Source organism: Ceratotherium simum, chromosome 13 (genome assembly GCF_057802395.1).
Source record: "Ceratotherium simum simum isolate JZ-2026a chromosome 13, ASM5780239v1, whole genome shotgun sequence".
Lineage (NCBI taxonomy): Eukaryota > Metazoa > Chordata > Mammalia > Perissodactyla > Rhinocerotidae > Ceratotherium > Ceratotherium simum.
Genome location: NC_141912.1, coordinates 10,660,105 through 10,786,470, shown reverse-complemented (window position 1 = coordinate 10,786,470; position 126,366 = coordinate 10,660,105). Strand labels below are relative to the sequence as shown.

Genomic DNA, 126,366 nt, shown 5'->3' with positions numbered 1-126,366 from the left:
TTAGTTTTGATGGGTGAGGTGTTCTCCAAAGAGAGAAGGAGGGAACTTTGTTCAAGATTCCAGAGGTCAAACACCTGGGATTCGAATGGGAGTCACCATTCCTTCAGCAAATATTTCTCAAGTGCCAGATATCTGGGGTTTGGAATCAAATGGTGAAGAAAACCAAGTCTGTGCTCTTAAGCTCACGTTAGTGGTCATCTCCTGGAGGAAAAACAGGCAGCTAGCACTTTCAGTAGGAATGGGCTCTTTATGCTGTTAAACGTGTCAGGATTCTCAGTCGCCTCCCACTTACACGGGGGACTGAATATGAACGCTGAGACCACTGTTTATTCCTGATTCAGCTCACAACACCATTCTACTACCCCTGGCTTGAGGAAAATGACACAGATAACTGAAATGTCACTGTGTGAATCATTACACTTTTGAAGTATATTTTTTTCTCCTTGTGATAACAAAAGGACTACTGCACTGTGTTGGGTCCAATCTGAGAAGCAGAACCACTAGGAGATATCCACATATATCCATAACGGGATTTGACCTTACACAGAGTGGGAGTGATAAAGCTGCCTCTGTAAGGTTGTTGTCGTCGTGTCTGATGTTGGAGCTTGAAGCCCACGGGGCAGGCAGTCGGGAAGGGAGGATGGATGTAGAGTGGGGAAGATGGAGAGCAAGCCAGACCCACAGCGCGAGCTGGAGCCCACGAGGACAGACTGAAACCCTGACAGTTTTGTTGCCTCTGACCTTGGTGATGAGGGTGTCCTACAGAAGCCAGGGCCTTCACAGAGCTACGCACACACCTGGCCCAGAAGGAGGAGCTGACAGAGGATCAGGAGAAGGTGGAGCAGCTGCAGGCCCAGTGTCTACCTCACAGCACTGACGGGAGTCAGCAGATGGGCAACAGCACATGTGCACTACAAATGGCAGTCCCGTTACTCTGCCCTCCAAATCTCCCACCGGACTCACTCTGTGGCCCAGTCTCACCAGAAACACACAGGAGCAGGGATTCTGGGAAACACAGTTCAGCCCAGTCAAGTCATCACATTACAAATCCACCATATCCTGTTACAACAATCGAAAATGCCTGTGCCACATGAAGAAATCCAGTGACCCAATGGAAAAACTGAAAGGCAAGCTCCTAGCTTACCTGAATTCCCAGTAAAAGAGGCTTCAGCCAATAGTGACCAGTCTTCCCAGACAGTGTTTTTTCTCCATTATCTGGTCAGTAATAATGACTATCTCATAAATGGGAGAATGAAATCATTAAATGACGAGAAAAGTAAGAGCCTGACCAAGTACAGCTGAGCCTCCCACTCAATAAATCCCAGTGCATGTGGAAACAAGTTTTCTGGCTATCTTTGAGCTAATGCAAGCTGAGTTTTTTCATCTTGGAGATTTATCACTTTACTTATACATACTAGCTTCCTAAAAAGCATCAAAACTCTGAACTCACTGACACTTGTTGTCCACATATTCTCACCACTCTCAGCACCCCCCCCACCTTCCACACACACACACACACACACACACACACACACACACACACACACACACACACACACACACACACACACACCACGTTTCACTCCTTACGCTCCTAGGAAAGGTCTCAGCTGCATTGGCTTAGAGACCCCTGTTCTCTAGGGTTCTCTAGGGAAACAGAACCAACGGAGATATATGCATGTAAATAGAGAGAGAGATTGATTTTCAGCAAATGGCTCAGCTCCAGTGGGAGCTGGAAAGTGTGAAGTCTGTAGGGCAGTCCAGTCAGCTGGAAACTCAGGTAAGAGTTGATGGTGCAGCCTTGAGTCTGAAATCTGCAGGGCAGGCCAATTGGCTGGAAACTCAGGCAGGGGCCTACATTGCCATCTTGAGATAGAACTGCTTCTTTTTCAGGCAACCTTAGTCTTTGCTCTTAAGGCCTTCAACTGATTGGTTAAGGCCCATGCATATTATGGAGGGTAATCTGCTTTACTCCAAGTCTACTGATTTAGATGTTAATCACATCTAGAAAATATCTTCACACATCTAGACTGGTGTTTGATCAAACAACTGAGCACCATAGCCTAGCCAAGATGACACACAAAATTTACCATCACATGCTCCCATGGTAAAATGACCAACACCTCAGGGCCTAGTCTTACCTTTCTTGATTTCGTTGCCATACAAAAAGGTTAACAGCCCCATTCTCAAAATTCTCTTGTCCTTTGGCTTGTGAGACCTTGAAGGAGCCTAGAGGCTCTCCTGCTTCTGTCTCCTCCTGAGATTGCTAAGATTTCTGCTAAAGCACAAAGGTAAACGAGGCTTGAGAAGCACACAGGGAGCAGGCCAGGCCACAAGCTAAGTGTAATCAGCCATCACAACACCACAAGCTAAGTGTGATCTCAGAGATGAGCAGGGTCACCAAGCAAGCCCAGAGGACGGGCTAGTTAACTGGGACCTGGGGTGGGAGGTGAGGAGGACTTTACGTAAGGAAGAACTAGAGCCAGGCCCGGAAGCATATTTAGGGGTTCACTAGGGGGAGAATTGGGTAAAGTGTTTCCACCAGAAGCAGCAATAATAGTTAGAGAGAGGCATAAAGACAATGCTGTCGTAGCACATTCCAGAAGCTTCTAGTAGTAAAGAGGAGGCTTCAGTATAGGGTGAGAGATAGAGGTAGAAGATGAGGCTGAACATGTTCAATCTTGACTGCCACACTAACATGGAGCCATCACAGTATTCAGCAGAGGGATGATGGGTTCGATGAGTGTTGGGGACAGATCATTTGTGGTTACTGGACAAAGAAGAGCTAGGAGAAGCCAGGGACAGAGACAGAGACACAGTTGTGACATTTTCCCCCACAAAATTAGGGAAACTCTAGGCTAGGTCATACAGCAGATTTTACTGGGAGATGCCACAAAACTTTAAGGGAGGAAAGAGTCAAACCCAGATTCTGAGCTTGGGGACAGGAGTGGACAGCAAGGCCATGAGCTCAGCAGGGGAGAGTCTGTACCAGGATGGGGCAGGGGCAGCAGAGGCTGAGAGTTAGCTGTGGATACATTCAGTTTGAGGTGCGTGCACTACACCCAGTTCGCGCTTGTCTAGTGGGCAGGTGCAAATACACTGTGGCTCAGGAAGCTGTTGGTGCCTGGAAGAAGAGGGGGAGACAAGAAAGTACAGAGAAAGCCAGGATTTCCCAGAGAATTGACCAGAAATGGGGGCTGAGAAAGCAGCCAGAGAAAAGAGGAGAAAGTGATGTCCCAGAAGCCAAGGAAAAAGAGAATATTTACACAGTCAAATGCAGCAAGGAGATTAGGTGGGCAACTACTGAAAACAAAGGAGGAGCTTTGGTCAATGGAAAGCAGTCAGCAAATTGCAGGAGGCTTTAGAGTGAATGAGAATAAAAAGAAATCAAACACACCACACGAAAATAATGTCTAAAATCAGGGATATGAAGGAACAGCTACAGCAGTTGCTAAATGGGAGGGAGAGCTAAGGTGAGTGTGAGAGTGTGTGTGTGGTGAATAGCTGAAGAGGAAGTCTGAATGAACTTGCAGGTGGAGGGTAAGGATCAGGCGCCAGGGCCCTCCCTCAGTAGGGTAGCAGGGCAAGTGATGCTTTGCGTCCCTTTGTTTCTACAGGAAAAATACTCAGAATATACTTCACTGCCAATCACCCTACAGTCATCCATGGCCTCGAACAAATCCCACCGTGAGAGCAGCCCATTGGAGCCCTGAACCTGGGAAAGAACTGGGCTCATTCTTTGCTTGTCTCAGGAAGGGTGGGGAAGGATCCAAGTAGGTGGGAGGGATACAAAGAAGGGAGAATCCTTCATGCCGTTGGCTTATGTTTACAAGTACAAAAGCCAGGAGATCATCTGCTGTGGAAGGAAGGTGAGGATAGAAGTAAATAGTGAGAAGAGCCACTTCGGAGGATAAGAGGAGGATAGAAGCACAGAGGAATGTTGGAAATGATGAAGGAGGCTGAGGCCACAGATTGGTAACAGAGTTCACTGGGGGCATCTGGGGCTGTCTCCAATAGGAGGGGGTCAGAGAGGAGGTGAACATTGATCCAGAGCTGGGCAGGGGCCCGGAGGAGGGGAATAAAATCAACAGGGTCCGGGCGAGGAGAGCTGCGCTGTTCCTCCCCCACTGGCTGACTCAGCTCCTCCAAGGCGCCTAGCTGTCCAGCCTCCTTCCATCTGACCCACGAGAGCACGTCCATGCCCGTGTCTGCCACCCACTCCCCTCACACTCAACCTGGCACGGCATCGTCAAGCCGTTTTTCATGTTTCTTTGTGTAACTGTTTGTCCCTTCCGACTGTTAGCTCCTTGAGGGCAGGGACAATATCAACAATGAACCCCCGGCGCCACACACAGTGCCTGGCACACAGTCAGGGCTCGATAAGGGTTTGCTGAACAAGACATGTTCAATGAAGACTTTCTAGGGGTGATTTTCAAAGAGATGTCCCCCAATACCTCAAGCTCATGGTTTTTGCAACTTACATCAACCTATCCTCAAAATTAGCTCATATACCTGCAATGAGCTGTGCAGGTATATGTTCCTGTTCCCTCCTTCATTCCAGTACCTCTATTCTAGTGGAGGCTGTTACTGATGTTATATCCCCCTGGTAAACTGAGCTCAGTCTTATACTGCTACCAGATTCATCCTCCTAAACCGCTGTGTTCATTTTCTTATTCCCTACTAAGTCTTTAGTGGCTCGTTCTCACCTACACAATAAAGTCCTTGTAATCAAGCCAGTAAAGGCACTTCAGTTTGGGCCAAGCCAAATTTAATTTCCATGGATACTCCATTGTATTTTTGTGTGTGTGTGTGTGAGGAAGATCAGCCTTGTGCTAACATCTGCCAATCCTCCTCTTTTTTTGCTGAGGAAGACTGGCCCTGGGCTAACATCCGTGCCCATCTCCCTCCACTTTATATGGGACGCCGCCAAAGCATGGCCCGCCAACTGCTGCGTTGGTGCACGCCTGGGATCCGAACTGGTGAACCCAAGGCCACTACAGCGGAACGCGTGCACCCAACCGCTTGTGCCACCGGGCGGGCCCCCTCCATAGTATTATGGCCTCAAATTCTGCATTTTTCTGTCTCTGTTCCTTTATTCATGTTAGTCCCTCTTTGCTAACCCTAGAAAAACCCTCCCCATCCTTCAAGATCTATCTCCAATGGCACCTCTCCTCCAGGGAGCCATTCCTGATCACCTCAAGAAAATGACCTCTCCCTCCTCACAACTCTGATAGCCCTCAGTTTACACGTCATTTATGGCACTTGTCACACACAGCTTTGAGATTTTCAGTTATCTGGGTATCTTTAGACTAAGTTCTTACTAGCTAAGATCATGTCTTATCCATCCTTACATCCACCCCATGAGCACTCAAGTCCTTGGAGAGAACAGTGCTCAAATATAAGTTCACTAGTTACTGGAAGTCATATATATTCTTTAGATCTCTTTCAGTGAAGACAGTCAATGTAAGGGCACTGAAATCCACAAAACTCCAGGTCACCAGAAATTGTGAGCCCTAAACTGGATATATCTAAATGAAATGGGGGTAATTAAATCCTTCAGACTTAAAAAATAAGTGCTCTTATAGTCTATAAAGCTTACAACAACATACTAAAACATAGCTCATTAAAAAATTCTAAAGAAAAAAGATGACAAATTGGGTTTGTAAATATTTGTTTTAAGCAGATTAAACTATAAATAAATAAGCTATATTATGTAACTTACTAAGTTATATAATGAATAAACTTTTCGGTCAGTCTTTAACTGTACTTATCTAATCATGAACAAAATTACTTTGTAGATGGCCTTAAATTCCATAGATTTCATTTTTCTAAAATAAATTCAAGCTCTCAACTATGTATGCAACTTCATGTACTCAGACTTTATTAGAGCTTTTAGCAATTATCACATGACGAATATTTCTTCTCTGCTAAAGCTGGCGATTTTGTTAAGGTGCCAGAGAAACTAGAAATATTTGCAGATCAAATGAAATAATAACTATTTCAAAATACAACACCCTTTTCCTATGAGCTATTTTCATCACATTCAAATTAAATTCTCCCTCAAAGAGATACACTAAGTGGTACGAATACAGATGCTGCTATGGTTTGTTTTTTTCCCCACATAATTTGAAGACACTTCTCAAATAAAAATCAATTTTACTTTTAAGATCATTAAAAAAAAAAGCAACACCACTCCAAGTTACTAAACATCCCGAACTTCCCATTTTCTGACCAAATTTTAATACAAAAGGTTAACTTTTGTGAACAAATGCACAAGAACACAATTGCAAGCTACCAACATATTCTATTCCAACTCCGCAGTTCCCAGGGATTCCATTTGGAGTGGAGCGAAATGAACGAGCACAGAGCACTGCTTGTGTGGCCCGAGCCATCTTCATCCTCCTCAGGCGGCTCAGACTTTAGTGGAAAGGGAAAAGGAAAACGGTAGTTAGTCGAGCCTGAACTATTTCCCTCTGCTCCTTCAGAACTCAGTGAGCCAATATGAATATCTCTCCTTTTCATCTACTCAGATATCCAGTGAAGTTGTATCTTATGGCCACTAGGACCTAAAGTCAGCGCACTGAGTGAAAACCGGCTAGAGTTGAAACCACCCTCACAAATCTCTTCAACATGTGCCACTTCGAAGAGGTACATGCAGCCTCTCAACAGTCTAACACAGCAGGTTATTTTCTCCTCCAATGTTGGAGAAAAGACCACCATTTCTTGGATGGGGTACCAGATCAAGTGGCTGGGCTGGCTTTTGGGGCCACACGGTGTGAAAAATGCATGATGTTAATAACCAGACTGGCATTCAGCCCAATTCGATGCTCATAAAACAAGAGGTAGGTAGGAACTGGTGTCAGTGGGGAAACAGACTCTCCCGTCCTACTGCAAACACCAGGGTGCATGCACTCTGACAAGAATGGCAGGCAGAATCACCCGAGCCCTTTAAGTTATTGCTCCCTTTTTCCTGTGTTCAGCCCATGTAATCTCATTCAGGCATGACAGACATTATTAGTTCCTACCCAGCTTCTACTCTCCCCTTCTTCCTTATTGACAGAACCCCACTTTTGGGGAGGACAGTAACATGCTCAGTTAAATTCCCACCACATCAGATTCCCTTGTAACTAGGGAGGGCCACGTGACTCAGGCCTGGGCGGTAAGATGGAGATAAAAGTCTATCGGTTTGGGCTTCAGTGAAAAGTGTTTTCCTAATTAAAAAAAAAAAGGGAGAGAATAGATTCTACTGGCACACATCTTTTACCCTTCACTTATCTCCTCCTTCCTGCCTGGAGTGTATAAGAGATGCCTAGAGGTAGAGCAGACATTCTGTGACTATAAAACTCAAAGCTACAGGAAGGACGGCAGAGCAAGAAGCTAAAAGAATCTGGGTCCCTAATGACCACTTAAAGCTGCCACTCCAGCCCCGGATAACCTCCCTCTGGGCTGCTGCTTACAGGAGATAAATAAAACCCGTTTGGCTCAGCTGCTGGAGTCTGATTTCTGTTACATGTGACCAACTGTAACATGTACATTTAATTCACATTTGATCCTATTAATCATTAGGGCTGAGAATTAGTCTAATATTCTTAGCCCAGATTAGTCTTTTTTCCATATCCTCTTTTAGTACTATTTTGATTTGGAGATTTGTTATTTTTGTTTCCCCAAAAGAAAATAGTAACTTTTTCCTGATAATGAAAGTCACTAAGATATATATACAAGGGTATTCACTAAAGACTTATTTGTAGTAATAATTTTAAATAATCTGGATGTTCATCAATGGGGAATCAAATGTATAAGTTATAGTATGCCCATAACCTAGAATATTTTGCAGTTATTAAGAAAATAAGTAGATTTATATTATTGACTTGGAAAGGAATCCTACTTTTATTGCTGAGAGAACAAAGCAAGAACAATATACATAATATTTAGTATATCATTTATGTTATTTAAAAATATACACATGGGGGCTGGCCCGGTGGCGTAGTGGTTAAGTTCAGTCGCTCTGCTTCGGCGGCCTGGGGTTCACAGGTTCAGATCCCGGGCGCAGACCTACACACAGTTTATGAAGCCATGCTGTGGTAGCGTCCCACATATAAAATAGAGGAAGATGGGCACAGATGTTAGCCCAGGGCCAATCTTCCTCAGCAAAAAGAGGAGGATTGGCAAGAGATGTTAGCTCAGGGCTAATCTTCCTCACACATACACACAAAAATATATATACATATGTATACTTATGCAGACATTTGTATCCATCCTGCTATAAGACTAGACAAAATGTCTGGAAGAATATATACCAAACTGTAAAGAGATAGTTATCTCTGGATCATAGATGGGAGGGAGGGTTAGGGAGAGGGGAAAAATTTAACTCCTGACTTTATATATGTTATGCTCTTTGAGTTTATTACACAAAAGTAACTCATACCTTGGACTGACTTCTAAAAATACAGAACAGCCTAAGATAGGAAGTAAATTCACCTAAAATGTCACCACGCAGAAATAACCACAGCTGACATTTTGATGAACGTCTTCTAGAATCTAGACCTCTCACTACGTATACTTGTACATACATTCACACAAACTCGCATCTTCTATCACACCTCCCCTGCCTTGTCACCTCATTGGACAAGCCTTTCTCATGCTCTTCTGCTGGCTTCACCTCCCCTACTTAACTTCAACACATTGAGGCAGCCCACGAATTTTGTCTTGGGATGTCTCCTCTCTTTCCTTACTCCCTAAATCAACTCAGCTAGTCTCATGCTGAGCCCTCTGCCATGAGTTTCAGTCTCAAATATCCAGTTACCCACTTGACAACTCCATTCAGATGCTGATAGCACAAACTGAATATACGTCCCAAATCAAACTTTTAATATCTATCCACATCCTCCCCCTCCCCCACCAATAAAACCGGACCTTTCTCAATCTTCACTATCTCCTTAAATGACACCAATTTCCACCTAGTTACTCAAGCCCCAAACCTGGAAGTTGCCCTTAATCCTACTGTTTCCCCACCCGCCAGATCTAATCCATCAGCAACCTTTCTAGCTCCATCTCCACTGCCCACATCCTCCAAATCCCCACCGCAACACACACACACAGGACCTGGAGAAGAGTCCTTTACCATTGCCCCGTTCACTGCAATTAGACTCAAATCCAATCTCCTTCCCATGGCCCCTAAGGCCGTAGGTGGCCACACCACCACACACCACCCTTCTAACCTCATCATATGTTACTCTACCCTCATTCCTTTTGTTTGGCCCTCACTGAACTCCTAGAACATACAAAGCTGCTTAAGGCCTCAGACATCTGTCTAGGTCATTCCCTCTGAAACTCTCTCCCCATCACTGGCTCCATCTCACTCTTTAAGTTTTAGCTCAACTGTCACCTCCTTAGTAAGGTTTGACTTGACTCTTTCCTTTCACACTGAATCTCTCTCTCTCATCACACTTTTATCCTTCTTAGCACTTACCACTATCATGAATTCCTATCTGTTTACTTGTTTACTGTCTGTTTATCCGACTAAAACATACACTCTATGAGGTAAGGACCTCTTGGGTGTTTTTCTACCCCCAGCATCTAAGACAGTACCTGGCATATAATTGATTCATCAGTTCAATGAGTGAATGAACATATACATCCTCATCTAATATTCAAAATAAATGGGATGTCATATATGTTGCTTTGCAGTAAGCTTTTACTTTTCCCTCACTGTTTAACATCATCCAAGTCAATATAATCTAAATCGTTCTTTTTAATGGCTACATGGCATATCATATGGATGTATCAATCTATTTACCCAAACAATGGCTGGGCATTTAGGTACTTTCCAATACCTCCCTATTAGAATTGTTTGTAATACATATCATTGTCCATATCTTTGCACAGTCCAATTTCATCTTTTAAGATAATTTCCTAAGAAGTGGAATTGCTGGGTCAAAAATCACACAGCATAACTTTGGACACTGAAAGAGTTTTAAATCACCCACTTCATTTACTCTCAAATAAAATAAAACAAAACGCATGTTCTTAAAAAATAATTACTATATTCTTTAAGGTGCATGGAATTGCAATCTTATAAAAATGTATTTGGACATGGTCTACTTAGCGAATTTAATTCAGACCTCCAGATTGAAGAAAACCTCAAAGTTGGTATCTGTGTAAAAAGCCCCATCATTAAATGCTGTGGGAATGAACAAAATAGTATTCAAAGACTCCAACTGGGTGGGAGGGTTGCTGTCCTTAGAGTGACTGTGTCCAAGAACAGAAGAGTTAGTGCGTGTTCTGCACATTCCATATTTATTTACTCTGTGAGCCTCACAACACTGCCAGAAAGTTCATGGAGCTGTAGCCCCACAAGCTACTGGACCATTCAGGGAAGGATTAGGGTTCACAGTGATAATTCTATAAACTCTCTCCTTTAAAAGTCTCTCAGAGTCCATCCCATCCCAAAGAGGGTCTCAAATCCTTCTTTGCCTTAGTAACTGCCAAAAGACAGCCATCGTCATCCACATTCTCACCTGATGCTGGCTGTACGTCTACTCTTCTGCCCCAATCTAATACCCATCCCCACCCTCCCAAGGTCTTCCCCTCTAGCCCCTACAACTCAATCTGTAAAAGCAACAAACTCCCTAATACCCTCAGCCTCTTCTTGGAAGAAAATATCTCCTTGCCACCTTCTTTTAACTAAAATGTGGCTGACCTCTCAGGGTACCGCCTGCCCTGATGCCCTCTCTCAATCAAAACCTTTTTTTCTCTGATATCCCTTTATTTCATGGTCAGATGGAAGGACAGGCATTCTCCTTGCTCCCCACTACCATACACAGATCATTACTCCCTCTCCTGTAGAAACTTCCCTGCTGACATTTATGCCATCCATCTGAACTATACCTCTATCAACCTCATGGCCCCATTGTTCTGTTGGCCCTGGTTCCTGTAATTGCAACAGCATCAGGAGAGACCTATCTTCATGTTCTGGCTTCTCAGTTCTCCAACTCCTCACCTCCTATAGCATTTTCTTCAATTTCACCACAGCTATGCTTTCTCAGACTTTGTCGTCATTGCAGACTTCCCACTTCTGAAATCCTGATTTTCAGCATCCCACTTTCTGACCCGACCTTTCCAATCTACTTGCTCTTCTACCTCCACTGTCACAACTTTTGATCCCACTGAGACTGTCAACCTATTGACTCCATGCTACTGACTGAATTTTTGTGTTCTCCTCAAAACTTCATATGCTGAAACCCTACCCCTGTCCACCCCGCTATGTGATGGTATTAGGAAGTAGAGCCTTTGGGAGGTAACTAGGATTAAATGAGGTCGTGAGAGTGGAACTCGTATGAATGGGATGAGTGCCCTTGTAGGAGTCACCAGAGAGTTGCTTCCTCTGCTCTGCTCTTCGTCATGTGAGAATTGACACCTTTATATTATTCAATCTCCCCATCCCGATTTTAGTAATAATGCATTTAGAGTTTCTCCATTAAGCATAATACTGGCTTTTGGATTGAGATTTATCATACAAAATAATACCCAGTTACTACTATTTTCTTAGGTTTTATAAAAATTCAAAAACAGATATAGAATTTTTTCAAATGTCTTTTGAAATATATGGAGAGAATCATAACAATTTTTCTCCCTAGATCTATTAGCAAGTAATATATTAATAGATCCCCTAATATGACACCAACTTTGCATTCCTGGAATAAATCTTACTTGGTCATGACATATCATTCTTTTAGTAAGCTGCTAAATTATGTTTACCAATATTTTACTCAGAATTTTGGCTTAGTTATTTTAAGTGAGATTGTTCTACGGTTCTCTGTGCAATTTTTGTTAAATTTTGGTACTGCAGTGCAAGATTCATGAAACAAATTTGGGAATTTTTATTCTTCTATGTGCTGGAATAGTACTCAAGTTATCCGTTAGTACCAGTTAGTCAAGAGCACTAAAGTTATCCTTCTTTAAAGGATAAGTAGAATTCCTTTGTGACACAATCTGGACCATAATACATGTTTGTAGGGTAGTTCTTTATCAACTTTCTCTATTTCTCCTATGAATATTTGCGTAAGTTTCCCCATCTGTTCAAGAGTCCATTTCGTTAAACTTTATTTTCCTGGAAAATTGTCAATTGTTCCAGGTTCTCATCAAAACTGGGATGTACATAGACATATGAAAGTCAAAATGTTAACAATCAAGTCTAGTGATTGTTTGACCCACACATTTCTCTCACCCCAAATCTTCCCTATTCTCTACTTGGCAACACAATCCATCTAACTGCTAAAAGACAGAAACCCAGGAGTCATCCTTATTTCTCCTTCCTTCACCTATTGCTTCCATCTGTCAGTAATTTATTAATTCTAGCTCGAAAATGTATCTGGAACCTCTCCATTCCTCACCATCTCCAAAGCCCTCCAGTTGAGCTTTCCCCTTCTATTCTTCACTTCTCTAATCAATTTTCCACATAGCAGCTAGAATGATTTTTTTGCAATATAAATCAGATATTACCCTCACCCCCAACGCCTTTGCTCAAAACTCATCCATATTTTCCTTCACCTTAGTATAAAATTCAAACTCCTCAACCTGTTCAACGAGGCTTTACCTCATTGAGATTCAGCCATGCTCCCACCTGCACTTCAGGTAACTATTCCCCTTACACTGCTGTGGTCCAAGAACTTTCAGTTCCTCAAAGATGTGAAGTTCTCCCCCGCCCAAAACTGTTCCTTTAAACTGTTCACAAGGTTAATTCCTCCCTATTCTTGAAACCCCATCTTTAATGTCACTTCCTCAGAGAGACCTTTGATGACCATCCGATCTGAAATTGACACCTCACACCATTGCTCTCTGCCAAAGCACCTTGTTAGTATCCCTCAAAGCACTTAGTAAATTTGTGATTATTTTATTTGCTTACTTGTATTTTTTCTGTCTTCCTTCAAGGAGTTTATTTTTAATAGGGCAGGAACATGTCTGTATATTAACCATTGCATCTCCATGTTCAGCATGGTGCTTGATGCAGAGCAAGCACTCAATTATAAATATTTACTGAATGAATGAATGACCCAGATCCAAAAGGATAATTTGTAGGATGGGAGATATTGTGAAAGAAGAGGAAGCTCAGTGGAAGAGACGCAATATGGACCAAGTGTCAGAGCATCTTTTAGTGCTTGCTGCCCCCACAACCCCCCACTCCTCACATTGACTGAACAAAGCAAACCTTTGTACCTACCCCAGGAATGCAATAATAAAGCTGGGCTTTGGCTTCCCTCATGAAGGCTCAACTGGATTAAGCCTAGAAGAAATCGATTCATTGCATTATACTCACATTAGACAATTTAAAAATAAGGATAGTCATATATGTACATACATATACCATAGAGTTATTTCATAGATCATTACATCACTGGATGTGAGCCAAGAAGGTCAATGGCCAATCCAAGATATCAACATAAGAGATCAACATTTTCACTTGATTCTATTTTATGCATTGTCTCTGTCAATACCATTATCCCACAACATATATTGAGGTATTTCATGACTACAATTCAAAGCATTGAATCCCCATCTCCTTGTAGCATTGTGCTAGAGGCTGAAATGATATAGGCTAAGGGATGTCCTTCTCATCTCCCCAGAAAAATATGTAAAGCCATCACTGACGTGCAAACATGACAAAAGGACAGACACTGGATCCCAACCAGATCCAGATACTAGATCTCCACCAAGACAATTAACCTCTCTAAGTCTCACAGGCACTTCAAGCACTTAGCCGAGAGCCGGGTACCCAGGAAGCACTCAGTGTGAGCTGAGAGCATCACCATCATCTCTCATCTGTAGGTCTCGAGGTGGTTTCCTTAGGTGTTTGGAAGAGAGGAGACCAAATGCAAAACCCTCAGAGATGTATGTTTAGAAGCAATTTTCATTCTTTAAATTATCCTAAATTCACATGGGATCCTGTTATCAAGGAAGATGAATGCAAATAGTAATTAATATCCTACAATGTAATCTGTATGAACTGAAGAGACAGTTGCCTAAAATCTGGGATTGAGTTAAAATAAGAGAATTCTCCAGGTTTCAGGAGACTAGCGGGTATAATCTCTAGTGTTTACTATCGTGCTGCTTTATACCAGCAGTTCTCAAAGTGTGAACCTTTGGGACCCCTAAGCAACCCCTTTCCTTGGGGACCCATAAGGAAACTAAACTTGCAAAGGTTCTGTGACGTTAAAACTATTTTGGTAATAATGGTAACACTACTAAGACATTATTTGTTTTTTTCATTCTTACCCTCTCACAAATACACAGTGGGGTTTTCCAGAGGCTGCATGACATTTGATATCACAACAGATTGAATTCAGAAGTAGATGAGGATGCAGCTGTCTTCTATTAAGTCAGACATTAAAGAGATTTGCAAAAACATAAAACAACGCTACTCTTCTCACGTTTCTTGTTTTGAAAAGTCTGGTTATTTTTCATAAAAATCTTATTTATATCAATATGTAAAGATTTCTTTCTGTTATTTTTTTTTTTCAGGTTTTTTTTTTTTTTGTGAGGAGATCAGCCCTGTGCTAACATCTGCCAATCCTCCTCTTTTTCTGCCGAGGAAGACTGGCCCTGGGCTAACATCTGTGTCCATCTTCCTCCACCCTATATGGGACGCCGCCACAGCATGGCTTGACGAGCAGTGCGTCGGTGTGTGCCCGGGATCCGAACTGGCGAACCCTGGGCTGCCGCAGCGGAGTGAGTGCACTTAACCATTTGCGCCACTGAGCCGGCCCCTATTTCTGTTATTTTTAAATAAATATATTTTAAAAATCTGTCTCGGGACCGGCCTGGTGGCGCAGCAGTTAAGTGCTCGTGCTCCACTTCACCGGCCCAGGGTTCGCAGTTTCGGATCCCGGGCGCACACCGACGCACCGCTTTGTCAAGCCTTGCTGTGGCGGCGTCCCATATAAAGCAGAGGAAGACGGGCACGGAAGTTAGCCCAGGGCTGGTCATCCTCAGCATAAAGGAGGAGGATTGGCATCGGATGTTAGCTTAGGGCTGATCTTCCTCACCAAAAAAAAAAAAAAAAAAAAAATCTGTCTCAATTTTTAATATGGAAAATACTCACATAGCATTCATAAAGCAAAAGCTCTTCGAGGATCCTCAATAAATTTTCAGTGTTAAGAGGTCCTGATTCCAAGAAGTTTGAGAACCATTCACAACCAACCATGTGCATTCAGTGAAGAGGTTTTAAAAGGATATCCACTTAAACCACGTATAATGGTACTTGGAGGGAGATGTGTTTGTGAAACAATTTTGAAAATCCATAGTCCATACTGTCATTATTATTAACCACGTTAACTTGAGTAACAGAAGGATGGGTAACTCAAATTTTAAAAGTTTTTTGTTGTTGTTTGAAATATATGGTGTGATCAGAATTATATCCTTCCTAAAACTATTTGACTTAGATTTCTGTGATAGAAGCTGATTCTCAACAGGTGGATAAAGCTTTAGCCATTATAAATGTATATGGGGATTCCTCTTGATTGGTTAAACAGAAAGAAAACATTAGAATTTCTCCCAGGGCAGAAGCCGAGGAGCAGAGGGCCCCAGTCTCCATTTCCCCACTCCCTACACTCCAGAGAAGGGGACCATATTCCAAAGGGATAGAAGCAGCAGCCTCGGAATACACCCTGAGTGATCACAGCAAAAGGGACGTGCAGCAGGATAAACCCATTTGTTGTTTAAAAATATATATATATATATTTTAAAAATATATATACATATTATGTATAGAATATATCCTACCAAGAATACAATTCAGCATATGACTGAAAATCAACTGTTTACTCAGAAATCTATTTTCTCAAAATCTACTCACTTTAATTTTTAAAATATCATTTAGAAATAAAACAATTTGGATCAAAAACATTGAAATTTGAGTGATTCTGTTTATGCTGCTCAAAATGTCCACTCCTAGATTGATATCCTAAGCCACACTCTATGCTCAGGGAATGCCACAGAACTGGTTGGTTGGAAAAGATACAGCCAGTTAGCTAGTTAAGTGAAGTTCTATCAAAATCAACCACTCATATTCCAGCCAAAGCATTACCTCATACTTCAACTGAGATACTTCCAGAAAGTATATATTAAAAAAATACCTCAGCACTTGCAGGTCACAGAATGATTTCAGTTCATCTGATTGTTTCCCACAGAATTCCTAAAATTGAATGAAAGATTTGTTTGTTTAAGTAGCCAGCAGTTATTCTACCCTGACACAGATCCTCTTAAGTCTCAGAGAATGTTACGAACAAAAAGAACTTACCAGAATATCCTTCTCAAGGTGTTTCAGAGCCTGAATAGCCTCCTCAAGGTTTCTCAGTTCTCGAAGAACAAAACTGTGAAACTGCTCTAGTTTATCCAATCTGATAAACATAAAAGCAGCAAATTTCACTGGGACTGCTTGGATGTGACAAAAGACACTCAATTCATCCTCTTATTGCCAGGATACTTCATATTCTTCTCTAGACATTTCTTGTTTTAAAATACACGTCTCTTTTCTCTTCCTTCCCCTCCTGTCTGCCCATCCTCGCCCCCAGAAACTTAACCATGCAAACTTTGATTTCACCTTTCACCAGAAGCCCAGAGGAGGCTGGTATTTCGGAATCATACTTAGCGGGGCAAAGCAGAGATGACTGCAGGGAAGAGGAGACTGAGGCCAGACCTGGGCTAGAAGCCACTCTACCAACCACGGCTCCCCATTGCTTCCTACCTTCCACTTGCTCCCTTCTCTCTCACCTTAACCTTGCCCTGATGCTGAAATCAGCTAATGAACACTTTTTCCATCTTGATATTTTAGTTCTGAAATTTCTAACAGTCGCTATTCTGTGTCCAACCACCATACCAACTGCTTCTTTCTTCGCTTGCTTGTTGTCTGTCCTCTCCTTTAGGCTGGAAGTCCCATAAGGCAAGAAGCTCCTAAAACTTCCCACTGCTCTCCCGCAGGTAGCATAGGACCTGCACCTAGCGCTGCCCGGTGTGCACTTGCTGAATGAAAAAATGGATGAATGTACGCCCTCTAAAAGAGAAAGGGCTTTCCACAAGTCCAAAGTCCTTCACTGGTTTGTTTTGAGAATCAAATGAAATTGCATGTATAAGTTTGAAAACAATTATAAATTTCTGTTCACGTTATGTATTCTGCCCTAAGAAACTTTCTACTTCAGTTAAGCAAACCGACCTGCCATCGCCTTCTTCCCCACCTTCCTTTACAGGCCATTCTGTCCGACAAGGAACAATCTCTATACTTGTCTTCCCCATACCATTCAAACCTTTGTTTCCAAAACCTCACTTCAGAAGCACCTCCATTGTAACCACTCTGGATGAACTGTAATCACTACAGAAACCCATCTCTCCACTCCTCCTTCTCATCCTTCACATCTCTCTGAAATTCTGGCCCCTTTGTACTTCTTGCTACATGGTCATAAGGGTGTGTGTGTGTGCATGAATTTATTGTGCTGACATATACATAAGATTTACTCTTTTAACTATTTTTAAGTGTACAATTCAGTGGCATTATGTACATTCACAATGTCGTTCAACCATCACTGCTATCCATTTCTAGAACTTTTTTGTCATCCCAAACAGAAACTCTGTACTGACTAAACAACTTCCCATTTCCCACTCCCCCAACCCTTAGTAACCTCTAGTCTACCTTCCATCTCTACGAATTTGCCTATTCTAGGAACCTAATATAAGGGGAATCATAGAACCCTTGTCCTTTTGTATCTGGCTTATTTCGCTTAGCATGCTGTCCTCAAGGTTCATCTATGTTGTAGCATGTATCAGAATTTTATTCCTTTTTAAGGTTGAATAATAGCCTACTGTGTGTATACACCACATATCATTTATCCAGCATTTTATATGTACATATATCTCTCCATGCTTTCCCTGTCTTCACAACTGGATTATGAATTTTTTAAGAATGGTATTTTAGGATCCCAACAATGGTAGACCATCAAGAGGTATAAGGAGGGCATTTAGTTCAACCACTCATTGTATGAAAAACCAGAACCCTGGAAGGGTTAAGCGAGGTATCTGTTCAAGCTTCAGCTCCTCAGGGCCCCAGCACAGTGGTCATGAGACAAAGGTTTGTGAGAGATCACATTTCCATCAACCTATTTTGAAACCCACTTACCTGCACTGATGTATCTGGTTCAAAAGTTTTACTAGGCAATCCGGTGCTTGCTTTGCATTTTTTGAATAAAGTAGACTCCTGCTGTATCTTAGCTAAACCATAACAACAACAACAACAAAACAATCACATTCGGCTTAAACATAACTACATAAATCGAATGCAGATTCTGTATTAAAAAGGTGCTACCAGCACATAATATTCATAGCAAACATTACCACTAAAGAATTGTGATAAGGCACCATGCTACACACCTTCATGTATTATCTCAGGTTCGGTACCAATAAAGAATAATCTCAAATAAGAAAACTTATATTCATGCTATTGATACACATATTGAATACCATGAACAAATTTCTATTATAAATTAGCTTACATCGGTATTGTAGAAAATAAGATCAGACTTTGGAGATCTTCCAAGTTAGTTAAATGAATATATGTTAGGGTAAAATACTTTTCTCAATAAGTAACTCTCTGGGAATTTATAAACAATAGGACAAAAAAGGATGGGACTGAAAAGGTTCCCAAGTTTATTTTGCAGACAAGGTTTGGGGACAGCCTGTATGTGCAGTGTCTCAGATCTGCCACCACTCAGCTGACCACCCACCCATAGCCCACCTCCATCTTTGTCCCAGACACCTCTCCTGTCCACACAGTTCCTTCTCCTCCCTTCTCCTCGTCTACCACTGTGACAAAATCATTGCTCCCTGGTAGTTGAATTGTCTGAGAATGCTTTCAGCGAAACCAGACCATGAGTCTGATTTCCATATAGACCCCTCTGGTCTTACCGTAGCAAATGGATGTGGAAGAGCTGTATTATAAATACAAACCACAATTCACAAAGGCACTAAAATTAGTGACCACGGCTAAGACAAATATACTTCCCCCAAAGACGCAGGAGCACCTTCACATATGGTATTGATACGTGTTATCCTTCACTGATATGAAGGATAACAACGGTATTGATGAATAATACGAACTTGTTACTTTAAATTCATAACAAGCTAGCTTTTCATTTTTAGTGGACCATTACCTCGTACTTTCTTTTCAGTTCTCTAGTGAGGTTTTCAAAGGTTGTGATAACGGCAGAATCATTCAAGTTCTCTGGCATAACTTCTAGGGATGGAGCGGAAATGCCTTCTGAACAACAAGAACAGAACATTAAGTAAAACTAACAAAGTGCTCGGAGTAGATGTGCTGAGTCCATCATCTGCCCAGGGGACGGAGAGTCAGTCAGAGGCACAAATAGGATCCACGGAAGCCCCGCCAGTGGCCTGCCCGTGACTGCAGCAGGGCTGACCCTGGCCACGCCTGACCAGGCCAGCTTGAGCCAAGAATCTACGCGGCAGGTGCTTCATGCTGTGTCCCATCAAACCTCTCTCGCTGGCAAGTGCTCGTTTCATCCAAACCCTTTCAGCACTTGAAATCAGAGCAACTGATATTATGTCTAAGAAGCAGGCCGAGGTGTCATAAGAGGTTTTAAGGAGGACACGATGGGTAGGGCATTTCTACGGGGACAATGCTGGCATAACAGCTTCTGGGTGCCAGCAGTTGTTTGAGGGCTCATGAGGGATCTGGCTCCACTCTAAGGGATTTGCATGTATCAACTCATTCTGTCCCACAAAAACCATGTAAAGTAGGCACTACTTTTGTCCACCTTTAACAGAGAAATCACATAACTTGTGCAAGCTTACACCAACAGCTCCAGGATTGGAACCAGGCTGACTGGCTCTTAACTACCGCTCTCTAGTACTTCTGGGCTTCCAAATTTGCCTTCTTGGAACCTTCTGTTTCAAAACATAGTGGTGTCACTCATCAAGAAGGCCAACCCCACAGGCAAATATTTCAGATCATTCTCCTTCATTGGTATAAAATGGATAGTTCTAACATAAAAATGTAGTTAATAACTATCAACTAAAGCAGAGACCTGTAAGTTTAAGAACACTTAGGCCCTGAAAATTGCCATAAAGTGTTAAGAGGCAGAAATCAGTGCTAGAAGAAGATGGTGCTCGCTTTTATCTGCAATTTGTGCAACAATTTACTTGTCTCTGAAAGGACAAAATGCTTAGTCTTTAGGGTTCTGTAGCTACTATGATCTTAAAACTGTAACTCCCTTGTAATTCATGTGGGTACATTCAGTGCTTACACATTTGTCATACTCTTGCTTGAATGGCTGGCTGGGTGCATAATGTTACCTGCCAAGTCTGCTTCTTCTGCTACTGAGGAAAGGGACCCTGGAGCATCATCTTCTTCCAGTTTTGACTGTTTCCACTTAGCAAAACTATCATCTGATATGTCTAAAGGCAAACAGAGCACATTAATAACCACACACACATTTCTTTTGTCCTAAATTTATCTTGTCCTCTTTTCGCCAGTTAATATCTAACCTTCATGAGCAGCAAGTGAAACTTGTTCCCTGCCTGTTGCTAATTACGTATCATTTGGCACGTTGACTACGAACAGCACAAGTATCAAAGCACTAAGTCTCTGAAAGAGGATACACGAGAACAGGCATCCCTTTGAGGAGCTCCGTAACATTCAGGAACACTCTGCTTAGTAAGGTACAGACTGATTCCAAACGAAAAGCAGTAATGGGAGGCATCAAAAACACTTCCAGGGCTCCAGGCTAAATGGTAGGGTAGCAAGATTTCCAAACAGATGGGCCTTTGGAAGGTCATGGATCACCCGGTGGGGTGCGCCACCTGCTGGTGACACTGGAGCTTCAGCGCTATACTCAGGGCTACCTCATAAATGAAGTCAACTTGGCTCCTCACTAGCCCAAGTGACTTTGAGAGCCTTAGCTTATGAGATTTAAATATAGGTCCTCTTTTCAATTTGGCATTTACTACATATTTTCTATCCTGATGTTCACTCTCACCCCAAACATGTCCTTGCCCCATCTGGCACCCAATCTTATCAATGGCACCACTATTGTCAATAGAGCACTAGCATTAGGTTTGACTCCTGCTTTTCTTTACCATCCACCTCTCTTCCATCGTCAAGGCCCGAGGTCCTGCCTACAGAATGAATCCACACCACTTTCGGCATTCCCACACCGTGACCCTGTCCAAGGCCATCTCCCTGGAGGATCTCATCAGTCCCATACCTCCAACTATCACCTCCCAAATCTCTCTCTTGCCTGAGCTCTCTTAAGCAGCAAACTTGTGTTTCCAGCTGCCTACTCAACATCTCCAGCTCAAAACCTACTCTCTTCTATTCCTCTCCACCCAAACCACTCTTTCTTCCCCACCATACACTCAGCCCCCACACAAATGCTTGTGGATTTACCCCCTCTCCTCACATATCTAGCTAGTCACTGTTGATTTTCCCTCTGAAAGTTCTGGAATCCAGTTTCATTAATTCACTCAATGAATATTCGAATGTTACTATGTGTAAGGAGCTGTACAATATGGTGGGCAGACAGCGGAGAAGCAGAGGCAAGTTTCTCTGCTCCTCTACCCTGCTCTCCCTGTGGTTCCTCAGACACCCCAGGCACATGCTCACCTCAAGGCCTTTGCACTTGTTGTTCCTCTGACTTGAATCTTTCCCACATATATCTGCACTAAGGTTTCCTCTGGCCATCCAACCTAAAATTTCAATATAACCCCCAACTTTTAAATCCCCTTCTCTGCTTAATTTTTTCCTAGGCTTTATCATAATATAACATACTACATGTTTTACTTTTCTTGTGTATTATCTGTCTCTCCCACTAGAAGGTAAGTGCCAGTGAGGGGAGGCATTTTGTCTGTTTTGTTCACACTAGAATATCTAACACCTAGAAAAGTTCCTGGCATGTAGCATACATTCAATAGGCATTCATTGAATGAACGCTTCAGAATATCGAAGCTCTTCTGAAATAAGATACCTTATATCCAAAAAAGGAACCTTGGTAAAATAAACAAGAATTTATTCTAATTATTGTGTACTAGTAGTGAGAGTAGAGACAGAAGAATATTAAAAACTTTAGGGACCCAAATACCTACTACATAAACAGATGAATAGAAATTAATAAATTTAGCATTTTAACATCTGCTAAAACTACCTTTGGGGAGGAATTGTAAATATACTAATTTTTAGAAACAGCTAAAACTATGGTAGGAAACACCAATCACAAACTTCAAGGTGACAAAAGGAAAAGAAAAAGAATTTTGCTGTTAAAATTATGCAAAATAGAGAATAGCTAGTATTAAAATAGTTCATGCTTTGTGGTAAAATAGAAGAAAAATTTTTAAGAAAAATAAATAACCTAGGCTTAAATGTCAACTTAGACTATTTTCTATTAAAGGGGAAAAAAGAAATAGTAAAACAAGAAAGGTAAAACAAGAGAGCTAATAAATACCTAATTGAGAGAAAAGGATGATCCAAAAGCAGGACGGACTAAATTAATGACACCAGATATGTAGATCAAATGATCATGTATGAATGATGGTCTTCATGGGACACATTAGTTGGTTTGCTATAACAGAATTTTCATAAACTGAAAACTTCATTAGAGATCACATTCCCACTCTGCAGAACTTGGAAAAGAAAGACCAAATATCCAGCCTTTCTGTAATAAAAATAAGAAAAGCATAAGAAATACTCTTGGAGAGTTACCATATAGAAGCCACTACCTCTTTCTTCTCAGACCTCTTAGATTTAGACGCGTTCATTTGTTAGAAAGTTTGGATAGATATTTTCTAGGGGATTGCACTGTTTCAAGAGTAAAAGATTTTTAAAGATCAAGGAAAGACTCCAGATACAGCTCCATCCTTCTCTTCCAGCCTCAAAACAAACAGCATTCACGCTCGCATCTCACATGGTATCTATACTCCCAGTCCGGGTGCAAAGAAACCACTTAGAAAGGATTCCAGCTAGCCCCACCCGGCACTGATGAACAACTGTCACATTTCTTTCCTTGCTGCCTGTTCTGCCCATTCTGGATTTTTTTTTTTCCTGACAAAATATTTTAGCAACAGCTCAAAATATGGCCTTGAATTTCAATTTATCGTGTTCATGCACCACTATGGTACAGCAAGGTGTCTGCTGACACAGACAACAGTTACATTCAACAGAGAGATGAATCCAGGAACACTGTGTAAATAACCTAGTTACCCTTTGAATGAGTTGCTCAGAATTTGTGAACCTACTAACAAGGGATCGTCCAGATGCACCACTTCAGGGACATGGAAATAGTTTGGCAAATAGAACCCTTTTTGAGGGGACAATCATGTAAAGTACTTTACCTGCAACAAAGGAATGGCTCTCCAGAGAGCACAGGCTCCTCTAGAGGAACTGGTGCATTCACGAAAGGCTGCAAGTCCTCAGTGATGCAGCTGGCTCAGTTTTGTTTCCATGGTAACTATACGCCCCTTTTAACTGGCAATTTTCAACATTCTCATTAAGGGATTAAAACTACCTACACAAAACACCTAAAAATGAACATAAACAGTAAATACATTGTGGCTAAAACTAAAGGATCTCATATGAATGCTAACTCAATTGGTTTGTTGGTAGATGGCAGGGGGACTGCTCCTGCTTTTGAACACAACTTTCTTCATTTCCATTAAAATTAAAGACTTTTGCAATCCAGGGAGCTTCTTCACTTATTTTGGGTAGCCTATTGGCCACAGGTTTCAGCGAACATAGTTTGGTATCCATATTGCATTTATTTATTCATATTTCTGATAAAACAATTTTTAATGCTACACAGAATCAAATCTGTGGTTAATAGCTAAGTTCCACTAAGTTAAGGGACTTTTGAAACCTTACTCTGAAGTGACACCCTGTGGCCTAGAATGATAAAGGCCAACAGCCTTCAATGGGCAAGTCTTTGCTAAAAGATCCTCTCTGTAACATTTATGGCATTTTCCCAATGCTAGTTCCTTTGTTTATCCTACCAATGTTTACTAAGCTGAGAATATGAAAAATTAAAGACAATCTTCGCTGTTAAATTTCTCAGTCTGATGAGAACTACTGAAATATCTTTTGTATGGATTAATGCATTTTAAAATCTGTATATCAATTGATAATATTTATTCATATAAATGATTATTCAAATATGGAATTATGCTGAGGATCATCATTAAATGCTAGGATTTTCTAATTTTCTTATTCTGGTCCCTTGGCAAGTATTTACTGAATGCTTCTAAAAAAGTTATTCAGGAAAATAATATGTGAACAAAACAAGAAGTTTAACAAAGAAACAGAAATCAAAAAAGAACGAAACAGAAATTCTGGAGCTAAAGAATACGATGAATGAAATGAAAAATGCAACAGAGAATATCAACCACAGACTTAAGCTGAAGAAAGAATCTATTATGTCAAAGATAGATCATTTGAAATTATCTAATCATAGGAAAACAAAGAAAAGAAGAATGAAAAAGATTGAAGAAAGCGTATGTGAATCATGGGATACCACTAACAGAAACAATCTATGCATATTTGGAGTCCCAGAAGGAGAAAAGAGAAAGGGGCAGACAGCTTACTTAAAGAAATAATGACTGAGAACTTCTCAAGTCTGGGAGATTTGACATCCTAGTTCATGAAGATCATAAGTCCTCAAAAAGTTTCACCCAAAAGATCTTCTCCAAGACACATTACAAGTTTCACCCAAAAAGATCTTCTCCAAGACACATTATAATAAAACTGTCTAAAATCAAAGACAAAGAGTGAATCCTAAAAGCAGCAAGAGAAAAAAAAATTCCTCACATATAAGGAAAACCTCATAAGGCTACCAGCAGATTTCTCAGCAAAATCCTTGCAGGCCAGGAAAGAGTGAGATGATATGTAGATAGTGTTGAAAGAAAAAAAACTGCTAACTAAGAATAATTTACCCGGCAAAGCTGTCCTTCGGAAATGAAGGACAGATAAAGATTTTCCCAGACAAAAGCTGAGGGAGTTCATCACCACAAGATCTATCTAACAAGAAATACTGAAAGGAGTTCCTTGAGACGAAAGAAGGCTAATTAGTAACATGAAAACATAAGAACATATAAAACATACTGGTAAAGGTAAGTATATAATCAAATTCAGAATACTCTAATACTGTAATATAGTGGTGTGTTAATCACTTAACTCTAATATAAAGATTAAAGGAGGAAAAAATTAAAAAATATTATAGCTATAATAATTTGTTAATGGAGACAACATAAAAAGAGGTAAACTGTGAAATCAAAAACATAAAATATGGAGGGAGGGAGAGGCAAAGGGTAAAGATTTTGCATGCAATAGAAGTTAAGTTGTTATCAGCTTAAAATAGACTATTATATTTCTAATGTTTTATGTAAGCCTTATGGTAACCACAAAGTCAAAACCTACAGTAGATACACAAAAAATAAAGAAAATGAAATCAAACATATCACTATGGAAAATCATCAATATACAAAAGAAGATGGTAAGAGAAGAAGAAATGAACAAAGGAACTATAAAATAACCAGAAAACAATAAGATGGCATTAGTAAGTCTTTATTGATCAATAATTACTTTGAATGGATTAAATTCTCCAATCAAAAGGCATAGAGTGGCTGAATGGATAAAAAAACAAAAAGACCTAACTACATGCTGCCTATAAGAAACTCATTTCAACTTTAAGGACACATATAGGCTCAAAGGGAAGAGATGGAAAAAGATATTTCATGCAAATGGCAAGCAAAAGAGAGTAGAGGTAGCTATACTTACATCAGACAAAATAGTCTTTGAGTCAAAAACTGTATCAAGAGACAAAGAAAGTCATTACATAATGATAAAAGAGTCAATTCATCAAGAGGATATAGCAATTGTAAATATATATGCATCCAACATCAGATCACCTAAATATATTAAGCAAACTTTAAGAGACCTGAAGGAAGACATAGACAGCAATACAATAATAGTAGTGGGCTTCAATACCCACTTTCAACAATGAATAGATCATCCAAGCAGAAAGTCAATAAGGAAACATTGGACTTAAACTATACTTTAGACCAAATGGACAAAACAGACATTTACAGAACATTCCATCTAACAGCAGCAGAATACACATTCTTCTCGAGCACAGACAGAACATTCTTGAGAATAGATCATATCGTAGGTAACAAAACAAATCTTAGCAAATTTAAGAAGTATGAAATCATACCAAGTATCTTTTCCTAATACAGCGGTATGAAACTGGAAATCAATAACAGGAGGAAAATTGGAAAATTCACAAATATGTGGAAATTAAACAGCACACTCCTGAACAAACAATGGGTCAAAGAAGAAATCAAAAGGAAAATCAAAAAGTATCTTGAAACAAATGAAAATGGAAACATAACATACCAAAATTTATGGGAGTGAGCAAAAGCAGTTCTAAGAGGGAAGTTTATAGTGATAAATGCCTACATTGAGAAAAAAGAAAGATTTCAAATAAACAACCTAACTATGCACCTTAAAGAAAAAAGAAGACCAAACTAAGCCAAAACTTAGCAGAATGAAGGAGAGATCAGAGTGGAAACAAATGAAATGGAGACAAGAAAACAAGAGAAAAGATCAATGAAACTAAGAGGTGTTTTTTTTTTGAAAAGATAAACAAAATTGACACATCTTTTGCTCAATTAACTAAACAAAAAAGAAAGAAGACAGAAATAAAATCAGAAATGAAAGAGGAAACATTAAAACTGATGCCACAGAAATACAAAAGATCATAAGAAACTACTATGAACAGTTACACACCAACAAATTGGAAAAACTAGAAAAAGTGGATAAATTCCTAGAAACATACAACCTACCAAGACTGAATCATGAAGAAATAGAAAATCTGAACAGACCAATAACAAGTAAGGAGATCGAATTAGTAATCAAAAGCCTCCCAACACAGAAAAGCCCAGGACCAGATGGTTTCACTGGTGAATTCTACCAAAACATTTAAAGAAGAATTAATGCCAATCCTTCTCAAACTCTACCAAAAATTGAATAGGAGGGAGCACTCTCAAACTCATTTTACAAGGCCAGTATTACCCTGATACCAAAGTTAGATAAGGATATTACAGGAAAAAAAAAAAAAGCTACAGGCCAGTATCCCTGATGAAGATAGACACAAAAATTCTGAATAAAATACTAGCAAACAGAATCCAACAGCATATTAAAAGTATCATATACCATGATCGAGTGGGATTTATCCCTAGGAAGCAAGAATTGGTGAACACAAGTAGATCAATAAATGTGATATACCACATTAATAGAGAAAAAGATAAAAATCATACAATCATCTCAACAGATGCAGAAAAAGCATTTGACAAAATACAACATCCTTTTATGATAAAAACTCTTGACAGATTGGGTATAGAAGGAACATAACATAATAAAGACCATATATGACAACTCCACAGCTAACATCATACTCAATGGTGAAAGGTTGAAAGCTTTTCCCCTAAGATCAAGAATAAGACAAAAGTGCCCACTCTTAACACTCCTATTCAACATAGTACTGAGAGTCCTAGCCAGAGCAATTAGGAAGAAAAATAAATAAAAGGCATCCAAATGGGAAAAGAACATGTAAAATTGTCTCTGTTTGCAGAAGATATGAACTTACATATAGAAAATCATAAAAACTCTACTAAAAAACTGTTAGAATAAATAAATTCAGTAAAGTTAAAATCAACATACAAAAATCAGTTGAGTTTCAATACTAACAACAAACTATCTGAAAAAGAAATAAAGAAAATAGTCCTGTTTATCATAACATCAAAACCAATAAAATACTGGTGACATCAGCATCCTGGTGGTACGAGTCATTCCTTCTTTCTCTCCCCTTTGATTTACAACTAATTTGACATTCGTAACTAAACAAAAGTTCCTCTGCACAGTACACCTGGACACCCAGAGATCCATGCACCTGTGCATACCAAAGTGGTTGGATAAAACCTCAGAGGAGGCTGCGGATCCACGGAAGTCATGAGCCTGCTCCACTCCCACTTGCCACCATTGGTGGAAAAAGGTAATCTGGGGTGTTCAAAACTGAGTGAACACTCAAGGGAGATAATCTGTGAAGGTCTAGCCTGCCTGATGAGAGAACTTGGAAAGCCATTGGAATGGGATAGAGATGAGTTTGGAGGCAGAGGAAACGGAGGAAAGAGCTGAAGTGGCCCTGCTGACCAGAGCTGACACTGCAATGGCAGTGCCAGCAGTGGCAGTGGCTACCTCTCTGGAAGAGGTGGTGGAAAGTGAATGTGGTGAGTGATAAACTGCCTTGCTGTGCAGGATGCAGCTGGAAGGACCCATTTCTTTACAGCAACACCTGGATTTCTGAGGAGGGGCCTCTGTGACTGGAAGGAGGGAGAAGAAAGGGAAGAAGGCAGACAAAGAGCATTGAAGGAACACATTTTCTGCTGTCTGCTCTGAGATTTCAGCAGGAGGTCTACCCACGGACCTTTGGGACTCCTTCACTGGAGGATCCCCCTACTGGGCCCCAGGTGCTAAACCCACACCTCCAACTCTGTCACCAGCTTTTTTTTACATGTGTGCTCCCAAGTGTAGAGGTGAGAGTCAGCCCCAGTAAGAGAAACCAAAACTTGTGCTATAGTGCCACCTTCTGAAATAGAAAAAGAAAGGCTTCTAATTGCCAGCCTGGAAAACTGTGAGAACCAGAGTAAACAAAGCCTTCCTTAAATAGGAAAGGTGTTTGCTACTTCAAATGGAACAGCAGAGGCACATTTCATCGAACACCATGAAAAATCATGGTAATACAGTATCACAAAGGAAAATGACAATTCTCCAGCAACCAATCTCAAAGACATGAAATATTGCTCTCTAATTGATAAAGAATTCAAAATAGCTGATATGAAGAAATTCAATGAGCTGCAAGAAAACTCAGAGAGGCAATTCATTGAATTCAGGAGTAAAATTAACAAACAGAAGTACTTTACTAAAGAGATTGAAATGATAAAAAAGAACCAAACAGAAATTCTGGAGCTGAAGAACTCCATGAATGAGATGAAGAATACATTAGAAAGCACTGGTAATAGGGCAGATAAGATGAAAGAAAGAATAAGTGACTTGGAGGATAGGAATTTAGAAATGATTCAGGTGGAAGAGGAGAGAACACTAAGAGTTTTAAAATGTGAAGAAACCTTATGACAGCTATGAGACTCTATTAGGAAAGCAAATATAATAATAATGGGTATACTAGCAGAAGAAGAGAGGGAGAAAAAGAGCAGAGAGTTTATTTAAAGAAATAACAGTTGAGAACTTCCCAAAGCTGGGGAAGGAACAGGACATACAAGTCCACGAAGTTTAGAGAACACCTTAGTATCTCAATGAAAAAAGACCTTCTCCAAGACACACTATAATGAAACTGTAAAAATCAATGATAAAGAAAGAATTTTAAAGGCAGCCAGGGAAAAAAAAGCAAAGTAACCTACAAAGAAATGCCCATTACGCTAGCAGCAGATTTCTCAGCAGAAACTCTACAGGCCAGAAGAGAGTGGAATGACATATCCAAAGCATTGAAAAATAAAAATTGCCAGCCACAAATACTCTCGCTGGGAAAGTTATCCTTCAGATAGGAAAGAGAAATAAAGGCTTTCCTAGGCAAACAACAGCTGAGGGAGTTCACCACCACTAGACTTCCTTTCTTGCAAGAAATGCTGAAAGGAATTTTTCAAGCTGAAATGAAAAGACATTCATTAGTGACACATAAAAAGATGAAAGTATACAAAACTCTGATAAAGGCAATAAATAGTCAGAATTAGAAAACTGTAGCTGTATTTTAGAATAGTGTTTTAATCATTTAATTACAGCATAAAGGTTAAAGAAAAAGAGCATTAAAAATAACTATAGCTACTACAATTTGTTAACAAATTCACCACATAAAAAGAGGTAATTTGTGACAATAAAAATATAAAAAGGGAGGAGTAAAAGAGTAGAACCTTTATAGGTGAATGAAGATAAGTTGTTATCAGCAGAAAGAGGACTATTTTATCAATGAGATGTTTTGTGTAAGCCTCATGGTAACCACAAAGCAAAAATCTAGAGTAGAGATACAAAACATAAAAAAGGGAAGACTGAGCAAATCACCATGAAAACCCACCAATTTACAAAGGTAGACAGAAAGAGAAATAAAAGAAACAATGTAAATGCAAAATAACCAGAAACCAAAAGATAACATGGCAGGAGTAAGTCCTTACATTTCAATAATCACTCTAAATGTAAATAGATTTAAATCACCAATTGAAAGGCACAGATGGACAACAAAACAAGACCCAACTATATGCTGCCTATAGGAGACCCATTTCAGTTCTAAAGACACATATAGGCTCAACATGAAGGGATAGAAGATGATATTCCAAGTAAGTGGAAACCAAAAGAAAGGAGGGGTAGCCATATTTATATCAGAAAAAATAGACTTCAAGCCAAAAATGGTAACGAGAGACAAAGAAGGTCATTATATAATGATAAAGTGGTCATTATCTCAAAAAGATATAAAAATTATAAATATATACACTCCCAACATCCAAGCACTGAAATATATTAAGCAAATACTAACAGATCTAAAGGGAGAAATGGACAATACAATAATAGTAGGGGACTTCAAGACCCTACTGTCAGCAAAGGATAGGTCATCCAGACGGAAAATCAACAAGGAAATGTTGGAACTGAACCATACTTTAGAACAAATGGACTTAACAGACATATATAGAACATTCCATCTCAATAGCAGCAGAATATACATTCTTCTCAAGTGCACATGGAACATTCTCCAGGATAGATCATAAGATAGGACACAAAACAAATCTTAGCAAATTTAAGAAGATTTAAATCATAACAACTATCCTTTCTCACCAAAATGGTATGAAACTAGAAATCAACAAGAGGAAAGTGAGAAAATCTACAAATACGTAGAAACTGAACAACACACTTCTAAACAACCTAGGGGTCAAAGAAGAAATCAAAAGGGGAATAAAAAATAACCTCAAAACAAATAAAAATGGAAATACAACCTACCAAAACTTATAGGCTGCAGTGAAAGCAATTCTGAGAGAAAAGTTTATAGTGATAAACACATATACTAAGAAATTGGAAAGATCTCAAACAACCAAACTTTGCACCTGAAGGAACTACAAAAAGAACAAATTAAGCCCAGGCCCATGTGGTTTTACAGGTGATTTCTACCAAACTTTCAAGAAATGGATGATTCTTACTGTATACAAGCTTTCCCAGAAAACCAGATAGAGAGAGCTGCCTACCTTCTCTGCCTAGGCTAGTGTGACACTAATTTTATGTCAGATAACAATAGGAAGAAAATTATAGGTCTGTTTCCACTCTAAATGTAGATGCAAAGCTCATTAATAAAATATGAACTAGATAAATCCAACAGTCTATTTTAAAAAATGCACCATGATCAAGTGAGGCTCACCCCAGGAACATGAGCATGGTTCAACATCATAATACCTATTAATTACCACACTATTAAACTGAAGGAGAAAATTCATTTGATTATCTCAATTGATGCAGGAAACACATTTGATAAAGTTCAACATCTATTTATGATTTTAAAAAACCTCAGGTACAGGGTTCAAGATGGCAACGTAGGAGAGTCCTGAATTCACCTCCTTCCATGGACACACCAAATCTGTAGGTACACATGGAGCAATTTCCTCTGAATAAAACCCAAAAACTAGCTGAGCAACTCCTACACTTCAGACAAATGAGAAAAAACCCACAGCGAAGCAGGTAGGAGAGGCTGAGACATAATCTCATCATAAACCCCACCCCTTGCACAGCAACTCACAATCAGGAGGGAACACACAAGCCTCTCTCCGAGGAGCAAAGGTTTTGAACCTGACATCTGGCACCCCGCCTTTTAAGTCCTGCACCTGAAAGACGAGCCTTCAAAACATCTAGCTTTGAAAGCTAATGGAGCTTGCATCCATGAGACCCACAGAGCCAAAGTGAACTGAAACAGTTCTTAAGGGCTCACACACACGCACAAACAGTTCTTAAGGGCTCACGCATACATGTGGACTCATGAACCTCGGGGCACAGTGCAGAGGCAGCCAACTGAAAAGCACCAGACCTTCTGTGAAAGAGGCTTATTTGCTTATCTTAAAGCACTGGCCTGAGGAGCAGACATCTAATTTAGAATACATCAAGGGGCTTACTGAAATACTGTTTAAAGACAAAAGCCAGCAAGTGCCATCTCTGTGCTCTCCCTCTGCCTTACTCCAGCTCACCAGAAACTCCCAGAAAGAAGCTTATACGCTTGTCTGGCACCCTGATTTTTGTGGCTACTTCCCAGGGGACACCTCTAGATCACCTGGCTCTGGTGGCCAGTGGGGATTGCATTTTTGGGTCTCATGGGACTGTAACAAATGGAGAGATGGTTCCTTGCCAGCTACACCCCCAAGGCACAGTGCAGACAGCAGACTGAAACATACCCCCACTCTTTCTGTGAAAGAGGCGTATTAGCTAATCTTCACAGCTGCTGCTTGAGGGGCAGGGTCCTAATTAAACACACATCTAAGGGCCAACTGTAATACTCACCAGAGACTTCAGAGCATGGGTGCTATATTTGTGGTATCTCTCTGCCACACTTCAAAGCACCAGTATCTCCTAGAGGGGAGCTTGTAAATACATCTAGTGCCTTGGTTTTTATGTCTAGTGCCATAGTCCTTATGGCTACTGCCTAGGGATGCCCCTTGATTGCCTGGCTCTGGTGGCCAGCAGAGCTTGTGTTCACAGGTTCAACGGGACGTAGCAAAGAAACAGTTCTTAACTGGCTGTCATCCCTGGGCTCTGTGCAGAGGGAGCAGATAGAGACAGCTATATCCCAGTCTTCACCTGAAAGAGGTATATGTGCATTCTTTAAAAGCCGCTGCCCAAGGATCTGGCTTCCAATCAGGGGAGGTGCTGACTGAGATTCCCCACTTTGGGACACTGACAGGTCTTGGCACACCCTCGACTACTGGGAGCACTAAGAATAAAGTAGGCTGCTTGGACAATCACAAAGGTTTGAGAGACAACAAGAGAGAAGGGAGAGGGCAGGTGGAATGATAAGGTTCATCTCATACACAAGGCCACACCTTCAAGACTGAGAGAGGTGGCTGTTTTATCTAACGCATAGAAACCAACACAGAGAATAAAAGAAGACGAAGAAACAGAGGAATATGTTCCAGAAGAAAAAACAAGATAAAAACATCAGAAAAAGACCTTAATGAAATGGAGACAAGTGACTTACCTGATAAACAGTTCAAAATCATGGTCATAAAGTTGTTCACCAAGCTCAGGAGAAGAATGGATGAACAAACTGAGAAATTCAACAAAGAGAAAGTAAATAAAAACAGTACAAAATAGAAGTCACAGAGCTGAAGAATACAATAACTTAACTGAAAAACACATTAGAGGGTTTCAACAGCAGCCTAGATGAAGCAGAAGAAAGGATAAGTGAACTCAAGGACAGGACAATGGAACTCATCCAATCAGAGCAGCAAAAAGAAAAATGAATGAAAAAGAGTGAAGATAGTTTAAGGGACTTATGAGACAACATCAAATGCACCAACTTTTGCATTATAGGGGTCTCTGAAGGAGAAGAGAGAGAGAAAGGGGCAGAAAAATTATTTCAACAAATAATGGCTGAAAACTTCTGTAACCTGGGGAAGGAAATAGACATCCAGACCCAGGAAGCCCAGAGAGTTTCAAATAAGATGAACCCAAAGAGACTCACACTAAGACACATTGTAAGTAAAGTGTCAAAGTTAAAGACAAAGAGAGAATCATAAAAGCAGCAAGAGAAAAACAACTTGTTACATACAAGGGAATCCCCATAAGGCTGTCAGCAGATTTTTCAGCAGAAACTTTGCAGGCCAAAAAGGAGTGGCATGATATATTCAAAGTGCTGGGGGCAAAAAACAACTACCAACCAAGAATACTATAACCAGCAAAGCTGTCATTCAGAATTGAAGGAAAGATAAAGAGTTATGCAGACAAGCAAAACCTAGATGACTTCATCACTGCTAAACTGGCCTTACAAGAAATGTTAAGGGATTTCTTTAACCTGAATCAAAAGGGTGCTAATTAGTAACTGGAAAAAATATGAAAGTATAAATCTCACTGATGAAGGCAAATATATAGTGAAATTAGAATAATTCAACTTTGTAAAGGTGGTGGGTTAATCACTTATAAAGTTAGTATGAAGGTTAAAAGACGAAAGTAGTAAAAATAACTATAACTACAATAAGTAAATATGTAGAGCTTTAGATTGTGTTCAAACGTAAGTTGTTATCAACTTAACATAGACCAGAAAGCCTCATGGCAACCAAAAAGAAAAAACCTACAGTAAGTACACAAAATAAAGAGACACGAATCTAAGCATACCACTACAGAAAATCATCAAATCACAAGCAACGAGAGCAAGAAAAGAAAGGAACAGAGGAATTACAAAACAGCCAGAAAACAATATAAAAAATGGCCATAAGTACTAACCTATCAATAATTACTTTAAATGGAAACAGACTAAATTCTCCAACCAAAAGATACAGAGTGGCTGAATGAATTAAAAAAAAAGACTCATCTACATGGTGCCTACAAGAGACTCACTTCAGATATAAGAACACACACAGACTAAAAGTGAGGGATGGAAAAAGATATTCTATGCAAATGGAAATCAAAAGAAAGCTGAGGTAGCTATACTTATATCAGACAAAATAGACTTTAAGACAAAGACTTAATAAGAGACAATGAAGGTCATTATATAATGATAAAGAAGTCAATCCAACAAGAGGATATAACATTTGTATGTATTTATGCACCCAACATAGGAGCACCTAAATATATAAAGCAAATATTAACAGACCTAAAGGGAGAAATAGACAGCAATACAATAAGGGTAGGGAACTTTAATACCCCACTTTCATCAATGGATAGATCATCCAGACAGAAAATCAATAAGGAAACACTGGCCTTAAATGACACATTAGATGTCACTGTCAGACGGACTTAACAGATACATACAGAACATTTCATCCAAAAGCAACAGATACACTTTCTTCTCAAGTGCACTGATAGGACAGATCACATGTTAGGCCAGAAAACAAGTCTTAATAAATTTAAGAAGACTGAAATCATATCAGGCATCTTTTCCAACCACAATGGTATGAAACTAGAAATCAATTACAAGAAGAAAACAAAAATTCACAAATATGTGGAGATTAAACAACATGCTTCTAAACAACCAATGAGTCAAAGAAGAAATAAAAAAAGAAATCAAAAAATACCTGGAGACAAATGAAAATGGAAATAAAACATACCAAAACTAGTGGGATGAAGTAAAAGCAATTCTAAGAGAGAAGGTCATAGTGATAAATGCCTACATCAAGAAACAAGATCTCAATAAACAACATAACTTTATATCTCGAGGAACTAGAAAAAGAAGAACAAACAAATCCCAAAATTAGTAGAAAGAAGGAAATAACACAGATCAGTGGAAATATATGAAATAGAGACTAAAAAGACAATAGAAAAGATCAATGTAATTAAGAGCTGGTATTTTGAAAAGATAAACAAAATTGACAAACCTTTAGCCAGACCTACCACAAAAAAAGAGAGAGGACTCAAATAAATAAAATCAGAAATGAAAGAGGACACACCACAACTGATATTACAAATACAAAGGATCATATGAGACTACTATGAAAAATTATACGCCAACATATTAACAAACTAGAAGAAATGGATAAATTCCTAGAAACACACAACCTACCAACACTGAATTATGAGAAACAGAAAATCTAAACAGACCAATTACTAGTAAGGAGATTGAATCAGTAATCAAAAACCTCCCAACAAACAAAAGTCCAGGACCAGACAGCTTCACTGGTGAATTCTACCAAACATTCAAAGAATTAATACCAATCCTTCTCAAACTCTTCCAAAAATAAAAGAGGGCAGAACACTTCCAAACTCATTTTACAAGGCCAGCATTACCCTGATACCCTGATACCCAGACAAGGGTGCCACAAGAAAAGAAAGTGACAAGCCAATATCCCTGATGAACATAAACAGGGATAAATAAAACTCAATGAAATATTAGGAAACCGAATTCAACAATACATTAAAAGGATCATATACCACATTCAAGTGAGATTTATTCCAAGCATGCAAGGGTGGTTCAACACCCGTAAACGAATCAATCTGATACCATATTAAAAAAATGAAGGATAAAATCATATTATTATCTCAATAGATGCAGAAAAAGCATTTGACAAAATTCAATCCATCTATGACAAAAACTCTCAATAAAGTGGGTATAGAGAGAACATAACTCAACATAATAAAGGCCATATATGACAAGCCCACGGCTAACATCATACTCAATGGTGAAAAGCTGAAATCTTTTCCTCTAAGATCAGAAACAAGATAAGGATGCCCACTCTCACCACTTCTATTCAACATAGTATTGGAAGTCCTAGCCAGAGTAATTAGGCAAGAAGAAGATAAAAAGTACCCATATCAGAAAGGAAGTGGTAAAACTGCCACTATTTGGAGATGACATGACAGTATATATTAAAAACTCCACCAAAAAACTGATAGAACTAATAAACAAATTCAGCAAAGTTGCAGGATACAAAATCAATATACAAAAGTCTGTTGTGTTCCTATACACTAATAATAAACTACCAGAAAGAGAAATTAAGAAAATAATCCCACTAAGGATTGCATCAAAAAGAAGAAAATACCTAGCAATAAATTTAACCAAGGAGGTGAAAGACTTGAACACTGAAAAGTATAAGACATTAATGAAAGAAATTGAAGAAGACACAAATAAATGAAAACATGTTCCATACTCATGGATTGGAAGAATTAACATTAAATGTCCATACTACCCAAAGCAATCTACAGATTTTACACAATCCCTATCAAAATTTCAATGGCATTTTTCCCAGAAATAGAACAATCCTAATATTTATATGGAACCACAAAAGACCATGAATAGCCAAAGCACCCTTAAGAAAGAACAAAGCTGGAAGCATAACACATTCTGATTTCGAACTATATTATGAAGTTATAATATTCAAAACAGTATAATATTGGCATAAAAACAAGACACATAGATTAATAGAACAGAATAGAGAGCCCATAAATAAACCTACACACAAATGGTCAATTAATTTATGACAAGGAATCAAGAATATACAATGGTGAAAGGACAGTCTCTTCAATAAATGGTGTTGGGAAATCTGGACAATCAAATACAAAAGAATGAAACTGGACCACTACCTTACACCATACAAAAATTAACTCAAAATGGTTTTTAGACTTGAATGTAAGACCTGAAACCATAAAACTGCTAAAAGAAAATATAGACAGTAAGTTCCTTGATATTGGTCTTGGTGATGATTTTTGGATTTGGCAACAAAAGCAAAAATCACCAAGTGGGACTACATCAAACTAAAAAGCTTCTGCATGGCAAAGAAAACCACCAACGAATTGAAAAGGCAATCTACCAAACAGGATAAAATATTTGCAAGTCATAAATCTAATAAGGCATTATTATTCAAAATATATAAAAACCTTATACAACTCAACAGCAAAAAAATAAGCAATTCAATTTTAAAACGGGCAGAGGATTTGAATAGATATTTTTCCACAGAAGACATACAATAGCAACTTGAAAGTTACTGAGAGAGTAGATCTTAACTGTTCTCACAAAAAAGAAATGGTAACTATGTGATGTGAAGGAGGTGTTAGCTAACACTATGGGGCTTATCATTTTGCAATATATAAGTGTATCAAATCAACAAGTTGTACATCTTAAACTTAGACAATGTTATATGTCAATTATATCTCAATAAACCTGGGGAAAATATCCTTGGAAGCAGGAAAAAAAAAAGTCTCTTCAGGTATATCAAAATAGATAAATAAACAAACATATCACAATGTTTATCTAATGGATGAGGCGATATGACAGTGGGGAATATAAATAAAAGAGAGGAAGCAAGGAATCCTTTGAGCACTCAAACAAGAAACAAGTTTAATTCACTTAGAAGGAAAAAAAATTCTACCCTAGAAAATGGTGAAACATTACCAAGTCCTCACAAAATGAATAAGTCAAAGATTTATTCCCAGTCAAGCTGTCTAAGTTAAAAGTTACAAACAAGGGCCAGCCCAGTGGTGTAGAGGTTAAGTTCACACACTCAGCTTCGGCTGCCCAAGGTTCACAGGTTCAGGTCCTGGGCGCAGGCCTACACATCACTTAACAAGCCATGCTGTGGCAGGCATCCCACATATAAGGTAGAGGAAGATGGGCCTGGATATTAGCCCATGCCCAATCTTCCTCAGCAAAAAGAGGAGGATTGGCAACAGATGTTAGCTCAGGGCTAATCTTCACCAAAATAAAAAAAATTTACAATCAAATATTTTTGAGGGCCAGCCCCATGGCTTAGCGGTTAAGTGAGCGCGCTCCACTGCTGGCGACCCGGGTTCGGATCCGGGGCGCGCACCGATGCACTGCTTCTCCGGCGATGCTGAGGCCGCATCCCACATACAGCAACTAGAAGGATGTGCAGCTATGACATACAACTATCTACTGGGGCTTTGGGGAGAAAAATAAATAAATAAATAAAATCTTTAAAAAAATATATTTTTGAAAAGAAACAGACCATATGGTGAAATAATTTTTAAAAACTTAAAAAGGTAGGGCCGGCCCTGTGGCTTAGCGGTTGGGTGCGCGCGCTCCGCTGCTGGCGGCCTGGGTTCGGATCCCTGGCGCGCACCAACGCACTGCTTCTCCGGCCATGCTGGGGCCGTGTCCCACATACAGCAGCTGGAGGGACGTGCAACTATGACATACAACTATCTACTGGGGCTTTGGGGGAAAAATAAATAAATAAAATTATAAAAAAAAAAAAAGGTAAAATCACATGAAATAATGACAAAATGTGTCATATTAATAAAAATAGATTTAACTCATCTATTCAAAGAAAAAAATCTTCAGATTAAATCATACAGCAAAACCCAATGCTATGCTATATACAAAAAAAAAAATGCCTAGAAAAAAATGATTTAAAGATTGAAAATAAAAACATGGACAAGAGTTTGTCTGGCAAATGCAAATGAAAATAAAGCAAGACTTGTAAAATTAGATGAAGTAGAAATCTGGCCAAAGAGCATTAAATCAAGAAAGAACAACAAAAGGGTAAAGAAGCAAACCACTTCATTTTAGGCTTCAGAGAAGTATCAAATAATTTCTAAGGAAAATGAAAAGGTGAAAATAAATAAATAATTATTAAGCACCCAAGGAAACAATGCACCATGAGAAAGCAGCAGAAGAATCAGACAGTGGAAAGGTATTCATAAAAATTTTAGCTACTGGAATTCTCAGACACACATTATTAAAAACACCTACTCTTTTTAAAGAAATAAAATCAAGCTTAAACATATCTGCAGGAAACAGCACTATGTAAAATGATCTAGCAGATCTGTAGGGAACCAAGCAATTTCTAGAAATGAAAAATATAATAATAAACATTCAATGGTAGACTCAACAGCAGATCAGATATAGGTGAGAGGTAGTACTGAACTGAAAGACTAGGCAAATTAAATTACCCAGCATGCAAATAGAGGAAAGAAATGGAAAAATGTAAGAGCAGTTAAGAGAAACAGAATAAAGAATGAGATAGAACATTATGTACCTAATTGGACTTCAAGAAGGAGAAGGAAGAATGAGCCAGAAGCAATATTTGAGGAGATAATAGCTGAGACTTTTTCAGAACTGTTGAAAGACATTATGTTACATATTCATGATGCCCTACAAATGTCAAGCAGAATAAAATGAAAAGAAGACCACACTTAGAAAAATTTTCATAAGTGGAAAATTACCAAAGACAAATAGAAATCATAAGTATTCAGAGGAAGGAAAAAAGGGACAAAATTACCTTCAGTGAGTGACTGTTAGATTGAAAGCTGAATTTTCATCAGCAAGAACAGAAAACAAAAAGCAGTGGAATAATGTATTTGATGTACTGATAGGAAAAGTTCTGCTAATCTGTATTCTACACCCAGTGCTAATTTCAAGAATAAGGGTAAAACAGGCATTTTCATACATGCAAAACTGAGGAAGTTCCCACCAACAAACCCTAACTAAAGGTGTACTTTAGGCAGAAAGAAAGGGGTCCCACATGGAAAGTGTGAGATGCAAAAAGAATGTAAGCAAAGTGGTAAATATGTGGGTATATAAAAATGAAAATTCTACATAAAACAATATTTTAACTTGTAAAATAAAATTAAAATACAGAATAACACACCACATAATGTAGTGGGGATAGGCTAATGAAATTCAAAAGTCTTAAGGTCCTGTATAATCCAGGGAGAAAATAATATTATTGATTAAAGTTAGACTTTGAAAAGTTATGCACGCTATGATTTCTAGGTTAATTAGTAAATGAAAAAAAATAGAGTATATAACTACAAATTAGTAGAGGGAAAAATGGAATGAGAAAAACATACTTAAGCAAAATTAAAAGAAAATGAGAAGGAAAACAAAATGGTTGGGTCACACAGAAAGTACAAAATAAATTGGTAGATATAATCCAAATATAGGAGTAATTACATTAAATATAAACGGACTAAATATTCCAGTTAAAAGACAAATGCTATGATATGAGGGGTGGGAGAGTCCAACTATAAGCTGTTTACAAGTGATACCTATAACATTAGAATATATATGTTAAACATAAAAGGATGAAGAAAATTACACTATGCTAATTCTAAACAAAAGAAATAACAGACTTCAAGACAAAAACATTACTGGAGATAAAGGAGGTCACTGCATAATGATAAAAGTTTCAGTATACCATAAGGATAAACTATTTTACATTTAGAAGCACCTAAAGACATTCTTATTTTATATAAAGCAAAACTGAACAGACCAGAAGGAGAAATTAACAAGTCTACAATCATAATGAAAGTTTTTACACACTACTCTCAACAATTAATAGAACGAGTAGACTGAAAAAGTAAGAACATAAAATATTTAAAGAACATAGTTAAGAAAAGTGACTTAATGGATATACATATATATAGACACTGCACCCAATAATTGTGGAATATACTCTTTTAACCATAAATTAACCTTTAAAAAATTTGACATATACTGGGCCATAAAGTATATCTCAAAATTTCAAAGGCTGTAATAATACAGACTGTGTTCTCTAGCCACAATGCAATCAGACTAGAAAACCACAACAAAAAGATAGTTAGAAAAACCTCATACCATGGAGAACTAAAAAATACACTTCTAAGTAACCTATAGGTCAAAAAAGAAGTCAAAACAAAAAATAGAAAATATTTTAAAATAAGCAATAACAAATCTTATATATTACAATATGTGGAATTCACTTATAGCAATACTTAGAAAGGTATAGCATTAAATATATATAATATAGGAAATAATATATGAGGATACCTTTGATTTTTTGGAAGGGAAGAATTTTTTATGACTAAAAACATTTTAACCATAGAGAAAAGATTGATAAATTAGAATTTATCAAAATTAAAAACTTTTGTTTATCAAAAAAGTGTTCAGAAAGACATATAGAGAGAAAATCATAGAGAGAGAGAAGTGCAAACTACAAAGCAGAAGGAGATATTTACAAGACACATAACCTAGACTACAGCCATGCGCCACACGACATTTCGGTCAATGATGGACCCCACATAGGACAGTAGTCCCATAAGATTAGTCCCATAGAGCCTAGGTGCATAGTAGGCTATACCATCTAGGTTCGTGTAAGTACACTCTATGATGTTCATACAACAACGAAATTGCCTAACAATGCATTTCTCAGAATGTATCCCCATCGTTAAGTGATGTGTGACTATACGTGAAGAACTCCTAGGAACTGATATAAAAAGACAACTCTAAAGACAAACAGACAAGATATTCTAAACTCTATGCAAAAGAGGAAATTCAAATGGCTAATAAACATATAAAATGATGCTTAACCTTAATCAGGGATATTTAAATTAAAACTTCAATGTATATACCCACACACACACACGTGTCAAAATTTTAAAATACCCAGATTGGCAAGGATGTGAAGCAACAGAACTCACATATACAGCTGGTGGGAAAGTAAACTGATACAACCACTTTGGAAAAACAGTTTGGCGCATCTACAACTGTTCAAAATATATATACATACACTATGGCAATTTATAGCAATTCTACTCCTAAAAATATACCTAGAGAATATTTTTCACATATGTACCAGGAGAAATGTACATGATTCTTCAGAGTGGCATTATTTATGACAATCAAAACTGCAAACAATCCAAATATGCCACAGCACCACAATGGATAAATAACGGTATATTCATATAACTGAATGCCATATTGTAATGAAAATGAATATATATCACCAGCATGCATCGGCATAAATGGATTTTGCAAATGGCTTTGAGCAAAAGAAGCAGGGCACACAAGATATATACAGTATGATGACATTTGTTTCCATTTCAAATCAAATAAAACTACATATTATTGAGGGATGCATACAAAGAAAGTAAAATTATAAAGAAAAGCAATGGAAGAATTTTCACAAAAGCCTGGATAGTCGTTAACTCGGTGAGAGACAGAGGGAACTAACAGGGTCGGACCCATGTGGAAGAATTCTAAGCTAATGGCAACTTTCTAGTTCTCTCTTTGAGTCGTGATTACATTGTGTTCACCTTATAGTCATTCTTTGAACTCTTCACGTTTTACATCTTCTGAATGTATGATATTTTTCACAATGTAAAAATGAAAAAATAAAAGCAGTGGAATCAAACACAAAATTAAGGTTAATGTCCCCTAGGAAGAGGGGTGGTGCTGGGATGGGTTTGGGGTGGAGCAGACCAGGATTTCAAAACAGTAATGTTCTGTTTCTTAATCTGGTTGGTGGTTGGCAGATGTTTGTTCTATTGATATACTAAGCATCCTGCACATAATTTTTAACTATTTGAATCTTCCTGATATTTAATTTAAAATGTAGAGAAAAAGCAAACAGCTCAGAAACATCCTAAAGAGTGGTTAGGTGTTGCACTAATTCACAATATTGTGAACTCGCCTGGAAACCTTTATACCACTGTTACCATGAGAAAACGAATTTGAAAGTTTTAATTACTTGGCCACACAACCTTTTGGAACATCACTAATAAAATGCAAGTGACCTTACTTGAGGATGGTGCCCCCACCAAGCCCTCCTGTGAGGCCAGGGAGGAAGCTGAGCCCTCTTGTGAGGCCAGAGAGGAGGTGTGCCGGTTGATGGGATTCTGGTCCCAGGCTATGTGCTTCTTGCCACAAGACATTATTGTTCCTGAGTGAAGCCCCCTGATCCTCCCCTTGACCTTCACATTTGTAGCCAGTAAGCAGACCACGCTACCCTCTCCATAGCCTGGCAATAACCACCCTGTAAAGTGGTGTTATCTGCTGCAATTTGAATAACAGCCCAGCCTACCAAAATCAGATTAATATTGCTTTATTCTACGAAATGAGTTCAGTGTTCTCTCACCTCTGTCTTCCAAGTTCTGCAGTTTATGTTTGAAGCTAGTACTTTTCACCAATGACTCTTGGTTCACAGTCTTAAAAACAAAATAAACAGAAGGTATATATATGTACTTTACGTCAAAATAAGAAACATGTGGTGCTACATTATCCCTTGAGAAGAAATAACCCAGTACCTTATGCAAATATAATATTACTTCCGGAAAACCAGATGAATAAAATAATTAAATAGTACCTTAGACACATTTTCTTCAACTTCTGAGTGCTCCAAGGAAGAGAGATCACTCAGGGGGTGGGGACTTGGAAGTTCTGAGTATTAGAGAGAACAGTTTCAAGGGAATAAACACACTAAGAAGCAATATCAGGCAACAACATTGCATTATCGCTCTATATATTAAATCTCGCCATCAAAAAAAACGAGACACTGTTCTAAATTTAAAAAAAAGTTTGTGTCTTTCAGGGCATGTATGGGTATTCGGCTTGTAGGTCTGTAGATAAAATGAATCCAGCTACCTCAACTAGATCAGCATCTTTAGTAGCTGCCCATCTGGCCCCAAATACATGGGCAAGGATTCTCCCACCTCAACCTCATGATCCTTCTCTTTCTCTCTCTCTTAGACCCACTCCTTCATTTCCTCTTACTCTCTAATGATTTATTTTCCTCTCTCCTCTTTTCTTTCCTTACTTCTTTTCTGCCAGTGGCAGCCAAGCTAAGAGGTTGTCAGTCAGTGTTTACTAAGTGCCATTATGTGCCTGGCGATGTGCTAAGCTGCAGAATAATAATGGTGAACAAAACAACCCCCTACTCTTACAAATTTAAAAGATGCGAATAGTTTTAATAAAATACAGTGGGCGTTAAGATAAACCCTATAGGTCAAGGGTTGGCAAACTCTGGCCCGTCAGGCCAAATCAGGTCTGCCACTTGGCTTTATAAACAAAGTTTTGTGGAAACACAGTCACAGCTCTAGGTTTACATCTTGTCTGTGGCTGACTTTGTGCTATAACTGCAGAGTTGAATATTTGCAACAGAAATCATATGGATCAAAAAGTAAAATATGCTTCCTATCTGGTCTTTTATAGAAAAAGTTAACTAAGCCCTGCTATAAGTCATCATTTGAGTTTTCTTGCTTCTTTAAAAGAGGAAAAGTACCAGCAATTCTAATGTACAAGCTGGTCTCAAATGTTAAAGTACAATTAAGACACAATATCCTCTATCTTTTGCTAATGAGGACATTAAAGAGAAGGACAATCATATCTTCACTTTCTTCAAGAGATATTAAAAGAAAAATGTTTTATTTACTTCAAACTACCCTTCCCAAAATATAAATTTCTTTCTATGTAAATCAACAGAAAATAAGGTACCTGTTTTCTGGGCAGAATCTTCAGGAGTTAACAAAGCAGAACTATCCTGAAATTTTGTTCCAGAAATTTTTGGAGGTGTGGCGTTATTTTGCCTGGAGGTATCTTTCCATAACGGTGTTAGAAGTTTAGCCTAAAAGTGTTAAACATTCATAACCACTCAAAACAAGTTATCAAAAAGTTCTAAGACATATCCAATATTCTTCAATAAAGTGTAAGTATTGGATTTACTCCGTTTGAAAATAAACACTAAAACCATAAGATCCCAGAGTTGGAAGCACATTAGGTCATATATCAATTGATAACTCTAAATCAAAGATAACTCAATCAAAGTTCTCAAAGCATGGTCCCAGATGAGAGCAGCAGCAACACCTGGGAGCCTGATGAAAATGCAAATTCTCAAGCCCCATCTGTGATCTACTCAATCGGAAACTCAGGACAGGACCAGCAACCTGTGTTCCAACAAGCCAACCTGATCATTCTGATGATCACTCCAGTCTGAGAGCCACTGCTCTCCATCAGGATTCAGCAAACTACAGTCCCTGCCTCTTCTTCTAAATAAAATTTTATTGCAACACGACACACCCATCTGTTTAGGTATTGCCCACGGCTGATTTCATGCTACAATGGCAGAGCTGAATAGTCGCAGCAGACACCATATGGCCCCAGGGTCCAAAATATTTACTCTCCGGCCCTTTACACAAAAAGTTTGCTGCCCCCTGCTCTAAATTATTCTCATAAACTCCAACACAGAGAAGTGAAGTTTGAATACCAACATTTGTACAAAGTCAGCAATACCCTCACTGAATAACAGCATAGATTTCCCGTCAGTTGCCCAGCTTAAATTTATAGATTCTCAAAACTTTGATGTTTCTTTGGTGCTTATTTAAAACAAAGCTGTATTTACTAAAAACCATTCTTTTGGCCTATTTCTAACTGATAATTCATTATTTCAGGTTAAACTATTCAACAAATATTTAGCTATTTACTCCGGCCCACAAGTTTAATCTATCAACTATTTCTGTCATTGCAGAACATGAGAGACCCTTAGATTCACAGGAGGCAACAATCCCCCAAGCTGATGGAAGAAGGCAGGTGGAGGGCAGATAACCAACCTGGTTGGAGCACTAACCACATTGTATTTCCACACAGGCAGGCAGGGTGCTGACACCCTCAGAATCCCAGCAGCCTCCCCCTTAGAATACTTGGCACTGCACTCTGTAGTGTGTTTTTGTGTGTGTGTGTGTATATATATATATACGCACACATACACACATATATCATTTGACAGGCAACAAAAGCCAACTGCTGAAAGAGGTAATTCAGCTAATAAACAGGAAAAATTAGGCTTTGAATTGGTCTGGAGGACACTGGTGTCCATATTCGTAACTACTTTGCTATAAAACAAGGATAATTGAAGGGAATTAAGAAACTTTGCAAGTTTGTTCAATCTTTATATAAGCCCAATGGCATTTCAACCACACGCAAAATAAAAATGTAAATGTTTAGATCATTAAAAGCTTTGGAAGTAATAAGTCAACAAACTGAAAACTAAGGGAAGAATTAAACCAAGAAGTTGATTTTAAAATGTAAATTTAAAAGAGCATACATTTGCAGGAAATCAGAATAGCCCAGATTTTAAGCATTGCTCATAATAAATCTTTTAGCGACATTTGGGAACAATGAAAAAAGATCCTAAATCTTTACCCAAGATTTACTTGCTAAATGTTTACTAAATGTTTAGAGGTCCTTGCAGTTTCTATTGACAGTGGTTTACATACTAGGAAACCACTGGTTTGTTATTCTCATATTCCTGATGGAATTTTTTTTTGAGAAATAAGTGAAGTTTAACCCTAAACAGATCAACCTGTGTCACGCTACTGCCATAAGGGTACAGGGCAGCCCAGATAAAATGTACTTACTTTGTCTTTCTCACGGTCACCACCACTAGTAGGAGGGAAACGTGGCAAGACTAAAATGAAAAGAAATAAGTGTACAATGGATATGTTTACGTAGGAGAAATACAAAAATTCACTGCTCCTCTCCCAATTATACACATCCACACTAGAAGCAATTCCCACTTCCTACAGCTTGCTCAAATATCCAGCTCTTAAGACCCCTTTCTAATTATTCACCTTGTTCCTCACCACCCAGCATGAATTCTCTGCTCCAGACCCTGTCCTGAATGTTGTCTTCACATCCTCAGTCCCTCCTTTAGTTTCACCTAACTTGGAATGCTTCCCCTTCTCCACACCTCTCCAAATCCTATTCTTTTCCCAAGGATTAGCTCAAGTCCCGCCCACCTCTTCCTTGAAGCTTTTCCTGATGATTCCATCTCATGTCCGATTCCTCTTATCTGAACTCCTCCTCCATTTATCTATAGGTCTTATTTAACAATTATTGGTCAATTCCATATTCTTTTGTATCGTTTCACGTATGTACATTTTACCTTTCTGGCATAATTGTATCCGGGGAGGTCACGTGATCATATATTTCTTTGGTAACCTCTCCCATCATGTACTGAAAAGTAAATACCTGCTGATTTATTTGACAAGTGACTTGAAAGAGGACATAACGCCAAACTTACCTTTTAAGCTACTTCTGATTCTTGTCTTTTTTCTACCAGAATATGGTTTTAGGGATTTCTTTCTTTGGTTACTGGTCCAAGATAGCTCACTGGTACTAGCACTTGAATCTTGATCACTCTCTGAGAAGAGGTGTTTCCTGTAACTAAGCTTTTACAAACACAGGGGATAAATGACAACTATTAAAGCAGTGTTAGTGCCATTTATGTACAATTAAACATATTTTAAAGTTAGACAAAAGAAAAGTAACTCCTTCTTCTAGAAGACTCGGCTGTCTTATATAATAAAAAGGCATAAAAGTACTGAGGGGGGAGGCAAAGAAGAAAGGGATTATTTCTTTAGTTAATTCTCAACCAAACTGCTGTTGTAAAGGATGACAAAATCCTCTCTAATCAAACACTTGCAACTGAAAAGATACGAGGTAACAGTTCAAAAGCTGAAGCACCTGAATGTTGTGTCAACACTATAACTTCAAAATACTAACCTAAGTGACAAAAAAAAAATACATATTAAAATAAGTTTTGCAAAGACATGCTTATCTATATCTTAGAGGAACCAAAATAAAACAAGAGGGTCATTTCTATTTAAGACTTAAAGCATTTTGAAACTGAGCCTGGACTAGAAAGTATATAGATTTACGGCAAGTTTAATCTGTTCTGGTGGATCATTCAACCGTACTTTGATATTTACACATTTTAAAAATCTTTGATTTTGGATTCATTTTTAGAAATGCTGTGACAAATAAATGTTTATGCTCAATTTTTATAGGGAGTTTCTTTTGATCTTAACAAAAACACATACTCTGTTTGAGCTCTTTCTGTTGTACCCCTCCAGAAGCCCAGTCCTTAAACCACCATGCCTCTATAGGGGCGCCACCATTCAGCTGTTAACAATTCATTCTCATTTCAGGCCAGGGAGGAGTCTTATGAATCCAAACACATTAAGTGGTGACACTATCTTATATGGTCTTCTCAAATATGAAACACACCAGCTGGAGGATACACCCTGTGCCTGGAATGGCAAAGTACAGAATCAGCTCCCAAGGCCACCGCTATATCAGGATGAGAACTGGCGTCACCCTCATTTATGACAGTACAACTCATAATATTTAAGATAGATGATGGTGAGCTACTTATTTTTCAAACGAATTCATTTTTGAAGACCCAATTACTCCTACTTTAAAATGTTTAGCAGTTCAACATTTTGTAGAGAAGGTCATTTTTAAAAGGAACCTTGGGAGGGGCTGGCCCGGTGGCCCAAGCAGTTAAGTGTGCACGCTCTGCCTCGGTGGCCCGGGGTTTGCGGATTCGGATCCCGGGCGTGTACCGCCGCGCTGCTTGTCAAGCCATGCTGTGGCGGCGTCCCATATAAAGTAGAGGATGATGGGCACAGACACTAGCTCAGGGCCAGTCTTCCTCGGCAAAAAAAGAGGAGGATCGGCATCGGATGTTAGCTCAGGGCTGATCTTCCTCACAATAAATAAAAGGAACCTTGGGAGCCAGGCCTATTTGCATCTTACTTATTAGCTGGGGGACGGGGGCGGGGGGGGGTGCGGAAGGTTGAGGTTACCACCACATTTGTCACAGTGTTCTTCAGCCCAGTGTCTCGTAAAGAGTAAGCATTACTTCATTTAATGCCCTCAATTAAAAAACCATGTATCGAGGCTTTCACAGTTTCTTTGGTCTTATATAAAAAGGTGTTGAAGAAAGTTATTTACAAAAACAAAAGTATTTAGAATAACGATTCTTAAATTTGGCTGCATATTAGTATCACCAGGACGAGGCTTTAAAAAAATCCCAATGCCTGGACATTAGTCGGGATCAATTAAGTCAGAATCTTTGGGGAAGGGATCCAGGCTTCAGTAATTTCTTCAGCTCTCCATGTGATTCCAGTTGGAGGACTGGGCAGCCAAGAATGAGAACCATTGTTAAAAGAAAGCCAGAAGGGGCCTTAACTCATTTGTTTGAAGCCCATGATCTCAATTGTAGAAAAATTTTTCATTTAGCGTTCGTATAGAGATTTTTTTTTAACGCGCTGACCATAGGTTTAGAGCGTTGTGCTTCCCAAAGTGCGAGCAACACTGCAGGGGTGTAACGTGGTGCACACAGGAACAAAACCTTGCCACTGACTCAGCGTGCAACACTTCTGCTCAGTTCATTAACACCTCTGATTGTACTCAGGATAAATCTCAGGTGCTAGCTGGTCTTTAACTTCTCTTCTACTTACTAATCTTTTTTAACAAAGCAAGAACAGGCATTAGGCTCAAAGCCTAATACGAGTAAAAGTGTAGCTAAACATGACAACTTTGTTCTCTTTTGTTGTATTTTGGGGGGCTTACCTACTATTTGTCACAATTAATGCTGATTTTCCATTTGAAAGTGAAATAATTTCTTTTAAAATAAGTTTAAGATAAATTTAACTGAGAGAAATAGAGATAAAGATCAGTGATGAAAAAACTTGAAGATGCTAAACAAAATTTAGGGAGTATTGCCCCCAAACAATAAAAATTATTCCATTACCGACATCCTTATTTCTTGCTTTCTGTCACCCTCGAAATCAGACTCTTCCCTAAAACAAAACATATCGAGTTAATGGAACTGAACCACCATCACCTTCTCCTTCCCAAACTTCATAGCCCTAATTTTTGTTTTCCTTTCATGCGTCCTTTGTCTGATTGTGAGCCCAGCGCATGGGAGGTACCTCATTCTGTAGACAAACTTTTCACCTTGCAATCCATTTCCCTAGTTCCTCTTTCTGACAACAACTGGTTATTCAAAACAAAAGAAACCTCTGTTGAGCCCTTCACTGTCAGGCATACAAAGAAGAGGAGGGCAGGGTGGGATCAGCAAGTAAGCAGCAAGCTGTGGCAATGCTGCAGAGCAGTATTTCCCATCTGGCTCTACCTTAGAATCAATTGGGGTGCTGAAAAAGAAGGTTTCCCTGATGATTAGTGATGTTGGGCATCTTTTCATATACCTATTGGCCATTTGAATGTCTTCTTTGGAGAAATATCTATTCAAATCCTTTCCCCATTTTTTTAATCAGGTGATTTTTTGCTATTGAATTGCAGGAGTTCCTTATATATTTTGGATATTAACCCCTTATCAGATATATGACTTGCTATTATCAAAGAAACCAAAGTGTCGGCGAGGATATGGAGAAATTGGGACCCTTGCACATTGTTCGTACGAATGTAAAATGGTATAGCTGCTATGGAAAACAGCATGAAGTTTCCTCAAAAAATTAAAAAGAGAACTACCATATGATCCAGCCATCCCACTTCTGGGTATATATTCAAAGGAAATGAAAACAGGATCTCGAAGAGATATCTGCATTCCCATGGTCATTGCAGCCTTATTCACTATAGCCAAGATCTAGAAACAACATAAGTGTCCACTGATGGATGAATGGATAAACAAAATGTGGTACATACATATGATAGAATACTAGTCAGCCTTAAAAAGAAAGAAACCCTGAAATATGCAACAACATAGATGAACTTGGAGGACATTATGCTAAGTGAAATAAGCCAGTCACAGAAGGACAAATACTGCATGATTCCACTTATAAGAGGTATCTAAAATGGTCCAACTCATAGAAACAGGATAGAATGGTAATTGGCAGGGGCTGGGGGAAATGTGGAGTTGCTATTCAACAGGTATAAAGTTTCAATTATGCAAGATGAATAAGTTCTAGAGATTTGCTGTATAAAGTGCCTATAGTTAACAATACTGCATTGTGTACTTAAATTTTTTTTAACAGGGTAGAGTATATGTTAAATGTTCTTATCACAATGAAAAAAAAGGGAAAAAAAAAATGAAAAAGCTAATGCACCCCTATTTCCAGGCAATCAGTGATCTACATTCTGTCCCTATAGATTTGCATTTTGTAGTATATTATGTTAATGGAATTATACAATATGTAGTACCTTTCTTTTATCTGGCTTCTTTCACTTGGTGTGATTATTTTGAGATTCATTCATGTTGTGTACATCATAGCTAATTCCTTTTTATTTCTGAGTAGTATTTCACTGTATGGATATAACAAAATTTATTTATCCATTCAACTATCAATGTACATTTGGGTTGTTTCCAGTTTGGGACTGTTACAAATAAAGCTGCTATAAACATTCGTGTACGTGCCTTTGTGTGGACATATGCTCTTATTTCTCTGGGGTAAATACCTAGGATTGAAATAGCTGGCCCCTAGGATAGGTGTATATTTAACATTTTAAGAAACTACCAGCAGTGTATGAGTTCCAGTTGCTCCACATCCTCATCAACACTTGGTATAGTCAGTCTTTCTAATTTTAGCCATCCTAATACATGTGTACTAATATCTCATTATACTTTTAATTTACATTTCCCTAATAGCTAATGATGTTGAGCAACTTTTCATGTGCTTACCTGCCATCTGTGGATCTTCTTTGATGAAGTAGCTATTCAAATCTTTTGCATATATTTTTATTTTTATTGCCTATAGTTATTATTGAATTTTGAAAATACTTAATATATATTGGGTACAAGTCCTTTATCAGATGTACACTTTACAAATATTTTTTGCAAGTGTATGGCTGGTCCTTTCATTCTCCTAACAGTGTTTCTCAAAGAGCAGAAGTTTTTAATTTTGATGAAGTCCAATTTATCAACTTGTTCTTTTATGGACTTATTTTTGGTGTCATATCTAAGAAATTTTTGCCTAACCCAAGGTCACAAATATTTTTTATTATATTTCTTTCAAATATATTTTACATTTAGGTCTATGATCCATTTTTAGTTAATTTTTTATATGATAGAAGGTAAAGATCGAAGATCATTTATTTTCTTGCATATATGGATATTCAATTGTTCTAGCACCATTTTTTTTAAACTATCCTTTCTCCACTAAATTGTCTTTGCATTTCTGTCACAGATTAGTTATCCATATATGTGTAGGTCTATTTTTGGACTTCCTAGTCTGTTTCATTTATTTATCTATCTTTATGCCAAAACCATACTCTCTTGATTACTGTAGATTTATAGTAAGTCTTGAAAGCAGGTAGTATGTTAGCCCTCCCACTTTGTATTCCTTTTTGAAATCTGTTTTGGCAATTATAGGTCCTTTAAATTTCCATCTGAAATTTAGAAATAGCTTGCAATTTCTAAAAAAAGAACCCAACCAAACAAAAGATAAATAAACAAAAAAACTCTGCTGAGATTTGAGTTGGGTTTGTACTGAATCTATAGATCAATTTGGAAAGAACTGGCATCTTAACAATATTGAGTCTTCCATTCCATGAACACAGTATCTCTTTCCACTTATTTAGATTTTTCTTAATTTCTCTCAGAAATGTTCTGTAGTTTTCAGTGTAGGCGTCTCTCAAATTTTTTGCCAAATTAATCCTTAAGTATGTCATATCTTTAATACTATTGTAAATGGTATTGCTTTTTTTCAATTTCTGATTGTTGCTAGCATAAAGAAAAACTTGATTTTTGTATCCTTTCAATTTTGTTAAATTTACTCATTAGTTCTCTAATAAGCAAATTCAATTAAGTTGCAGATACAAAATGAACACACAAAAACCAGTTGTGTTTCTACACACTAACAATGAACAACATGAAAAGAAAATTAAGAAAACAATTCCACTGATAATAGCACCATAAAGAATAAAATGCTCCAGAATAATTTTAAGGAGGTGAAAGACTTGTACACTGAAAACTACAGAACGTTACTGCAAGAAATTAAGAAGACACCAATAAATGGAAAGATATCCCATGTTCATGGATTGGAAGATTTAATATTGTTAAGATGTCAATATTACCCAAAGCAATCTACAGATTTGATACAGTCTCTATCAAAACCCCAATGTTTTTTGCAGAAATAGAAAAGTCCTTCCTAAAATTCATATGGAATCCAAAGGGACTGTGAAATGCCAAACAAGCTTGAAAAAAAAGAACAAAGTTGGAGAGCTCCTACTTCCTGATTTCAAAACTTACTACAAAGCTACAGTAATCAAAGCAGTGTGGCTCTGGCATAAAGACAGACATGTAGACCAAGAGAATAGAGAGCCCAGAAATAAGCCCTCTCACACATATGGTCAAACAATTTTTGACATAAGTGTCAACACCATTCAATGGGGGAAAGGACACTCTCTTCAACAAATGGTGTTGAGAAAACTAGATATCTACATTGCAAAAGAATGAAGGTGGACCCTTATCTTACACCCATACAAAAATTAAGTCAAAATAAATCAAAGACTTAAATGTAAGAGTTAAAACTATAAAACTCTTAGAAGAAAACATAGAGGAAAAGTTTCATGACAGTGGATTTGGCAATGATTTTTTGAATATGACACTAAAAACACGGCAAACAAAAGAAAAAAATAGATAAATTGGACTTGATCTAATTAAAAACTTCTGTGCATCAAAGGACACAAACAACAGAGTGAAAAGGCAAACCACAGAATGGGAGAAAATATTTGCAAATCACATATTTGATAAGGGGTTAATATCCAAAATATACAAAGAACTACTATAACTCAACAACAAAAAAACAACCCTATTAAAATATTGGCAAAGGAACTGAATAGACATTTCTCCACAGAAGATCTGCAAATGGCCAATACGCACATGAAAAAATGCTCAACACCACAAATCATTAGGGAAATACAAATCAAAACCACGATTAGATACCACCTCACACCCACTAGCATGACCACTATCAAAAAAGCTGTTAGCAAGGACATGGAGAAATTAGAACCCTTGTGTGCTATTGGTGGGAATGTAAAACAATGCAGTTACAATGGAAAACAGTATGACAGTTCCACAAAAAATTAAAACTAGAACTACCACATGATCCAGCAATTCCAATTCTGGGTATACACACAACAGAATTAAAAGCAGGGCCTCAAACATATATTTGTACACCCATTTTCATAGCAGCATTATTTGAAATAGCCAAAAGGTAAAAGCAAGCCAAGGGTCCATCAATGAATGAAGGGATAAACAAAATGTGGTATATACATACAATGGAGTATTACTCAGTCTTAAAAAGGAAGAAAAGTCTAATAAGCTACAAAATGGATGAATCTCGAGGACATTATGCTAAGCGAAATAAGCCAGACACAAAAGGACAAGTGTTATACGATTCCACTTATATGATGTACCTACAGTAGTCAAATGCATAGAGACAGAAAGTAGAATGGTGGTTTCCAGGGGCTAGGGGGAAGGGGAAATAGGGAGTTACTGTTTAATGGGTACAGAGTTTCAATTTTGCAAGATAAAAAGAGTTCTATGGATAGGCTGGTGGAGATGCTCGTACAATAATGTGAATATACTTAATGCCACCAAACTGTACACTTAAAAACGGTTAAGGTGGCAAATTTTATGTTGTATTTTACTATAATATTTAAAAATATAATTATACATTAAAAAATTTACTTATTAGTTCTAGTAGCCTTTTTGTAGATTCCACTGATTTTTCTACTTAGATGATCATATCACTTACAAATACAGTTTTTATTCTCCCTTTCTAATCTGAATGTTTTTTCTTTCTTTTTCTTGCCATATTGCACTGGCTAAGACCTCCAGTACAAAGTGAAAAAGAAGTAGTGGAGCAGATATACTTGCTTCATACCTGATCTTAGGGAAAAGCATTCAGTCTTTCATCATTTAGTGCACTATTAGCGGTAGGTTTTTCATAGATGTCCTTTAATGAATTGAGGAAGTTCCCCTTCATATCTAGGTTCCTGAGCATTTTTAATCAGAAATGGATACTGGATATTGTCAAATACTCTTTCTGTGTCATCTAGGATCGTATTTTTATTTTTGTTTGTTAACATAATTACACTGATTTTTTACTGTTAAATCAACCTTACAATCCTGTGATAATAACTCTTTTTATATTGTTGTATTTGATTTGCTAAAATTTTGTTAAATTTTTTATATCCATGTTCATGTGAGTTATAGGCCTATAGTTTTCTTATAATTTCTCTATCCAGTTTTGATATTAGGGTAATGCCAGTCTCATAGAATCAGTTCCTAAGTATTTCCTCCACTTCAATTTTCTGGAAGGTTTGTGTAGCAATTTCTTCCTAATACATTTGGTAGAATTTACCAGCGAAGCCATCTGGGCCTGGAGTTTTCTGTGTGGGAAGGTTTTTAACTACAAATTCCATTGTTTTGAAAGATATGGGGCTATTCACGTTATCTTTTTTCTTGAGTGTGCTTTAATAGTTCATGTCTTGCAGAGAATTTCCCCCATTTCTTTGAAGGTATCTTTTTTTGGCATAAAGTTATTCCTAACATTCCCCTATTGACCTTTTAATATTTGTAGAATCTGTAGTGATGTCACCTGTCTCATTTATAATATTGATAATTTTTGTCTTCTCTTTATCCCTAATCACTCTGTCTACAGATGTATCGATTATACTTATCTTCTCAAAGAACCAGGTTGTGTTTTAATTTTCTCTATTTTTTTAAAAGTTTTCTATTTCAATAACTTCTACTCTGATACTTACTATTTATTTTTCTCTGTTTACTTTAGGTTTAATTTGCTCTTTTGTTCCCCCTAGTTTCTTAAAGTGGAAGATGAAGTCATTGATTTAAGTCTTGTCTTCTTTTCTAATATAGATGTTTGGTGCTATAAATTTCCCTCTAAGCACTGCTTTCCTGTATCCCACAAATTCCATATGTTGTATTGTCATTTTTACTAAGTTACATATTTGTCCTACCTTTTCCTTTGATTTCTTGACAAAGATTATTTAGAAATGTGATACTTAGTTTCACAATATTTGAGAATTTTCCAGATATCTGTTACTGATATCTAATTTAACTCTATTACAATCAGAGAACATACATTGTATGACTTGAATTATTTTAAATTTACTAGGGCTTATTTTGTGGCACAGAATGTGGTCTACCTCAGCAAATATTTCATGCACACTTAAGAAGAAAGTACATTCTGCTGTTGTTGCATGGAGGGTTCTATAAACGTCATTTAGGTCAAGTTGGTTGATAGCATTGAAGTCTTCTAAGTTCTTACTGATTATCTCTACTTAAGATATTCAATATTTCCTCTAGCTTTTTGAACATATGGAACAGTCATAATAAATGTCTTAATATACTTTTCTGCTAATACTAGTATCTGTTAATTTTTTGCTAATTTTAATTAATTTTTCTCCTTATAGGTCATATTTTCTTGTTTTCTTTTAATGTCTAATAGTTTTGTATTGAATGTCATATATTGTGAAATTTCACCTTGTTAGATGCTAGGTATTTTAACATTCTTATAAATATTCTTGAACTTTGTTACTTGGAAACTTTTTGATTCTCCCAGTTCTTGCTTTCCTGTATTGTCTAAAGTATCTTAAGAGTGTTTATTCTAGGACTAATTATTCCTCACCACTGAGGCAAGACCCTTCTGAATAACCTACTCAATACCCCACAAATTATGAAGTCTTCTAGTCCAGCTGGAGAGAACAGTGACTGCCCCTGCCCTGTGTGAGGTCTGAGTACTCTTCCCTCTGATCCTTTCAGCTGGTTGTCTCCCCAGCCTCAGTTGGTTTCCTTCCTTGCTCGCACGGATCAGAACTCTGCTGAAGGCTGAAGATCTCCAGAGTTCCTGTGTGTGTAGTTCTCTCCGGGACTCTCCCCTGCACACTCCAGCTATCTGGGTCTCTCTGGTCTTTTAGCCCCATCTCCTCATCTTGGGAAGATCATCAGCCTCTGCCTGGGCTCCTCCTTGCACATGGCCTGATAACTCTCTTCATGCAGGAAGCATGCATAATCGTAGCGCTCATCTTGGGTTCTTTCTCCCAATCTCTCAGGGATCACTGTCCTTTGTTGCCTGATGTCCAATATTTTGAAAACCATTGTTTCAGGTTTTTTTTCTGTTTTTTAAGTTGTTTCAGGCAGAAGGATAAACATGCTTGCTGTTACTCCATCCAGGCCAAAAGCAGACATCCTCAGGAAATTATTAACCCCATTTTACAGATGAGTAATATGAGGCCAGCACAAGAAAAAAGAAATAATTCAAAACATGTCAATACTCACATGCTATAATAGGGACAAATGTTGAAGACACTATGCTAAGTGATATAAGCCAGTCACAAAGGACAAATATAAGATTCCACTTATATGAGGGCCTAGAAAGGCAAATCATAGAGACGGAAAGTAGAATGGTTGCCAGGGGCTGGTGAAGGAAAAAATGGGGAGTCATTCAATGGGTAAAGAGTTTCAGATGGGGAAGATGAAAAAGCCCCAAAGATGGATGGTGGTGATGACTGCATAACAATGTGAAAGTACTTAATGCCACAGAACTGTACACTTAAAAACAGTTAGGATGGTAAATTATACATTATGCATATTTTACTACAATAAAAAAAATCATACTTAATTAAATGTTAATGTGTATGTGTTTGCATGTGTATAGTCCAGACATTTAAAAGTGGTTGCAGATGCTGTTTTATTCCAACAAGAAAGATCTTAGAGTTCTGAGCAGTACCTAAGATTTCTTTGCAATAATAGCATTTGAATATCACTTTTTAAGTACGCATTTGCAGACAAAGAAATAGAGACCCAGAGATGAACACGTTACTCCAATCAGAGATCCTTAACTCAGAGCCTGTGGTGGTTTTATTAGATTTTCTAGGGGAAATATGTACCCCCCAGAAGTCTAAGACCTACCCTTCTGCTCTAGATGGAAATAATCTGTAGGACAACAAGCATGCAGGCCTTTCTCAAAGATGAATCTAGACTTCCAGGGGCAGCAGCAACAACATTCCATGCTTCCCAGAATGAGAAGAAGAACTCTCAGATTCAAGCTGGAATGAGGAATCCTCTCGCTGCTGCACAGAGACTGGCAGTAGGTCACCAGGAGGAGCACAGCCTGGGCAGGATGACAGCAGGGTTGCCTTATAGAAGCACACTTCCAAAACATGCTGTAAAGTCCCTGCCTGCTCCCCACTTCTTCTGGGGCAGATGTGAGAGGAAGAGCTTGAGTCAGAAGAAACCTGGAGTGCTCCAAGGATCTCAAAGATAAGATCAGAAACAGAATACCTGGACAAGGAAGTGGGATGGGGAGGAAGCGTAGGGGTAGGGCAGGTAAAATTTCTCTTCTAGTTGAAAGAGATCCATGGAAAAATGAGGAGCTGGCTCAGAGACAGTATAAAAACACTACTTTTTATTTCCTGGATCATGGCCTAACAGAAACGTAGGCTCTATTCTGGGCTTAAGATGAGCTCTAACTCATCTTTTGAGATCCAGAAAGAAGAAACTTTACAGGGTGACAAAGAGTGGTTTAAATCAACATGATAAAAGGAGAAATAGAGCTGTTCAGATATAAATTGTTAACCATTAAAGCCCCAAAACGATATACGCTGACACAAAGAAACAACAGGAAAGATATCTAGCAATTTAAAGAAGAAAAATGGTGTTGGGAGAGGTGGAGCCACAACAGTATATAAAACTTAATGACAGAAATAAAGGAAATCAGAACACACAGAGGAAAGTGTAATCCTGTAGGAACCTTTGGTGAGTTGGAGCCCCTGTCCAGTATATCTATGGAAGATATGTTTCCAGCTCAAAAACTACAGTTCTGGCAGAGGAATGAAGAAACAGCCCACATCAATATTATATCTGTTCATTCATTCATTGATCCATCCATCAATAAAGTTATATTACTGAACTGAACAAAGCATAAAACAAAATAGATGTGATTATAGGAATATACTATTTGGCCTAACAGAAGACATGAAACCACGTTTTCTCCAGTCATATCACAAAATTGGCCAACAGCAAGAAGGCAGCTAGTAAGGAAATTTAAGTATCTAAATGTCTATTTAAAATCTTTATCTGATATGTCTGGGATTTGCCTTGATGATAGCATCTTTCAGAAACAATGAGGGTAATAAATCCTTTGGATTTAGATCTGACCAACAAATGGAAACGGAGCTGATGAAAATCTTGAGAAGAGGACCTTACCACTTAGGCTTTTTTTTTTTTTTTGAAGGAAGATTAGCTCTGAGCTAACATCTGTTGCCAGTTCTCCTTTTTTGCTGAGGAAGATTGGCCCTGGGCTAACATCCGTGCCCATCTTCCTCCACTTTATATGGGACACCGCCACAGCATGGCTTGATAAGCAGTGCCTAGGTCCGCACTTGGGATCCGAACCCGAGACCCCCAGGCTGCTGAAGCGGAGCGCACAAACTTAACCACTACGCCACCAGGCTGGCCCCTCTTTTTTTTTCTTAATAACCAACAAATAAAAGGGTTTGGGCAAAGTAGTAATAGTAGTAATGCCACTAGTAACAACAGCAACAGTAGCTAACATTCACTGAGTACTCCTTATGTACAAGGCACTGTTCTAAGCCCTTTACATGTCTTAATTCTTATAATTGTCACCACCCTATGAGGCAAGTATTATTATCACTATTTTACAGATGAGGCAATTGAAGCAAGGAGAAGAAAAGTAACTTGCCCAAGATACCCAGCTGGGATTTGAACCTACTTAGCTAGCCTGGCTCCTGAGCCCATGCTCTTACCCTGTATTCATTTATTGCCCTTATCAAATATAAGCTACCATTCACTGAGCATTTACTAAAAGCCAGGCATTGTGCTAAGCACAAGACAAGTAGGATCTCATAATCTTCCCACTTTATACCCAGGAAAACTGAAGTCACAAGTATTAACTAATGTGTCCAACTGAGTAAGGAGTAGAGTAAAGACAAGATTTGACTGCAAATCCAATTCCAAAGGACATACGTTAGTACCATATTACATTCTACACCTAAATACTAAAATTTAAGAAGCCAGTTTTCAGAAAGATAAGAGAAAATAGAGTATAAAGGAAGATGATTCATTAAGGAAGAGAAGTGCTATAAATCTTACGTTATTCTGAAGAAAAACGAAAGGAGACAGCATCTAAAGAGAGAGACAGAGGCGAGTCAAGTGGCAAGCCAAATGGTTAGGTCTTTGATCCTATCTCATTCAAACTTATCAATATCTTGAATAAAACTCTAAAAGGCCAGCCTACCATACTTTCAAATAAGAGCCTGAGAGAAAGCTAAGAAGAGAGATAGCAGAATCAGAAGTCAAAGGGCAGGTTGAAGGAAAATATAAATTGTAATTCAGTCCAATTTTAGTTGGTATAAATAGAATGGCAGAACCTAAAAAGCAAGGAAATTAACAGCCGGATGCTCTAACTAGACCATGCCAAGAATAATGGGTTTGGTAGTGAGGACCACATTTTAAAAGGAATATTATCAAATTCAAGTGCAAAGATGATGCCTAAGACATCTCAATACCATGTCACTTGAGTTTCTATCTCTAACCCAAATCTTTCCCCTAAGCTCCCAACCATGGTTAGCATATAACCTAGCACCTACATTGAACACTTATAAATCTTCTTCCTAAAACCTGAACTTTCTTGTGTTACCCAATTATCCAGTTAGCCAAGCCAACAACCTTAGGGGTCTTCATAGTCTCTACCTCCTCCTCTACTCCACAATATCCACTCAGTCCTCCAGCAAATATATCCTTCCTCCAGAACCTCTCTTGAACAGAGTCACCATTATCCCCTGCCTGGATAACTCCTACAGTCATTAATCAGCCTTCCTGTCTTTTTTCCTACATCCAACCCCTCCAATTTATTGCCTACATTAGGGATTTTAAAGTACAGTTTTTCTAAACTACAAGTCATGACCCATTAATAAAATGAGTTTAGTAACTGTTAATGGAGTAAATTAGACCTTACATTAGAATTTTTTTTAATTATTGTACATAGTAAAGTATTTTTGTGTGAAATTTTTGTTCCAAGTACATATATATTTATGTGTGTGTCTGAGAATGTGTACTGAATCACAATTTAAATGTATTTCTGACTGTAAGTCTCATTCAAACAATTTGAGAAGCATTAGTTCTCCTTGACGAGAAAGCTTAATAAATTGCAACTACTTTGGTCCACTTAAGAAGGATTAAAAGCAAGCCTCAAAAGGAACAAACTGTTTTAAAATAACTAAGCCATATCCCAGAAAAAAAGTTCATGTATAATTACTGGAATACAAAAATATTCAACAAGGTAAAAATTCACAAACTATGGCATCAATAAAAAATTAGCAGATGTGAATAAGCATATAACCCATAATGAGGAGCAAAATCAATCAATTGAAACCAACCTAAAAATGGCACAGGTGCTATAACTAGCAGACAAGGACATTAAAACAGTTATTATAACTAAATCCCATAAAGTCAAGAAGGTTGAGGAAAGCTTGATCATGTTAAGAAGAGGCATTAAATATGGACAAAACTCAAAAGAACTTCTAGAAATGAAAAATACAATGTCTAAATCACAAGTACAGTAGATGAGATGAAGAATAATTAGATGCTGTTGAAAAAAAGACTAGTAAACTTGAAGACACAGCAACAGGAACTATCTAAAATAAAACACATAGCAAAAACAAAATCACAAAAATATGAACAAATCATCAGTGAGCCGAATGACTTCAAATGGCCTAATATATGTATAATTGGAGACCCTTAAGGAGAGGAAAAAGGGAGTAAGACTAAAAGTTTTGAAGAAATAATGTCTGAAATTTTTCTACATTTGATAAAGTCTATAAACCAACATATCTAAGAAGCTCAACAACTCCTAAGCATAAGAAACATTAAAAAAACTACACCAAGGCACATCATGATCAAATTACTTAAAATTATTTATTAAGAGAAAATTTGAAAAGCACTCTAAGGAAAAAAAAAGACACATTACAGGCATATCTTGCTCTATTGTGCTTCGCTTTATTGCACTTTGCAGATATTGCAGATATTGCATTTTTTACAAGACCCTCTACCAGCAAAAACATTACAACTCATTGAAGGCTTAGATGGTTAGCATTTTTTAGCAATAAAGTATTTTTTAATTAAGGTATGTACATTGTTTTTTCAGACAAATACTATTGCACACTTAATAGACTACAGTATAGTGTAAACAAAACCTTTATGTGCACTGGGAAACCAAAAAACTCGTGTTACTTGCTTTATTGTGATATCTGTTTTATTGCAGTGGTCTGGAACCCAACCTACAATATCCCTGAGATATGCCTATATATATATATAAAAGAACAAAGATAAGAATGACAACAGACTTCTCATCAAAAATGGTCAAATGAAAAGCCAATGGAGTAACATCTTTAAAGTACTGAAAGAAAAAAAAATATTAGCCTAGAATTCTACACTCAGTGAAAATATCTTTCAAAAATAAAGTGGAACTGGGGCTGGCCCAGGTTAAGCTTGCACACTCTGCTTCGGGGGCCTGGAGTTCGCAGGTTCAGATCCCGGGTGTGGACCTATGCACTGTTTATTAAGCCATGTCATGGCAGGCATCCCACATATAAAATAGAAGGAGATGGGCAGCACTGTTAGCTCAGGGCCAATCTTCCTCAGGAAAAAGAGGAGGATTGGCAATGGATGTTAGCTCAGGGCTGATCTGCCTCACAAAAATAAATAAATAAACAAACAAAGTTGAAATAGATTTTATCAGACATATGAAAGTTGAAAGAAATTAATCACCAACAGATCTACACAAGAAGAAATATGGAAGTCTTTCAAGCAAAGGAAAATGATACCAGATAGAAATTTCTATCTACATAAAGGAATGAAGAGCAGTGGAAATAGTAAATATGTGGTAAAATATAAAGTAATTTTTTTTATTTTAAAAATGTCTTTAGGTGCCAGCCCCATGGCCTAGTGGTTAATTTTGGCACAGTCCACTTCAGTGGCCTGGGGTCAGTTCCCAGGAGCAGACCTAGACCACTCATCAGCCATGCTGTGGTGGTGACTCACATACAAAATAGAGGAAGACTGGCACAGACGTTAGCTCAGGGAAGACCTTCCTCAAGCAAAAACAGGAAGGCTGGCAATGGATGTTAGCTCAGGGAGATCCTCAGCAAAAAAAAAAAAAAAAAATCTTTAAATTTTAATAGATTATTTACAACAAAGCTAATAAAATGAAGGGTTTATAACATATGTAGAAGTAAACTGTATGACAAAAGTAGCACAAAACTGGGAGGGGGAAATGGAAGCATAGTGTTGTAAGGACATACATGTGAAGTGGTGTAATGTTACCTGAAGATTAAGAATGGTAAGTTAAAGACGTATATATAAACCACAGAGTAACCACTAAAAAGACAAACAAACAAAAAAAGAGTTATACCCAATAGATTGACAAAGGAGATAAAATGGAACCATAAAAAAATAATTTATCCAAAATAAGTCAGAAAAAAGGAAAAGTGGAATAAAAAACAAACAGGACAAATAGAAAAAAATAGCAAGGTAATATAATAGATATAAGTGCAACCATATCAACAATCATATTAAATATAAATGGTTTAAATATCCCAATTTTAACCAATTTTAACCTGTCCTAAAGGACAGAGATTGTCATATTGAGTTAGAAAGCAAAACAAAACTATATGCTGCCTATAATAAACCAACTTTAAATATATAGACCCAAAGAGGCTAAAAGTAAAAGGATGGAAAAAGATATGCCATAGTTACATTAACAAAAAGAAAGCTCGAGTAGCTATATTAATATCATACAAAGTAGGTTTCAGAACAAAGACTATTGCCAAAGGTAAAGAAGGACATTTCCTAATGATAAAGTGTCAATCTGTCAAGAAAATATAACAATCCTAAATGGTTATACAACCAATAAGAGAGTTTTAAATACATGTAGCAATAACCAAAGAACTAAAAGAGAAATAGATAAGTCCATAAAAATTATAATCAGATATTTCAACACCCCTCTCTTAATAATTAATAGAAGAAAAAAACTGACAGAATAAGTAAACAAAAAAATTAGGAAGGATATAGAAGACTTGAACAACACTCTCAACTATCTTGATATATTCACATTGATATAACACTCCACTCGACAATAGAAGAATACACATTCTTGCAAGGGCATAGGGAAATTTACCAAGATAGACATATTCTGGACCATAAAACATTTTAAATAAATTTGAATGAATTAAAATTATGTAAAGTAGGTTTCCTAACCATAACGGAATTAATAATCAATCAAAAAAGTATCTCCAGAAAATCCCCAAATATTTGGAAACTAAATAACATACTTCTAAATAACCCATGGGTCAAGAAGAAATCAAAATAAAATGAAAGTGCATTCTGAAATGAAGGAAAATAACAACACATCAAAATTTTGGGGATACAACAAAAGCAATTCTTATAATATTTTTAGAACTGAAACTTTATATTAGAAAAATGTTGCAAATCAATGACCTCAGCTTCGACCTTGAGCAATTAGAAAACTAGAAGGAGCACATCAAACCCAAGTAAGCAGAAAAATAGAAATAAAGCTCAGAGCATAAATCAAAGAAGTAAAAAACAGAAAACTAAAGAAAAAAATCAATAAAACCAAAAACTGGTTCTTTGAGAAGAACAAATCTGACACACCTCTAGCCAGACTGTTCAGGAAAGGAAGACACAAATTACTAATATTGGGAATGACAGTGGAGAATCACTAAAGACACTCTCATGATATAGATGTAAAACTTCATAACATAAGTTTAGCAAATTGAATCTAATAATATATGAGAAAGATCATACAACACAATCAAGTTGAGTTTATCCCAGGAAAGCAAAGTTGTTTTAATATTCAAAAATCAATCAGTGTAATTCAACATATTAACTAAAAAAGAAAAATCATATGATGATCTCAACAGATGCAGAATGAGCATGACAAAAATGCAACATCCATTTCAGATAAAAACTCTCAGAAAACTTAGAAGAGAACTCTTTCAATCTGATTAAGGGCACCTAGATAAATCCTACTGCTAATAGTATATCCAGTGGTGAAAGATTGAATGTTTTCCCTAAAAGGTGATGGAAAAGGCAAACATGTCTGCTCTCACCAGTTCTATTAAACACTAAACTGAAGGTTTTAGCCAGAGTGATAAAGTGAGAAAAGGGAATCAAGTCACCCATATCTGAAAGAAAGAAGTAAACTGTCTTTATTTGTAGATGAAATTACTTTCTACATAGAAAATCCCATGGAACCTACTAAAAAAAAAAAATTAAGTGAGTTTAGCAAGGCTGCAGGATATAAGAACAATATACAAAAATAAACTGCATTTCTATAGAACCAGAAATTGAAACTTTTAAAAATTGTTCATGATTGCAAAGAATATGAAATACTTAGGGATAAATGTAACAAAATATGTGTAAGATTTACACATTGAAACTATAAAACATTACTGAGAGGAATTAAAGAATCCATGAATAAATAGAGATACACCATGTGTACTAGACAAAGAAACAACATTACAATGTCACTTCTTCCCAGATTGATCTATAAATTCAATACAATTCCAGTCAAAATCCCAGCAGACATTTTTGTAAAGGTGATTCTAAAATGTGTATGGCAATACAAAGGACCTGATATAGTCAAAACAACTTTTGCAAAAAACAGTTGGAATACTAACACGACCTCATTTCAACATGAGATACAATAGTTAATACAGTAAAGATACTGTAATACAGATAGTATGTAAAGATAGACAAATAGATCAATGGAACAGAATATAGAGTCCAGAAACAAATCCACACATATATGGTGAATTGATTTTTCAAAAAAGGTTCCAAGGAAATTCAATAGGGGAAAGAATAATTGTTTCAATAAATGGTCTAGGACTATTGGACAGCCATACAAAATAAAGGAAGGGAAGAAAGAAAGAAAGAGAAACAACCTTAACCCATATCTCATGCAATATCCAAAAGTTAATGTAAATGACAAATGACTCATAAGCTGAAATAAGATCTGAAACTATAATTATATTTATAGATGAATACATAGGAAAAATATTATTGATCTTGTGTTTACTTAAGACTTCTTAAGTATGTCACAAAAAAGCGTAAAGAGTAAAAGAAAAAGAAATCAATAAATTGGACTTTATAAAAATGAAAATCTTTTACTCTTTAAAAGACACTGTTATAAAAATAAAAAGGTAAGTCACAGACAGGAAGAAAATATATGCAAAACATATCTGATAAAAGACTTGTATGTAGAAAAAATAAAAAACACTTATAACTCAACAACAAGAAAAATAACCCAATTTTTTAAAAGTGGGTAAAAGATTTGAAGACACTTTACCCAAGATGATATATAGATGCAAAATAAACACATGAAAAGATGCTCAACACCATTAGTCATTAGGGAAATGCAAATTAAAAACACAATGAAATACCACTACACTTTCACTGGAATGGCTAAGATGAAAAAGACTGACATCACTAAGTATTGGCAAGAATGTCTAGCCACTAGAACTCTCAGAGACTGCTGGTGGGAATATAAAATCTGCAACCACTTTGGAAAACATTTGGGCAATTTTTTAAAAAGTTAAACATACACCAACTATGATCCAGCCATTCTATTCCCATGTATTAACCCAAAAGAAAAGAAAACATATGTCCATACAAAGATTTATACATGAATCCTAAGGGCTTTACTTGTAACAACAACAAACTAGAAACAACTCAAATGTCCATCAACAGGTGAATGGATAGACAAATTGTGGTATGTCCATACAATGGAATACCTCTCAGCAACATAAAAGAATGAACTGTTGTTATACACAAAATGGATGAACCTCAAAATAAGTACACTGAGTGAAAGAAGCTAGAAAAAAGAAGAGTGCATACTGTTTGATTCCATTTATATAAGATTTTTAAAACTACAAACTCATCTATAGTGGCAGAAAGCAGATCAGTGATTTCCAGGGGTGAGGGTGGGAATGAAGAAGGCAGGAGGGAGAGATTTCAAAGGGGCAGGAGAAAATTCTTGAAGATGATAGATGTGGTCTTTATCTTGATTGTGGTGATAATTCCTGGGTGTAGACATATGTCAAAACTCATCAAATTTACACTTTAAATATGTACAGTTGATTTTATTTCAAGTAGATCTCAATAAAGCTATAAAAAAAGCTATGACCCATTCTTCAGAGGCCTACATAGAAAAGTGGCAAATAAATTAATGCCAAGTGACATGTTTTCTGACTGGGAATATTTAGTGTTTTGCTGCAGAAAAATACATTGCCAAAGGTAACACTGGGGGTATAATGGTAAAGACCCATAGGTCAGAACATTCCAGTCCTGCTCAAATTATTCTACAGAAAACTACACAATGCTCTCTCCTTCTGTGGGGCATGGCCAGAGGCAGGAAAGGGGGAAAACCTAGACAGTCAAATGGTACATTAACTATCACATTAACAGCAATCTACATGGTTTATTAGTTTGGAAAAATCACTTACCTAGATTTGTCATTTAATTCAGAAACCTGAATTTTTACTGATGGTTCTTGTAAATCTGAAGAATTCTCAAGTTTTGAAGTAACTTTCCACCATGAAAATTAAAAACAAAAATTGTTAGGCATCTCAAGTAAACATTTAAATATACCACTCAATTGTACTTATGACAGATAAAAAAAAAATCTGACCTTTCTGTGTATCGTCGAGTTTTGATTTTTCAGGTGAACGATCAGCTGTATTTGTTTGCTGCAAAAAAATAAATACATATTAAATTATGGTGCCTTTGAAATTCTTTTGGAGCCCTGTTACACCTTCAAAGAAAAGCATTTCCATTGAATACTAAGATACCAAGCTCTTCGTTCTTAGATTTGGCTCCAAACGACTATTGGCTATTGCAAAAAATTGATATCCACCCTCAGGAGATTTGCCACTCCCAAAGACAATCAGAGTATCTCAAAGTCACTAAAAGAAACATCAAAGGAAGACTTATACGGGCCAGCCTGGTCGCGTAGAGGTTAAGTTCATGCGCTCTACTTCAGTGGCTCGGAGTTCACGAGTTCAAATCCCCAGCACAGACCCACACACCACTCATCAAGCCATGTTGTGGCAGCATCCTACATATAAAATAGAGGAAGACTGGCACAGATGTTAGCTCAGAGCCAATTTTCCTCACCAAAAAAAAAAAAAAAAAAGGAAGACTTACAAAAATGTTTTCCAAAGCATCAGAATTGTTGGGATAAACATACAACTTCCCAAGGAGACAATCTGGTGGACACTGTTCAGGATCTTGTTCTAAGCTCCCCATACTCACGGCAGGCTCAGACTGGTTAAAGGGAAGAGTTATTAGGCAACGGTCATCTCCAGCACTTGTTAACTCTGCCATCTCGGGGGATTCTTCTGCTTGGTCTGCAGACATTAAGAAAATAGTATTAAAAACAACCCATGCAAAACACTGGTCACACCCTCCAACTGCTCTTCATGGGATGCATACTGCTGGTACACTGCCATCTTCTGGTAAGAGCTGGTAATTAGGTCCTGTCTCAAATCTTATATTGAAAATCTATGGGCACTTGGGAAAACAGCCTTGGGGTGGAACTCATAAGAGATATACAATCTGTGCAGGGCCAGCTTTGTGGGTACGCAGGCCCCTCCACAACCTCACCTCTTGCTTCCCACCACCCATCATTTTTTCTCCTCTGTGATTTCCAGTTGACTCCAAGAAAGACTGTTTCAGTAGGGAAAACAATTCAAGGCTTAATTAGCAGCTTTTCTTTCTCCAAAAGTACAATAACACATTAGTGACTCTCATTGACCATAGGTGTTCAGTGATCTCTCCCAAGTAAGGTTTTATCATTGCTTCTATATGGAATTCATAGTAAAAAATTTTATTTCCAAATATACCTGTCTCTCTTTTGTGGCTGGTGGGAAACTCAGTGTCTTCTTTCTCAAATTTACCAAAAAGTTCTGAGACTTTTGTCTGATCAGGCAACACCTGAAATGCAAGTCAAAAGCCACCTGACTTGTAAAAGCAATAATCTTGAAAAAGTTTTAATATTAACAGACCTAAAGAGAGAAATAGACAGCAATACAATAACAGTAGGGGAATTTAATACCCCACTTACATCAATGGATAGATCACTCAGACAGAAAATCAATAAGGAAACATCAGCCTTAAATGACACATTAGACTAGAGGATCTTAACAGATGTATACAGAACATTCCACTGAAAAGCAACAAAATACACATTCTTCTCATGTGCACATGGAACATTATCCAGGATGGATCATATGTTCAGCTACAACACAAGTCTTAATAAATTTAAGAAGACTGAAATTCTATAAAGCATATTTTCCAAGCACAATGGTATGAAACTAGAAATCAATTACAAGAAGAAAAGTGGAAAATTCACAAATATGTGGAGATTAAATAACATGCTTCTGAAAATCCAGTGGGTCAAAGACAAAATCAAAAGAGAAATTAAAAAAATGTCTTTTGACAAATGAAAATGGAAATACAACATACCAAAACTTATGAGACACAGCAAAAGCACGTCTAAGAGGGAAGTTCATATTGATAAATGCTTACACTAAGAAACAAGAAAGATCTCAAATAAACAACCTAATTTTACACCTCAAGGGACTAAAAAAATAACAAATGAAGTCAAAGCTAGTAGACAGAAGGAAATAAAAATCAAAGTAGAAATAAATGAAATAGAGACTAAAAAGACAATAGGAAAGATCAATGAAACTAAGAGCTTGTTCTACAGAAAGAACAAAATTGATAAACCTTTAGCTAGACTCACCAAGAAAAAAAGAGAGAAGGCTCAAATAAATAAAATCAGAAATGAAGAGGATACAACACAACTGATATCACAGAAATACAAAGGACCATAAGAGACTACTACAAACAATTATATACCAAATATTTGACTACCTAGAAAAAATGAATAAATTCCTAGAAACATGCAACCTACCAAGACCGAATCACGAGAAATAAAAAATCTGAACAGACTGATTATTAGTAAGGAGACTGAATCAGTACAGGCATACTTCATTTTATTGCACTTTGCTGTATTGTGCTTCGCATACATTGCATTTTTTTTTTACAAGTTGAAGGTTTGTGGTGACTCTATCAGTGCCATTTTTCCAACAGCATTTGTTCACTTTGTGTCTCTCTATCACATCTTGGTAATTTTAGCAATATTTCAAACTTTTTCATTATTATTATATTTTTTATGGTGAACTGTGATCACTGATCTTTGATGTTACTATTGTAATTGTTTTGGGGCATCACAAACTGTGCCATGATCTGCATGGCAAACAGTAGATAACTGTTATGTGTGTTCTGACTGCTCCACTGACCACCATTCCACTGTCTCTCTCCCTCTCCTTAGGCCTCCCTATTCCCTGAGACACAACAATATTGAAATTAGGCCAATTTAATAACCCTACAATGGCCTCTAAGTGTTCAAGTGAAAGGAAGAATCACACATCTCTCACTTTAAATAAAAAGCTAAAAATGATTAAGCTTAGTGAGGAAGGCAGGTCAAAAGCCAAGATAGGCCAAAAGGTTGGCCTGTTATGCCAAACAGTTAGCCAAATTGTGAATGCAAAGGAAAAGTTCTCAAAAGAAACCAAAAGTGCTACTCCAGTGAATACATTAATGATAATAAACTGAAACAGCCTTGTTGCTGATATGGAGAAAGTTTTAGTGGTCTGGATAGAAGATCAAAACAGCCACAACATTTCTTTAAACCAAACCCTAATCCAGAGCAAGGTCCTAACTCTCTTCAATTCTATGAAGGCTGAGAGAGGTGAGGAAGCTGCAGAAGAAAAGTTTGAAGCTAGCAGAGGTTGGTTCATGAGGTTTAAGGAAAGAAGTCTTCTCCATAACGTAAAAGTGCAAGGTGAAGCAGCAAGTGCTGATGTAGAAGCTGCAGCGAGTTATCCAGAAGATCTAGCCAAGACAATTCATGAAGGTGGTACACTAAACAACAGATTTTCAATGTAGATGAAACAGTGTTATATTGGAAGAAATGCCATCCAGGACTTTCATAGCTAGAGAGAAGAAGTCAATGTCTGGCTTCAAAGCTTTAAAGGACAGGCTGACTCTCTTTTTATGGGCTAATGTAGCTGGGAACTTTAAGCTGAAGCCAACGCTCATTTGGCATTCTGAAAATCCTAGGGCCCTTAATAATCATGCTAAATCTACTCTGCTTGCACTCTATAAATGGAACAACAAAGCCTGGATGACAGTACATCAGTCTATAACACGGTTTACTGAATATTTTAAGAACACTGTTGAAACCTACTCCTCAGAAAAAAAGACTCCTTTCAAAATATTACTGCTCATTGACAATATACCTGGTCATCCAGGCACTCTGATGGAGATGTACAGTGAGATTAATGTTTTCATGACTGCTAACACAATATCCATTCTGCAGTCCATAGATCAAGGAGTAATTTCAACTTTCAAGTATTATTATTTAAGAAATATATTTCATAAGTCTAAAGCTGTCATAGTGATTCTTCTGATGGATCTGGGCAAAGTAAATTGAAAACCTTCTGGAAAAGATTCACAAGTCTAGATGCCACTAAGAACATTCATGATTGGGGCCGGCCTGGTGGCGTAGCAGTTAAGTTTGCACGTTCCACTTTGGCGGCCCAGGGTTTGCAGGTTCGGATCCCAGGTGCAGACTGATGCACTGCTTGTCAAGCCATGCTTTGGCGGCGTCCCATATAAAGTAGACGAAGTTGGGCAAAGACATTAGCTCAGGGCTAATCTTTCTCACACACACAAAAAAGAACATTCATGATTCATGGGAAGAGGTCAAAATATCAACAGTAACAGCAGTTTGAAGAAGTTGATTCCAACCTTCATGGATGACTTTGATGAGTTCAAGACTTCAATGGAGGAAGTAACTGCAGATGTGGTGGAAATAGCAGGAGAACTAGAATTAGAAGTGGAGCCTGAAGATGTGACTGAATTGCTGCAATCTCGTGATAAAACTTTAACGGATGAGGAGTTGCTTCTTATGGATGAGCAAAGAAAGTGGTTTCTTGAGATGGAAACTATTCCTGGTGAAGACGTTGTGAAGATTGTTGAAATGACAAGAAATGATTTAGAATATTTCATAAACTTAGTTGATAAAGCAACAACAGGGTTTGAGAAGATTGACTCCAATTTTGAAAGAAGTTCTACTGTGGGTGAAATGCTATCAAACAGCATCACACGCTACAGAGAAATCGTTTGTGAAAGGAAGAGTCAATCAATGTTGATTGTCATCTTATTTTAAGAAATTGCCACAGCCAGCCCAACCTTCAGCAACCACCACCCCATCAGTCAGCAGCCATCAACATCAAAGCAAGACCCTCCACCAGCAAAAAGATTACGACTCTCTGAAGGCTCAGATGGTGGTTAACATTTTTTAGAGATAAAGCATTTTTTACTTTAATGTATGTACATGTATTTTAGACATAACTCTATTGCACACGTAACAGACTACGTTATAGTGTAAACATAACTTTTATATACACCGGGAAACCAAAAAATTCATGTTACTTGCTTTATTGCGATATTCACTTTATTCCAGTGATCTGGAACTGAACACACAATATCTATAAGGTATGCCAGTGATCAAAACCCTCCAAAGAAACAAAAGTTCAGGACCAGACAGCTTCACTGGTAAATTCTACAAAACATTCAAAGAAGAATTAATATCAATCCTTCTCAAACTCTTCCAAAAAATAGAAGAGAAGGGAATACCACCAAACTCATTTTATGAAGCCAGCATTACCCCGAGATCAAAACCAGACAAGGACGCCAGAAGAAAAGAAAATGACAAGCCAATATCCCTGATGAACACATGAAAATCCTCAACAAAATATTAGCAAACTGAATTCAACAATACATTAAAGGGATCATACACCATGATCGAGTGGGATTTATCCCTGGGATGCAAAGATGCTTAAACAACTCCAAATCAGGGCCGGCCCCGTGGCTTGGTGGTTAAGTGCACGCGCTCCGATGCTGGTGGCCCGGGTTCGGATCCCGGGCACGCACCGAGGCACCACCTCTCCGTCCATCCTGAGGCCGAGTCCCACATACAGCAACTAGAAGGATGTGCAGCTATGACATACAACTATCTACTGGGGCTTTGGGGGGAAAAAAATAAATAAATAAAATCTTTAAAAAAAAAAACAAAAAAAACAAAAAAAAAAAAACTCCAAATCAATCAATGTGATACACCACATTAATAAAATGAAGAATAAAAATCATATTATTATCTCAATAGATGCAGAAAAAGAATTTGACAAAACCGAACACCTATTCACGACAAAAACTCTCAACAAAGTGGGTATAGAGGGAACATACACCTCAAAATAATAAAGGCCATTTATGACAAGCCCACAGCTATCATCATACTCACTGGTAAAAAATTAGAAACTTTTCCTCTAAGATCAGGAACAAGACAAAGATGCCCACTCGCGCCACTTTATTCAACATATTATTGAAAGTCCTAGCCAGAGCAATTAGGCAAGAAAAAAGAAACAAACGGCATCACCAGAAAGGAAGAAATAAAACTGTTACCATTGGCTTGTACTTTTTGCATGACATGACATTATATAGAAAACCCTAAAGATTCCATTAAAAAAATGTTAGAATAAATGAATTCAGTAAAGTTGCAGGATACAAAATCAATATACAAAAATCTGTTGCATTGCTATACACTAATAACAAACTATCAGGAAGAGAAATTAAGAAAAAAATCCCATTACAATAGCATCAAAAAGAATAAAATACCAGGAATAAACTTAACCATGGAAGTGAAAGACCTATACACTGAACACTATAAGACATTTATGAAAGAAAATGAAGAAAACATAAATAAATGGAAAGATAGTACATACTCAGAGATTGGAAGATTTAATATTGTTAAGATTTCTTACTACCCAAAGCAATCTACCAGATTCAATGCAATTCCAACCTTTTCCTGGAAAGATGCTTGCACCCTCAGCTGGAACCCTGATTTTTGTGGCTGCCACCCAGGGGACACCTCTAGATTGCCTGGCTCTGGTGGCCAGTGGGGCTTACATTCACAGGTCTCAAAGGACTGTAACCTATGGAGAAGAGTTCTTAACCTGCTACCACCCCCAGGGCACAGCACAAACAGCAGACTAAAACATGTCCCAGTCTTTCTGTGAAAGAGGCCTATTAGCTTATCTTCATAGCTGCTGCTGGAGAGGCAAGCTTCTAATTAAACACTCATCTCAGGCCCAACTGTAAACCTCTCCAGAGACCTTAAAAGGGAGGCACTATCTTCAAGCTCTCCCTCTGCTGTGCTCCAGAGCACCAATATCTCCCAGAGGGCTTGTACTCGCATCTGGTATCCCATTTCTACACCTGGTGGCCAGTTTTTATGGCTGCCACTCAGGTGATCTCCCTTGATTGCTAGGTTCTCGTGGCCAGCATGGCTTGCCTTCCTGTGTCTTATAGGACTGTAACAACTGGAGAGCCAATTCCTTGCCAGCTACCACCCCTAGGGCACAGCACAAACAGCAGACTAAAACACATCCCAGTCTTTCTGTGAAAAAAGCCTATTTGCTTGTCCTGGAGCTTTGGCCCAAGGGGCAGGCTTCTGGTTGGGCATATGTCTAGAGGCTACTGGGGTGCTCTCTAGGGACAGAGGCCAGTGGATGCCACCTTTGCACTCTCCCTCTCCCTTGCTACAGCTTGTGGGTATCTCCCAGAATGGCGCTTGTATCATCACTTGGTGCCCCAATTTTTGTGGCTGCTGCCCAGGGCATACCTCTAGATCACCTGGCTCTGGCAGCCAGCAAGCCTTGCGCTTGCAGTCTCATAGGACTGTATATATTTGCATGCTTTAAAAGCTGCTTCCTGAGGGTCTGGCTTCCAATCAGCCTAAATCGAGGTGCTGAGATCCTCTCTTTTTGGACACCAACAGGTCTTGGCACACCCTCAACTACTGGGAGCCACTTAAAATAAAAGAGGCTGCTTGGACAATCACAAAGGTTTGAGAGACAACCAAGAGCTAGGGCAGAGTTGAATGATAAGGTTCATATCCTCACAGGGCACAGGTTGGGAGAGGTGGCTATTTTAATCTAATGCATAGAAACCAACAGAGAGTCAAGGAAAACGAAGAAACACAGGAATATGTTCCAAATATAAGAACAAGATAAAACTTTGGAAAAAGGCCTTAATGAAAAGGAGATGTGATTTACCTGATAAAGAGTTCAAAATAATGATCATAAAGATGCTCACTGAATTTGGGAGAAGAATGTATGAACATAACGAGAACTTCAACAAAGAAAGAAAATAAAAGAAATTATCAAATAGAAATCACAGAACTGAAGAACCCAATAACTGAACTGAAAAATACACTAGAGGGCCTCAAGAGCAGACTAGATGAAGCAGAAGAAAGGACTAGGGAACTCAAAGACAGGGCAGTGGAACTCACCCAATCAGAGCAGCAAAAACAAAAGAAGAACAAAAAATAGTGAGGATAGCTTAGGGGCAACATCAAGTGGACCAACATTCACATTATAAGGGGTCCCTGGACAAGAGGGAGAGAAAGGGGCAGAAACTTTATTTGAAGAAATAATGTCTGAAAACTTCCCTAACCTGGGGAAGGAAATACACATCCAAAATCTAGGAATCCCAGAGAGTTCCAACAAAGATGAACCCAAGAAGACCCACACCAAGACACATTATAAGTAAAGTGTCAAAAGTTAAAGACAAAGAGAGAATCTTAAAAGCAGCAAAAGAAAAACTTGTTACATTCAAGGGAACCCCTATAAGACTATCAGTGGTTTTCTCAGCAGAAACTTTGCAGGAGAAGGGTGTGGCACAATATATTCAAAGTGCTGAAAGAACACCAAGAATACTCTACCTAGCAAAGTTGTCAGTTCAGAATTGAAGGAGAGAGAGTTTTCCAGATAAGCAAAAGTTAAAGGAGTTCATCACTACTAGACCATCCTTACAAGAAATATTAAAGGGATTTCTTTAAGCAGAAACGAAGGGTGCTAATTAGTGCAGGAAACCATATGAAAGTATGAATCTCACTGGTAAAGGTAAAAATATAGTAAAATTCAGAATAATCTAATGTTGTAAAGGTAGTAGGCTAATCACTTATAAAGTTAGTGGGAAGGTTAAAAGACAAAAGTAGTAAAAATAACTATGACTACAATACTTTGTTAAGGAATACACAAGATAAAAAGATGTAAATGTGACATCAAAAACATGAAATGTGTGGTGGAATAAAAATGTAGAGCTTTAGGGTGAGATCAAATTGTTATCAACTTAAAACCGACTTATAAGTATAAGTTGTTTTATGCAAGCCTCATGGTAATCACAAAACAAAAACCTATTGTAGATACAAAAAAGATAAAAGAGAAAGGACTCTAAGTATACCACTATGGAAAATCATCAAATCACACAGGAAGAGAGCAAGAGAAGAAGAAAGAAACAGAGGAATTACAAAACAGCCAGAAAACAAATAACAAAATGGCAATAAGTGTATATCTATCAATAATTACTTTAAATGTAAATAGATTCAATTCTATAATCAAAAGACATAGAGTGGCTGAATAGACAAAAAACAAGATCCATCTATATGCTGCCTACAAGAGACTCACTTCACATGTAAAGACACACACAGACTGAAAGTGAAGGGATGGAAAAGATATTCCACGCAAACGGAAACAGAAAGCTGGGGTAGCTATACTTTCATCAGACAAAATAGACTTTAAGACAAAGACTGCAATAAGAGACAAAGAAGGTCAGTCTATAATGCTAAAGGGGTCAATCCAACAAGAGGATAGAAGATTTGTAAATATTTATACATCTAATGTAGGAGCACCTAAATATATAAAGTAAATATTAACAATCTAAAGGGAGAAGTAGACAGCAACACAATAGTAGGGATTTTACCCCACTTAATGAATGGATAGATCATACAGACAGAAAATCAATAAGGAAACATTGATCTTAAATGACATGTTAGACCAAATGGACTTAAGAGACATACACAGAACATTCCATTAAAAAGAACACACAGAATACACATTCTTCTTAAGCTCACACGGAACATTCTCCAGGATAGGTCATATGTTAGGCCACAACGTAAGTCTTAATGAATGTAAGAAGACTGATATCATATCAAGTATCTTTTCCAACCGCAATGGGATAAAACTAGAAATCAATTACAAGAAGAAAAGTAGAAAATTCACAAATATGTGGAGACTCAACAATATGCTTCAGAACAACCAATAGGTCAAAGAAGAAATCAAAAGAAAAAATAAAAAAATACCTTGAGACAAACAAAAATGGAAATACAACATACCAACTTATGGGATGCAGCAAAAGCAGTTCTAAAAGGGAAGTTCATAGCAATAAATGCCTACATCAAAAAACAAAAAAAATCTCAAATAAATAACCTAACTTTTCACCACAAAAACTAGAAAAAGAAGAATAATGAAAAGTTAGTAGATGGAAGGAAATAACAAAGATCAGAGTGGAAGTAAATGACACAGAGACTAAAAAGACAATAGAAAAGATCAATTAAACTGATATCTTTCAAAAAGATAAAAAACATTGACAAATCTTTAGCTAGACCCACCAAGAAAAAAGGAGAGAAGACTCAGATAAAATGAGAAATAAAATACCACATAATACACATAATATACCACATAATACAAAGCATCAAAAGAGACTACTATGAACTATATGCCAACAAACTGGACAATGTATAAGAAATGGATAAATTCCTAAAACAAACAAACTACCAAGACTGAATTAAGAGGAAACAGAAAATCACAGCAGAACAATTACTAGTAAGGAGATTGAATCAGTAATTAAAAACCTCCCAACAAATAAAAGTCAGCTTCAGTGATGAAGTCTACTAAACATTCAAAGAAGAATTGATATTAATCTTTTTCAAACCCTTCCAAAGAACAGAAGAGAAGGGAACACTTCAAAACTCATTTTATGAGGCCAGCATTATCCTGATACCTAAACCAGACAAGGATGCCAGAAGAAAAGAAAATGACACGCCAATACCCCTGATGAACACAGATAAGAAAATCCTCAACAAAACATTAGCAAACTCAATTCAACAATACATTAAAAAGGTCATACACCATGATCAAGTGGGATTTATCCCTGAGATGCAAGGATACGTCAACTTCTGCAAATCAATCAATATGATACACCACATTAAAAAAATGAAGAAAAAAAATCATATGATATCTCAATAGATGCAGAAAAAGCATCTGACAATATTCAACATCCATTTTTGATAAAAATTCTCAACAAAGTGGGGATAGAGGGAACATACCTCAACATAATAAAGGCTATATATGACAAGCCCACAGCTAACACCACACTCAGTAATGAAAAACTGAAAGCCTTTCCTCTAAAATGAGGAACAAGACAAGGGTGCCCACTTTACCACTTTTATTTAACATATTATTGGAAGTTTTAGCCAGAGCAAATAGGCGAGGAAAAGAAATAAAAGTCATCATCAGCAAGGAAGAAATAAAACTGTTACTAGTTGCATGACATGATATTATATATAGAAAACCCTCAAGATTCCACCAAAAAACTGTTAGAATAAACAAATTCAGTAAAGTTGCAGGATACAAAATCAACACACAAAAATCTGTCACATTTCTATATACTAATAACAAACTATCAAGAAGAGAAATTAAGAAAACAATCCCATTACAATAGCATCAAAAAGAATAAAATACCTAGAGTAAATTTAACCAAGGAAGTGAGAGACCTGTATGCTGAAAACTATGAGACATTGATGAAAGAAATTGAAAAAGACACAAATAAATGGAAAGATACTCTGTGCTCATGGATTGGAAGAATTAATATTGTTAAGATGTCCATACTACTCAAAGCAATCTACGGATTCAATGCAATCCCTATCAAAATTCCAACAGCATTTTTCACAGAAATAGAATAAACAATCCTAAAATTTGTATGGAACCACAAAAGACCCCAAATAGCCAAACCAATCCTGAGGAAGAAGAACAAAGCTGGAGGCATCATGCTTTCTGATTTCAAACCATACTACAAAGCTATAGTAATCAAAATAGTATGGTATTGGCATTAAAAACAGACACACAGATCAATGGAAGAGAGAGCCCAGAAATAAACCCATGCATATATGATCAATTAATTTACAACAAAGGAGCCAAGAATATAGAATTGGAATAAGACAATCTCTTTAATAAATGGTGTTGGGAAAACTGGACAATCATATGCAAAAGAATGAAACTGGACCACTATCTTACACCATACACAAAAATCAACTCAAAATGGATTAGAGTTGAACGTAAGACCTGAAACCATAAAACTCCTAGAAGAAACCATAGGCAGTAAGCTCCTTGATATCAGTCTTGGCAATGATTTTTGGATATGACACCAAAAGCAAAAGATCAAAAGCAAAAATAAACAGAGACTACATCAAACTAAATAGGTTCTGTACAGCAAAGGAAATTATCAACAAAATGAAAAGGCAACCTACCAAATGGGAGAAAATATCTGCAAATCATATATCCACAGCTCCTATGGAAAACAGTATGGAGGGTCCTCAAAGAATTAAAAAGGCGGGGGTGAGGGGTGGGCAGGTGAGTGAAGGGAGTCAAAAGGTACAAATTTCCAGTTGTAAAATAAATAAGTTATGAGGATGTAATGTACAGCATATTGACTATAGTTAATATACTATATTGCATATTTGAAAGTTGCCAAAAGTAAATTAAAAGTTTTCACAACAAGAAAAGAAAATTTGTAACTATGGTGATGGCAGTTAACTAGACTTATTGTGGTGATCATTTTACAATATACACAAATATTGAATCATTATGTTATAAATCTGAAACTGATATAATGTTATATGTCAATTATATCTTAATTTAGAAAACCCAACATGGAAATTTAAGAGACATGAAAACATACTAAAACATTTAAATAATCAAAAAGAATTAAACCTGCCACCTGTTTGTCTTCTCCTAAAGCTTTAATGGAGGCTTCTGATATGTTGAATTGCAAATCAAAATGGATTTCTATTTTTGTTACTTCTTTGTTTCTGATATTAATAGGATTCAGGTTAATAATGAGCATCTTCATCTTCTCAGTTTCTAGAAAAAAATAAAGTATACAAATGCAGATCAACATACTGAAAAGTTGTGTTTTAAAATTTTAAATAACTGCACTTGCATTTTTCAACTGTCCAGATTTTTCTACAATGAGAAATTGAAAAGAAATAATATTAAAGTTACTTTGAAATTATTGTTATTAGATGCACATGCATTTTTTTATACACATAATATGATTAAGTGGTCAATCTTGCAGAAATAGGAAGTAACTTATCTTAGCATAGCAATGAAGATGGATTGAATTTTAGATAACTATTTTTAAAGAGCATTTTGTGAATTCAAAGCTATCATTTGCAACAGGTCTTACACTTTCCAATATATATGCACAACATTCATTCTCATTCTCTCTCTCTCAGATCTCACTCACTTCTACAATTCAAACTAAAACTCACTGTTCCCAATATGCAAAATGGAACAATCCACCTTCATTTCAATAGACTCTACTTAAAGAGGAGAAATGGAAACATCCCAGAGAGAAGTGCTTTTCAAACAACAGTCTCCTTGAGGGCCCCCTTCCAGGACGTCAGCCCTTTACTGACAAATAGTGATTGGTTTTAGAAGAGAAAAGAGCTTAGATCAAAATTCAAAGAGAGCCAAGAATAAGCCACAGTAAGTACAAGCTGAGTTGGAAGCAGCAGCAAAGAAAAGAGAGTCAAGTCCGTGAAAGAGCAGGCAAAGCTAACAGTCTCAAATTGATGAGAACAGAAAGAGGAAACAAGAGCAAGACACACCTGGGTCTAGATCTGCGGCTACTGAGTACTTGAAATGTGGCTAGTACAAATTGAGATGTGCCATACACATAAAACATACATCAGTTTGTGAAGACTTGGTACAAAAAAAGAGAAGGTAAAATATCTCGTCAATTTCTTATATTGATTACATGTTAATATTTTGAATATATTGGGTTAAATACATATTATTAAAATTAGCCCACTTAAAAAAAAACTTTTTAATGTGGCTACTAAAAAATTTTTAATTAAATATGTGGCTCACATTATATTTCTATGGAACAGTATCGGCTAGAGTAAATCTCTGCAATCCCTCAAAATACTGATCTTACTACATATTTAGTCACTGCAGGGAAAGTCTCTGAAATCTTGCAACAAAAGTAATTCAAACAATATCTGAAAAAGTAAACAGCTAGTGGGGCTGTGGGCTTCAATGTAAACATACTGTCACGGGCCGCATAATGACCTTTCGGTCAGCAATGGACCACATGTACAATGGTGGACCCATAAGATTAGTACCATATAGCCTAGGTGTATAGTAAGCTATACCATTTGCGTAAGTCTGTCACCAACTGACTGCCCAGGGTAACTCAAAGGAGGTTTTGGAAACACTTAACTGTTTCTCCAAATTGTTTCTTTTAGTTAAGATGTGCAATCCCCAACCGCCACGAACCAGTCCAAACCCCGTCACAAAAGTGACACCTGCACAGATGGGCCAAGAAGTGCCCAAGATATTACCTTTGCTTCATTTTAATGTTAAAATCTCCTCCCCAGGAGGAGCTTAGGCCTTATTACCATAACATGTGATGTACGTGGAAGCATATTTTCCAACTGAGCCTGCAAAAGCGAATACCCCCCTCTCCCTTTTGAATATTCATTCCTCTGCTTTCCCTTGCTCGGGGAGCCACAACTTTAGAAAGGATTGCCCGTGGTCGCCTTATTTGCTGCAAATAAACTTTACTTTGTGTGACAACTACTTCTGGTGAAGGCTTTGATTTCAACTCACCAAGAAACAGATCCACTTTGGTTCAGCAATAAGTACACTCTACGATGTTTGCACAATGACAAAATCACATAATGACACATTTTTCAGAATGAATCCCCAATGCATGACTAGAAAGATCAGAATAAATAGCCTGAGGGCTGCACCAAGTGCTCAACATGCTACTAAAACATTGGCAACTCCTTAGCAAGAAGAGCTATGCTTACAAAACTAGCCTTTCTTGTTGAGTTTGCTAGACAATCTTCAGTTTCCTTGGCTATAAAAATAGAAAGTAACACCTACTTCCGCCAGATACTGTGAGGCACTTTATAAATAAGTCTCACAGAAATGTGATATTAATGAAGTATCAAATATTAACTTTGGCAAGTTGGTTCTTAAAAACTACTACAGTAGCAAAGTTTGGAGTTCAGGAACTTAAAATATGAAAGGCAATGTTAATGGTACCAAAGTCAGAAAATCCAAGGAAGTCTTTCTAAAATATTGACTTTTTTTTTTTTTTTTTGTGAGGGAGATCAGCCCTGAGCTAACATCCGTGCTAATCCTCCTGTTTTTTTTTTTTTTTTTTTTTGCTGAGGAAGACGGGCTCTGAGCTAACATCTATTGCCAATCCTCCTCTTCCCCCCCCCCCCAAGCCCCAGTAGATAGTTGTATGTCATAGTTGCACATCCTTCTAGTTGCTGTATGTGGGACGCAGCCTCAGCATGGCCGGAGAAGCGGTGTGTCGGTGTGCGCCCGGATCCAAACCCGAGCCACCAGTAGCGGAGCGCGGCACTTAACCGCTAAGCCACAGGGCCAGCCCCTAAAATATTGACTTAGAGTAAATACCAATGATACTTTATGTATCTTAAATTAATAGTAACAGGCAATGACTACATAAAGTTACTCTTAATTTTTATGATTGCATTTAAGTTACATTTCTAGTGAGATGTTTATAAACTCCTTGCCTTTCTACAGATGAGAGGTACTTCCAATTCAATATATACTGTCTTTCTAATTCTGTGACTACCTAATTGCTAACTCTTCCCATCAGTGACACAATAAGAAATATATATTTGGCCTCTGCCCAGGTTCCTGATACAGAGTTTCTAAAACCCTTGTAATTTCCTGAGTGCTAGAGGTGCTAGGAGCATCTTTTCTTTTAATATTTGGTCTTTCGCCCTGGTTTCTGACATAAGAACTTCTAAGACCCTTGGAATCCCTGGAATGATGAGTGTCTTTTGTATACTAATCAGATGACTGGTGGCTAGGGGCCCCTAGACAGCTTCAGGACCTGAGCTGGTTCCAGAAAGACTAAGGCATGATTAGAGGGTTGGAACTCTCAGGCCCACTCCTCAACCTCCAAAGTGGGGAGGGGAGCCAGAGATTGAGTTAATAATCCGTCATGCCTACATGATAAAGCCTCCATAAAAATCCCTTAACTAGGGGTTCAGAGAGCTTCTGGGTTGGTGAACACATCCATGTGTCGGGAGGATGGTGCACCCCAATTTCACAGGGATAGAAGCTCCTGCACTCAGGACCCTTCTGGATCTTGCCCTGTGTACCTCTTCATCTGGCTGTTCATCTGTACTCTTTATTAAACCCTTTATAATAAACTGGTAATTTATAAGTGTTTCGCTGAGTTCTGTGAACCATTATAGCAAATTATCAAACCTGAGGAGGAGGTTTTGGGAAGCCCTGGACTTACAGCTGGTTGGTCTGAAGTACAGGTGGCAACCTAGGACTTGCAATTAGTGTCTTACGTGCAGGCAGTCTTGTGGGACTGAAAGTTGTGCAGACCCCACCAACTCCAGGTAGTTAGTGTCAGAACTGCTTAATGTGAGGGAAAATTTCAAACGTTTGGTGTCAGAAGTGTTTTGAGTAAAGGAGACAAGTTTTCTTGTACCATCTCTCTCAGTTCTTGCAACTTCTAGCCTCCTCAGATATCAACATATAGTTCCAAAATTGAGGCTCACGTCTCTTCATCCTCCCTTTGTTCTCCCAGAGCTTCACTGTGCAAGTCTCTCCTCCTCTCCTGCCACTTGCTTTACTGCCTAATCTATCCTTCTCCCAAATTTCTCTCTTTTTCTAATAATATCCAAAGGGATAAATTCAAAATTCCTGCACACTGGAACAAATTCTCACAAGCACTGAAAAGTAGTACATACAGAAAATGGTGAAATATTTTGAAATGGGCCAAAAAGTTACTAGGTGCCTGTCTAGAAGCTCTCCTGGGTTATTTGTGCTTTTCATTGTCTTGAGCTATTTTACAAATCTGTAAATTGTAGAAAACTAATCAGAATGAAAAAAGTGATTCTTATCCATAGAAATTCAAATTGTCTGTGGAATGCAACTGTCTAGTCTTAAATCTATTTGTAAATTAATTTCAGCATTGCTTATATACATGTGGTTTTTCAAATTCTCCTTTGAACCGGTTATTACATCTTACTGACTTCCTCATTTATTAATGATCAAATAATCTTCAACGCACATTCATTTAATATTTGTATGAAGATAAGGATTTCACCTTTTCAAAAATTATCCTTTTACAGAACACTGAAGTTAACTTATGTACTCAAGAAATTCCAGCCAGGGAAACTCAGGGCTGAGGAAGGATTACCTCATCCTAAGTGGTCCCATAGGAGGATCTTCAGTAAGAGTTCAAGGCTAAGAAGGATTTGTCTTCCCCAGGATGTGTATGATGAGAATCATGTTACAGATCATGTTTCACCTTTCACCCAGGATTTCAGGAAGCTAAGCACCAAATTTGAATTTCCATGGCGGCCATTTTAGATTAGCCTTCATGATAGACAATTTTCTTCTTGTCTGTGGTTCCAATTTTCCATTTTTATGATTTTGGTATAAATACGCAAGCTGACCTAAATCCTTTGCGCAAAGAAGTGAAGTATAATCTCCATATAATTACATAATATTTAATTTTAATTCTTTAATAAACCTATTTACTTAAAAATGTTATATTTACTGAGTTACTTTCAAAAAGTCCCTTTTTCTTTAAAGACCCAATTCAGGAATCCTGATCAAGTGTGATTGTAGCTGAAATGCTGAACTAGACCAACAAGTTACTTGTACACATCCAGAAAAGGATCACTCCTGATTTCATGCCCCTCAACTCTATCTACCAAGCCAAGAAGAAAGGTGGGTGATGGAGGTTTAAGAGGGGGGAGTCAGAGGGATGATATTTAAATAGAGGTAGTACATACCCACATGAATTCATTGATTATTACTATAAATCTGTGGAAGAGGGAGGGCAGGTACTATAACCATTTTTTAAAATTGTGGTACAAAACATAACCTTTACCATGTTAACGTTTTGTTTTGTTTTCCTGAGGAAGATTTGCCCTGAGCTAACATCTGTGCCAATCTTCCTCTATTTTGTACATGGGTCGCCACCACAACATGGCCACCAACAAGGGGTGTAGGTCTGCGCCTGGGAACCAAACCCAGGCTGTCAAGGTGAAGTGCACCAAACTTAACCACTAGGCTACAGGGTGGGCCCCCCATGTTAACCATTTTTAAGTGTACAGTTCAGTAGTGTTGAGTGTATTCACATTGTAGTACAACAGATCTCCAGAACTTTTTCATCTTGCAAATCTGAAACTCTGTACCTGGTAAACAACAACTCCCCATTCTCCCCTCTGCACAGCCCCTAGTAACCACCATTCTACTCTATGTCTCTATCAATTTGAGTACTTTAGATACGTCATATAAGTGGAATCATACAATATTTGTCTTTTTGTGACTAGCTTATTTCACTTAGCATAATGTGCTAAAGGTTCACCCATGTTGTAGCATGTGTCAAAATTTCCTTCCTTTTTAAAGCTGAATAATATTCCACTGTACGTATATACCACATTTTGTTTATCTATTCATCCATCAGTGAACACTTATGTTGCTTCCACCTCTTGGCTATTGTGAATGCTGCAATGAACACGGGTGTGGAAATATCTCTTCAAGTCCTGCTTTCAATTCTTCTGGATATATATAGAACTGAAATTCCTGGATCATATAGTAATTCTATTTTTAATTTTTTTTTGAGGAAGATTAGCCCTGAGCTAACATCTGTTGCCAATCCTCCTCTTTTTTGCTGAGGAAGATTGGCCCTGGGCTAACATCAGTGCCCATCTTCCTCTACTTTATATGGGATGTGGCCACAGCATGGCTTGATAAGTGGTGCGTAGGTCTGCACCCGGGATCCAAACCTGCAAACCCCGGGCCACCAAAGCAGAGCGCACAAACTTACCTGCTATGCCATGTGCTGACCCCCTCTATTTTTAATTTTTTGAGGAACTAAACCATTTTTACAATGAGAAAATCAGGGAAGTAATTGTACCCCAAACTCACAAAGCAAACAAATCACCAGTTCCATACCCCTGCACCCTGGTCCTGAGCACCGTGCTCCTTCTCCCACCCTACACCACCTCTCTTCTACCTCAAGGCACCATTAAAGTCTGTTCCAGAATTAACTAAACAAATACTGCAACTATAAACAGAACGAATTCTCAGAACTAAATGTGGGGTAGTTTAGAATTATCATCTTACCTGTTATGTTGAAGTTAATCACTGTTTCCTTCAAAAGTATTACTGAGTCCCACAGAGCACTCTTGGAAAACAATAAGTGAAATTCATGAGCACATAACATATACTTGCAAATGAACAATCTCTAAGTGCTTAGGTTTAAACAGGAATCAAACATGATTACCTCAGTATTGTCTATATAAAAAGTTACACTGTGACTTCCTAGGTTGAAATCAATCCAAAATTTCTCTAATTTTTCATCTGCTGGTTTTCTCATCTGTAAGATATAATTTCAGCATAAATTATACACATAAATATCATGTTAAAGCATCAGATGAAAATTATTCCACTAAAAACAGAACTTCTGCTTTTCCCAGAACAACACTACCCTAATGTTATAGGGTTGCTCTGTATTACCTTATTCATTTCTGCAAAACAGGGAGGTCTCACTTTTATTTAACTAAGCTACTTCTGGAAAAAAAAAAAAAAAACCCTCACTATCCTTAGCTATTTAACAGATGTTTAAATGTGTCAGATGACTCTCCCTACACAAACTTCTTTTTTCCTGGTGAGAATCGCAGAGAAAACAGTTCTATGTTAAAGCAATAACAATCTACACTGCATACGGATACCTCTAGTGAAGGAGGTATTATGATCAACTATAAATGGTGATTTGCCATTTAACTTATTATCTGTTAGAACAGAGATAAGACTTGAAGATTTCAAATTACTTTCAGTTTAATTGATTATTATAAATGAATATATGGTTATAGTTTAAAAAAAAGAGAAATATTCAAATAGTATGGCGTTTATAAAAACAGTAAACATCTCTTTCTCTGCCTCCCAACTTCCCACGGGTATCTTTCCATAGGCACCATCAATAATGCCTTTGTTTCCTTCTAGACACGTTCTAGACATATATTAGGAAGTATATATAGAGTTTTTATTCCTCAACAATGGAGCAAACACTAGACTTACTATTCTACCACCTGCTTTTCCAATAAATAGTATTTCATGGACATATTTCCATCATACATGCCTACTTTTTAATAGATATAGTGTTGAATGAAGGTTTTAACCCACAATGTATGTCACTGGAAGCCAGTGTAAGGGCCGTGATTGAAGCTGATAGAAATTTAGAAGTCCTAGAAAGAAGAACCCAGCAGTGACTGGACCCCTCAGACAATCAGAAGGAAAAACAGACAGAACTGAGATACAGGAATCAAGCCACCAAAATCAGTTCTAGAGAGAAGGAACTTGTAGTGTAGTCATGAGTTGAAGGCTCAGCTCACAGATGCCAAGAAGGGGGGTTCAGAGACCTTCGAAGATTTTTACCCAAAAGTTGAGATGCTATAAATTGGGGCACTTTTACAGGAAGGACTTTGTTCCTCTAGAAACCAAAGAAGGGGGTGAAAAGAGGTGGCTCAATTTGGGACTATAAAGTACAAGGCAGAATGATCTAGAGAAAGGAAGGTGGTCCCAATTGCTGGGGATAGAGTGGGAATCATCAACTATACGGAAAGAAGCATAATCACCCTTTTCCCTCCTATCCAGGTATGAATAATGTTAACCATTAATAGAGTAAAATAAAGCTAGGTTTCTGTAATTCATGAACACAGTATAAATCTTACAATTCCTTTATCTAGTAGCAACAGTAGGACCCCTCAACTTACTGGTAATGCATCTCAGTTATGGTATGAGAGAAGGCAGGGGAAAGGGACGATAAGCTTCAGAGTTGAAGCCTCCAGGAGAAGTCGGCTTCCTTTTTAAAAAAGCCCTTCTAAGTAGAAAGAGCAGTTTGTCCTAAGTAAACCTAACTATGGGTTTCATTACAGACCACCCTCACAGCTCCCAAGAGAGACAAACATACCTCATTCTCATCAGCAAAAGCAGCAATACATGGAAATGAATAGACCCTGCAAAACACCTCACAATTAAAAAGTGAAATAAAATATGGATGGACCCCAAACACAACCTATAGATATTCTACAAACAAGCGTGCATAACTAGGGTATTACGTCTCTTTGTACAAAGTATGGAAGGGGATCTCAAACTTGTGAATGGAGATCTACTATAACTAGATCTCAAATCTCCATCTGGCAGTCTACAAGCCAGGTGTACTGGTACTATATCTCAACCCAGTTGCTTGGCAAGATTCTCAATGAAGAGAATGAATTTAGCACATATTTTCTCATCAAGGACTTAACTGTCCACAATACACCTATCCCTAGGTGTATAGGAAATCACTCTTCATAAAATCTCCCCAGAGGATGTAATGTTAAAAATATTCCAAATCATAAACAAATATGGTAAAAGTCTGATAGAGATCATTTTTAAACACACACAAATGAATAACTGGGCAGAATGTGTCTAATCTTCTGAGATTTCTACTCAATGAATAACTCAGTAGTGCTCAGTAAATTATGTATCCTATATTCTCTCCTAAAATAAACTAAAATATCCTATATATGTGTATTTTTAATATTAGACATTTTCAGAATACAATTAGCCAATAAAATAATGCTCAGAGAAATATCTTACCTTCTTTGGTCGCCAAGTCTGTTGTTTAGGTGATTGAGGAACAGTCTAGTGTCCTTCAAAGTAAATAATGCAAACTTTTTAATAAAAAATCAAAATGTCTTAGTTAAATACTACTCTTACCAGCATGTAGAGGCCAGCGATTACTTCTAAATTTCCAGGATCCAGTAACATCTCAAGGTTTCACAAGGATTCATTATTATATGTTAACTAAAACAGTACTTTGTATCACAAAGAGGAAGGTCCAGACATATGTTCCAGCAGGAATTCCCCAGCCAGGAGATTTTCAGCTGAGAAATGCTTAAGTCTCCAAAAGTGATACATAAAATTATGTCTCACTGGGTGAGAAGAGTAAGCAAGAGAAATACATACTGATGACCTAGATTACAATATTTGACTAGCCCACTGAGCATCCATCTCCCTAACATCTGCCCAGCACAAGGCAACCATAAACTCATTAAACTTATCAACTTTGGGTTTATCTGGCCATATTATCCACTGCCAATTTTCCTTATGTGTAATTCTCTATTCTACTCCTTCCTGGGTTCTCTCCCCCCATCTATGTCCTAAGAATAAAGAATATGTTTAGAGTTCTCCTAACCAACAGCTATTAGGAAAGTAAATTTGTTGCCTCCAAACTTCTAAAGCCAAAGAGACACTGATGGCTCTTTGTCAGCAAGGACTGATTACTGTAGTCAGTCCTCACACTCCGTGTCTATCTTCAGCACTAAATGGACACGAGTAAATGTAAGCCTTCATCTAAAGCAGTTCAGTTAAGAAGCTGATGGCTCTAGGGTGGAGGGGATGATTTGAAAAACAAGATAATTACTTTTGTCCTATTTTCATCAAATTTCCCTGCAAGTGAGGAAATGACACAGGAGAAAGGAAATTAACATCTGAGTGTCCATAACATTCCAGGTACTTTCAGTTTCTCTCATTTAATTCTCCAAATTTTGAGGAGGGTTTTATTCTCATTTTACAGAGGAAAACACTAGACCTTCATAATTCAACTACCCTACCAAAATGCACACAATACGTAAGTCAGGGAGGTGAGACTCAAACTCAGGTCTCATGGTCTTTCCATTTAGATCAAACCGAATCCTGGCTATTGCAGATCTAGCAATGGACTCAAAGTCAAATATAATATATTTGGCAATATATTTAAAGGTCTGGATTTAATAAAATCCTAATTGCACAGCAGTTTTGACCAGAAAGTCTTTGTTCAACATGAGCACTGTTGTGAAAGATTTTACCTTTTCCTAAGTGTCTAACCTTCATTTTAAGAACTTTTTAAAAGAAGAGGAAAAACATTTTAGCTATTTTAGGAGGAAGGTGGGTACGCAACAAAGCCATAGCTATTTTTGTGCTACTTTTAGACACAATCACAGTGAGCCCAGGTTGCATGGGAGACACTGAAAATTACTGTTCCTCCAAATAGTAGAGGTTGGATGGCTCACAACACAACCACCCCATAATACTTCTCTGCCACTAGAGTACACCATCCCATCATCTCCCCAGCCGCTCTCTGCAAGGCTGTAACACATTTTCCTTTCTCCTCCAACTCTCCCTACCCTTTAAGGTTTGTTGAAAATAGCTACCCCTTCCATGACATTTTCTCTGACTGGATCCATCAAATTCACATATAGGTAACTTCTAAGTTACCTATAAAGAAGTCCTATCTGTATCCCTATATTTGACCCACAAATATTCTGTTCGTACTGTCCTCAGATTGTTTCACATAAGTGGGAAGCAGGGATTTTAAGAATGGCAACTTAATCACATTTAAGAAAAAAAATCCTCTCTTGAACATAGCAAAGCACTGAGAGGACGCTTAGGAAGCATTAATTAAATGGAATTTTGATGACCAGGAATCGCACCGTCTCAAATTCTCGATCCTTAACTTCTTTGAAAGCTTCAGCAATGACATCATCTTCAAACCACTGATGGACAAGGTCAACCCTTGATTTTCTCGTTGTCAGTCTACACAATGCTTCAGAAAGAGTAACCTGCTGGTCATAATCTAGAGATTAAAAACAAGGTAGACGTGGATAATTCTGGGCACAAAGCAAAAGAAAAAATGACTTACAAAGATTAGCACTTATTCTAAGAAATTCCATCTTAGAAGACTAGTATTGTGTCTTATAAACAGCAAGATGTATCCTGGAGTAATTATAATCATTTAAATTCAATATTCAAGGAATATTAGGAGAAAATCTAAACAACAGGTCAGCATATAACCATTTTTTAAAAAATAAATGACATTTCTGCAATTTATATTTTAGGTATATTAAAACATTCATCAAAAGCAGTTCATCAAACAGCCTTAAAAAAAATACTTCTCCTGTGAAGATTAAATCCCAAGATAAATTGTGGTATTTCACAGCAGATAAACAAAAACTGCATATATCAATGTGTTTAAATCTCAAATAATTTTAAGGGTAAAAAGCAAGTTGCAGCCAGATATGTACACTAGGATGAGATAGATAGAATTCTTTTAAAATCTGCAAAACAATAATGTATGTTGCTTATGAATACATTAAAAAAAAAAGTAGAAAAATATACTTAGGAATGAAAAACAAACCCAAGTCAAGGATTAACTCTACCATTGGAGTGGGGCATGGGGTCAGGGTCGTGGACACAGGGGGCTTTACCTGTAACTCTGATTTATTTTTCAAAAGATTTAAAGCAAATGTGGCAAAATGATGAAATTTGACAAAGCTGGTTGGTGAGCAAATGAATATTCATTAATTATTCTGCATGGTTTCCACCATGCTAAAATTTCCCATAATAAATTAAAAATAAAATCCTAATTCCTAGTTTCAATTCGGCCATAATTAGTTCCCCATAATTCCAAGATGCTCATAAAAACCCCCATGTCCAATATTTAATATTCTAACACTTAAAATTTTAAACACTTCTTACCACCCACAGTCAAGATTGTCCTTGCAAGGTCTTTCCTGAAACATTTAGATAAATTACATTTTACTGAAATGAACATAAATAGGCAAAACTTTACTATATTGACATGAACATTTAAAACCAAGTTGTGTATTTCTGAAATTACTTATTTTAAATTCGGCATCAGAATTTCCTCCACGTCAAGAATAAACTTTAATGGAAAAATTTTCTCAAGTTTACATATTAATGACTTACGTGTACTTTTTTAAAAGAAGCTAGAGCTACCATACATTCTGAGATTCTATTTCTCCTTCTGTAAAGTGAATTCAATTTGATGACCTTTGAGGATTTATCAAATGCTAATATTCTGGATTTTTATAATCACCACACCAGCCTATGAGGTTGTGTGTCCTTTTTTTTACACAGTTTGATATCCGGAAGAAATGATACCAATGGATGCTATGGGTCTTTTCTACGAGCTTTTTGAACTGATTTCAGAAACTGATTAAGTTACAGATGTAATGAGATTAAGTTATCACATTATTGTAACTAACACAGACTCCTTTATTGTATATTCATTTAACAATTTCAATTAAATACAAACAAGTGTGATGTTGATTTTTTTTTAACGTCTGTAGTAACTCCCATTTTAAAGAACAGATTTGTTAAGAAATCTTGTAGTAGCTCAGTTTCTTGTAATAAATGGATTGATTTGTTAGTATTAAATAGAAGCCTTAGAACATTACCACTGAGAATTTTGCTTAATTTTATGCTTGCAGATTTAACATTTGATTTGAAGTCCAGAATATTCCAGAACTTTCTAGAATACACAACGATAAGATAGGACCAAAAAATTACTTTGAAATTTAGGAGAAAACACCAGGTCTGCTGCTTTCTAAGTCTAAATACACCACTATGAGTGATGACTTCACTAACGTGTTCAATAAATACTTTTTAGGAAAAATTCAGTGGAAAAACTGCATCCTGCAAAGACTAGTTCAATGGACAAACATGATAGCAATAAGCTCCACGCTCACCGATCACCTCTTTCAGGCCTATGCTATGGTAAACTTGGTCCTCCTTTCTCTCATCAGTCATGGCAGCATGTCACATGGATGATGGTGTGCCATGATGATGTCATCGATGCTGGTTAGTGGTTAGCACATAGTCACATATTTAGGTTCAAATTTCAAAACAGGGTGCTGGTTTTGCTCTTTCCGTGGCTGTCACCCACCAGGTGCCTTGAGAAACTCAAAGGTGGGTTTGGAAGCAATTAACTGTTTTTCCAAGTTGTTTCTTTTCCTTTTGTATGTTAAGGAGATGTAACCACCAGCCATCCTGAAACTGACCAAGCCTCACCATAAGAGCTATGCCCATGTCCGTTGCCTTATTTTTAATGCAAAGATCTCTCCAGGAGGATCTTAGGCCTTATTATGTGGAAGCATGTTTTCCAACTGAGCCCGCACAAGCGAATACCCGCCTCTCCCTTTTGACTATTCATTCCCCAACCAAATAAAAGTTCCTGCTTCCCTTTGTTCGGGGACCCCGTGGCTTTGGAAATGATTCCTCATGGCCTCCTATTTGCTGCAAATACACTTTACTTTGTGAGACAACTTCCACTGGTGTAGAGTCTTATTTAACTCACCAGGAGGCGAGCCCACTCCTCGCCTGTGTGGTTACTGTGTGTTCAGTAACACGGTCACACATTACAACCTTACCTCCAAATTTCATTGTCCCAAGAACTACATAGTTATGACTGTAGTCACCAAAATGCAAAAAATCCATCACTTCAAAAGCAATACAAATTCCACGCTCTATTGGTATAGCTAATAGTTGGTAACCTTTGAGAATTTGCTCGCTACCAGGTAATGTGTTCATCACTTTCAACAGATTGCTTGATGTAACCTGTATAATAACTCTATGAATCAGGTATTATTATTGTTGGCTCCATTTCACAGGTGAGCAATCTGAGGTAGGTACGGTGAGTTAAGACTGTGCTCTAAATGATACAACTAGCATAAGTGGCAACACCAGGATTTGAAGCCAAGCACTCTGGCTCCAGGGTCTGTACTCTTAACATTCTCCCATTAGTTACTAATTTAGTTCACATTCCTAATGAAAAAGTAATCTATAGCCTAAGAAAGCATTCCACCTCACAAATGTGATGGGAAAAAACCCCAAAACCCCACATTACTAAAAAATAAGAGCTGAGCAGTCTAGCTTTTTTCCTCAGTCCTTCTTCACTGCTTAGCATAGAGCCCGATTCATAGTAGGTGCACAAAGCATTTATTGGAGGAGGGAATGAAGCAATCAGGCCTAAGGAGAACAAAGGTTGAAGACATACAATCCAGAGAGATTTTGCCCTTACATCACCACATAATCAAGTACAAGGTCACTTACATAAGACGACACGGGCCTTCTGACAAGGAGAGTTGTTTTCTCTCTTCCCGAGGTACAGCCTGCAGAATGCAGTTCATAGTCTTCAAAGCCTGTTTGGAGTCAGAGAAGGCATTCACAGGGAAGAAACAAAACGGAGACCTATGCACAACCTTCTCCAAGGTTCTAGAGCGACTGTTATCTGTTTTGTTATTTGCAACTTACCTCCCTTTGAATCAAATGATTTACAGTCTTTTCCGTCACCAGAAATCCTAAGGTAAATATGAAGGAACCCAACATCTGAATTTTCCCTGCAAGCATAATTTTAAAAGAATTAAATTGATGCTCAAAAGAATAAGGAAAAGACTCCTACACTACAGGAAGGGGCAAAGACTGAAAAAACCATGAATGCAGTAAATGTTTCAGAAATTATATAGTCTGGGCAAGGGACAAATGAAAGCCTGCTTCAAGTTATAGATACCTCAGGCCGCATAGACTTGCACCGCATAGACACCCACGGGAGAAAATAACAGCAGCATATGCAAAGTGTGACTGTATGTGATGATCACATTTCAAGCAAAGCTATTTTTTGTCCAGACTGAGCAATGTGCAAAGGACAGCTCCTGCACAGTTTCCTACTGTTTCTATGAGTTTCTTACAATTGTGTATTTTATAAAAATAAAAATTTTATAAGGTCTTATGCTAACAGAAGCAGGAATTTTTTAGTATTGGCCTTTACTAAATCATAGAAACTGCAACAGCTACTTATACGTCAGCACGTAGTAAAAGACAAGGTGTGTGATAATGCTTTATGCTTTTTAAACAATAAATTATTTATGATTTCACTTATGAACATTATGTTAAGATATGAAATGAGAGCAGTAGTGTACACTGCCAAAAGTCATGGCAAGGTCCTAGCATCACTTTGATAGGTTCAGATGTGTAGTTTTGATATGTGAATTTTTTATCACATATTGCATAGTTTTTAACCCTCATATAACTCATGAAATTGTAGGAACCCAAACCACATGGTAGAAATAAAAAACATCCCTCTTCAGTCCAAAAAAGCCACATTGATACCGCTGGATGATCTCTGGAAACCAGAAATTTGACTAAGGGCTATTCCAACAACTTGCCTGCCAGCTTAAAACATAAGAGAAAGATTCTAACAGGGTCCAGGTGTCCCAGGTGGGCAGCAGGGGACCCTCAAGACACTTATGCACCCTGTTAATTAGCAAATAGCTATCATTCAATCTTTTCTTTAAAGCGTAGTAAACAGAAACTAACAGATACAGCCCTATGAAGAAACAGAGGAGCACGGTAAGTCAAGAGGTAGCAAAAAGCTGACTTTTGAAAAATGCCTACTTCAGGAAACAAAAATTTAGAAAGTATCTGATTTATTGTCTCAAAACTCAAAAGAACATGAATTCTATGAAATAAAAAATTAGATTTCCAAGAGAAGGCAACTGTCTTAGATGAACATAGAGAACACAGAATTAAAAGAAATATGTAATATGAAAGTTGAAGCCATTCTAGATATTTCAATCTGAAGGGATTTAATACAAGGAATTAGTTATAAAGACATAGGTAGCCACCACTACCCACCTTCCTCCCCAGAAAGTCACAGGGAGGAAGTGGTATTACCAGATCCCAAGAATCAAGGTCACCTAACAAAAGCTACAACCACAAATGGGCCAGAGCCACAGGAACTATGCAGTCATTCTCAGAGATGGTACCTCAGCAGAAGGGAGGGGGAGAAATATTTTCTTTGCTCCCTCCTTCCTTCAATGTCCTGCCATTGGCAAAACCTAGCAAGCAGCCTAGGGAAAGCCTAGGGAAGAAAGTTCTCTGCAATACAGAGTAGAGTGAGAGAGAGAATAGGGAATGAATCTGAGAGCAGAGGCAGATCACCACTACCCACAGGTTTCAAGGAAGCAAAGATGTGAAGGCAGAATTGAAGTCTCCACTGGAACCAGTGAGAACAGAATTAGTTAAAGCAATGGCTTCCAAGAAAAACTTAAGAACTGCTCTCAAAATGCAGGAAAAGAAATGAGTGAGAAAAAGATGTATATGAAGACAATAAAGATGCAACGGATGAATATATAATCTCACAAAGAGAACAGAATAGAAAGAATAACTGTAATGCACTTTCTGGTGCAGTCCATTCATCCGTTCCACCTTTCTCTGTTATGTAGCAGTTATGCTATGGGTGGGACTGATTAGCTCCAGGGGTGGATCCTGATTGGCTTAGACTATGCAGAGGCCTCCCATTCCTCTTTTCATAGTGATTGGTTCATTGATGGGGGCTATCCAATCAGAGCAAAGCTAGGGCTTTTGTTTGATGGTTGAGGAAAGTGAACGTTTCTCCCCCTAGACGTGAACCAGGAAGCACAAAGCTCTGGTTGCTGGCCGCCATCTTGGAACCATTAAAGGAGACCAAGTTGCGAGCTAAGACAAGACTCTGAGGAAGGCAGAATTGAAAGCACTGCAGAGGATGGAGCATAGCTACAACCAAAAAGCTCCTGAAACTTTCTGTCCTTGGAGTTTTTAGTTCCTTGAGCCAATAAGTCATCTTTATCATCTTAGCCTGTTTGAAGTAGATATTCTGTTACATATACCAAAAACACTTTAACTCAGTGGTTTTCAACTAGAGGTGATTTTTGCCCCCACCCAGGGGGCACTTAGCAGTGTCTGGAGATGTTTCTGGTTGTCACATCTGGGGCAGTGGGAGGGACTGCTATTGGTACCTAGTGGGTAAAGGTCAGAGATACTGCTAAACATCCTATAATGTACAAGACAGCCCCGAAAACAAAGAATTATCCAGCCCGAAATGTCAATAGTACCAAAGTTGAGGAACCCTGCTCTGATAAAATTATCCAAGAATAAATTTTCCTAAGCTAAAGTAAGATTTGATTTCAAAATAGCTCATCAGGAGCCACAAGAAACAAAGGTGTGTGCGCATGCTCACAACACTTAATATTGAATACAATGAAACAGAGTTTTGAGGGGAAGATCGGCAAAGCAAGAGTTATATTGTATAAAAACCACAAAGACATTCTTAAATGATAAAAAGTTCTGACCACATCCCACCCGCACACTCTAATAACACTCTTCAAACTATATTATAGCAGATGGAGATAAAGCAGAGTGAAGAACTCAAGAATGAGGACATCGTGGCATAAACAGGTTGGTAGTGAGCCCTAAATAACTGTTGTAAATAAGATTTCAACACAAGGCAAACAGCAAATACTATTTACAGAGATACATAATAGGGGCCTAAAACCCCAAATTAAATCTGGATAGAAGATGGAGGAGGAATAAAAACATGCTAAATTCCTTGTCATATATAAAGAAGAAATAGGTGCTATCATTTTGATGTCGATCATTAAATTATAAGTAACTACCAATAGAATAAAACTAGGATATAAGCCATTCAAATCACTACAGAAGAGCAAATTGTGAAAGAAAATAAAATCCATATAGCAGAGCACAAAACAAAGAACATAAAAATGGAACACATACAGTAAGATGACATAAATCTTAGCACAAAAAGGAAGGAATAATTCTATCAGTGGCAGGGGGATGTGGGAAGGAGGTCAAAGAAAATATCCTTGCACTTCAGAGAGAGAGATTAGACTTCAGCTCTGTAGAGCCTGGGCATAACAACTCCTGTGCAAAATGACTGTCAGAGGCCACATGTGAAAACCTAACACTTGCAAAGAGGCCACTCCCCGCTGAGGTGGTCACTGTGGGCTCCAAGCATCAGCTGCCATTGCTGTGGACGGAATTGTGTCCTCCCAAATATGTCGAAGCCCAACCTCAATGTGATGGATTTGAGATGGGCTCCTTTGGGGAGGCAATTAGGGTTAGATGAGGTCATGAGGGTGGGGTCTTCATGATGAGATTAGTGCCTTTGTAAGATGAGACGCTAGAGGGTTGGCTGGCTCTCTGCCACGTGAGAACACAGGGAGAACACAGCTGTCTGCAAGCCAGGAAGAGAGTTCTCACCCAACATGTGGCACCCTGATCTCAGACTTCCAGCGTCCAGAACTGTGAGAAAATAAATTTCTGTTGTTTAAGCCACTCAGCCCATGGTATTTTGTTACGGCAGCCTGAGCTGACTAACACAGTCATATAGAGCAGTGTTTCCTCCATTTGGAGCAACAGTGTTATTGCAAGGATTATGTGAATCTATATGTGGACAAGCAACAACTGTAGACTGATAAAAGCTCTCTCATACATAATTTTTTCAAATGTGCAGTGTATATACACAGCTGTAATTAATAAAAGACAAGCTTATTTTTAAATGTAGCAAAATTCAAAGTAGTTTTTTTCTATCAACCGATTTTAGAGACAGTAACTATCACTTATAAAGTTCATAAAAAATTGACTTGAAAGTATCTGGATCCACTGGCTTAGATTATGGGGAACTTTTTTAAAAATCAGCTAAGCACCATGCATACTTAAGCTTCTAGTACTGAATTCCCTCAATTCCGAGATACCACCCATTGTAGAATGTAGTGTCAACAACAGCTTTTCAAAAGAAAAATTAAAAGAGGGACAATAAGAAGAGGACATACCCATTTTAAGATGGTCCCAATTTCTGAAATGTTCAAATATTTTAAGTACATCTTTGAATTCATGGTTTCATAATTCAAAATGTTGAATTACCTTTAACTTGAGTTAAATGGAACAAAATCATTGCTCTAAACTCCAAATTTTCTAAAGTTTTACCTTTTACACTCTTAAAAGACAGAGAAAGGCATGTGAATCAGCTCCAAGTTCAATCAGTAGTAGCTAAACTTTTGCTGGTTTGTAATGACAAAAGTGGTTCTCCATTCCTGAAATGAGCTAAGTAGCCAAATGGTGATAGGAACAGCTAAATAAAGATGCATCTCAGGCACACCGAGACATACTTGACGACAAAATTCCTTTCAACATCACAATGTGATGACCATAAGATGGTCAACAAATCCAAATATGATATTTAAACCCACTTCATTTTTATATATCACTTAGACAAATATTCTTTTCTCTATACCAGAATATTCTATTAATGAAAAGTAAATAGCCAATTAGTAGTAAATAATACACTTACCTTTACTACTACTCCTGGAAATAATCTAATGAACAGAAGGAAAAAGTAAAGCTTGTATTATTTTTAAAAAGCATTATAAACTATAACATTAATGCAGTAATGCTGATAGTTCTCTAACAGGCAGGCATTGACTTTAAATACAGTAGAAAAACATTTTTAGAGAAATTCTATTTGACCTCCAATCACTTTATTAAAATCACCCTCAATCAGGTGAATGATATATTAGTATGTATGAAAATAAATCACTTCATTTTTCTATAACATTGGTTATGTATATTAATGTTTGTTTCTATTTCATATAATACTCTAATAATAAAATATGGGAGTCTTTTAGTAAAACCCACACCTCAGAAAAACAGAAGTTTTATAAATAACTCAAAGATTCCTGCAAATTATCCATGGTATCCACTCAGTGAAGCATCCAGCCTCATCCTTACCAATGCCGTGTCAAAGAAGTCTTCTGTAACATTAACCAGGGATGTGTCTGAGGCTAGATCTGCCGTGGTCAGAAATCCTGTTGTTCTTTCAAACCAGGAAACCATGTACACAAGAGAAGAAACACTAATGGATACCATTATGACTGAATAACTACAGCCTATTCCATAAAATTTCAGAAGATAATTCTTTCACTAGAGCAAAATAATTTTAAAGACCTTTTTTCATTCTATAACATTTCAATTAAGCCTGGCTGAGGACCCCATCTAGAACACTCCAAGATGGAATGATACTGCTACGGAGTTGCAATAAGTTCTCAGACACCAGCAAGAATTGGAGATTTGGCCAGGATCAATGCTAGAAAGCCATATAAAGGGGCTAGTGAGTAAGGCTTAAAGGACAAATGAGCCTCCCCAACATAGGAGAAGTTCTTATCATATGGGAATCTGTAGAAAACAAGCTATCAAAGCAGATGCAGAATTTGGAAAGTGCTCCAGAAGTATGCGTAGTACAGTAAATATGCCTCAGGTCTGGCTGCCTTTCTTCTGCCAAAAGCTTCGAGCTAATTAGAGATTTTTTTAACATAGGAACATATATCCAAATTCATATTAAGTTGCTAGGATTAGTATGATTTAAAATAAACTTTTATAAACCCTTCTAGAACATATCTATTCAATAAAATGAAGGCCATCTTTGGGCCATTTTTGCTGAGCCTGGTTTCTCTTACAAAAAGAAAAAATCCTCCATGCATAGTTAGAAATCATCAGTTGAATACAAAATTAGTAAGTGGAGTGTGTGATGAACAACTCTGACAGAAGTGGGGCCCTGGAAATTTTGTCCACTTGAGAGCTAAGAACCCAAGGCACCAGCTGAAGACCATGGACAAACCAATCAGTTCTCAACCTTGGCTGCACATTAGGAAATCCTGGGGAGTTCTGAACCACCCTGATGCCTGGGACCCATTGCAGAGCCAGTAAATCAGAATCTCTGGTGATGGGAACCAGGTAGGGCTTGTTAACGCTCTCCAGGTTACTCTAATGGACGGCAAGCCTTAGAGCTACGTTCCAAATAACGTTTCCTTTATCTCAAGTCAAACAAATATTTGCATTAGACTGAATCGTTCACCTCCTGAAGCAAACTTTTCTCCAACAGCCCAAGGGAAGAAACGCCCTGCTGTACAGTGGAACTCACTGCGAAGGAGATATTTTCTCCCTCTCTATGTTCATGCTCAAAATTCTATGCTTTAAATACATTTTTGTCACCATTTCATTTATCCCCCATATCCCATCCCCCTCCCAGCCCACCAAAATATATTGGTTGAGTGTAGATATAGAGAAGTGGGGGAAATGCCACATTATTTGATCAAGACTTAGACTAGAAAGTCACTCTCTGAACCCGTTTATGTGCCAGGATCATACATGGTCTAACAGATGCACCACTGCCCCCACAGCTGTGTCATTACCAGAAACCAGATGAAATAGTTATTTATAGAAGCAATAGCTACCACTCATTAAGAATATGGCATAGGACTAGTTGCTTAATCCTATATGACTAAATACATTTCTTTCCATACGAAATTATTATTCTATGGAGAATAACTTCCCAGCACACTTTGTGTTGAGTCTGCAAACACAATTGGCTTTAAAAGTATAGAGTCTAGTATCCCATCCACTTTGATAATATCTATCTGTTCTCCTTGGCCAAAACCTATGTGAAATACTACTACATGCTTTAGAATGTGTCTAAATGATGGTTATGAAATTTCCATCACCAACTAGAATTCTAGTGAAATATGGAAATTCTTATTTGATTTCAAAACTCCAGTGGAAATTTGATCTGACACTTTAAGCCTTGAGGGCATTTTTAAATCTAAAGAGGAAATTCAGGTTGAGGCAGACCCCAACTCACCTCCCCCCCCCCCAAAATCAGCTTAAGGTTCTCCAGTACCCCTGGGATATCCTGCTCCGCTTCGTTTGCAGTTTTATCCCCTCGTCCCTACTTCCTGTTCTCTGCATGAGTAACTATATCAGGGAGTTAGGTGGGACTAAATGCAAATTGAAATATATACAGTTTGCATAAGCACAGTCCTTAGATCTCCCCTGCAAACACTTTTCAAGTCCCTGAGTGGGACTTGATTAATAACTGACAGCTCCCCTAATTTTTGTCCCTGCTTCCAACGTAGGACCAACTAGAGCAAGTCAAATACGACCCCTAGCCAACCACATAAGATGCCCCACTTCTAGTTAGCCCACCTACACCTTTCTCCAGGGCAGCAGCCTCCCTGCCTGAAGCCTTCCCTTTTTCCACTGTTAATCTTTCCTCCTCCTCTGCCTGCCTTTGAGTCTCTGCCAAAACTCAAGTGAAGGTAGCTGACTCCTTTGCTATAACAAGCTCTGAATAAATACATTTTTGCCTGTTAAAAAAAAATAAAATAAAGTCCCTGAGAGGAGTTAGGGAAAGCCTGGAGTTGACTCTTTCTCTCCTGGAGGGCAGCCCCATAATTAGAGGCATTTTAGAGTAAAAAAGGGCAGAGATAGATCTCCTTGATCCAACCTGGTCTTTTTTTTTTTTTTTAATTTTTTGTTTATTGCAGTAACATTGGTTTATAACATTGTATAAATTTCAGATGTACATCATTATACTTCTATTTCTGCATAGATTACATCATGTTCACCACCCAAATGCTAACTATAACCCATCACCACACACTTGTGCCGAATTATCCCCTTCCCCCTCCTCCCTCCCCCCTTCCCCTCTGGTAACCACGAATCCAATCTCTGTCTCTATGTGTTTGTTTGTTGTTGTTCTTATCTACTACTTAATGAGGTTTGAAATCATACGGTGTTTGACCTTCTCCCTCTGACTTATTTCACTTTGCATGATACCCTCAATGTCCATCCATGTTGTCACAAATGGCTGGATTTCATCGTTTCTTATGGTCTTAACAAACTTCAGGTACTAGAGTCTGGGGCGGGGCGGTGTGTAAATCAAAGATTTTATGACCAGCCAGATCAAGCCTTCTGCCCCACTACCTCCTCCCATCTCCTCACCAATAAATAAATTGTCTAGGGGCTACAGAATCTCATCATGAAAACAAGAGAACTGGAGCAAGAGATTTTGCAAACTCTGCTTTGCTTCCAGATGCCATGATAAAGTCACTCATAATGTTACCTTCTGGTTCATTAAAAAAACAGAATAGAACTACATAGCCGGGGTGACTTAGAATAAGCCAAGAATGTTTTCGCCATTTGTTTTTTTTCAGATTTGACTGGGATTTTAGAAAGTTGGAAAAGTGAGTTGTAGCAAGGGGAATTATTTGATAATTTATCTAGGTCCAAACTTGTTAATAAAGTCTATTAAAATAGTTATAGAGCCTTTGTTGGGAGGAGGGGAGTATAGAATAGTCTACTCCCTTCTCATCCTATATTCCCAAATCAAATTCACTAAAATAAGAAAAACATGTTATTACTGCATTGTTTTGTCATGTGGAGAAGGGGGCTGTTTCTAACTCATTCCTGTACACTCCCAAAGTGCCCTGCCCAGCACATACATCAGGAAACATATGTGGAACTTAATTTTTGTTTGAACATAAGTAATAAGCATTATACCAATTTCTTTTCAAATTTGATTTCAAAGGAACAGAAAGTATCAAATTTAATTAGGCAACTGAATCCACTTTAGTTCTTTAAGTTACCCAAAGCCACACAAAATCACAACATGACACTTATCTTTGGGATCAGTCCTTGTTGAATTAACAAAGGCTCTTCTTCTTTGAGGCCATCTATGAAGAACCGCTGAATACATTTCAGCAACAGTGAAACATTCTGAAATTCATTTTTATCCAGTTCCTAGGTATTAGATCATACTCAGTTAAAAGCCTTACAAATAATTACACATTGGTATCCTGGTCACAAAACAAAACAACTTACTTGCCTTGCTTATTGATCTGTCAAGATGGTGTAATAGAAGATGATTATATTTTTGAGGAATGTGGCGCTCTCTCTCTTGAAAATATTCTTTTATTTTTTGAAATCCTTTATCATGGAAGGCATCAGTAATAAGTGATTGAAGCTGGAAAGTTGATAGTTTGCAAATTACTTTTTTTTCCCAAAGAACATTCATTTCATAGTAACATTTCTAACAATGATTATCGATAATAATTCAGTGTGGAAATAACAGACGGTAAATATAGACTAGAGAGTTATATCTTGAAAAGTAAATAATCACATAGCCAATGACTGAGTTTGTTGGCTTAAGACAGTAGTTAGCAAAACGTGGTACCTGGACCACCAGCAGCATAGGCATCACCTGGTGCTTGTAGGAATCAGAAACTCTGGGGGTGGGGCCCTTCAGGTGATTCTCATGCTAAAGTTTGAGAACCACTGACTTAGGAAAACTACCCTGGAATTACAGGTTTCTGTGAGTGAAGAGACTTTATCCTCAGTAATGTTAGAAATTCTAATACACTAAAAATTTCAAGCCTATTATCACTCATTAAGTGACATAAGAGATCATTATAGAAGGAAGAAAATGAATTCAACACTAATAATTACAGATAATGGAAGCTATAATTACAGATAATAAAGCCATGAATTTGCATGTTTATACAATTTAATGAATGAAATTGATCTTTTCTGCTTGAACATTAGCCAAGACATACTTCTAAGAATATTCACTTGAATAACAGACATTTCCTTAAATATCTGTACTATAAATGATATGATTTTTTAGCTTAAAAAAATCCAGTCCAATCCTACAAGCTAAATTACAATATACAATATTATTTTACAATATTATTTTAATAAGGAGGCATTTTACTATATACAGCCCAAAATTCCACTTATTCTTATAACTGATTTAAATGAGGAGATGGCATTTGAAATTACTTCATTTAAACAGAGTATTTTCTTTGTTGAATTACCACACAGTGAGCCTTTTCGTGCCAAGCGTGCTAAGTGTTCTGCAGATGTTCTCATTTAATCCTCACCACCACCCTGAGAGGTTAGAGTCTTTATCTGGAGATGATACTTGCAAGGCTGGGAAAGGTTAAGAACTGGCATAAGATCACACAGCTGAGATTCACACTCAGATTCTCTGACTCAGAAGCTCCCACTTCTGCCTGGTTTCTCCACACTCAGAATAAATCCAAACCCTCTGCCTTGGTCTGCAGTGGAGGAACAATTGTGCTGATGACCCAGGAACACAGAACTAGAAAGAGCATGCGTGCGCGCGCACATACACACATACACACACACACGGAAAAAACAGAGCAAACTTGGTCTTTACGTAGAAGGCATCCTGGTCCATTCCACTCCTACCATCTTCCTTAACAGACTGCAAAGGACCTTCCTTTTCCTGTGCACAATAAAAGGATGTTTTTAAAAAATTATTATTTCAAAGAAATGGATTTCAAGTTTTAAAATTAAAACGAAAGACATAAAGGTTCATACTGTTTTGCTGAACAAATGGTTTTTGCTCATGGCATTGATTACAGGTAAGATACTGAAAAAAACCAGACTTTCTCCAACCTTTTTTTTTTTTTTAAAGATTTTATTTATTTATTTTTTCCCCCCAAAGCCCCAGTAGATAGTTGTGTGTCATAGCTGCACATCCTTCTAGTTGCTGTATGTGGGACGCGGCCTCAGCATGGCCAGAGAAGCAGCACGTCGGTGCGAGCCCGGTATCCGAACCCGGGTCGCCAGCAGTGGAGCGCGCTCACTTAACCACCAAGCCACGGGGCCGGCCCCTATCCAACCTTCTTTAGCACTATCTATGACAAATACAAACTATCACAAGAAGCAAAGCAAACATCACTGTAATAAGTGGTTACACAAAATAGATAAATTTAAATTCTATAGTGATGACTATGAAATGGAAGAAAGGCTTTGAACTAATGAACAGTCTTCAGAATGAGAGCTTGTAAAATAAAGTTTTTAAAAGTGCCTTTCAAGCCCAGTCATGAGTTTAAGCTTTGTTTCTGACATATGTGAATTTTAAACACGACTCTAGGGTTTACACTGAAACTTCAAGGATCAAATATCAACAACCATCACAGGAGAACTTACAGAACATTTAGTAGTGGATTGTAACGCATTTTCTTCGCAAGTGACCCCTGAGTCTACCATCCTGATTTTCACAACACATTATGCTGTTAAATCATATGCGTTGCATCTGCTCACTTCATCCCAGCAATTAATTTAATTGAAAATATAATACACAAAAAATATTTTTCAATATATCTTCTAAAGAGTTTTAGAAAATCTAGCTTGGTTTCTAACAGTCTTACTTCTATATGTACTTGACCAAAATCCTTAAACGTCAGCATCTTTTACAATATTATCTTTATTTATAAATATGAAAAATAGGATGAATTCAAAGACCCAAATCCAGACTTATTTTTTTCACCAGCAGGGTATTCAGTTGAATGAATAATGAAAAGTAGAAGCACTGGCGATACCAATTCACCTCCAACCCTGGGGCCGTGGGCTCTTAGGCTTTATCCTTGGCAGTGCGGCTAGCAGAAGTCCAAGGACTTGGGACCATAGATCTCAGGCCCAGGTGGGTTAATGTCATTGCACTTTTTACGCAGCAAGGAGGAAACAATCCCGAGCAACTTGAAAAGAACAATCTTATTGCCTTCCAAACATTAATTCTCTAATTTCCCCTTCCCTGAGAGTTTTATTAGCAAGGGACCAGAGGTTTCTATCGTGCCTCGTTATCTCTCTGAAAGCTGCCAAGCAAACCTAAGGAGGTTGAAGCACCCAAAGGGCCCCTGAAGGGCCCGTCCCTCTGCTGCCTGGGACTGGAGCCGCGCCAGACTCTGGCGGAACACGCAACGCTCTGTGCTCAGAGCCCCCTAGACCGCGCGCCCTCGCGACCTCCTTGAACCGTGGCGAGGAGGCTGGGGCCTCCGGGAGTCACTCACCGCCTGCATCCCGAGGCTCCCGGCCGGACGCCGCGCACCCGGGCCCACGGCGCGCCACGCAGCTGCGCCGCGCTCAGCCTCCTGCACTTTGGCCGCCCGAGGCCCGGGCGGGTTGGGATGAGCTGCAGCGAGGGCCCGTTAGCCCACGGCTCTCGGATTCCGATCTTCGCCAGGACGCTAATCGATGAACCCCGCCCCTGAAATTTACTAGAATCTTGTGTTTGAGACCCAAGATTCGCTTGCAAGTAACTAGCAATCGTGGTCAGGCCACCTAAGCGCACGCCCACATACCTTAAGAGAGAGTACTCAAAGGGTGAAAACAACGTCGTTTAAACATTCTTGATATGCGAAATTCTAAACTGATAGCTGTCCCTTTTGCGGAAGCCAGCACTTTTCTCTCCACGTTTTGCAAGTGGCGGAGCTGTTTTTTGGTCCGTTGTTATTGATATAAACTGAACTTGCCCCATAGGAACCAGATTTGTACCTGAAATTTTGTGTTTATTTCTGATATCAAAAAAGAAGGTTTTTTTTTTTAATACCTCGATATATTCAGTCAAAATAAAACAATGCAAACGAATATTTCCATCCAGTTTGCTTGTTTTCTGCCCACTTCCTTTAACCCGACAAGAATGTATACTAATGGCCGGGTTTAGGCCTGCCGATAGGTGACCTGTTATGTGAACAGAGTGGCAAAAATAAGTTTAACTGGCGTTTTGTTAACAAACAAACAAAACGACCCCTCAAATCCAAACATTCGTTTAGTAAAAATCAACTTGTATTATAACTAGATGCGATGGGTATTTCATGTCATGACTTTTACAGAAGTTGTTGGTATCACAGCAACGCAAAAACCCAGAATCTCTGCTGGTGGGCCCAGGACTGTGCAGGCACCTCCAGTCCATCCAAAATGATCCCTATTTCAAAGCTCCTCATATCCATTTCCTGGCAAATATGATGCAAATATACTCACATTAATTTACCTACTTTAATCTAAACCTAGTCAATTCAAAGCCTTCTTCCTTTGCTTTTGAAGCAATAGGCTTTTATGATATCAAAATAGTAATCAAGAAAGAGCCAGCTGTGGGCCCGCCGCGTGGCTTAGCGGTTAAGTGCACGTGCTCCGCTACTGGTGGCCTGGTTGGGATCACGGCGTGCACTGATGCACCGCTTCTCCGGCCATGCTGAGGCCACAACCCACATACAACAACTAGAATGATGTGCAGCTATGACATACAACTATCTACCGGGGCTTTGGGGGAAAAAAGAAAGAGGATTGACAACAGATGTTAGCTCAGGATCAGTCTTCCTCAGCAAAAAGAGGAGGATTAGCATGGATGTTAGCTCAGGGCTGATCTTCCTCACAAAAAATAAAATAAAAAAGAAAGAGCCAGCTGTGAAAATAAAGTTTTCTGAATCAATGCAAATATTAGTGCAGGAAAGAACTGAAGCATAATAACAAACAGTAATCAAAATACAGTTTAAATACATTTTCTTTTAGAGAATAAAATAAGAATATATAAATAATATAATAAAATTAAAGTTTTCTTACTATTAGAGAAAAACTGTATAATAAACTGTTTTCAGACTTTTGGGGAAAATACATCTTTCCAAACTATATGGCTGTTAATGCATTCAAATTTTCAGGAGAAATTAAAGATAACTTAATAGACAACCACCCCATTGATTTATTTTTATTTTGCTATATTTTCGCTTTGATTAGCATCTTTTACTAACATGTTTTACCAAGACATAATATTAGGGCAACTTGGAATATATATTCTAATTCTTCTCAAACTAAATATGGTGGAGACTCTATGATATTTCTTCAGACACCAGAATCCATTTAGGAAAAAGTATATGATTAATTGATTTGGCTTTAACATTAAAAAATTGTATTTATTTATATTTTTGAATGGTAAGGAATCTCTAGGAACAATCCAAAATTATAGAGACAGGAAATATTCTAACAAGGTTTACAATAAGACCAGAAATTAATTTCTATGCATTCTCAGAGGTGATTTAAAATTATTTTTTGTTACATTAAAACATTAAAAAATATACATCATCTTAAACTATCACAATTAACGAAATATCCATTTGTGAAAAAAAAAAAATGAGGGCCGGCCGCTGGCGCAGGCGGTTAAGTGCGGCGCACTGGGCTTCGGCGGTCCGGGGTTTGCAGGCTGGGATCCCGGGCACGCACAGATGCACCGCTTGTCAAAGCCACGCTGTGGCGGTGTCCCATATAAAATGGAGGAAGATGGGCATGGATGTTAGCTCAGGGCCAACCTTCCTCAGCGAAAAAAAAAAAAAAAAAAAAGAGGCGGATTGGCATCGGATGTTAGCTCAGGGCTGATCTTACAAAAAAAAAAAAAAGAACCAACAATAATTTTAACGTTTGGAAATCAAAACAACACAAAAAACAACTGAATGAGAGGAGTTGCCAGGACCTTCCGCAATCGGTTAATACGATGAAAGTCTGTGGATGAAACTAAGAGGCGAAGAGCGGACACCTCTCTCCGTTTCCTCCCAGAACTTAGTGGCAACTATGTGAGCGTGATTTTAATCGGAAACTCTGAGCAACCTTTCAGAAGAGAACTTTGGGGGAGGGGAAGCTGGGGGATAAAAAATTCATTCTCCTGCGTAGGCTTTTCGCCTCTGCTTGGGAGGAAAATCCCAGCTGTAAACTAGAGAAAGAAGAAAATCTGTGGAACTGCCCAAAGCTGGCATTTCCCGTCATGAGAGTTCTGCGCTGGTCGGCTGCCAATGGCTGGCGGCTCTGAAACGCACTTCACTATTGGGTTGACTTTTCTAAGAAGCCTGACTGTGCAGTTGACCCGGAGGCAAGAGGACCTGGAGCGTGGATGACGTCCGCCTCCTGAGATCGTTTAGCACAGGTTGTGGGTTTAAGGCTCATCTGCTTTTTTGATCCTTTCGCCAAAATAGCAGACTAATCCTCCTGCAAGAAGCGCTGGCCTGGGCGCCTTGCAGGCCAGGTCCCACGCAGCATCAGTCCGTGCGCCCGGCGCGCGCTCGGCGAAGCCAAGGTCTAGAGTGCGCCAACCTCGGGCTTGGGAGGGATGCAGGTTCGCAGCATCCTCCTCTAACAGTGATCCGCCTTCACGGGCCCGCTCTTCTCTGGCTAGGGCTGAGAACCAAAATGTGCCTCTTGCAGAACAAAAGCGCAGGGAATAAATTCCAGAAACCCATCTTCTCTCGCCGCCCAGGGTGGCTAAAGAGCGACTTAAGTCGCTTCAATCGATTTCTTTTATTGGGCGCCTCCAGGTACCGGAATCCCCCCAACGAGGCAGATGCACAGGTGAAGAAGGATTGGACTCAGCCCTGCGGAGCCCACAGCGTGCTAGCCGCTTCACCCGGCTGACTGGTCCGGTCTCCAGAAAGCCTCCTCAGATGGAATGGGGGTAAATACGATTTTGTGTGATATTTCCACGACAACACTAATAAAGACGATTTTTTAAAAAGCTTGTTTCAGGTGGACGGCGACTGAGAACTCACTGAGCCCCAGCCCCTCGTTTAAACAGATAAGGAAACTGAGGCCCAGAGAGAGCCTAGGCGGGAGAGAGAGCTACGGGTTCTGTGGGGTCTTATGCGCTCATCTCCTCCCACCCCTAACTCATCTCCCTCCCTTCTCCGAGTTCACTTTCCCGGAATCTCTTCCCACGATCCCTCCGCAGCCCCGGGAGCGTGAGCGCACCTTTGGCATCCCCTCGGATGTCACTCCCACCCCCCGCCCCACACACACACAAAAGGAAAAACAAAAAATGAGCACAGACTCCCAGACACGCACAACAGCTACAGCAAAAGCCCCGGGAGCAGAGGCCCAGAGAGGGCTGGCCCCAAGCTAGTCGGCGTGGGCGCAGTTACTCAGACAGGGGCCCGCGGCGACCGAGGGTCCTACGGGTGGGTCCCGCTCTGTCCGGGAATTGGGCGTTAGCTCTACGGAGACTTTGCTGGAAAGTCCTGATTTCAAAAGCCTGCATCTAACCCCAATCTGAAACTGCGCGGCGAGGTTACAGGAAAAAAAAAAAAAAAAAAAGATTTTTAACTAAAATGAGACATTCCAACCTCCCCAACCCCTCCTTCGCCCCTTGACATCTTGTCTTCAGTTTCCAGTCATCCCAAGGGCTCACGTCTAGCTTCCCCTGCGTTCCTAGTTCTTTCTGGAAGGGGGTGACCGGCCCTGCTGATGCCTGGAGCTTGGGAGCCGTCGAGGGAACGAGGAAAGGCGGGGCAGGAGGAGGTGTGTCTTTATAAACGCTGCGGTCTGAGTGGGGATCTTTCAGGACCGTGGCCGAGAACAGGGCTCGGCCTGATTCCTTAACTCCTTCTGGAGTTCTAAATAATTATTCTCTCTCTCTGTCTCTGTCTCTCTCTGTCTCAGTCTCTCTCTCTCTCTCTCCACTTTCTTTTTAAAGAGGAAAAAAATCACCCTGTAGACCTCTAGGTTTTTTCTTCTGTCTTCCAGGATCCTTGGCGGAGAGCGCGAGCGAGGTGGGGCAGATGCCGGCGGAAGCGGGGCACAAGGCGGACTGTGCGTGCTCCTACGGGATGAAGCTTAGTTGGGACATCAACGACCCGCAGATGCCTCAGGTGCGTGAAACCGGCGTGCGCGCGCCTGGCGCTGTCCATCCAAAGAAGGGCGATGGCATTCAAGTTCTTGCAGAGACTGTGGACAGGCTTCCCCACTTCCCCTTCTACAAACACAAACACACGTTGCTGAGAGCCCTCAAATGTAAAGGGACTCCACAAATGGCAGAGTTGGGTTTAGAGATGTGTATTCTCCCCGCTCTTTCCTTGCGCTGGTCTGAAAACACACCGACAGCAGCAGGAACTATCAGGCTCCGAGTTCCCCGTCGTCTGGCGGGAGCAGGACGCCTCATCCCTCACTCTCTTTTAACCAAGGTAGAAATCAGGTGATTCTCTCCTTATCCGTTCTTTGAAATCCATGAGAAAGGTAGGGGAAAATCTCCAGGAATGTAGATACCACTGCTTCTCACGCAGCAAAGCTGAGATAGGACTGTAAATCGCAGTGACCCGAATCTTAAACAAATAGCGCGGCTTACGCAATTTAATCAGACGCCCACGGCTGCCTGGATGAAGCGCGGCTCCTAGAAGGCTCCACAGTCGTGCTAACCAGACCGTACACGCCCAGAGAGCCTCCGGAATCCGGATTTTGGATGTAACTTCTGAACTTACTTCTCTAAAGACAAGGAAATCGCCGTCCTTTTAGGATGATTTTGTTTTGTTTTGTTTTGTTTTAATGGAACAAAGTGGTTTGGAACCAAGTCCAGGGAATGAGCAGGGCACTTTGGTCATACTGGTTTGGGGCAAAAACTGAGAAGTGACTTGAAAGTCCTGGGTGTAGGCGGCGGGAGAGTGGGCGTGGCCTCTCTACATTTGCAAAGGTGGACTTCCGGCCATGTTGTGGCACAGGGATGAGACTTGGCATTTATTCAGCATCTGCCATGTGCCATATGGATGCCAGACAGATAGCAGTTCATTAGCAAGGTTGTGTAGCCTCTCAAAGAGACCAGGGCCTTTTAAAATGTACATATTTGTATTAAGTTTGTTTGTTTTCAAGTCTGCCTACTTTAGAGTCACACTGTGTCATTTTTGTGCAAGTGGGCCACAGTACAGCAAGGTCTACTCCTCCTCACTGACTTCAGTCCACATAAATCGTCATGGGAAAAAACCTAAATCTTGCATTTTAGAAAAGAGCCACATCCAAATAATGGACAGATGGCTCCTCTCTCAAGCATTTTCTAGGCTTCCATGCAAATGTGAGTTATTTTTCCTTCGGGAGACTGGTTCTGAAGCAGAGAGTGTGTGCAGCCTCTCGAGGGGCAGGTGCACTGGGATATGGAAAGGGAACTGGGGAAACAGGCTCCTTGCCCTGCTCTGGCTAACTGAAGCAGAAAAGCTGTACTGGCTGTTTGACCTTGAGAGAGTTCCTGAATTTGCCTTAGTCTCAGGCTGCTCACCTGTCATCAAGTGGTGGAACTAGATAACAATCTTAAACTCTCAGCCAGGTCTCCTGTCTCGTTCGGTGTGGGCATGCTCGTCTGTGTGTGTGTGCTCGCATGTGCCATCACATGAGAGCAAATGAAACCTGCACCTGGAGTCCTCCATGCTTGTTTTGATTTAAATATACAGTCTCTGTGGCTTCATTTTTAGTGTCACTACTTTGGTAGCTGATGTGAGACATGGGGGCCTAGTCTGTACCCTTACAGGGGAGTGTGAAAGGAATACTCTCTTCTGGAAAATTGTCTATTTGTTACTAAAGTCCTTAAATTGAAATGTTCACTTTAAAAACAAAGATATTTGCATTTAATGTAAACTTAGAGTTAATAGTACGTTATTGTATATTTCATTTGTGACTTACCTTGTCAGCATATTAATTTATGTCAATTATAATATTTCCAAGAAAAGATAAATAGTGCCTCCTAGTAATAATAATGATTTTACCAAGATCCCTGTGGTTTTGGAAACAAAATTGCCCATTTACCTATTACTGTTGAAATGTACAATACTAATGATGTACACAGGTCTGAATTGTCCAACTGAGAATAGTTTTGCTTTGCAAATGTTGGATTGCATTTTCCTGGGGTGGGGGGTGGGGGAGAAGTTGCAAATGGCTTATCACTGTGAAAATACTCTGCTGAGCCTCTTTCTTACCAGTAACGCCAGTGGGGCCTGGCTGCCCCAGATCTTCTGTCTCAATCCCAGCTATGCCACTATAGAAAGTTATCTAACTTCCCCTTCCTTATCTATTAAATAAGAGTAAGGATGCCCATCATGCAAGGATGTTGTGAGGATTACAAATACTGCATAATATGGCTTTGTGGGCCACACTGTCTCTGTCCCAAATATTCAATTCTGTATTGTAGTGTGAAAACAGCCATGGACAATATGTAGATGGATGTACGAGGCCGTGTCCCAATGCAACTTTATTTATGGATGCTGAAATTTGAATTTTATATAATTTTCAGGTCACAACATATCATTCTTTTGATTTTTTTTCCCCCTAACCATTAAAAAATATAAAAATCGTTCTTAGCTTGTGGGCTGTACTAAAACAAGTGGCCGGCTGGATTTCGCGCACAGTCCCTAGTTTGCCGACCCCTGCCCTAGAGAGTACCTGGTAAAGCATAAGTGCTCGGTAAAGGGTAATTTTGTATTAAACTTACATACAAGAAAGACATTGCAGTATAAATAATGCATAATATGGACAAAGACCACCAAACGTGAATAGTAAGGCAGCGCTCACTATTTTAGATATCAGTTGTTATTTCAGCCACGTGGCTCTTTGTTGAGCAGAATGACAACCCATGTTGCTCTGAGGAGAGGTCGGTGCTCAGTGGCCTCCACCCAATGCTCGGTTTACCTTGATGGGTAGGCCCTGCATCCAGATGCCCTGGTAACCTTGGAGAGCTAAGCTGGGAGGAGCGAGGGAAACTGTTCCTGCCTCTCTGATTCCTTGCTCTGGGTATCACTGCTGATGTGACTGACAGGTTTGGGATAGAGCCAAGAGCTTCTGAAGAAAAAGCACAGGATGGAAGTAAAGGTATTTACTCAGGCTCAGTCGCATGTCAGTGATAGAGCATTCCCAACACTTTTTGCCCTGGCGCTTTGCTACTTAATTTGAAAATGTTTTCAACATTTAAACATACCAAGAAGTAGTATAACATGGTGGTAAGGAGAACAACTCTGGAGTCAAACTGCTAGGGCTCAAATCCTACAGCCAGGTCTTACTAGCTGTGTGACCTTGGGCAAGTCAGTTAACCTCTCTGGCCTCCCTTTCCTATTTGGTAAAATGGAGTAATAACAGTACTTATTGTCTGTGTGTATTATGAAGTATAGGTGAATTGATAAATGTACAGTATTTAGAAAAGCACCATATAAATATCGATTATTAGCCAGTTGTCAGAAAGGCTGTACATAGGATGAGTGCCACCTTGTGGTACCATAGGTTCTGAGTTTCACAACATTTCTGGATCTAAAAATAACCAATTTGTATTCTAATGCGCTTGGGGAAAATTAAAAGCTTGCCGTGTCGGGTTTGGGCTTGATAACCTTGCCGGCTCTCCCTTTTGTGCGCCCTTCCAGGAGCCAGCCCATTTTGACCACTTCTGTGAGTGGCCCGACGGCTACGTGCGCTTCATCTACCGCAGCGACGAGAAGAAGGCGCAGCGCCACCTGAGCGGCTGGGCCATGCGCAACACCAACAACCACAACGGCCACATCCTCAAGAAGTCGTGCCTGGGCGTGGTGGTGTGCGCGCGGGCCTGCGTCCTGCCCGACGGCTCCCGCCTGCGGCTGCGGCCCGCCATCTGCGACAAGGCGCGGCTGAAGCAGCAGAGTGAGCGCGGGGCCGGGGTGGGGGTGGCCTTGCAGTCAAGAGCTCCCTATTCCCAACTAATTTCCCTTCTTCCTTCAAAAAGATCTGGGGTCGGGGTTGTTACTAATATTTCTCCCCTCTGGCTTTGCAGAGAAAGCATGCCCCAGCTGCCAAGCTACTTTGGAACTGATTCCCTGTCGAGGGCACAGCGGGTACCCTGTAACCAACTTCTGGCGGCTTGAGGGCAACGCGATATTTTTCCAGGTAGGTGGGAGGACACCACAGTTTGTGATGGATATTTTCATCCGGCGTAGGGACCAAACCACCTGCCGTGTGCCTTAGGAACTCAGGACCAAACCAAAGACAGCTCTGGTGGCCAGAAAGAGATGCTGGGGCTCCCAGGGCCTTCCCAGGCTCCTAGGAATTAGCTCACCTACCCTGTGCTCTAAGGGCCGGAGAGTGAACCCAGTTACAGTGACAGCTGTTTTCATATGGTGAAGGGACTGTCAGGTAATCTTTTAAGATGTTTATTATTGATGCTGTTTTATTAGTTCAAGAATTTTTTCCCTTGTCATTTTGAAACAAACAAACAACTTGGGATCTCGGGAAAGACATAATCAATTTTTGACGAACATTGCCAGCTTCCTTCAGAGGAACACGTATATGTTTCGTTTTTGTATTAATGCAGGCCAAAGGAGTTCATGATCACCCAAGACCAGAGAGTAAATCAGAGACGGAAGCTAGAAGAAGTGCCATCAAGAGGCAAATGGCCTCTTTTTACCAACCCCAGAAAAAGAGAATTCTCGAACTGGAGGTAATGGGGAGCTGACATTATACTCTGGTCTGTGTTCATTTTCATTGCAAAATACGCTGAGAATTATGTGAAATATGAATGTCATACACTAATTAGAAAGGTTTAATTTTATGTGAAAATTATATATCTCTAACAAAATGTTATTGAATCAACATTTTGGATAGAATTTCTAATCCCTTATTCTTCTTACAAAAAAGCAAACTATCTCTGCAGTCAATGATATAGCGAGGATGTGTGCTGACATCCTGATACAAGGCAATTATCCAGTGGTCATAAAGAAAGAAATACGTGCGTACCTACAGTGAGTGAAGGGTGCATCCTTGAGAGGGTCTTTTACATTATTTACATAGAACAGATAAAATTTCTTTGGGCAACTTGATCCAGTTTGGCTTTTCAACCAAAGTATGCCAAGTAGGCAGAGTGTTAGTCTGAGGATAAGAGAAACTGACATTGTTTAAGCACTTTCTATGTGCCAGACACATGGGGCCTGAGTTTCACACAAGAAATGGTCACAAAAGCCTCAAGAGGAGGTTTCTACCATTGAGCCCCATTTTTGAATGAGGAATATGAGGCTCAGAGACGTTAAGTAACTTGTTCAATTCATGAGGGACAGAGTCAGGATTTGAAAGCCAGGTCTGTGTTGGGCTCCTGAGTCTCTGCTATTATGAACATAGTATTGGGGGACCATCTGCCACTCAGACCTGACCTGCCTGGCTACCATGGACCCTCCTCATTCAGCATCAGGGAATTCATGCCTGAGCAAACTCAAGCTAAGCAACCCCTGGACCACGTGCCCAAATTATGTACCTGAGCAGGAGAGTGCCCATAACACAGAACTCACCAACGGGAAGTTTGTTTTTATTTGGTTGGTTGGCTACTCTTACAGGTGAGGGCACCCGTGCAATTTACATTTTTATTTACAGATAAAAATTTGTATCATTTTTTAGGCAGGAGAGAGTCAAGACAACAGTGGACATTTCAACAGCATACCTCCCCTGGAAAATCCAGAAGAGTTTGATATAATTGCTGACTCTGGCTTCCCTGTTCCAGAGCAGACTTGCTTTTCCTTTCCAAACTCTGATGCTTACAAAGCCGCCTGTGACCTAGCCACCTTTCAGGGAGACATGGTGCCACCCTTACAGAAATATCCAAACCCAAGAGTCTACTTGCCTAGGCCACCCTGCAGCTATGAATTGGCAGGCCCTGCTTATACAAATTCGAGCCCATATCCCACCCTTTATAAAGATTCCAGCAATTTCCCTAATGACACAGATTGGGTTCATCTGAGTGCGTTACATTATAATGTCAACTCATACAGCAGCTTCGAGAGAAGCTTTGATTTCAGCAGTAAACAACACGGCTGGAAACCAGCTCTTGGAAAACCTGGCCTTGGGGAGAGGACTGACCATGGACAGTTCCAGGCCATGGCCACTCGCCCTTATTATAACCCCGAGCTTCCCTGCAGGTACCTCACGTCTCCCCCACCAGGTGCCCCAGCCCTACAGACCGTGATCACCACCACCACCAAAGTGTCCTACCAGGCCTACCAGCCCCCTGCTCTGAAATACTGTGACAACGTGCGGGAAGTTAGCCTATCGAGCTGTAACTACGCTTCTGAAAACACCCCAATGTCCCTCTATCCGGAAGCGTTGGACCTTCCAGCTGCAGTTGCTAGGGCAGCCTCTCCAGCAGGGTCACTGCCTTTGAAAATTCCAGGAGACTGCAGGGCCATCAGACCCAATTTGGCTTTTCCTCAAGAGTCAGCTCCCTCCAGGACAGATGGAGCAGAGACTTGGGAAGTGTGTCCATCTGGACTGGGGTCTGCCATCAGTTATGCAGATAGAGTTAGTCCGTTCTTTAGCTGTGACAATGAAGACTTTTGAACAACACTCCTGGGCATGACATAATACTGGTGTCCATGCAGGCAGCGAAACATGGAATGGCAACAAGAGTTGGAGATTCATCTCATATGCAAAGATATATATATATATACATATACATAGTAAAAATGTTGGTCAGCTGAGGAAATTATGGGTTGGAAATGTTTAGATAGTATAGGGAAATTTCACACAGCATTTTAAAACCCACTACAGTACAGAGAATTAGGTCTGGAACGTGGCTGTCCCAAACCAGCAAATAAGCGGACTGGAGACCATGAAGATTAACGAGCTAAGTCCATTTAACTTGTTAGCTGGAGCAGAAGTCAAGAATCCTCGTTCTCATTCTAAGCCTTTTCCTATTAGACCATATTAGGGAATTTCACAAATCTTTATTTGGCCCTTAGAAGTTATCAAAATAGCCTCAGGAAGAAATCTTTACAAGCTTGTCTCCTGAGTCATTTTATAAGATTTTTATCTAGCGTTTACAACTTGTTAAAATAGCTTCGGGAAGTAATTTTGATCATTTTATGTCCAAAGTATATAATCTACAGCTTTTTAAAAAATCTGCAATATTGCAATGACAACAGGCAATTGTTTTTAAGAGAATTTTGTTTTCCAGTATCAGCTGAATACCTTTTCTTAACATTGACGAATGTTTTCATAACAGAGATAGCCCAACAATGATGATGTGTACATAATGGATTATTATTGTACTAACATATATTTTGTCTGATTAAGTTTCAAAATTAGAATTGAGATGTTTTATTCAAATATAGCTTTACTGTTCCTTTGTTGCTCCTCATAAAAGTAGTTGATAATGTTGATCAATTGAATGTAATAAAGACATTTGAAGGTAATGTAGCTGATGCATGGGTTATTTCAACATAGAAATAGGAAAAAAATATCGTTCATATCATGACCTGGGAAACAGTTATTATAATAAATTAAAACATGTTAGTTTATTTAACAGTTTTGTACTTTATTTTAGAAAGAACTATTTGCTGTACTAATAACAGAAAACCTCTTCAAAACGTTGGGTGTGCACAGACACAGACACTTTTGCATAGCTCCCAAGAATAAGTGAAAATATTCAGTTTTCAAACAAAAATAAACTACATAAATAAATTTTTGAGAATGAAAGGGGAGAAGTACTATCCTCAAATTTGCATAGAATACCCAATTTGCATTACTAAATTGCAGTCATGTCATTTTAAATCACTGAGGGTTATATGTTGCTCACCTGATTCCTAAAGCCCTAATACCCTGTTGTAATAAATACATGCAGGACTGATCACAAGACTAAATAAATATGAGTACATTCCTATGGTTCCCTCGCCAGCTTTTTCTCAAGGGCAAGGATGCCTAGTACACTTATGGACTACTTGTTTTTTAGACTTCCTTTGCCAAAACTCACAGCTTCTAATAATATCTAACATTTATGTAGCACTTGCATGGGCCAGACGCTGTTCTAAGCCTGGAATATGTATGTATTTATTTAACCCTGAGAGAGGTGAAATGCTGCAGTAAGTGGCAGAGCTGGGATTTGAATTCAGGTCATCTCCACGGTCTATGCTCTTAACCACCACATTACATTAGCTTTGATTATATTCATTTATCAATGAAATTCTATTTGTTTTTAACAAGTGTTGTACTCAGCATGGAGTAGCGAGGAGTTTTGTTACTTCTAAGTATTTATGTCTTAACATGGAACCCGAGGCAGGACAGTTAGAGAGGGCATGGATGGGAGTGAACAGACTTGGGGTGGAGGCCCTGAGGTGAGCATTCCTAAAGTGTGGTATAAGGGTGCCCCAGGTCACAGGGTGATTCTAGAGAGTCTACAAATATTCTATTTAATAGTTACAAATTTATTTTAATGTGTATTAGGTAAAGATATAAATAACATTAAACCTATTATTTCAGGATGTTTTTGCCTAGACAAAGCAAAATAGTTTTTTGTTTTAGTTTTATTGTTTTAAGGCAAGGCAATTTAAGGAAAAATATTAAGCAAATAATAGTACAGATGTTGCAAGGAAAAGCCAAAAATCATCAAAATGGTTGAGGACCACTGAATAATGAGACGCACTGCCCTAGAGCAAGGGGCCAGCAGGCTGATGGGAAGTGGCTCAGCTGGAAAGGGTAAATGGTGATGACAATGAGATTGGATAAAGCAGAAGCTGACGAGGAAAACAAGCTCAGATGTGACTTGGGGCATCCGCAAATTGAACCACAGTATTGAGGAGTCTAGACAGCGGGCGGCACTCAGGAGCTAGGCAGTGCGAGTTGATCCCAGGAGAGGTGGGTGAAGACAGAACATCCCTCAAGTGTTGGCCAGGGCCCCCTTCCTCCAAGGAGCCAGGTTACACGGGAGGGTGGCTGTGTAGCACAGATCAGCTCTTGGAAACTGGGCCGACTGAGGAAGGCACAGGGAGATTTAGACTCTGGATCATCTCTATTGCTCTGAAAAACTAATCTATTAGGGAGCAAAAGAGTTTTGTGGAAAATGAATGAAAGTAGGAAATTTACAAGAGCATAGCTGTCATATTATTATTAATATGAAATATTAATTATGACTACCAGTTATTAATAACTATTTGATTACTAATTTAAGGCTTTCAAATGTGGGAAGTATAAGAGCTGCCAAAGCTTCTGACATACTTTGTTCTAATCAGCTTGTGAACTGAGATGAGCCCCAGCCTGCAGCAAGACCCATGGCTACATCAGCTGCTGAGAGCAGACGAGGATAAAGCAAAGGAGGTGAGGCCAGGCTGATAGCTGAGACCTTTGATCAAAGCATGTGTCCTCAGTCAGACTTAAACAGTGCCAAGGGACACTAAACAGAAACCCAAGTTATTCACTTGCTAACCATTCTTTCCTCTTCATGAACAGTGCATAATCTTAGAATAGACTTGATATACTTACCTGGAAGAATCACGGAGTATTGAACCAAACCTCTGACAGTTTCAATGGAACATTTGTCAGAAAGGCTACTGGGCTTCTTTTCATAATTTAAGGATCTTAGAGAACACTATTAACTAATAATCTGTGAGACGTTGCACTTAAAAAACCATTGCAAATAGAATTCACAACTGACAAAATGATTTGAAAAATGGTCTCTCACTGCCTCCATCCTTCTATGGTTCACAACCTCCCTCTACACATTAGAATCACCTGGGGAGCTTTAAAAATCCTATTATTGGGGCCGGCCTGGTGGTGCAAGCGGTTGGGTGCGTGTGCTCCGCTGCGGCGGCCCGGGTTTCGCAGGTTCAGATCCCGGGTGCGCACTGATGCACTGCTTGTCAGGCCATGCTGTGGCGGGGTCCCATATAAAGTGGAGGAAGATGGGCACCGATGTTAGCCCAGGGCCAGTCTTCCTCAGCAAAAAGAGGAGGATTGGCAGATGTTAGCTCAGGGCTGATCTTCGTCACACACACACACAAAAAAAAATCCTAGTATCAAGGATGCACCTCTGACCAATTAAATCAGAATCTCTAGGGGTGAGACCCAGCCATCAGTATGTGATAAAGCTTCCCAGGTGATTCCGATCTTTAGTGTAAGTAGTCCCAGGAAGCTGGAAGCAATATGGCCTCCTGGAGGCTTGAAAGAGAGCCAGTATTTTCAGTGTAATTAATCTCTATTATCTCTAATGTTCTCATGGATGCCATTGTTTTCTTCATTTAATGAAAAAGGAAAATGGGCAGGAACCAAATCACCTACTTGTTGCTATTTAAAGTACAAATTAAAAATTCGGTTTTTAAAGCAACAAAATTAGATATAATACCCTGCCTATAAGTCAAATCATGAGCTCTTTCGTTCATTCAACAAATATTTATTGAGCTCCACTGTGAATTAATGATGTGCTGGTATTAGATATAAAAAAGTGAGTTAAATAGAAGTCTCTGCCCTCTTGGAGCTAGCAGGCTGGTGGGCTACACAGACGATAAAGAGGTAAGAAAACACTGTAATTACAGAAGGGAAAAGCCATAAAGGAGAAAACAGGTGCTGAGATAGAGAATAAGGAAATGGAAGTGAACCTGTTTGGATAAAGTCATTAGGGAAGAGCTCCCTGCAGTACAGAGTTAAGAACTGAAGGATGAGAAAAGACTAGCCAGGTGAACAGCCAGGGAAGAGATTGCAAATAGAGGAACAGTAAGTGCAAAGGCTCTGAGGCAGCAGAGTACATGTGGTCCCAGAAGGACTAGTGCATAGTGCAAGAGGAAACACGGTGTAAATGGGTTGGAATGGAAAGCAGGGTCCAGAGTATTGAAGTCCAAGACAAGGAATTTAGATTTTATTCCAGGAGCAATGGCAAACCACTGAATAATTGTAAGTAGATAAGTGAAATGATCCAACTCATGTTTTGAGAGGATCATTTTGAAACTATATAAATAATGGATTGAAGCTGGCTTCAGGAAGCAGGGAGACTACTGCAGGAAATGATGATGGTTTGAATTCAATGGTAACGGGAGATGGAAGGAAGCAGACAGATTCAAAGTGCAATGTGGAGATAGAATCAGTAGAACTTACCGTTGAGATGTGGGATAGATAGTAAGGAAGAGGGAAAAATCAAGATCAACTCAGTTTCTAGCTTCAACAAACTGAGTGGCTGGTGGTACCATTCTCTGAAATAGTGGCAGCTGAGAAAAGAACAGTTATGATCCCTTAATGCTTGAGTCATCCAAGTTATCAGATGGATATAACCCTGGAACTCTCCGGAGAAATCTGAGCTATAAAGACCAGGAAATCCTAAGCATAAAGCTGTTTTTTAAAGCAAAGAATAGCTCACCTAGTAAGATAGCCTGGAATTGTGCTTTTCAATATGGTAGCCACTGGCTATATGTGGCAATATAAATTAATTAAATAAAATTAAAAATTCAGTTCCTCAGTCACAGTAGCCACATTTCCTTGTTAGCCACGTGTAGCTAATGGCTACTGCATTTGATAAGTGCATATACAGAACATTTCCATCCTCACAGAAATTTCTATGGGATGGTGTTGGTATAGAGAGAGAAGAAAGGGGAACCTGGTATGGAGCCATGAGGAATTCCCAGATGGATTTAGAGGAGGGGGATCTGACAGAGGAGATGAGAATTAGTGGTCAGATAGGTAGAAAACCAGGATAGAGAGGAGAGTCACAGACGCCAAACTCTTTCAAGAGGTGGAGGGAGGTTAACATCACTGAATGATGCTGAGAAGCTAAAATAAGGAAAGAAAAATGTCCATTGGATCTGGCAACATGGAAATCATTGGTGACCATGACAAAAGCCATCTGCATGGTGCGACGGGGATCTATGAGGCAGGTGGGAATGGGCTGAGAGCCAATGAGACACGAGGAGTTGGAGACAGCGTGACTACTCTGTGGATAGGGTAAAATTGATTTCAAACTGTAAATAAAAGTCCGTGTGCTTGGGTAAAAACTATATCCAGAGCTTCAAATTTCTTCCAGTGGAATTTTCCTTAGTGATAGGGTTGCCAGAGTTAGCAAATAAATAAACAGGATGCCCTGTTAAATTTGAACTAAGATAAGTAACAAATTTTAAGTATAAGTATATCCCAAATACTGCATGGACATACAAAAATTGTTCGTTATCTGAAATTCAAATTTAACTGGGTGTTCTGTATTTTATCTGGCACTCCTACTTGGTGGGAATATTAGAATTTAATTTCATTCTTATTCAAAATATAGTAAATGACATTTGATAAACCAAGACAAATGTCTAAAAATGTCTTTACATAAAATGATTTGGTTGCTGAACTTTTACCAGGAAATAATATTTATTTTAACTGGATAGTCTACTTAATGGGAGAGAATATATTTTTATCATCCTTTAATGTATAATCATCATACTTAATAAAACTTGAAAGTTATTTAAAACTTCAAAAACTTGGTAAAGATTTTTAAAAGCCAAAAATCACTCTTTAACATTTCTATTTACAAACCACACTGATAGACAACCAGAGTTTGTACCACTAACCACTTGGGCTGATGGTCACCCTGTTTATTCATATTACCATACCACTTGGTTAAAGCAAAAGAATGTTCTTCATATCCTACACCATAACATAATCCTACATTAATGGATTTTCCATTAATCAGTCCATTAGAGCTGGGTCTTCTGATCCTCTCTCACACAGCTGAGCTACACACATAACATTGTGTTGTATGGTTTGTCTGATAAATCTTTTTAAACATGAGGCATTCTGAGGCATGAGGAGAAGAGGTTGAAGAAGCCCCTCTGCGACCTCAGCCACCTGTGGCTGTCCCCGCTGATGCACCAGAAGGGCACTACTGAGTAAAAGTGCCACCTGGCTGCCTGTGGAAATAAACATTCTCTTTCCTAATGCTTCTTAAGGGCAAGGTTTTAAAAAGCCCAATTGAAAAAGCCCTCTGCCTGGAGAGTGCCTATTTAGTAGACTGCATTACTGGTCCGGGTTTCCATAAACCACCTGAATTCCTTCTCTTAACCACCCTAAGCACTGCTTTCAAAGAGCTTTTCTGGCTATTACCAAGATGTGGCAGTCAAACCCCTTGATTCAAGCATACGCACAATTGCGACACCAAAGGGATGTGCGGGAGTCATCTGTTCGGTCTCTGTCTTCAGGCTCAAGTGCTCCTGTGGGCCTTAGAACAGAAGCCCATCCGTTTCCGCTTTGGCTGTTACCATGCTTATTGCAAGAATATGGCGGTCATCATGGAACTAAAGAGGGGCTTGTAAAACTCTATGTTTGGTTTTACGACTTTTAAAAATCCAATTTTACTTCAGAGAATATATCTGCAAAAATGATTGAAAAAAGTCATGACATATTCAACAGCATATATTCATTTACCAGCTATATGCTAACTGCTCACTATAGGAATTAGACAGAGAAGTATAAAACACGGTCTCTGCTTTCAAGAAACTTCTAGTAAGCAAGAGAAACAAGATATGCCAAACAGCATGTTAAATAGCAGTGAAGGCTACATTATCACACACACTATAAAATTTTATAAATAAAAAGAATAACGATGTTTCTAAGAATCTTTCCTTGCTAATTTTGGGGTTGCTGAAAAAATGAAAGCTGTGATTGTTGAATTTGTGTCTGCAGCTGGAGGAGCTGGGCACAGGAAACTTCTGCCAAGCAAAGGATGAAGGGGGAAGCCAGAACAGTCCCACCAGGGCGGCAGAGAGCAGGAAGATGAGCAACATTCTTGTGAATATTTTCTTCATCATTAATCTTTTCCTATTAAAATATTTTGCTCATTTGTATGTTTTATTAAGATGTTCTTTAAAAACTCTTTATGTACATATTCTTCAAATTGCTTCATAAGAATTTTTTCATAAAACATTTATGGAAACATTCTTCATGAATATGAATCTGTTCAATGACTATATTCATTAATATATTCTTCTTGATTATGAATATTTTAATATATTCACAGGAACAATATACTTAAAAGAATGAATATGACATTATTGCCATTTTTAAAGAATCTATTTTTTTAGACATTTGTCTGGCCACATGCCCAGTTACCTGAGCAGTGCAGGATAGGTTGCAGAGAGACCAAAGAAAAGACCCAGAGATGGCATACGAGACATATAGGATATTGGGACTTACGTACAGGGAGTGTCCAGGAGCAGCTGGCTGGACAAAGTTGTGTACCCGCTACCATGCGCAGAGGGGGGAAATATATAGGCAGGGGAATAAAGACTATGTGCTTGCCAAGAGGGACTGTCCTTGGTACAACCAGCATTCCCAGGAACAGTAGCTCACATGGAAGGGCTCTGTGTTCCTTTAAGATGTGCTGTTCTTTGAGATAAGTTAAGATCCCGGTTGGCCAGGCCCCTGATCGTAACAAATCCCAGAGGGTTGGTGTCTTGCCCAGAAGAGGGGGCCAGGAGGACACATGGTTGCTATAGGGCAGGTAGGCTAGTGCTCCTACAGCATTAAATATGTTCATCTTTATAATGAACATATTTACAATCATTTATTCAAGCAAATATTTGAGCACCTATGATGTACTGGGCACTGTTCTGGATCCTGACGGTAAAGAGATGGACAAGAGAGGCATGGTCCTTGCTCCTAAGGAGCTTACATTCTTTGTGAAGAATATGTTCTCAATAAAGGGGAAAATGTTATGTATATTTTTATAACTAAGAAATATTAGTGAAGAATATAATTTAATGCCCTCAATTTTCTCATCTCTGCTGCTCAATGCTCTCTGTCTTTCCCTCAGCAAAAAGCCTCCTTTCTAGCCAACTCGCTC

At 38.5% G+C, this 126,366-nt stretch overlaps 2 protein-coding genes across 2 annotated transcripts; one reads left to right on the top strand and one right to left on the bottom strand.

Annotated features, from left to right (window-relative positions):
* Positions 1-6,015: 6,015 nt before the first annotated feature.
* On the bottom strand, positions 6,016-100,253 carry SYCP2L (synaptonemal complex protein 2 like). Its single transcript, XM_087437845.1, has 28 exons — positions 100,149-100,253; positions 99,712-99,736; positions 94,839-94,924; positions 94,638-94,726; positions 92,262-92,296; positions 91,217-91,359; positions 89,343-89,395; positions 88,672-88,717; positions 86,986-87,078; positions 86,826-86,886; positions 80,398-80,540; positions 69,273-69,363; positions 68,683-68,777; positions 68,060-68,117; positions 67,875-67,956; positions 50,098-50,146; positions 47,581-47,728; positions 46,916-46,965; positions 44,997-45,126; positions 43,870-43,943; positions 43,642-43,711; positions 20,356-20,457; positions 19,194-19,300; positions 18,164-18,255; positions 16,295-16,394; positions 16,131-16,189; positions 13,220-13,282; positions 6,016-6,417 (listed from the first exon to the last, which is right to left on the bottom strand). Exons 1-27 carry the CDS (start codon positions 100,251-100,253, stop codon positions 13,258-13,260), a joined length of 2,211 nt encoding a protein of 736 aa, XP_087293971.1. The 3' UTR covers positions 6,016-6,417; positions 13,220-13,257.
* Positions 100,254-111,592: 11,339 nt separating this feature from the next.
* Positions 111,593-118,127, top strand: GCM2 (GCM transcription factor 2). The gene is made up of 5 exons (XM_004432123.2): positions 111,593-111,682; positions 115,199-115,451; positions 115,582-115,694; positions 116,119-116,244; positions 117,192-118,127. Exons 1-5 carry the CDS (start codon positions 111,593-111,595, stop codon positions 118,125-118,127), a joined length of 1,518 nt encoding a protein of 505 aa, XP_004432180.1.
* Positions 118,128-126,366: the final 8,239 nt, after the last annotated feature.

What these genes read in the sequence shown, in the direction of transcription:
- SYCP2L (XM_087437845.1), bottom strand. Translation starts at nt 100,253, where the DNA reads ATGGTTTCCTGGTTTGAAAGAACAACAGGATTTCTGACCACGGCAGAT. An exon ending in ATCATTTGATTCAAAGGGAG is followed by an intron (nt 94,727 to 94,838) that starts GTAAGTTGCAAA and finishes GACTCCAAACAG; the next exon opens with GCTTTGAAGACTATGAACTG. An exon ending in AGACTTGGCGACCAAAGAAG is followed by an intron (nt 88,718 to 89,342) that starts GTAAGATATTTC and finishes GGTGTTTTGCAG; the next exon opens with GGTCTATTCATTTCCATGTA.
- GCM2 (XM_004432123.2), top strand. Translation starts at nt 111,593, where the DNA reads ATGCCGGCGGAAGCGGGGCACAAGGCGGACTGTGCGTGCTCCTACGGG. An exon ending in ACGACCCGCAGATGCCTCAG is followed by an intron (nt 111,683 to 115,198) that starts GTGCGTGAAACC and finishes GCGCCCTTCCAG; the next exon opens with GAGCCAGCCCATTTTGACCA. An exon ending in AGAGAATTCTCGAACTGGAG is followed by an intron (nt 116,245 to 117,191) that starts GTAATGGGGAGC and finishes ATCATTTTTTAG; the next exon opens with GCAGGAGAGAGTCAAGACAA.